Source organism: Asterias amurensis, chromosome 6 (assembly GCF_032118995.1).
Source record: "Asterias amurensis chromosome 6, ASM3211899v1".
Classification (NCBI taxonomy): domain Eukaryota; kingdom Metazoa; phylum Echinodermata; class Asteroidea; order Forcipulatida; family Asteriidae; genus Asterias; species Asterias amurensis.
Genome location: NC_092653.1, coordinates 9,545,871 through 9,690,049, shown reverse-complemented (window position 1 = coordinate 9,690,049; position 144,179 = coordinate 9,545,871). Strand labels below are relative to the sequence as shown.

Below are 144,179 nucleotides of genomic sequence, written 5' to 3'. Positions count from 1 at the left end.
TAAGACTGAAAGGGTATTTGCAAAAATCAAAAGTAATATCGATGATTTGGCGACCGTTTGTTGTTTTTAAAAGGGAACTACGTGTATACGTTTGCTAATCACTCTTAAAGGCGGTCACTATTGGTAATTACTCAAAATAATTATTAGCATAAAACCTTACTTGGTAACGAGTAATGGGGAGAGGTTGATAGTATACAACATTTTGAGAAACGGCTCCCTCTTAAGTAACGTAGAGAAAGAAGTGATTTTACACGAATTTGGTTTCGAGACCTCAGATTTAGAATTTGATGTCTCGAAATCAAGCATCTAAAAGCACACAATTTCGTGTGACAAGGGTATTTTTTCTTTTCATTATTATCTCGCAAGTTCGATGACCAAATGAGCTCAGATTTTCACAGGTTGGTTATTGTATGCATATGTTGAAATACACCAAGTGAGAAGACTGGTCTTTGACAATTACCAATAGTGTCCATTGTCTTTAAAACTGATGGGACCACAAAATTACTCGGATAGAAGTCCAGCTGCTTTCGATATTAAACATGTTATGAATCATGAAGTAAAAGCTATTGATAACGATATCAGTGTGAATCCCCATGAGAAGCGTTACTGTCAGAAACAATCTGACAATAGCGTTTCTCAGTTGTGTATACCAAAACGGCTCTTTTGAAATGAAATGTTCACGGGTTAGTTTTTTATTGTAAAAGATCTTGTATTAAAACAAGTTTTAGATACTTTCCCAGGTAGTTGAAATATTGTACTCAGAGTGGCAATTACACTCTAAATTTAACGAAAACAAATTATCGTATTGTACTTAATTTATTAAAGTAAATAAGATTTAGCAAATACAAGTAATGTCTTACCAACAGTTGCAATCTCCCAGAGGAGGATTCCGTAAGACCATCTAAAAGATAAATTTTCAGTAACACATCATTGAGAAGCACCCTATAGGTAGGAACGGGATACTTCTGAACGCTAGGTGGCAGTAGACTCACCAGCAGGTAAACTTTCTTTGTTGACGTCATTCGGAGCATGGTCACATTTCCAATAACAATGGGTTAACCTGGTAAGTCTGCTGCCATCTGTAAAGTTTCCCATAGTCTCCAATTGGTACAATGTACAACAATCTTAGGTCATCAATTTGTGAATCCCAAAGAATTTCGAGTGAGAGGTTTTGTCTGAAACATTAAACATTGCTGAACTATTTTGATTCATTGTAAATTCAACTTCCTTATCAAAAACAATAGTTTATTTATTTTTGTACCAAAATGCCAAACTGTAAAGTCCTACTAAAATTTGCCAGTGTGTTTTCTAAACTAATGCTTAGAACTTTAAAATGGTAACTTAGGATGAATAAATATTAAACTGTAAACTCACACGTCACTCTTTGTAGTGTAAGTCTTGGTGACCAAGGACTCCAAAGACAACCAGCGTGCGGGAACACGAGTCTGAGGGGAGGCAATAAAGACAATAGCAGTTAAGTTAATTTGATATTGGATATTGAACCGTCTTATTGTTGTACAGCGAATAATGATGTTGCTTTTAAGATTATGTAAATTGGAGTTTCCCATAGATTTGCGCAGTGAATTTCTAGCTTTTACGTCGATATTGAAAATTGGCCATTCCCAGAGATTTGTACTGTCTACTACCCTGTACATTTATTTTGGATATTGGACATTCTCATAGATGTTTACAGTGGATGTCTGTCCTGTTAATCGATATTGGATATTGGACAATCGCGTACATTTCTACAGTAAATGTCTACCTTTGTTCAACGATATTGGATATTGGGCATTCGCATACAATTCTACAGTGAATGTCTACCTTGTACAATGATATTGGATATTGGACAATTGCGTACATTTCTAAAGCAAATGTCTACCTTTGTTCAACGATATTGGATATTGGGCATTCGCATTTGGATGTTGGACATTCACGTAGGTTTCTACAGTGAATGTCTACCATGTACATTGATGTTGGATGTTGGACATTCACGTACGTTTCTACAGGGAATGTCTTCCTTGTACATCAATATTGAATATTGGACATTCCCATAGATTTCTACAGTGAATGTCTACCATGAACATTGATATTGGATATTGGACTTTCATGTACGTTTCTACAGTGAATATATCCTGTAAATCGATATTGGATACTGGACATTCACGACAGTTTCTACAGTAAATGTCTACCGTGTACATCGATATTGGATATTGGACATTCATGTACGTTTCTACAGTGAATGTCCACCCATGTGCATCAATATTGGATACTGGACATTCACGACAGTTTCTACAGTGAATGTCTACCTTGTACATCAATTGCTCTAGTACATCGATATTGGATATTGGACATTCATGTACGTTCCTACTATTAATGTCCCAAAAGAATTGTTTTTTACCTTTGACGTCTGCACATAGGTATCTTCTCCTCGTGATAAACCATAATCAGAAATCTTTGCCACCAGATTTTCATCCAGAAGGATATTTCTTGCTGCCAAATCTCGGTGAATCACCTATGGATGTAAGAGTCAGTGCTCAAATCGAAAAGAAGTTTACATATTATGTTATTAAAAGAAATTGAACCATTTATTGATAACACGGTAGTAGCATTTTGTTGTCATGTTCAAAGATTCGTAATGGTGGCATTATGTTTCCCTCTTTCATGTTCGGTCTTTGTGACTGCAACATGCTTTTCAAAAAGTATCGAAGTTTACGGCAAAAACTTTGACTTTTGTACTGTTCAGATACTCTAGTCCGTGACAAAATAATGGGTCACCATATATTTTCACCATATATTTTTCATCATGGCCGGTCCATTACACACAGCCTGTGAGCACAAAAACCTGCTAAGCACAGGGAAGTTGATCAGCAAAAACAATCCAACCAGCACACCATAAAGTTTACATTGTTGCGAGTCGCAACTTGCGACTGGTGTCCTACTCAATTTTTGTTTATCAAATAAATATTTCGGACAATGTGTAAAGATGTTGGAATGTTTTCCCACTATTTTCTCCTGACTCAGGCAACGGATTAAGCCCAAATATTCACCAATGTGTTATTTCATGTACATGATGGATCACACAGAACATGAATACTATCTGCGACTATTTGGTCAGTTTTACAAATCGTGATGGTCCTTTTTGGGTACATTCCAGTCCCCTGACTGGCTTAAAGCCATTGGACCCTTTCGGTACAGGAAACAAAAGTTCACAGATTTACAAATAATTTACAGGGTTTACAGAAGGTAATGGTGAAAGACTTCTCTTGAAATATTAGTCCTTGAAATGCTTTACTTTTTGAGAAAACGGTAAAACAATAAAAATTCTCGTTAACGAGAATTACAGATTTATTTTAAACACATGTCATGACACGGCGAAACGCGCGGAAACATGGGTGGGTTTTTCCGTTGTTTTCTCCCGACTCCGATGACCGATTGAGCCTAAATTTTCACAGGTTTGTTATTTGATATAGAAGTTGTGGTACACAAAGTGTGGGCCTTGGACAACACTGTTTACCGAAAGGGTCCAATGGCTTTAAACAACAATAAAGTGCTAGGTGGGTTTCCTTCCATCTATAGAATACTCACTCCTGTTGTAGCAATGTGTTGCATTCCTTTAGCGACATCCAAAGCAAACTGGAGCAAGTCAAAAGAAATAGATTCTTCACTATCCATTGATCGAGCATTCCTGAGGTAGGAACGAAGGTCACCATTGGGAAGATACTCCATGGCCACGTATAATTCACCTGATGTTTTTAGAAAGTGAGATGAGTTTAAATTTCAGTTCTTTTCGACATGTTTGATGTATCGATTAATTAATTAAACTCAAATGAGAGCACTATTTATAAATGAACTGTTTCGTCTCGTAACTGACGCAGTATAATTTGTGAATGGTTTTACCTTCGTGTTGACACGCACCAAGAAGCATGACAATGTTTGGATGATGTCCAATCTTGGTCATGGACAGAAATTCATCCAGGAAGATCTTTCTCTCGGCTGGGGAGGCATGTTCTGAAATTAAAGTTTGCATGAAACTTATGATTTGTGTTGAAGGAAAGTATCTTTAAACCACTTTTTAACACCATTAATTTACTGGGTAACACTGCCAATTACCAACTGGTTAGTTAATTAATGTAATACTCTTCAGGTGAATTTAACTAAAATATCATTTTCCCTAAGAGAATACACCTGAGAAAAACGCTCAAAGGTCGTTTACCCGCTTGATTTTCTACACCATAGACTAGTCCACTGTCTCAAGGAAATTCCCGATTGACACACAAGCAAGCCTATATTTGTCTGTGGTTTAAAAGTATAACAATTGTTGACACACCTGACCCCATCAGTACAAATATTCTTGGATCCGCCCCTGGAATGGATAAAATACAACCTCCATCTGGAAAACGGTTGAGTTGTTGTCAGTTAGTTTGTCCTTTTATGTCTGGTATGTTGATACATGTATAAGCGCTGCCAGTCGTCAAATGGCAGGGTGTTATAATAGCGACCTAAATGAGGATCGTAAAGTACAACACTTTTGAAGACGTTACTGTCATTAACTGCTATTGATTTATGGTGTAGCAATGCTTATTTACCTTGCAGCTTCTTGATTGCAGCCTTGCAGAGTTCTCCAGCAATCATTACTCCACCGTACAACACCTCACCAAACCGCCCCTTCCTTAGTACTTTTGTTCCTACGATAAAGTTGTCCCACAATACATTCCATGGTTCAGCCCATGTAGGTAAACCAACATCTTCATAGGTTGGAGATAAGTGAACATCTCGAACTGGCTCATATGCAGAGGCGTGGTTCTGACGAACAACAGGCACAGACTCAAGTGCAGTTGTGTGAACGACATCGTCTGGTGTTACTTCATTTCTGTAACTAGTCTGTGGGGAGAGTACAGAGTTGGCCTTTTCTTGTGACACATATTTTGATCCAACATTACACAGTATGTTATAAATTAATAAAAGTAATTTTTGCGAAACAAGTTTAAAAGCTGAATGAGCGAAGCATTTTCCCGACCATTTCACCCTATCAAATAATTTATACATAAACAAACAAACAAACAAAAATCACATTATTGTAGCCCAAGAGAAGCGACAACTCATAAGGTTTTTGTTTTTGCAGAACATGAGTAAATAAGGATATATCAGTCAGAGTCTAAACTATTTCATGACGTTTTCGATGGCTGTTTATCAATGTTTTCCAAGGTGTGAATGCAACTTTACAATGTTGTGTAGCTTAACAAAATACTCAATTACATATCCAGTATTTTTTGTTTTTCTCCAGATGTGTTCTTACCATTTGCTGGTCCCGCGCTGGTACTTCTGGTGGTTTTGAATGCGGGTGTTTTCTCTTTCGATATCTGAGAAAGTAATAATACATGCATCCAAACAGAAGAACGATGACAAAGATGATCACGCAGATGATAAATGTACGTGTAAACGATTCAGTTGGAGCACCTTCAATCGTGGCTGCAAAACACAACACATTATATATAAAACTAATTTACGTAATATAGAGAAAAACAAAGAGTCAAGTCCAAGACAGCCACGGAATGCTAGGATTCATCCTATCTCGAGTTAGGACGAGTAACCTGTCCTAAACTTAGGAGAGGTTCAATGCGTCCCAACGTCTTCTGATGCGGAACTAAACTCGCTAAAGTCCTAAGATTAATCCTAAAATTAAGGAAGAGTTTGGTGAAATCAACGGCTATGGGGCGCTGGAAGTTTAAGCTATAGAGAATGCGATGTGTGAGGCACAACAAAATACAAACTTATCAAAGTCTCTAAAAAGTAAACCAATGACTGTACTATTACCAGATAAGGGCTACAATCCATGTAATTGTAGAAAATGCCATTAATTAAAAGAGAAAACAAGTACATTGACTCACTCGACACTGTGACATTGAATGTACATATCGTTGAATTGCCAGCCTGATCAGTGAATGTGTATAGGACTGTAGTAACTCCATCTGTGAATCTTGATCCAGGTTGGTGAGTCTTAGTCACAGATACTCCAACGGTTCCAGAAGTAGATGGCTCAGTCCATGTGACAACCACATCACTATTGCCTTGTGTCAACTTGACATTGATTGAATCAGGACAACCTATTACTTTGGGTGCCTGTGGGTCTTCAGCTGTGTGAAATAAAAGAGGATTCAGTATAAACTCCGCATATCCACCATGACGATTGTAAATCTATTTGGGAAACCTACATACTATTGCAGTCATGTCTCTACATCTCTCTCCCTTCCAACCCAAATACTATTTAAAAGTATGATCAGTATTCGCTATGACTCGAAGTGTTAATTGCCCACTGTGACACACCGCTCTTTTAAAGCACTTGATATTCGCACATGGATCTGTGTCATGCGTACGTAAGTATGGTTAAAAGTAATGTTAACAAAACTTCAACTAAATCAAAATTCAAGGAACTTTCAGTCTAAGAAACATAATTGTTTCAAAGCAAATGCATAAGTTTTTGTAGGAGCAGCCTGTAGCATCACAACGTTTGTTTTTTTATTTGACTAAATTTATAATTGACGTGAAACTATTAATTACAAAACAACGACTCACTCGACACTGTGACATTGAATGTACATATCGTTGAATTGCCAGCCTGATCAGTGAATGTGTATAGCACAGTAGTAACTCCATCGGTGAATATTGATCCAGGTTGGTGAGTCTTAGTCACAGATACTCCAACGGTTCCAGAAGTAGATGGCTCAGTCCATGTGACAACCACATCACTACTGCCTTGTGTCAAGTTGACATTGATTGAATCAGGACAACCTATTACTGTGAGTGCTTGGTGGTCATCAGCTGTGTGTATAAAGATGATAAAAAGGAAAACAGGTGTACATTTATTTAAATATGATAAGTTTCTTAAAGTCTCTAGAGCAGATTAGCATCACAACTTATGGTTTTTGTTTGACTAATTTCTTGACTTGTACAAAAGTACCTAACTAGGCATAAAGGCAACTGTCGAACAGCCAAATAAAAAACTTAATTCAACGCACTTATGGTACCAATTGAAATTGTACAAACTTTCCACTGAAGTTATACGTAATGACAGCCGTTTGACAAAATTGTCCAGTGAATCCAGTTGCACACTGGCAGGTGAACGTAGTGCCAGAAAGCTGACATACACCTTCATTGAAACATGGACAATCGCACTTGTCATGGTAAAGGCCCGGTCACACAGGCCCCGATATAACGAGAACGAGAACGAAAACGAGAACCATAAAAATGCACGCCCTCGATTGGTTGAATAAGCGTGGGCGTATTCTGCGCGGAGCAATCAATGGGAGCAATTCAACCAATACAATGCGTTCTCTATTCGTCGCTATCGTTATCGTTCTCGTTATCAGCAGTGTGACTTGGCCTTCAAGAAGTAACATTAAAAGTACTTGCAACTAAACTTCAACAAATAAAAGATGCAAAGAACTCTCAAACAAACACATAAAATTGTCTTGAAGCAAATCTATGAGTTTCTGAATGAGCAGATTAGCATCCCGGCTTATGAATTTCATTTGACTTATTAACTTGCTATTAGCAAGTTAATAAGTCAAATGAAATTCATATTTAAAAAACGGTAACTGAAAGGAAATATATGTATTGGCAACAGTCGGACAGTCGAAGAAAAAAAACGTAATTTACATTGTACGTACAAAATAGTACTTGTCTAATTTAGCTTTCAATTGAACTTTTATATACTTACTGACACCCGTTTGACAAAATTGTCCGTTGAATCCAGTTGCACACTGGCAGGTGAATGAAGTGCCCACACCTACACATGTACCTCCATTGAAGCACTGAACATTCGCACATGGACCTGTGTTATGGAAAGTTTGGTTACAAGTAATGTCAACTAAAACTCAGCTTAAATAAAGATACGAGAAAATTTCAAAAAATGAAATATAATTGTCTTAAAGCAAACCAAATGCTTATTAGTTTTTGAAAGATTCAGCATAACTCTGGATTGTATGTTTGCTTTAATTAATCTGTGTACACTTTGTGCCTGCAGTAGAGAGTTATTTGTTAATGGAATGCCATTCATTAATGCAGAGTAAAACCTTGCTCTAGAGTTATTCTTACTTGCTGGTGCTGCATTGACAGTGATCATATATGAGCAAAGCACAGGTTGTCTCCCAGACTGGTCTTCTGCAAAAGTTACGATGGTTGTCACAGGAGCTGTTGTACTTAGGACTTGATTGCTCACAGGATCAAGACTTCCAGAGGGGCCCACTACAAAGTATGTATAGGTCACAGTTCCAACTGCGCCTGTAACTGTTGGTTCGGCTAGTCTTATATTTTGACTATCAGCAGCATCAACAGTCCTACTTGCAGGGCACACAATAACAAGCGGTTCTGCAAAATAAACGTCAATGGAAGCATTTTAGTTGTTTAAGAAGGAAGCAAAAGCTAATTCTGTTTGCTCAAAATATAAAATAGTTTTTGGTTTGAACAAATAATAATTTACTATAGCAGGACTTGAACCGTCAATATGGCTGTACGACCTATATTGGAGCGCGTTAGTGCGTTAATTAGGAAGTCATTGACTCAAGTCCCACTCCAGGTAATTTGTCTTTGTTCAAACTCAGATATATTCGAAATATAAACTAGTAATGTTTCACCCACACACCGATGTTAGCTTCACTATACGCACTGAGTCCAAGTATGAGTGAAACAAATCGAAAAACAATATTATGGTTAGTTCTTTTTGTCTTTTTCTTTTGACTTCGGACCGAGTTGACTTCGGAAAGAGTGGACTTCAGACCAAGCTTACCGTGTGACATCGGACAGTCGAGACACATACATGTAGTTGAATGAAAGCAAATATATGAGTCTTTGAAAGAGCATACTTCATCACAACATTCGATCTACTTACTCGTTAGTAAAGTAATAAACTATTTATTACTAACGAACTTTATACAGTACATATTAACGCCTCATACGTTTTTTTAAGCCTCGAATTCCAATACATGTCTCTCCATGTAAAAGGGAATAATTATATATTATAATTAACCTGTGGCTTTTTGAACGTGTTGAGTCCGTCCCGGTTTCACTATTTATTGTGCTTGTCCTTTAAAAAAAAAACATTTTTATATGGTGCACATTTGCTTTCTTCTATCTTAAAGGCAGTGGACACTATTGGTAATTGTCAAAGACTAGCCTTCACAGTTGGTGTATCTCAACATATATGCATAAAATAACAAACCTGTGAAAATTTGAGCTAAATCGGTCATCGAAGTTGCGAGATAATAATGAAAGAAATATAACCCTTGTCACACGAAGTTGTGTGCGTTTAGATGGATGATTTCGAGACCTCAAGTTCTAAATCTGAGGTCTCAAAATCAAATTCGTGCAAAATTACTTCTTTTTCGAAAACTATGGCACTTCAGAGGGAGCCGTTTCTCGTAATGTTTTATATCATCAACCTCCCCCCGTTACTCGTCACCAAGAAAGGTTTTATGCCAATAATTATTTTGAGTAATTACCATTAGTGTCCACTGCCTTTAACGTTTTTTGTGTGGCCATAATGTTCTCATCTCCTGGTCAGTTTACACAGGGCTATAGTATGATTTTATTTTTCCCTTTACACACAAAGCCAGTCTTCTCACTTGGTGTATCTCAGCATAATATGCACAAAATAACAAATCTGTGAACATTTTAGCTCAATCAGTTGTCGAGGTTGCGAGCTAATATATTGAAATATAAGACAAGCTTGTCACAAGACGTCGTGTGCTTTAGATGCTTGATTTCGAAACCTCAAAATCTAATTCTGAGGTTTCGAAATCAAATTCGTTGAAAATTACTTCTTTCTCGAAAACTACGTTACTTCAGAGGGAGCCGTTTCTCACAATGTTTTATACTATCAACAGCTACCCATTTCGGTACCAAAGTAAGGTTTAATGCTAACAATTATGAGTAATTACAAATAGTGTCCACTGTCTTTAAGCCATCTCGGCTCCCTGGTGAGAACACAGCTGACGCAGTATGTTATTTCGCTCCAAGCTTAATACCATTCACTGCACCATCTCTGCCATAACAGGTAGGCCTACTTATTTTACATCTGGGTGGTTATTTAAATTTCTTGCTCAATTTGTCTTTGTTCGATTTCCGTGTTTCCAAGATGGCTGATCTTAGATTTCGAGTTTCCAAGAAACCTGATTGTATTCTGTGTTTCCAAGATTCCTGAATGGTTTATTCCTCGTTTCAAAGTCACCTATCATTGTTCAACCATACAGAACCCTTCTATGGGTTAAACTTATGGATTATTCGTCAGTAGGAATGTACGATGTAATGCAATTTTATAACAAGATATTACTGGCCACAATGCATACAAAAAAACACGAATGGGATTATACCTTGAGCAGTAGCGTGGTTTGCAGTCATCAGGACGAGAACTCCAACAGTTAGCAGGTTGGTTACGGCCATTCCTGACTTGATTGTTGGTGTATAAGCAGACTGATCGACACAGGCAGAAAATCCACTTCCGCTTCACCAACTGTCTGGTAGATCGGTTTGAGGCAGCAGTGTTGTAGTCGAGGCCCGATGGTCCGAGACTGCAAGACCGAGCCAGAGACGGGGAGGTCCGAGGGGGGAACCGAGTCAGAGACGGGGAGATCTGAGGGGGAAAACCGTATGAGGGGAGCCCTGTACCGTTGCTTCTTTCGGGGACGATGGTGGCGAAACCTTTTACCAAAATCTGCGCTGGGAATGGCGTCGTATGGTAAAACTCGCAAAAGGGTAAAATTTGCAAATTGAAAGGCCATTCAAACCTTTGTGATCAGTTCACCCCTAAGCAATTTTCACTTAAAGGCACTGGATACTTTGGGTATAATTGGTAATTACTCAAAATAATTGTTAGCATAAAACCTATTTGGTAACGAGCAATGGAGATCTGCTGATAGTACAAAACATTGAAAGAAACGGCTCCCTCTGAAGTAACGTAGTTTTTAAGAAAGAAGTAATTACTCACTCAATTATTATTTTAGTTGAATTCGAGACCTCAGCTGAGGTCTCGATTTCAACCATCTGAAAGCACACAACTTGTGCGACAAGGTTGTTTTTTTTTTTCTTCAATTGTTCTCTCGCAACTTCCACGGCCATTTGAGTTCAAATTTTTACAAGTTTGTTATTTTATGCATATGTTGAGATAATTCTTTTATACTTAGTGAATTGGCTGGTATTTGCAATTATTTCCAAAGGTGTTCAATGGCTTAAATACTGCGTTTATCGCCCTGATTGTGTGTACTTGAGCTTCCATGAAGATTATGCGTTGTTATTCAAATCAGTTGGCCCATACCGCGACCTCATAGAAAAACACATTCCTAACAAAAGAAATCAATTGTTAGCCTTATTCTCTTTTTAGTGTGAACTTCAGTGATGTAAGGGTTATAGCTTTGATTGTCAAGAACATTCGGGATGTCAAAGTGTTTTTATTAAATTTATTTTGACAACAGATTTTGGGCTGAAGGTGCAAGCCGTGAAGTAAGCATTGACGTAAGCACATAAATCCCCGTTTCTATAATAAGCGCCAACTATTTGCTTACTAAAAGCAGAGCCATGAAATGAGCCTTGTTCATGAAATTGAGCCTGGGCCCAAGCAGAAAGTAATGCTTTCACAATTATTGTTTTGTTGGCTTGAAAGTGCGCCCAGAGCCCAACTTCACAGAGGTGCTTAATCAGAAAGTAGTGTTTAACAGTTTTCTGCTAAGCAGAAATAAACAGGGCACCAGCCATAAATTGTATTTATGACATGTTGGTTTGGCTGGTAACCTTATTCTGGTAAGCATAATTTGCCATGCTTCTAGTTTCTGTGCTAGGCAAATCGTGTGTCATGTTCACTTGGTTGCCCGACTAGCAGGCGTGATGGTGTTTCGTGTGAGCAACGTCTCGTCTCATCGTTCTTATAATTGGATGTTTTTTATCTGTGTGCAATTCATAATCAATTAATCAATCAATCATAATCATTTCATAAAGCTCCTAAATCAAAGGTTTGATCAAAGGCGCTGAGGCAGAGAAGAAATAAACAAGTATAATTGATGGTATAGGCCTCTTGGGCTTTCAAGAAACTTAAACATAACTTAAAAAGATGATGTTTCCTTGATGTGATTTGAAAGTTTATTCAAGAGTTTGAGTCCATATACTGAGAATGCTTTATCAGCAAAAGTGATGTTGTGGGGATTTTTCTTTTTGCATAACAAAGTATGGTGGACACCAAATCAACAGCAAATCAACAGAGAGTTTGACTTCTTTTTGTTCAAAAAACGAATACGGGAAAAGGTTGGGTGGGCGGGGCAAGGGTGCGTTTGTGGGAGGGATGGTTTGTTGGGGGGGGGGGGTGGGTGTTCTCCACAGTCTTTCTGGGGAGGGTGGTATATCTTCGGCGGGTGGGGTGCTGATCTGAAAGAAAGTCTTCTTAAATGCACAACACACGTCATACACTTCTTAAAGGTGTATCTCACCAAACATTTTAATAATTTCACCTCACTGAATACATTTGAACACATAAAGGATATAGTCAAATTATTGGTACATTGTTTACTTTCATTCTGAAGCCGTTACTGATTACACATTTGATTCTACAAGTTGATCGATCCTCTGAAGCAGAGAATTATGTCCGTCTAAAATACTGCCAAATTCGAAATAGCATTTGAGCACACCGATGTCGTCTTTGCTTCTTTCCGATTGCGGCAATTATGATAAGCCCGATATGACATCATATAAAAACATTTTGTTTGTCTCTGAGAATGGAGAAATTTCGAACGCTAGGTGGCAGCAGGGCCCAATTTCATAGAGCTGCTTAAGCAAAAAATTGTGCTTAAGCAAAAAATTCATTGCTTAGTAAAATCAGATTACCGGCCAAGACTCCACTCAATTGTAATGCTAAGTAAACAACAGCTTAATACTAGTCATAAGCAATGTATATGGCAGGACATTTTGGCCAGTAACAATGTGTAAAATAAGCGAGCTATTTTCGTGCTTAAGCAAATTTTTTGCTTAAGCAGCTCTATGAAATTGGCCCCATATCACATCTATGCTAATTCCATCGCTCAGGCTTTACGCTAAGTGGACACTGATATTACTAACGTTGACTGGACGCCTGTCTTTACCCTCGGGGAAATCAAGGAGTGCGAGGGAAGTACACGTTTCATAATTCTGTATTTACTACAGTATATGTGAGTCAATTCCCCTGAAGTGTATTTTGAACTTCAATAAACACCCCTATTTGAGATAGTATAGTGACCCTCGGGGATAGGCTCACTCAGAGATCACCTACAGACCTTGGGAAGTTTAGGCTCAGCCATGCCCTTATTAACCATTTTAACCAATGGACCGCCCAGCCGCCTATCGATATACTGTAGTGGTATAGGAGGAAACCTTGCTAGCTTGTGTTTGTAGAAAAAAAGGAACATCAAAAGAATCCTCGATAGTCATTATTAAGTTAATGAAGCTAATGATGGTGAAATAATTTAGCTCTTACCCCAACAAAACGCTCATTAGTAAACACAAAAGAAACTGTATTTATTCATCATTCATGATAATATTGTCGAAAACTCACGCCTTCGCATTCAATCAGTATAATCATTGAGTCAGATAAAAGCCTTGAAAAGCTATTGTGTCCATTTTATCCTTACAAACAAATATTCGCCATAAAAATTACCGTAGCCGTTTAACGAGAGACATTTATTGTTCTCATGCGAACTTGAACTTTTATACAAATATCAAGGTTCAAATAGTGCATAAAAATTAAGCTGTGGCTATCTTTTAAAATTTGAACTACGATTCCAGTAATTAACTGCAAGAATAATGAAGTATTAGTTTTCAGCAAACTCGGGAGGTGCAAGGACTAGAGGGTTATGAGCTTTACGAAAACAAAAAGTGTGCAGTCTAAACCCTTAAGGCCTATTACTCAAACTAATTAGTAAAAAAACAATATGTAAATTGCTAGAGTGCTCGGTATTTGTGTGCAGGGACTTCTATTTGTCTGTTTAGACCACTCAAAAAAAATACATTTTGTCTGTCAAACACGTGTTATTACCAGTAAACATAAAGCTCCTTCCGCCCGCTCCCCTTCGGTATCCTTGTAGAATTGTTTAAAGACATCGATTACCTTTGGTTGTTGGAGCCGTGCGATTGTTTTAGATATGATTAAAGAAAGACGTTTTATGTTCACGGGTAAATACCTGCGTTCGGGAGATACAATTCTTTTAGTTGTATACAATCAAATTAACCTGTGAACATTCCATTTCAAATAGGTCGCATTTTTTAGATATCGCCGAGGAATAATGGTCACGCAATAAGAATAATCCCTACAGGAGTACCCAATCTGATAAGACAGTGTACCGCGGTAATAATAAATAATAATCATAATAATAATAATAAATAACATTTGTATAGCGCTTTCCACAGGAGTTTGAAAGCGCTTTAGCATTGTCTGAAAAGATGTGTTTTTACCGAGTCTTGAATGAGCTGATTCAGGATGAGTGACGGATGTGAAGAGGGAGCTTGTTCCAGCAAGTTGGTGCAGCTACTGAGAAAGCTCTACCGGGTATTCGTGCGTGGACCATTACAAAGTTGAAGATGGATGTTGGATGTTGATCGAAGGCTCATGGATGAAGAAGGCAACTTTTTGTGAGATGAGACTATTGATGCATGTGGGAGCGAGGCAATGTATTGCTTGTAAACAAGGAGAATAATTTTGAACAGAATCCGCTTGAGAATAGGTAGCCCGTGTAGAGAACGAAGAACTGGTGTAATATTCTTCTATTAATTTTGTGGGAGTAAAAGTAATATCTTAATCTATAACCGTAGCACTCGGAAGAAAATGTTTCTCAAAATATATTGAGGGACTATCAAAAGCCGCTGTCCTTTATTTACCAAAGTTTGTATTGCCATTAATTGTCAGAGTAATTATCAAACGCAAATACAGACTCCATGAGGATTAACGCCAAGGACCGTCTGTTATTATAGCAATTAATCTGATGTATATTTTAGTAGACGTCTTCTAAAATTACAGCCTTGAAATAAAAAATGAATTATCCATTACTATCATGGGTATGGCAGAGAGCTGAGAGTGAAGTTCGCTATCATATACACTCACTGTCAGAATGAGACCTTGGCAATGTGACGAGTTGATAGCTTTTTGCAAACTACCAACCAAAATGAAAATGTCGTTCGAATCCATCCAGTTTGAATAGCAGGTTGTTTTTTGCAACCATACAAAAACGGTTGGATTAAATATACTTGCAAAAAAGTAAAACATTGCTTACAAATTGCTTTAAAAATACTTAAAATCTATTTTAAAACACCAAGAGAAAAAAAAAAGATACGTACAAAAACAAGGCAGTCGTATTTCAGCCCAAGCTAAGTCGATACCAAATACTAGCCTAACAACATTGATCATAAACAATATAAACATACAATTATGCTAACTGTAAAACGATGATGCTGTCTTTAAACGAGTGAGAAAAAAACGCGCGTTTTGTCCCCAAGACCACTCTTGCAAAAAGCCATTATGGCGGACAACTCTTTAGAGACAAAGCAGGTACTTTCAACTCGATTTAGAGTGAAGTTTGTTCCAATTTCCCTCAAAAAAGAGTGACACATGTTGGCTTTCACTCAAAAGAGCAAAACTGACACCACTCGGATAAGAGAGTGAAATGTTTACTATTTTACATTAAGAGAGCAAAACAATGAAAATGCGCAGTTTTGTACACGCAGCGCGCAGAATTGCCCAATATGACCTACCTTTGACCTCTAGGCGAAAGCGCCCTATTCAAACGAAGTCATGTGCCTACGGTCTAGAAAGGGTGAAAATATTCGGTTAGGCCTACTATCTACTTATTTCGTCGTCAAAACCACACATACTGACCCTTTATACGATCTTTAAGATTAAAACCAAGTGGTTTGCAAAGCTTAAACAGTAACTGTTGTTTCAGTTTTAGACCAAGACCTTTAAATCAGAACTGTTGCCTGTGGCTCTGGCAACACCCAGAACACCCAGAACACCCAGAACTGCGCCTTGAACATCCAGCAGGGTGGATATGTGCGCATTACAAGTCTTATTATTATTATTATTACTATACTGTTGCTAAGGAGGTGCTATACTGCAAAGCACTATGACGCGGCGATGCAGCCATAGCCGTAGCTGTAGCCGTAGCCTGCAAGTCGGACCCTGTCCTCTCAATATTTGTTTTATACGCCTCTTTATATATTCATGCATGACGTCACCATTCTAAAACCCCAAACGAGCCATCGGTGCAGTAGGATTGAATGAGTCAGCCTCGCTACCATGGGTAGTCTTGGTGCAAGACGTTTCTCGTTTCCTTTTCACGCACACCGCGGCCAATTCACCAACAGCGCCCGCACCGACTCAATCCGCACCGACTCACGTGACTTAGTTCACTCACCGCTCCCCCGGAGAAAGACTATACCATGGGCAGCGCGCCTTCTTATCGATACCTCTCGTCACTAACGTTATGAGCCAGCAAGGCATGCTGGAAAAAAATGGCGCAGCAAGGTCGTTCCCCCCTGGGAACGAGGTTAGGATCGAGTGGCTGGTACTGGTGGTGGCGTGACGTGCGCCGATTGCCTCAATTTGGGTTAGAATTGCGACGTCATCCATGAATATTGTGAGGCACTTTTTACTGGCAAACTTTGAGGCAGCCAACGGCGGTAGCATGATTTTTTTTTTTTTTTTACACGCAAATGGCTTCATTTGAGGTTAGCCTTGCTCAAGGCAGTCGCATACTATTCACTCCGAAAAGACGCCGCTGTAAACCCACCCGTATACACTGTGCTTAGCGTGTAATCACTGTAATCGCACCACACGACCCAACCGTATACACTGTCACATCGCTAGCTCGACGCCCACTGTACGACTACTGTGCACAAGCCATCCGCACTCGTACCAATATCCGCATGCAGAGGCCGCTAATAGCGTACGGGGGGGGGGGGGGGCGTCGTGTCGTGCGATGTGGTTACCGGTACACACATTTTACGCACAGTGTATAGGGATGGGCTTTTACAGCGGCAGTCTTTTTTCGGAGTGAATAATTCGACTGTCTTGAGCAAGGCTATTTTGGGGTAATAATGGTTGACAATACAGAAGTACACTATTGGTTTGGGTATTTACAGACAAATTTACCCAAACCTGTGTTCAAGTATAGTATCCACTATACCTCAAAATTGCTTAACGCCTGTATGCGAAAAACTCGGAGTTACGAATACACTCAGCATCAATTGAAGTGTGCAGATGGCAGATGCCGTTCTGGGATCCAAAGTCGAAGGCCCTGCACCGTGTATTTCCGACACAGAACCTGGCACACTCCTGGAGAGTGGTCGCCATCTTGGTGTCCAGGTTGTCGCTCACAAACAGGTATCCCTTGCAGAGAACTTTAAATAACCCAGAATCTACCGCACGATGACCTTCTGCAAATAAATAAATAAATAAAAACATATTTTGATCAATAAAGTAAGGTTTGCCCTGACACTATGTACGGCTCTTTGTGAGTTGTGGTACAGTGACGTTTCGATCAGTATGCTCTGATCGTACTCAGTGTTGCCACATATTATTATACAAGTATTGAGTGGCTTAGAGTGGAATGGGAGGAATTTTACCGAGCGATAATATTCCTTCCATTCTACGAATTAAAGCCACTCAATATTTGTTAATATAACTGACATATAGATCCTTGTCATTTGATGTATTTCAAAAGTATAAATTATAAAAAAATCACACAACTTACTGACAACCAAAAATCATATAGCGCCGCGTAGCGGCAACAATGCACAAATCGGATCACAACCTTTTGCACAGGTGCTCCTTTGTTTTAGCAGCGGCGCGGCGGCGCTGTATACTGCTCAATAACATTGGGAACAAGGATGATCCTAACTGTTGAATGGGAAATGCTTTTCCCCATGGGCGAATAGTTCTTTTTGATCGCCGGTGCGGATGGGAGTAATAGTGAATATCACGTGAAGTAAGTTCCACCAATCAAATGGCAAGGATCTGTATGTAATTCACTTTATTGTACTCTCTCCATGTGTGAAGTTTCAAATCCTACTGGTGGCGGCTTTTGAAACAATGGAATTATTGTTGTTTGTTTTCACCTATAGCTGTTTGATATTGATATGAAATATCATTAATGTTGTCCCCATTTCATTTTTCTCACGGGAAAAGGGTGTTCACAATATTTGTGTTTATAAGTAAACAATATTATAAGTTAAATCTGGTGGCCCTGAAGGGATGTTATCACAAAAGTCAAATATCTTTGCGAATAGTAATTACTTGCGATTATTTCAAATATCTTAAGATGGTATGGAGGAGGACGATTCAAAGGGGGCGCTAGAAGAAAACAGTTTGTACACATATTTGGTGTAGCCTTAAATCAAGGCGCTCGCGGCGGAGGCTCCCAGACGTCACGCACGAAACAAATACCAGCGCGAGCGGCTAAGCCGCGATGCTCCGCCGCTCGCGCTGGTCTTTTTTCGTACGTGCTGGGGTCGCGACTGACGGCTGGGGGTGACGCGAGCGCCTTGACTAAAGGCTACATTTGGGGAGATAGAATTCTTCCTGCCACCACCCAGGCTCTGTTTGTCTTTTTGAATCTTACCGCATTCGCCGGGCACGTACTCCATGAGGGTCAGTTCGGCGAAGTGCAGGATCGCCCCGTTGGAGAGCACGGAGTAAGTTTTCTGCACAGAGATATATCGCGCCAGCAGTGGCGGATTACACCGGAACTCTATTACTGCTCCGTCCCTAGCCTGGGCCGATGTGACCTTTGAACCACATTGTTGGTTCTCGTTGTGATCGGGGTTGTTGCCGGCCCTGATGATCGCAGAGGTGAGTTTCCCTCCGTCTATGTTCCTTGTCGTGATGGTGATCTCACCTATCCAGTATTCGCCACCCAAGTCTAGCCTCCACCATGGATACATGTCGGCTCGTTCTGTATTAATAGGTAATTTAAAAACAAATGATATTAATGTTAGATTATTAAAGGGACACGTTGCCTTAAATTGGGCGAGTTTGTCTATTAAAAGTGTTTGAAACCGTTTGTTATGAAAGATCATGGTTTACATGACGATCATGTTTTAAAAGTGGAATATAACGATCATGCCCAAATTGCGTGGTTTTCCTTTTACTTCTAAACTCAATTACGGTCGGCTATTTTGTGGACAAACTGCATGACGGTTTTTTTTTCACGACGTATAAGGAAAACCATGCAATTTCGAGGCATATTAATTGTGTCGTCGTCATCTTTTTTGCGTGTTAAAAATTGACGGCAATTGCGGCAAACTATTGGCGTTTGTCCGATTCGTTTTAATTGTCGCACTTTTGCCGTGTGAAAATCGGTTTTTGGTTTTTGTATGCAACATCTGTAAAGTGCTGACCGAAACAGAAAATAGGTTAAGCTGGAGACGGCCACAGTATTTTAAGACCGTGATCCTTTAAAAAGGCTCTCATGCACACGTTTGATATTGTCTAAGACCAGTATATTCTCACTTGGTGTATCCCAGCAAATGCATAAAATAACAAACCTGTGCAAATTTGGGATCAATTGGTCATCCAATTTGCAAAAGAATTATGAAATTAAAAAATACCCATGGTGCATTACTTTTGTGTGCTTTCCGATGCATAAATAAAAGGCTTCGGCTGTATTTTATTATTTGAGTGAGAAATTACCTTTTTCTCAAAAACTATGCTCAGAGGGAATCGTTTCTCACAATGTTTTATATTTTCAAAAGCTTTCCATTGCATGCTCGTTACCAAGTAACAAATTTTGAATTATTACCAATGGTGTCCATACCTTTAAAGACACTGGACACCTTTGGTAGGTGAAAAAGACCGGTCTTCTCAATAATGGTGTATCTCAACATAATAAATGTATGCATAAAATAAGAACCTGTGAAAATTTGAAATCAGTTGGTCGTCGAATTTGCGAGATAATAATGGAATAAAAAAACACCCTTGTCATCACACGAAGTTTTGTGCTCTCAGATGTTTAACTTAGGGATCTAGGTCTCGAAATAAAATTCAAATAATTGTAGTGGAAAATTACTTCTTTCCCGAAAACTACGTTACTTCAGAGGGGGCCGTTTCTCACAATGTTTTATACTATCAACAGCTCTCCATTGCTCGTTACCGAGTAAGCTTTTATGCTAATAATTATTCTTAGTGATTACAGTGTCCAGTCCTTTAAAGATGCTATGTCAGATTTTTGGCCGATTTGACCCAAAAATTTTGATTTAAAATTCAATAGGTATTTTGATTGGGGTCGAGAAAGTTACAAGTTTCTTTTGAGCCATTGCTCGAAAAAGTCCGCCAATTATTAGTAGCAGTGAAATAAAGTGCTCCAAATTAGTTTTTGTCGGGATCCCGACAATATATCACGTGACCCCAATTCTTATGTGTTGTATAAGAAGCGTTTTAAATTGTTGTCATGGTTCCAGACCATTAAAAGTAACAGTTAAAAAAAATTCGTTAGAGCGGGTGATACTCGTACTCTTTGAAATACCATTCACTCAAAAAAATCTGTTTTTTTAATGTTTGGGGCCGAACATCTGACATAGCATCTTTAACATGACATCAATAAACTGTCGTGAACCTTACCAACGCAAGCTGTATCTACGTTGCCGTCAATGCATTGATCTGCTGTGTAACCGCTATAGGTACTCTTCTGCGTTGCTGATTTTCCAGACACATCCAGGGCTTTAAAGATAGAGAAAAACTACATTAAAATGTTATTTTATGAAGACATCCTTGACCAAGCTCCGCGTATTCACAACTCTTGCATCCAAACTGTTTCCCCAGCTCATCACCAGTCAACAAATCACCCTCAATACTCCACACCTGACCATTGGATTTCGTTGAGGTCCTTGGGCACAGATTTAAATGAAGGATTTGTTTGACTAGATTAGATTTGATTTGATTTGATTTTAATTTGTGAGGATAAAAACATGTCAAAAATTCATACACAACAACGGGAGAAAAGACGATGAAATAAAAACCAAACTAGAACATATAAAAATACGGCACAAAAATATCAAAAACATATCAAAAAATATGTTTGTGAGAAGGATGAATTTGAATTCTACGCATTTGGAAACGAGTATCCTTCTGCCATACCAACCTCGTCGTACCCCCCGTTCTGTAATAGTAGTTTTCAGTCCCATTGCCTAATCATCTAAAAACTCCCCCAGTCTGTATCGCGGGACCACAACAGCTGAATTTTGACGGCGGATATGATTAGTTGGGTCCTCTCGCAAGAGAATGGGACTTGATCAAGTCTCCTCGGCACCTACAAACTCGGCACCCACACACTAGGCACATGCACAAATACAAACTCGGCACATGCACAAATACAAACTCGGCACATGCACAAATACAAACTCGGCACATGCACAAAAAATACAAACTCGGCACCCAGTTGAGGCAAACTCAGCACACGATGAAAAAAAGGATATGGACAGGGCTTATGATTTTAGCAACCGCAATACCACACAAAAACGGTCAATCAAAATCGTTAGCCACGTTAATTACTGAGACATTACTGAGCCAAAACTCGTTCTTGCTGAAAGGCTTTGACGAGCACAGGTGTGGCGGTTTCAGTCTTCGAACGGTTTTAGCTTTCCGGCGTGTTCAGTTTTCCGGGTGACCTGTCAGATACCCCCGCGAGTACCCTGGCGAGTACTGTAGTTCTCTCAGCAGTGACCCCGAATTGTTTGTATTACGATTCTTTTCTGTAGTCACATAATCTCTTGCCCCATCTTTACATGTATTCATGGGTACAACTTTAGGTAGGTCACACTCTGCTTGCATAAAAAAACAACTCACGATCCACGCGTTTGCCGCTGTACTCGATACGTGGACGCCGCCAGGACAGCAACCGGCGGGTAACGGATGACTCAATACGGCACTAAAAATGGACTGCTTTCGCTTGCTGTGCGCAGGCATCGCATGAATGCTACCGTATATGGTCATTCGGAAAACTGAACACAGCGGAAAGTTGAAACCGCCACACCGGCAATTGCACAGGCGCACTGAACACCTGGGGGTGCGCCGTCCATGTCCAGTGTGTGCTCACAGAACTGTCGACGGGCCGTCAGGCCAGAAGAGCCCCCACGGCCGGCGGCCGCCGTTCGGCAAATCACGCTCTGTTAAAAAGCAACCCGTATTGTCAACCAAACGCTGATTAACAAAGCCCAATATCATCCAAAAATTGCGCCGTACTTTAACCGAAATGAACGCAAATTTATGTGGCCTATTTAATTTACAAACTGAACGTGCGGCGCGGACGGTAAATAAGTTTCCGGGCGAGAAAACAAGTTTCCGACGCAAATTTTCTGATTGAAGTGCTTTGTAAACGTTTTCTCCCAAACCGTCTTCTTTTAGAAAGGAACAGTTTATCAAAATGTTAGACATTATCAGCAGCTGCACAGTGCTTCAACGATATCAATTTATATCGTACTTCATTTTTGAGAGAACTTACCAAAGGAATTCCCTCCCTTTAACGACTTATTTCTTTTACACAAAAACTGACAAGAAAAAAGCCAACAACAACAGCACATTTTTTCAAAATGGACACTTTGATCAATGACGTCACCATCATCTAAACTATGGGTGCGTTCGTTTAGCTTCCCTGGGTCGACCCCGGTGTGTGGCGGGTTTTTTTTCCCAGGACGAACGTGTGAAGATAATTACCCATGTTTGTCCTGGGTAAAAAAAAACAGCCACACACCGAGGTCGACCCAGGGAAGCTAAACGAACGCACCCTATGATAATTACTCAAAACCATCGCTCGGACCTGTGATAAGGATGAGTATAAAGATGAGGGTCTGTCTTCTGTTTGAAGCCCCCATAACCGAAGGGGCCTAAAAGCATTGTACACCTTTGGTGTCAACGATCAGTCTCGTACAATTCCTAAAAGCCAAATCTGTCAACAATTGGACTCATCAATTGGTGATTGAAGTTGCAAGAAACTAATGAAAGAAAGAACACCCTTTTTACACAAAATGTCGTGCTTCACGTCATGCCGAGAAAATGCCTAGAAACATTAGGGCTTTCGTGTCTAAAGTGTTTTTAGTTTGAGTGAGAAATTACCTCTTTCTCAAAAACTACGTTGGGTGCGTTCGCTTAGCTTCCCTGGGTCGACCCCGTCGTGTGGCGTTTTTTCTTTCCAGGACGAACGTGTGCAGAAAATTACCCACGTTCGTCCTGGAAAGAAAAACCGCCACACACCGGGGAAGACCCAGGGCAGCTAAACGAGCGCACCCGTTATTTCAGAGGGAGCCGTTTCTCACAATGTTTTACAAAATCAACAGCTCTCCATTGCTCATTACAAAGTAAGCTTTTATATGCTAACAATTATGTTTAGAAACTACCAATAGTATCCATTGCATATGGTTTCACTGAAAATGTGGAGGGCGAAATGTTTTTAAGAATACCTGTGTGTAAATTGGTGTATCTCACCCCAACTTACAAGTAAAACAGTATTTAAAAAAAATAATAATATTGATATTGATGCAAAAAATGACTTACCTATCAGCTCACTGTGCACAAATCGGAGGGTGCATACCAGTATAATCACCGTCAACTGGAGTACTCTACGAACAACGTCACAAGGCTCAAAGAGTGACCCCATCTTCAACAGCTCCGTGTGGAAATGTTCTCCTCCCGAAGAGACAAGCTCGTAGTGGACAAACACCGGATGGGTTTTAGACTTGTTTCCAAGTCTGCGATCGTGGTTTTTAGTCTACCTGATAGGCGCCCTCTTGTTATAGACTATACCTCCGTCATTAGCCTATACTCATAGCTATATCAGCTGTGGAGGGGGGGGGGGGGGGGGTTCGTGGCTGAGATCTAAGACTTGACATCAAGTCTAGATGGGTCTCTGCTGTTTGCCGTCAATTCAAAAGTGATGTGACTTGTGGTTGTTTTATTTTAATTTAAAGCCATTGGACCCTTTCGGTACAGAAAAAAAATAAAAGTTCACAGATTTACAAATAACTTTACAGGGTTTACAGAAGGTAGTGGTGAAAGACTTCTCTCGAAATATTATTCCATGAAATGCTTTACTTTTTGAGAAAACAGTAAAACAATATCAATTCTCGATAGCGAGAATTACGGATTTATTTTAAACACATGTCATGACACGGCGAAACGCGCGGATACAAGGGTGGGTTTTCCCGTTATTTTCTCCCGACTCCGATGACCGATTGAGCCTAAATTTTCACAGGTTTATTATTTGGTATAGAAGTTGTGATACACGAAGTGTGGGCCTTGGACAATACTGTTTACCAAAAGGGTCCAATGACTTTAAGCATTTTTTGTTTACCCTTTCTGTTCGTCGTTGCCAAGGTTCGTAAAGTAGTCTAATTACTTAACGGTTAATTTGAGGCTATCATAAAAACATAACTCATTAACCTTGACTGTCGCTTTAGTTCTGTCTATTATTTAAAGGGTCTGAGTGACGTTTGGTAATTAATGGCAATGCAAAACATACTTGGTAAGAAGTACAACAGCTTGGACAGTATAATGCATTGAGAAACATTAAATGTCGTAATACTATTTTACCCAAACGACGCGTGCCGCAGCATCAATTTTGAGAAAATAAATGTCTCTATAGGGACCTCTCCGCAATTTTTGTATGACTATTATTTGTTGGGTCCCAAGTGTCATCCAAAATACATCAAGTTGGTAAATCCAAGGTTACTGGTGACCTTTTCATTTTTACCATTCTTTCTTTCTTGCTTTTTTTATGGGGGGGGGGGGGGAGGCTCTCAAATCTGTCCGAATCCACCCTCCGTAGTGATATGCCTCCAGTGGCCCTCTGTGAGGGATATCGCAAAAATGTTTGCAATTGCGATGTCAAATATCTTTGCAAACAATTTGCAATTTACGGTTGCAGATAAGATAAACATCTAGTTGCTCTGGAAAGATATTTGCGACATTGCAATAATTTGCAAAGATATTTGCAAACATCGCAAATAATTATTTGCAGAGATATTATTGCGACATCGCAAATTAATTGCAAAGACTGCGATGTGTTTGAACAGCGCCACCTATGGATGGACTCTTTATGATTTTGGTTTAATCATCAGTTTATTTCCACAGTTTCAAAATCACAATCAGTATCAAATCATAGGCAATGTAAGTTGGAAATAAAGAAATAAATAGTTGTTTGATAAGATTAATTAAATGAATAATAAGGGTTGTAAGGGTATGGTTCCCTGAGCAAGCTTGTGCATTGAGCCGATAATTTTTATTTTTTTTAATTTTTTTTTACGTCCCTTCGGGGCCACCATAGACCCCCTCATTCTCAAATCAATGTAGTCGACCCCGTACTAACTCGAATACGAGGGGGATTCATACATCTGAGTACGAGGTGTTGAGGACTGAGTTCGAACAAAATGGCGCGGTTCATCATGTTGATGTGTTTCTCGTTTAGGTTTTTGTTTACAAAGAGTTTTACTGTTCATGCTGCTGTTTCTGAGTGTTAGTGTTATTGGTCAGTACTTGATGGTGACTGTTTTGTGAACCTTCCTGCGTAGGTAAGACTTTTTTTATCATATGTAGGACTACGATAATAATGCTAGAAAGAATCTCACTGAGATTCTTTCCGTATTACTATATAAGGTTTTATCGTTATAAATCGATTCTCAGATCTATCATTTAGTCACCGTGCCCCATGGATGATCGTGTACGTGTAGGATGGTGTAGGCGTGTTGACTGTTTATGTTTATTATTGTATCGTAGGAGGTCCTGTTTTTGAGGTGTCCCTAAAATCGTGGCAAGTCTTTTACCTCTCTGTGCGCGATGTGTAAACAGTCCATAGATAATTTTTATTTTATTTTTTTATTATCTATCATTTTATTAAAACTTTTTACAACAAGACACTTGCAATTGCATTGCACTTCATTGTGTTTTAAAATCTAAACAGTTTTGGTCTTACATTGCGAAAGATTGTTGCATGTTCTTGTTATGCTTAGTTACACAGCTAGCATCGGAATTTTGCGCTTGCGAGTAAGCGCATAATTCAGCGGTAAGCAGAGCCATGAGGCTTTCAAACTGGCGTTAAGGGACCCCCGGCTGAAGTAAACCTCATCTCCAGCTTTTGACTCGCACCTGTACATAATTCTATTTGCACCTGACACAAATTCCTGTTGCCTAAGTCAACACATGCGCTCACACGCAGTGCGTACATCTTCAACCATTTGAAGGCTGCACTTTATATAAGGAAGAAGAAGAGAAGAAATGAGGCTCAGTTTAAGTTGCTAAGAAATATCACAAATTGATTGAAACAGTTGTTGCTGTATCTCTTTCCATTGTTTGTCCACTGCTGCAGTTCATCCTTCAGCTTCGCACACTGCCTTTTGAGACATGGCAACCGAGAAGCCCTTTACATTCAATACAAGGACGGATGCAACCTCAAGAACCAATGCTTGGGTGAACCGAGCCGGAGTGGTTCTGGATCCAGACCCTGTCTTCGGAGACCATGCCCAGCAAAAACAGCCGGGGGTACATGTACCACCAACGAGACAAGAACATTTACTGATGCCGCCCGAGCTACATGCACTTTTGCAAAATGGTAAGTTGACATGATTGATGATGGGCCTTGTACAAGTTTCAATGATTCAATTTAACCCTTTTCCTATCAGTGTGTTTCTGGAGACAACCAGCCCATACATGTACCTCAGTATGCCACAACAGTGTAATTTTGAGGCACACACCTCAGCCTAGTAGAGAGTAGACATATGGGTAGAGAGTATGGGTGCAATACATGGAAAATATCAATAAAAAGACAAGAATTATCTAATTATATAAAGACCACTTTATTCTAGTAATGAGAACATTTGAGATTAATTGGAATTTTGGTTTTTGAGAGAAGGGAAATTGCGTAAATCCACGCTGCTCATTCCGTGTCAAACTAATCAATATTTTTAAAATGGGGACGGGTCACCTCTCAGCACCAAACAATAGAGGGAAATATTCAAATGAACTCTCCTTTTGAAAAAAAATGTCCATGAGCAGATGCCGTTGTTGATCAAGCAGAGCACCATCAAGCGAAGGAGCAGGCGAAACTACTGCAGCGCTTCCAACAGCTCAAGCAATGGCAACACCAGCAGCAAGAACGTTTGCTGCTTCAACAGCAAGAACAGCTTCAGATGCTCCAGCTGGAACAGCAGAGGGTGGAGCAGACACTGGTGGCACAGCGGCAGAAGCAGTGGGGAGGTAAAGGTCAAAGTATATAATAAAGTATTCAAGATTTCAGCTACTTTTTTCTCTCCAACAATATCAAACAAAAAGTGAAAGGAACATTGCAGAATTGGTTTTTGCTAACAAAACAGGTGATGACAGTTTAAAGCACTTTATGTAGTCCACCGTGTACATGAAATGCCAAACCTGTAGAAGTTTAAGATCGATCTGCCATCTGGATCAGGATTACACATTTTGCATGACATCGAAACAGTATCAAATAAATACTTGTAATTTTGTCTCCACTTGAAAGGACTCTATCAATTGAAAAAATGGGTGCATGAAAAACTTAACTTTGGAATCCCTCTTTAATTGATGGATTGCACACGTCCTCATTGCCCACCATCGTTTGACGAAACGTGCATGCGCGAAAGCCTATCGTCAACTGAGAGTTGGGCGCAGCGCATACACGCTTGCACTTTGCTATTGTTTATCATCAAATACGGTGGTTGACACTTGGTGCAACCCATCTGACGAGGAGATAATGACCATGTGCTTTGTCCAATTTCAACCCAAGGAATTCAACAGGTGAAGCAGTCACCACCTCGACCTCGCCTTGGTCCCCTTCAACCTAGGACCCCACCCTCCAGCCCCCATGGGTCAAGTGTTCGAGACGCCCTCACCAGAGCACCCATTTCACTATCGCAGACGGCAGGCCCGATGGTACTCAATCCGCTGCTGTTGAGTGCACAAAGGGATAATGCGAGCTCTCCTGATTTTGTAAGTGTTCTCTTTGAAGGATTAAGGTCCGGTTACACAGGCCCCAAAAACGTCAATGATAACAATGTAGGGGATGCCTTGATTGGTTGAAGGATTATGGGCGTATTCTGCGTGGAGCATTTCAACCAATCGAGGGCTTGCATTTTTATCGTTCTCGTTATCGGGACTGTGTGACCAGGCCTTAAGCACCAAAAAAAAAAAGAAAATTACATTTCATCGATCATTTTAAACTTTGAGGAAAGTATAACACCGAATCAGAACTAACGGCTAAGGCTGTTGCTAAGGGTGTTGCTAAGGATGTCCTATATCTCAACGCATGGTGATGCGGAAATCTAGCCATAGCCGTAGCTGTAGCCGCTAACTGGGACACGGCCTAATAACATTACGCAGTTCTTTGCGTTTAATCACACCCGAAGGTATCTTAAAGGGCTCATTATTTTTTTCTACTCAGCAAGCGGAGCTTTGTTGGATTTATTTACAATATACATGTACAGAGCACCATGTAATGGTTTACAAAGTGTTTTTAAGTACTGAAAGTTTTCTCAGTAAGGAACGCCTTATAATATGGAACGTAAGACTTCAGGGCGCAATTTCATAAAAAAAACTCTTTGCTATAAGTAGGATTTGAAACTTTGCATTGTGGAAATAGGATGTACACGTAGAAAAGTTAGAGTAACACCATACAAACCAAACGCTCTTCACTTTTCTTGAATTGCCATTGTTGGGGTTCAAATCCAACCCAAGTAATATGCCTGTGATTTGGGGAAATTACTGAGTATACACTGCTAACACTCATCAGTGGTAAAAGGGTAAAACCAAAATCAATATTATTAATATTATGGGTTTTTTTCTGAACCAGAAGCAAGATGTGGACTCCCTGAGTGAGATGGCAAGCTCCGTCTTAGAGGAGGGGGTGTACCCTCTACCTGAGACAGCCTCTGAACTCAGCTATGGCTACATAGAGGACCAAGACGATGCAGTGAGGCTTGAAGATAAAGAGGAGGAGGAGCAGGAAGACGAGACTGAGACGGAGGAGATTTCTTTAGACGACAGCTTACAAGATGCTGCTTCCTTGAATAATAAGGTGTGGTTTCAACAGCTTTATTGTAATTATTCACCCTCTTTGCAAAAACGAATCACCAAGTAGTGTATCACAGGCAGTAGCTTTCCTTTAAAGCAATGGACACTATTGGTAATTGTCAAAGACCAGTCTTCTCACTTGGTGTATCTCAACATACATAAAATAACAAACCTGTTTAAAATTTGAGCCCAATTAGTTGTCAAAGTTGCGAGATAATAATGGAGGAAAACACACCCTTTTCACACGAAGTTGTCTGCTTTTAGATGCTTGATTTCGGGACCTCAAAATCTAATTCTGAGGTCTCGAAATCAAAATCGTTGAAATTTACTTCTCTCTCAGAAACTGCGTTACTTCAGAGGGAGCCGTTTCTCACAATGTTTTATACTATCAACCTCTCCCCATTACTTGTTACCGATTAAGTTTTTTTGCTAACAATTATTTTGAGTAATTACCAATAGTGTCCACTGCCTTTAAGTCTGTCTGTGTTTTTGTTTTTTTTGCGCTACATAAATGAGCTTTTTTTTAATTTTCTTCAAAGCTGAGCTCGAAGAGTCAACAACAAGATGCAGCTGAAGATTTCGATGACAGACCAATTCATTCAGCACTGGGCTCTAGAGCTAAGACGTTTGAGGAGTTGTTGGAACTCAAGCTTAAGGCAGAATCAGAGTCAACGGTATTTATTAAACGTTTTCTTCCGATAGTGTTTCAGTTTAAGGCAGGATCACCGTTTATAGTTATTGTCAATGTAGTGCTCACTTTGCGGTAGTGCAGTTAATAACGATCCTATAAGCTAAAGTGGTAGTCCCGCCAATTTTCCGTACCTTCTGCCCGGGTAGTAGTTAAAAAGCAGGACAGTTCTTTTCAGAACTGAGAAGTCTCCGGAACATCTGATAAATCTACTCTGCAGGCGTAGAATAAAGAAAGACAGTTCTCTAAAAACAAACTCTACCCGGAAAGTAGATACACACATGGTGTTACCGCAAACCAAATATTTGTCTATTCCCCCTGGACAGGATGGCCAATCCATTGCAGGTTACTTTCCAGTTCTTGATGGTATGCATTTGTACTCCTGAGTGGAGGGACGCAATTATTATAAAATTGCTATCAAGAACACAGGTGTTGTGACTGACCAGGCCAGGATTCGAACCCACATTCTTTTCAACTACTGAACTTGAGTCCCCTGCACGACCAGGACACCCCACAACAAATGTTTGAACCATGCTTACAGCCTGAGAGACAGATTTGTGTCGGTTTGCGGTTATCAATGATGACAATAAAATCATCAAGGTTTCTAAAACAACAAAAAATTTGATTCTTCTCCCTTCAGAATCAGCCTGCTGTTCAAAATCATCCCAAAGATTCTCCATGTGACAGCCCCAGGCGTGAGTTCCTCCGCAAAGGCTCAGGCACAGCCCGCTTTGGCGTCGTCTCAAAGAAGCCACCCAGACCTCCATCTTCAAGAACGGCCCAAAGAGGTCCATCATCACTGCCTCCCGGTAATAAGTCTTCTAAGACTGTTGGTAGAGATGAATGGTCCGCAAAGCCAGTCGAGGCTGGGGGTCGCCAGAAGCAGGCATCCGGTGTCTCGAAGAAGTTGACCTTGCTGAAGCCAGAGACGCGAGAGACGAAGAAGGGTGATGAGAAGAAAAAGAGGAGCGCCAGAGAAAGGAAAGAAGAGCCACCTCAGGTGAGTTAAGATGGATGTCCAGGTATCTGAGGATGTGAAAAGGAAAACAAATCTGTTCTAAGATGTGCTTGCATGGCACAAGTACAGTGAACGAGTAAAGTGCGGAAGTACAGTGCAAGTACAAGTCTGTGCAGAGTGAAAAACGTTTTCCTAGAAGTGATTTCTTGAAAACCGTTCTCATACTTTGAATAATACAGTGTTGGAAGAGGATGAATTGGTTGAATTTTCATACTCTGTACAACTCATATCAACCATAAAAAAAACTGGGGTAACTTAAAAATTATCTAATCTCACGTGCACAATGCCACTGTGTTTGATACAATACTTGTTCAACAAAAAATTGATTTTGTTATTTGGTTTTGTTTTTGTTTGTAATTTACATGTGTTTTCTGCCATTGCTGGGCACAATTGTTTTACATGTGTGCACAAGTGTGTGATGCACAAGCCTGCACATTATTTGCACACTAGCCATGTGAGCAAATCATAGTTGCCATAACTTATTTGTTGAGACTACTTGCAACGAAATGAGTCCCAGATGTAGTGTATGGGATAGTGCCTACATGTACCCAGGTATGGTGACACACAATACTTTTGTGTATTGACTCTAAACAATTTTATCATTAATGCCATACAAGATGTTATAGTGAACAAGTTTCCACTTTGTTTTTTTAAGATGGCACGCAAAGTGGCTTCTAAACCTCCTTTAGCCTCAAAAACCAGCCATCATGATCCCTTATCCAGGGAAAAGCTACCCAATCAGCCAAAGCCTTCTGCTGATATGGCAAGACAAGGCAACAACCCTACAATCACAGTGGACGCAGTGCCGAATGAGGAAATGCCTGACCACGACTTGCCAAAAGAGGGCGCCGCCCACGACGATACCATTGAGATGTCCTTCCAGATACGGATGCAGGAACGGAAACACAAGGAGGAGGTGGGTTCTATTTTTTCTCAAAAATCTTTTTCTCAAAAAGTTATTTACTTTGTACAATGAACAATGAGCTTTGTGTCTTATGTGACACTCCTAGATACTGAGGATCGGTAAACTCCTTTTTCTCTGTATCTGTACGAAGTATAAACTTCGGTGTATTTTAAGTTATTGGCCTTGTTTCACACTTTTATTGTTTGCTTCATTTGTCCTACCTCCATGTTTACCATACCTAGATTTTACCACGGTTGTACTTAATGTTTGTCTGTCCATATGTTAGGGAACAAAAGCATCTCGCTTAACCTTCTACCTAAATGTTGTCATTAAATTGCTGCTGATTGTTGAATCAGTGTGTACCTAATCAATCATACCTCAAACTATGTTGATTTTGTAATTTATAAAAAAAATTGCATTATTGTTTCGAATGACAGCATTGAAATAAACGTTAGTTGAATTGAAACAAAAGGTGAGCCATGAATTCTGGCGTGGATGACACTCAATTTCATTTAGATATCAAAAGACCTAGTTAAAGGAATTGACTAAGAAGTTAATTAAACCAAAAATTAATGGAGGCATGTTTTATATCTGTCTCTCACACATTCATCAGTGATTTTTTTTGTAGTTACTTGAAACGCGCCTAACTTTGATATTGTGGCGTGTCATGGCCAAGCGGTTTAATCGGACACGAGCTTTGGTGGCTAAGTCATCAGGATGTGGGTTTGAATCCCGGTCATGACACTTGTGTTTATGAGCAAGATAATGAACCATAATTGCTTCTCTTCACCTAGGGATAAATATGCAGCTACATGTATGAGTCAGTGATAGCAGAGATGGTTCTTGTAATTGATTTTAATAGCTGGGTGGGCTACATACTTGGCAGCACAGGTTGTATACTCCCAGGGAGTTGTGAGATAAATTGCCCCGTATGACTAGGGGTAATGATGCTCAAGTACCCCTGGATAGATGATTTAAAGGCAGTGGACACTATTGGTAGTTACTCAAAATAATGATCATCATAAAACCTTACTTGGTGAAGAGTAATGGGGAGAGGTTGATGGTATAAAACATTGTGAGAAATGGCTCCCTCTGAAGTGACATAGTTTTTTATTTTCCATGAATTTGATTTCGAGACCTCAGACTTAGAACTTGAGGTCTCAAAATCAACCATCTAAACACACTCAACTTCATGTGACAAGGGTTTTTTCTTCTTTCATTATTATCTCGCAACTTGGACGACCAATTGAGCTCAAATTTTCACAGGTTTGTTATTGTGCATATGTTGAGATGGACCAAGTGAGAGCACTGGTCTTTGACAATTACCAATTTTGTCCAGTGTCTTTAAACTCAACCATTTAAAACTTTTTTTAATCAAACTGTCTCGTTATTATAGTTTCTTGTTCTATTTTATGTCTTGTGGTTTGCTTGGTAGGTAGAGAAGGATGAGCTAGACTTGTTTGAGTTACTTGAGGAAGCGGCAGATGAGAACGCTTCCTTCTTCAGTGATGCGTCTGTCGTTGTCAAAACCATGCAGCAAGTCTTCCGGCAAAAGGAGGTAAAGCAGAACAGCCTTTCTTTCTTTTCTTCATATGAAGAAGCGTGTTGTCTGTGGTTAGAGAAATACAACAGATTATTCATTGGTTTTTGACAAAAAAACAGTTAAAAAGTCAGTTATTCTCAGCCTCACTGCCATGTGTAGTCTTGGTTCAAGGCGCTCATGTGGTTTATCTACTCCTGCGGTTTACTTCTGTCGCTGATAGCGTCTCCAATAGAGGGCCCTATTCACTTGCGAACAGCTATCACTCCCAGAACCTAGCCATCTATGGTGAGAGCGCATTCTCTTATGGCGATGGATATTATAATAATAATAATATTGAAGTCAATATATAGCGCACGTATCTACCAAACAAGGTACTCGAGACGCTTAGATATACAAACATTCAGAAAGATAGGCTATTGCAGGGGTGAATTCTGAGACCCAATTATGTACATTGTAGCACCTTATAAGGGTTTACAAGGTGCTACGGCGCATACAGCAGCCACAGCCAGGAACACAGGGGCGAACCCCTTCTCTTTTCGATAAGTGCACTGGGTTCTTTTACATGCCTTGCACAACACATGGGACTAACTGCTTTACGTCCCATCCGAAGTGTCACGGCTCATAGGAAGTTATTACAAACTGGAGAGTCTTGAACCAAAACTATGCCATTGGCAGCAGGCCATTTAGTAATTGAAAGTAATTTTGTTTTCTACACTGCTGAATTTATTCCCATCAGAGACCAATCAGACCGTCCAATTTGATAAAATCAGCTCCTACGCCGCAACCAGTGTCAACAGACAGGGCACATGACCAGGTTGATGATGAAAGTTATGCCGACGCAGATCGCACGCTAACCGATAATGACAGCAGACAAAGCCTGGAAGAGAGAGATCCTGTCAAGGAAGGAAAAACATGGAAGACGGGTGGAAGTGCAACGGAAGAAGACTCAGACGAAATCGAGCAAATACCTGACGCAATGTCTCAGGGACAAGGAAATGTCAGATTAGCCCCTCAAGGTTCATCTGGTGGACACCAGTTAAAATCAGCAACGGGAAATGAAGATGAGAAGATTGTTAAAGGAGGTGAGGAATCTGCTGACATCGGCGATAAAGACGAAGAACGAGGGGATGCTGTAGAAGAGGGCGGAGAAGACGCCAGCGAAGACGCCAGCGAAGACGAAGACAGTGATATGGAGGATGAAGACAAGAGACCGAGTCGAGAGATGAAGAGGAAAGCTGCCACCTCTTCGCATGCAGTTGATGTAGACTTTGAGGATGATGAGAGTTGGGGAGACTTTGGGGAGGTTGTGTCTGAGAGCTCAGATGATGGGGAGGAAGAGGAGGATGATGATGCTAGCGTCATTCTTGCAGGAGCACCTTCAGCAACATCTACACCCCCACCAGCAGTGTTCAGAAAAGGTTTGAAATTATCTCTCATGGGAATAATATGTAACACCATAAAAGACAGCAAACTTTAAGGGAAGGTACACATTTGATAATTACCCAAAACAAATATTAACTTAAAAACTGACTTGGTTACAAGCATAGGAGAGCTGTTAGTAGTATAAAACATTGTGAGAAACGGCTCCCTGTCAAGTCGCTTAGATTTTGAAACGAGGTAATTTCTCACTAAAATAATAATAGCCAAAAATCTTTTATTCCTATCTGAAAGCACACAAATTCGTCCAACAAGGGTGTGTTTTCTTTCACCCTTTTCTCGCAACTTGGATGACCAATTGAGCTCAAATTTTAACAGGTTTGTTATTTTGTGCTTATGTTTGGGATACATCAAGTGAAAAGATTGGTCTTTAAAAAATACCAAACGCGTTCAGTGCCTTTAATGTCAGTTTCTTCTGTTTACGAAAAAAAAAATATTTGCTTTGGCATACGATTCATGTTTGCCTGACAGTTTGAAGCCCTAAACAGAGTTAAAAGTCAATAACATGGTTTCACATAGGACCATAGAGCTATATATATTGACTAGAGCGCTAACACCCCGTTATACACGCACTAAGGTTTTGAAGCCGTGTGGGCGCATCCATGTTTATGTACAAACCAATACAAAAGCTTGAAATTTTGTACGGCAATTGTACGGCTATTTGCATGATAGTGCGTCTGTTCTTTTTTATGTGCCATCGAATCAAAAAATGCAGTAAATGTGAACGCACAATCTGCTGATCAGCGCACAAACTGCGAGCTTCATGTGCGTCATGATTAAAAGGCGCGTTTACTTTTTTTAGTACGGCAATCAAGTCGAAGTTACGGTTTTCGTAGCGCGGACGTACGCGAGTGGACAGTTGCGTACGTATACGCACACGCCTAATGTAAAATAATCGCGGCAATGTGTGTTCTCTTAAAATTCAAAATTCACGCAACACACCAAACATGTCTGCGCCCAGGGTGGCTTCAAAACGCAGAGCAAGTTAGCGCTCTAGTCAATATATATAACTCTATGCATAGGACCAATAAACATTTCAATAGAGGCTGTTTCAGGAGATTGAAGAGATTTTTAAGTGCAAAATTTTGTCAGGCAATTTTTCATACAAATAGACCCGTGTCCCAAATGAGCAGTTTTTATTACGTTAATATTACGGGTTTGCTGTTTGCATTGTGGTTGAGGCATGCTTTCATTGTGCCTGTACAAAGGTTCTGTAAACTGACATAGTTTCCCACAATTATTTGTGTGTTAAAAATTTTAAATTATTAACTTTGTGTGTTGTTTGTGTGAAATTTAGGGCACAGGTCTATTCTCGATGGACGAAAAAAATCATCACGAGAAACGTCACATCAGGATGCTATGGCCTCTCCTCCAACATCCAGTCTGGTGTCCAAACTCTTCCCAAAGCTCAAACCAGTACAGAAGCAGAGTCAGGAGAAGGTACGTCGGCCACGGAACAACATGTCTTTGTTTGTGTTAATTGTTTTCATTTTTTGGAGGGCCAATGATTCAAAATTTGTTTTCAAAACTTATTGGCTGATTAGTATACAAATAATGAATGTTCATGAGTGCAATGGTGCGAATATGTTCATGAGTTGAAAGATGGAATGTTCTATTCAACGAGGCTCAGGCCGAGTTGAATGGAACATTTCATCTTTCAATGAATGAACATATTTGCACTATTGCACGATTAAAAAACATTCATTATTTGTTTTATATAACATCCAAGTAGATCTTTGTCATTTTGATTGGAGGATACAACTTTCAAAATAAACAAAGCGTAGGCCTACAATTTCTAATTGTGAAATTAAAATTACACCCGTTTCTTTTGGGTGTGCCTGTTTGACAATGTGCATTCTGTACAGCTATTTTGAGACACGCAGTTGCCGAATGCTAGAATGTGCCTTGTAGTAGCACTGCTGCCGTACTGAAGACACGTGCACGCAGTGATGTTTTTTGCTCAGCGTGCAATAGTACTTTTCGGAATGGAACGAAAAATGCACGCTGAGTGACGTAGCGTGCAATAGTACTTTTATTTGCTAACACGTGACGGACAATCCTCCAATCAAGTGGCAAGGATCTGCTTGGGTGTTATAATGTGGAATACTTAAAGGCAGTGGACACTATTGGTAATTACTCAAAATAATTATCATCATAAAACTTTTCTTGATCACGAGTAATGGGGAGAGGTTGATAGTATAAAACATTGTAAGAAACAGCTCCCTCTGAAGTGACGTAGTTTTCGAGAAAGAAGTAATTTTCCACGAGTTTGATTTCGAGACCTCAAGTTTAGAATTTGAGGTCTCGAAATCAAGCATCAGAAAGCACACAACTTCGTGTGACAAGGATATTTTTTTCTTTCATTATTATCTCGCAATTTCGACGACCGATTGAGCTCAAATTTTCACAGGTATGTTATTTTATGCATATGTTGAGATACACCATCTGTGAAGACTAGTCTTTGACAATTACCGATAGTGTCCACTGTCTTTAACAACACACTTATAATGGTTTCTTTGTTAACCGATGTGAACCCAGTGCACTGGGGTTCGCCAGGTGTTCCTGGTTTGATTGGCATTATAGTGCGCCAAAGCACCTTGTAAACCATAACATGGTGGTAAGGATTAGGTCTCATAATTAAAATGTAGTCCCACATACCTTGCAGGAAATACTGTATGTTACAACGCCAGGAGCGTCACTGAGAGACATGTGCTCTCCATGTACATGTATATAAGAAGCCACTATTATTTTAAAAACTGCAGTTGGTGTCATGGGATATCATGATTCCATTGGATTTTTTGTTTTTTTTTCTTAAATGCAGGTAACGGCAAAGCCAAAAGCCCAAGAACCCTCACCGTCTGAGGGACTCCAGTCAAAACTCCTCAAGGAGAAACTTTGTGAGCTGGAGGCGGAGATTGCCAAATTCCGTCGAGAGAACGCAGCCTTGGCCAAGCTGAGGCAAGAGAGGGAGAAGGTAAGAAAGCAACAATAGAGATGCAAGAGTGATGTCTGTGTAATGGGTTTGGGTACTTTGCGAGATAATAATGAAAGAAAAAACACCCTTGTCACACGAAATTGTGTGCGTTTAGATGGTTGATTTCGAGACCTCAAGTTCTAAACCTGAGGTCTCAAAATCAAATTCGTGGAAAATTACTTCTTTCTCGAAAACTATGGCACTTCAGAGGGAGCCGTTTCTCACAATGTTTTATACCACCAACCTCTCCCTATTACTCTTCACCAAGAAAGGTTTTATGCTAATAAATATTTTGAGTAATTACCAATAGTGTCCACTGCCTTTAAAACCCTTTAAACCCAGCTTTCTTCTCATTACCAATCAATCTTTTACTGATGGCTTCAGTAGTTAAGACATCTGAACCCGATTACAACTGGCAACTGATCTGTTGATGTCTGCAATCAGTAGAGTGTGGGTTCGAGTCCTGGTTGTGACACGTGGAGGAAGTACAGGGAAGGGGCAGGTTAAACCACAAGAGGTTTGAAACACACAAAAAAAAAAAAAAGGTGTCTAACCACTTCTCTAATTCTCACCATTTGTTTTATCAGGGACTCGCCGCTTTGGATAAAGAGGTCGTTGACTTTCAGACATTAAAAGCGGAAGAGCTGAACAGCCTCCAGGAATACAAAGACGAAGAAATGAAGAAATTAAGGTGAGGAGTGGTTTGTTGTCTGTGAAGTTCCAGAATCATTTCAGAATTTTTTTCAATAATAAAAATAATAGTGACTTTTTATATATACATGTAGTGCTCATGTGCACCACTCAGTGATGGTTAAGGTACTTCAACATTCCTTTTTTTTCCGAAAGATATTGTTATGATTTTTTGTTTAAATCAGAGATGAAAATTTATAAAATGTTATCGCTTTTATTAAATTTTTTACAAACACGACTTAGCAGATGAGAAATGGTAAGTAAACTCAATGTCTAAATTTGAATAACACTAAGTTTCTATGGTTCATCGTTTGTGTCACTTACTGTCAGCTTCTGATCTTTTCACTGGTTGTTATTTTCATGGTGAAATGTAAAAAAAAAAATCACTTTTTTGTACGGTTAACTTCATCTTTTTGCCTGAAACTACTTCCGAGAAATAAAATGTGTGTGGGTCATATTTCGTAATTTATATAGATCCATTGTGTATCGTTTGCTTCTATGTTTTGTCTTGAATGTTCTTTATTGAACTATGCATGTAGTAAACATGTCACTTTATGATGTACATGTATACAAATTCGGCATTATAAATCACTCAGCTCCCTTAGAAGGCCTTTTTGCCTACAGGCGTGATAGGTGACCACAATCTTGACTGGTCCTCTGTCTTGGATAAATACAGGCACTGGTCTTAAGGCCAGGTCACTCACGAGAACGAAAACGAGAACATTAAAAATGCACGCCCTCCATTGGTTGAATAAGCGTGGGCGTATGCTGCGTGGAGCAATTCAACCAATAGAATTTGTTGTCTTTGCTTCGTTATCGTTTCCGTTATCGCTGCAGTGTTACTCGGCCTTTACATGCTCAATGACTTCATTGGATACAATGATTTTATATGATAAATGTGCTGTGACTCGTGCTTTCCATATCTGTGTTATGGTTGGTCAAAGGTGACGTACATATCAGCTTGCACTTTCGACCGTCTGTATGCATTGACGTGTACATCATGTAGTGTTTTGTAAACTATGTATCCACATGCATGATGTGTACATGGGTTTGCCTGGAGCCCATTACCCTGGCTTTTGCTTCCTCATTTGAGCCCAAGGCGGGTGAAAGGTTTAAGTTAGGTTTGCAGGATGGCTGGGAAACGTTGCATGAGATAATTTCTGTAAAATGGCACTTCATGGTAATTCTATGCTTTAGTTAATTTAAATATTCATGCATGTTAAATTAGCATGCATGTTTTATTTGCATACTTTCGGTATTGTAAGTTGGTTTTTCTTGTCAGGAGTAGATATTGTGCATTTCTGCTGTTTAGTTTCAAGGACTGATTTTGAGAAATTTTAACTTCTTCCGCAGGAAAGAAAAACGTACTTTTGAGAAATACCAGAAGGCTGCGAGAGCTCTTCCGGACAAGAAAGATAGAGAGGAAATTGAGATGCTGAAGAATCAGGTAAACCTAAGACCTTCTTTTTTCCTTTATTATGCAACAAGATTGTTCTTAGTTATAAGGAGTAGGCCTGGGCGAATTATTTGAATATCCGGTTAATGGCGAATAGGTTTTCCTATCCGTCACCGCGAATGCCTTTTTTTTCTTAACCGGATATCCGCATAGGGCGCGAATAGCTATTTATAAACCGGATAGTTCTGTAATTACAACCAATTAACCGGATATTCTTTAATATCCGAATATCCGCAGACGTCGGGCGACAACTGACATGAATGTTTTGTCTGAATCCTAATGAAACTTCTATTAAGACAGCATAAAACAGCATAAATTAAGTATTTAACTATGCTCACCTCCGTGAAGAGTCAAAACAATGACAATTCTGACGTAATTTGTTCAAAGATTACAAAAGTTTTCCTTCACGTAGAGTCATCCACGATCAAAAGAAAAGCAAATCGCCATCTTTAAGTTAGATCCGGTCATTTTTATGAATGAACCGAGTGACACTGTCTAAAACTAATATCAATCCGCCCAGAAGATCTCATTCACAAACGAACAGCGCCCTCTAGCGACAAAAAAAACTATTCGAATATCCGGTTAATTTCGGATAGTTGGCCAGCGGTATCCGAATAACAAAATTTCACTATTCGCCCAGCACTAATAAGGAGGTGTCTTTTATTTTTTCATTTTAACACCATGGGTCAATTTCACAAAGATAGTCCTAACTTTCGACTAGTCCTAGGACTCTTTAGAGGTTATTCAAAACTTAAAGCTAGTCCTAAGTTAGGACAAGTAATTATGATTACTTTATTTGACCATTGATAGAAAGAACAACCTAGCAATTCAAGAAAGATAAACCTTTAATTGTCTTGCAAGGAATACATACATACTACATCTTCATTCACAGTGAGTGTGGGGTCATGTCATGGCTAAAAATCTTATCTACAAAAATTTTCAAAACCCATTAAAATGGATCTGGTCAATTCATCTCAAAATCTTGCTTCTACCAGTTTTAAAACATTCTAAATTTAAAAATTTAAAATGCTATCAGCACAGGCACTTCAGGGCTGTATGCTTCGTTTTTGAAAGGGCAAGGGCACCAAGGCATTTTCTTCTTGGTTAAGGGCACCCTATGATGAAATGGCAAATTTGTACTGGAGCATTTTAAGGGCACCAAGGCAATGACCAGGGGACACGGAGGCAATCGCCTTCGTTGCCTCCGTGAAGTATCTGGCCTGGCACTTTATCAACATTCAAATTAAGTGAAGCATTCGTTCAAAAATATTTTTTTGTGGCTTGGCACAATGTCTGCAGTTGTCGGATCTCCAAGAAGAGATGAGTCGAAGAGAGACGAGATGGACAGCGTCTTCCACTCGTCTCAGAGATCGCATCGACATCCTGGAGAATGAGAGTACAGAGCTGAGGGAGGAAGTTAAGGTGCTGGAAAAGCAGCGACTTGAAGCATGGAAGAGAGAAGATGAAAGAGCCAAGGTATTGTAGGATGTGTTCTTACTACTCCCTTTGGAGGAATCATCGCCCAGTGTGGGTTCGATTCCAAGCTTGTGCCCTTAAGCAACCATAATTGCTCGGTAAAAAGTAGGGAAAGTATTGCATACTGCTCCTCTATCAATCAATCAATCAATCAAAGGTCATTTGTAGAGCTCCAAAATCAAGAGTTTGTTCTAAGGCGCTGAGGCACAGTTGAATGGTTAGTAAGCCTGCTGGAACAGGTGAGCTTTAAAGAGAGTGTCTTGAATGAGGTGAGTGAGCTGGCATTTCTGATCTGTGTAGGAAGCTTATTCCACATTTTGGGGCCGTACACAGAGAATGATCTCTCTGCAAAAGTAGAATAGCGAGTTCTTGGCACAACAAAAAGGGAGCATGAGGTAATTGAACGAAGATGTCTTTGTTGAGATCTTAACTCGAGCTTCTAGTGGATGATAACCATGCCCTCATCCTAACGGACTGTGAAGGGGGTAACCCTGTTTCAGCCCCAAGCCTACATGTATGTAGCAATGAGCCCTTGGTGGCAGTTGATTTTTATTACGCCTTGTGCATTTTTTGCCTGGAATTTGTGTAAAGTGTTGGCAAAAAAACTGTCCTATTTACCCATTTTTGGATTAATTGGAGGCCAAGACAAAAATGTTTCTTCATTCTTCTTCTTATCGGGTCCTTACACAAGTCCCGTCCAGTGCCCCACACAGACTCTGGCATGGCAGGTCATGGTTTCCAGGTCATACAAAAAAGCGTTCCTGTTGCGGTCCTACCGTCCTTGTCAGATGAAAATCTGAGAATCCTTCAACCACACTACTTAAGTTCTATTTGATTTCTTTAGTGACAATGTTAAACTTTGGCATGTCTCAAAAGATACTGTATTCGTTTCTGTATGTGGAAGAAATATCCAGAAAAGTGAAACGCACTTTTTAGTTATTTTCACTTTTTGTCGGTTGCATTTTTTCAGAACATTTGCATAAAAATTATTTGTTATGCCCATCTTTTCTGTTATTGAAGGCCAAGTCAAACCTTCCAAAGCCCAAGCAGCAGCTTCCTGTGATTATGAAACAGAAAATGCCTCCCCTGTCCATCATCGGGGACCCATCAGAGGCGGAAGACATCACGGATCCATCACGTCCAAGACGAGAATCTCATAAAGAGCACCCCAAACCTGGCCCTGCTCCAACGACCCGTCCTCTCACCTCAAAATCAGATGGTGTTGTGGTGAAATCATCAGATTCACGGTCTGGCAATCCAGGGTTGAAGTCGACTCACCGAGGGGTGTCCAGTTCAAGATCGGATGCTCAGGCAGTGAAGACGTCTCACCCACATCAAAGATCGGACCATGAGGGCCTGAAGACATCCCACCAAAACTCAGGGTTGGAAAGTGTGGTCACGAAACCAGCTGCTGTAGAAGCAAGGTACACGTGTGTGTTTGATAGGTCTATGATTAAGGATGATTATGCAATGTTTCATTTAAAGGGAAGGTACACGTTTGGTAATTGTCGAAGACCAGTCTTCTCACTTTGTGAATCCCATCATATGTATAAAACAACAAGCCTTGGGCTCAATTGGTCATCGAAGTTGCGAGAAAATGATGAAAGAAAGAACACCCTTGTTGGACGAATTTGTGTGCTTTCAGATTATTATTTTAGTGAGAAATTACCTCTTTCTCAAAAACTAAGTTACTTCAGAGGGAGTCGTTTCCCACAATGTTCTATACCATCAACAGCTCTCCAATGCTTGTTACCAAGTCAGTTTTTAAGTTGATATTTGTTTTGAGTAATTACTAAACTTGTAGCTTCCCTTTAATAATATTAATAATAATAATAATAACAATAATAATAATAATAATAATAATAATAATAACAGTGGCTTCCTTATAGAGTGCATATCTGTCACTCAGTGACACTCAAGGCGCTTTAAGCCTTTAACGTACAGTATTTTCCTGCTAGGTATGTGGGACTACGTTTTGAATTATGAGATCTACCCCAGTTTTATATAACAACATATAATGTTTTACAAGGTGCAGTGTTGCAATATGCTGCCAATCAAACCGGGAACACCTGGGCAAACCTCTTCTCTTTTCGATAAGTGCACTGGGTTCTTTCATGCACGTTACACACAACACAGGACTAATTTTTTGCTTTTTGTCCCATCCGAAGGATGAATATTCGTGGTTGGGTCTTGCTTGAACAGGGATACTGTACAGTATCTTTTGCATCTACCATTGCTTTTGAGGATCCATTGGGTTCAATCCCAGCTACAGTAAAAAATAAAATGATAGACTTGCGGATTTAATACATTTTTTGGGGGTTGCAGATATGATATTCTTCCTACTTTAGACTGATTTATGATTTTGCTTTGCCCTCAGGAAATCCGAATAATTGTGATCAAATAGCCTTAAAAGTCTTTTAAAGCCTACACCGTGTACATGTAGGTCAGCTTTGTACTCATTGAAATTTTGCTACTTTTTCCAATGACCAAGTATCATACCTGGGGTTGCTACTCTTCTAAGACACATTTTTCGCAAACGTGTTTGGGTGTTGTGGCAGCAAACACAATGAAGTTCAGCCCTAAGTATTTGTGTTACTTTGGTCCTTGTTTATTTTGCAGTAGCGACGATGACATGCCACTCTCCTCCAAGCCTCGTAGACCATCACAGCGTAAACGTTCAGTCAGGTTCGACTTTGAAGACTCGCCTAAGAATGAGCCCCACAATGGGATGGCAGACCAGTCCATGGATCTCTTCAGTCCAGTCAGGGGTGATGAGGGGCGTTTGGAAGCATCTAGAGGGGTGCCGTCGACATCGCTTCAGGCTGCGGTCAGTCCCAGCGGAAAGGGAGTCCTAGGGGTGAACCGGTCGTCCAATAATAACAATGAAGATGATGATGAAGAGATTCACCATCCGAATGGAAAGGTTGGTTTGTAGAAAAAGACCAGGGCCCAATTTTATGAAGCTGTTAAGCAGAAATTACTGCTAGACAAATTTCTTTGCTTAGCAAAATATGAGTGGGGCCCAAGTGTAAACTTTATTTTGGCTGGTAATCTGTTTTTTTGCTAAGCAATATTTGTTTTTGTGCTTACAGGCTTCATGAAATTGGGTTCAAGCTTGCTGGTCAAAATATTTATTCAGTGCTTTGTTATGTACATGTTTTGTTCACGTTGATGAGTCTTTATCAAATAATTATTTGTAGTTCTTGTGTTCCTGATTTGCTCTTTCTTCCACAGTTTTCTGTGTCCATATTCAACAATCTTTCATCATAGAATTGTAGAGCATTAATTTGTTTCTGATATGCTATTTCACCCCGCCCCCCCCCCCCCCCACCCCCCAGTATATTGTGTTAATGTTTGCAAAGAATTGTGGTACATTTGTTTATGATATGCTTTTTTCCACAGTTTTTTATGTGTTCTAGTTTGACAAAGAATTGTGGTAAATTTGTTCATGATATGCGTTTTTTCCACAGGTTTTTATGTGTTCTAGTTTGACAAAAAATTGTGGTAAATTTGTTTATGATATGCGTTTTTTCCACAGGTTTTTATGTGTTCTAGTTTGACAAAGAATTGTGGTAAATTTGTTTATGATATGCGTTTTTTCCACAGGTTTTTATGTGTTCTAGTTTGACAAAGAATTGTGGTAAATTTGTTTATGATATGCGTTTTTCCACAGTTTTTTATGTGTTCTGGTTTGACAAAGAATTGTGGTACATTTGTTTACGATATGCTTTTTTCCAAAGTTTTTTTATGTGTTCTGGTTTGACAAAGAATTGTGGTAAATTTGTTTATGATATGCGTTTTTTCCACAGTTTTTTTATGTGTTCTGCTTTGACAAAGAATTGTGGTACATTTGTTTACGATATGCTTTTTTCCACAGTTTTTTATGTGTTCTGGTTTGACAAAGAATTGTGGTAAATTTGTTTATGATATGCGTTTTTTCCACAGGTTTTTATGTGTTCTCCTTTGACAAAGAATTGTGGTACATTTGTTTACGATATGCTTTTTTCCACAGTTTTTTATGTATTCTGGTTTGACAAAGAATTGTGGTAAATTTGTTTATGATATGCGTTTTTTCCACAGGTTTTTATGTGTTCTGGTTTGACAAAGAATTGTGGTACATTTGTTTATGATATGCTCTTTTTCCCACAGTTTTGTTATGTGTCATGTTTGACAAAGGATTGTGGTGCATCAGATGTTTCTGATATCCTCTTGTTTTAGTTTATTGTGTGCATGTTTGATTTTAGTAACTTATTTGTGAGACAAAGATTTGTAATGCATTTTTTTTTATGTTGGTCTTATTTTTCGTTGCGTTCCTGTTTTACTCCTCTTGATAATGATTACACATGACAAAGATATGCACGGTTTTTGTTCTGTTTTCCCCCACAGGTGTTTTTTTTTCTTTTAATATTGTATAGTTTTCTCTTTTATAATAATAAATTATCCACATTATTTTATTGTCAGTATTACACTGATTTGTACTACTATTTCAATTTTGTTATATTTTAATGATTTTTTTTTTTTACATGGCCTTTGGGCCACCTTTTTCAGTGATGATAATGATAAATACACCAGAAATATAAATTATCTTCCCTGATGATGCTATTTTGAAACTTGATAGATTGAGGAGATTCGTGGTGACGGTAGTCGAGTCATCACCTACGGCAACCAGACTCGAAAGGAGATCAGCGCCGATGGTCAGTCGGTCATCGTTACATTCTTCAACGGTGATATCAAACAGATCATGCCAGACCAAAGAGTGGTAACAATTTGTTTGCATAATATTCTGAATCTAAAAAAGTAACAAAAATTGATAATGAACGTGTTCATTTTTATGTTTTTTTTTGTTTTTTACTATTGTAGATATTTGTCACATTTATTTAGTACCAGGCTAGCTAATTGACAAATTTGCTTTTTTTATTTTTATTTAAAGTGAAGGTATACATACGTTTGGTAATGGCAATCAAAATACACTTGGTTAGAAGAACAGCAGCTTTCGCTATCCTGCCATAAAATTTTAATCTCTCTTCCTCATTTTGTCTTTCCAGATGTATTACTACTCTGAAACACAGACGACGCACACCACTTATCCGGATGGGCTGGAAATTCTACAGTTCAACAAGTAAGTTCCTTTAACTTCAAGAAATACATTTCAGACAGCTGCTGAATGAAATAAAGTTTGCTTAGTCAGTGAAGGGGCATCTGCCTCCAGAAAAAGCTGCAGCATTGCTCTTGCAAGCAGGGGTATGACTTTGTATTGATTAATAAGGTACTGCAATTTGGGAACTAGCCTGGTGAATGCTTCATCTTAGATTTTTATCAAATTTGTGTCTTCATGCTACATGAAGGGGCACAATTTAAACTGTTGAATTATTAAATGGGATTTGAGGCATTGTATGGTGAAGTATCAACGAGTTTTTGGGTTGCGGTAACACCATCATGTGTGTATCTAGCTTGCTAGGTAGATTATGTTATTTTGACAATTTGTTTTCCTTATATTCTACTTCGCAGAGTAGATTTTCAAAATTTGTGAGACTTCTCAGTTCTTAAAGAACTTTCCTACTGTTGAACTACTACCTGGGCGGATGGTAGAAAATCGGCCAAGTCTACTACTTTAGCTGTAGTGGATCGAGGGGACTTCTCTTTATAAACTTTACTACCGCGGAGCAAATTATTAGATGGTCTCAACTACCTTTCTCTAGTCATCATCCTGAAGATGTTTAATTATTGTTGTTACAATATTTCAAGAACTTGAAACTAAACTAATATAAAAAACTAAACCTTATCAATTGCCATCGTTTTTATCCCCCAGCAACCAAACTGAGAAGCACTACCCCAACGGAACGAAAGAGATCACTTTTCCCGATCAGACCATTAAATATCTGTTCCCCAACGGTAACGAGGAGAGCATCTTCCCTGACGGGACGTTGCTACGAGTCGACAACAACGGAGAGAGAACGATGGAGTTCCCTAATGGCCAGAGGGAAGTTCATACTGCCCAGTATAAAGTAAGTTTACCATAACGAAAATATTCAGGCCCCAATTTTATAGGGCGCACACATTCCCTTTTTCGCCTCCCTGTGGCAACATCTGTTGTTCTTTCCATTGTCCCGTACTGTAGATCTTCCCATAGAATTTGTACACAAAATTCTTTGTGGGGCACCCAGGTCTTTAGAATTTCCTTATGGAGTCCTTTTATTTTCCTTTTTTTTTTTTTTGACCTTGGTCTTCATAAGGAAGTGAAAATTAAGCACACGTACTGTTGAGGGTGTGAGCTCATAATTCTATGAACAGCCACAGGCGTGCTTTGGTCATACATTTGTAACCACACAGCTCCTTTAAAGGGTCTTGGTACTTTTTGTAAGACACAAAACACAATGTCCACAGATTAAACTCACACAGTTTGAAAATAATGATGGTAGAAAGCTTCCCTTAAAATATTACTTGCTGAGGTGCTGTAGTTTTTGAGAAACGATTAAAACAAGTCTCTAAAGACGAAAATTATTCTAGCATAAAAATTGATTTTTGTGACATTGTTCTACTCATTTCTCAAAAACTACAGCATCTCAGCCAGTATTATTTTAAAGGAAGCTTTCTACTATCATTATCTTCAAACGGTGTAAGTTTAATGTAAATTAAAAAGAAGGAAATGGAGCGTCTCAAAACAGCATACTTTTGAGAGACTTGAGGGAAATATTGGTTTTATCCTCTGTTCTTGCAAATTTACAATCTGATACTATTTTTGACCTGTGGCATTGCAGGAACATGTTGTTTTGTTGCTAAAATCCATTGTACATGTAGACAGTGTCATTTTAATTATATTCCTGTATCTGCCATTTTGTCAATGATTCGCTTTCTTACATAATGTTCTTTGACTTTTCACTTGTTTTATTGGTTTGTTATTATTTGGCCACAACACCTACTTGTACTGTGTGATTTGAAATAATATGCTTGTATCACTGTGTGCATTTAATACAACTTGATCATATTTTGGTGTGATGCATTTTGATTGCATATTCTGTACTACTTTCTTTGCAGGACCTGTATCGTTTTTACACATCTTTGATATCACAATTCACCATTGATTACACATAGTTCAAGGGGCAGCTGATCGGGACTAACAGCCCTGTTTGCTTCATTTTTGAATGAGCAAGGGCACCGAGGCATTTTCTCCTTGGTAAAGGACACCCTATGAGGGAAATTGTAAATTTCTACTGGACCATTTCAAGGGCACCAAGGCAATGACCATGGGGCATGGAGGCAATCGCCTTCATTGCCTCTGTAAAGTAGCAGGCCTGGACTAATAACTACTTAAAGCCAACTGTCTGCTAAGCCCAGAAAAAAGGCGTGGCTCAGCAAAGCCTGCTACCTGTACCAGCCAACAAAGAAATTGGTAAAATCACAGAATCCTCTGCCCTAAAAAGACGGAAAATGAACCCGCTCCCCCTGTTAAAAAGAAGGGAGGAAAATGTGAATTAGTTTTAACTAATTCACATTTTTATTACGTTGAAGGTGTTAAAACACCTTCAACGTAATAAAAATTTGAAATGAATGAAGTTCAGTTTCAACATACCAACGTTGTACCATTCTGAGTAAATCGCAGCCAGGTAGTATGTCTGCCTAGAGTTTCCAGTCACCTTCCTGTGACATTTAGGAGAATTTAATGAAGAGAAAAGGTTAATGGAAACGTCTGACAATCAAAAGAGAAACAATTCTCAGGTACGCATGTCATTCTTCATAGTTGCTGGGAAACCTAAATTAGTAGCAATGTGTGAGTTCCATTTTCACTATGCCTCACAGACAGTGAGCATTGGGACGTTCTCTAGAAACTGATAGAGCGCAGACCTATCTGCCATGCTTTGCCCAATGGTGTGCCAGTCCAGATCCGCAATGGCTTTTACCAGCAAGGAGGGGTCAACAAGAATAGAGTTGGGTGGGGGAGAAAGTGGCTGATGGTCGCAGTGAATTTGAGTTTGACACAAGCAGAATTAACATACCCCTCATCTCGTTACAAAAAAAGTTTTTACAAAATAAAATAAAAATAATAAAATGAGTTGATGAGTCCGGACTCCCCTGGACTAAACCCCTAAATCCTCATCTGTGGTTTCAATTCAGAGCAATAAACACTTATTTCATGATGGTGGTGTTTTACAAAGACATGTGCAGGTTATTTACAATTACATTACTATAGGTGTGAACAATGAATATCACAACATAAACAACGCAACAAAAACACAAATCTTTGAAAATATCAATAAATAGCAAGCAAGCAGCCCTTAAACCAAACCCTGTCCTGTCTTACTACCTCGTTTACATGTACTCTTTTTAGCTTGCTTCTAAAGCCATAGAACGAGTTAATCCAATTAGTACATTGTCTTTCATTAATAAGTGACAAGAAAACTTCCACATGAAGTAGCTTATGTCAATAAAGAATAAGTGGTTATCTGTCCAAACAAGAAGCAAAATTGATAGATGTGTCGGAGAACCATCGTCTTGAGTGATATTCAGGAGATGTTATATTTTTTGCCTGGATGAGACAGCATTTTATTTTTCTCAAAAACCATCTGCTTCTTATAAATATGACCTACATTACATGTAAGAACACAATCACTCATGCTAAAATTGACTGTTGACTTGTGTTGTTTTTGCTGTGTTTAGTTTTAAAAAAATTATTTATTTGGCATTCAGTCAAAAATACAATAAAACAACACAGAGCAAGACAATAATGAAAGTTACCCTAGAACACACAATAGAGCCACTTGTAAGGAAATAACCAAGTTAGCCTAATAACTGTGACCTGGGGGCCTTTTGTTTTATGTTGCTGGCTTTTATAAAAAGCAAAGAGATACACACAAATACCATGTGTGACACATCGTGATGAATTTGTTTGTGTTATAATTTTCTTCCCTGTAATATCGTTGAACTTTGTTCAAAACAAATACATGTATAGCTCTCTAGTGTTTGATCTTAGAAATTTGTCTATGGGCCAATGTCAGAAAAACCTGGATGAGCAGAATCGATTTAACCAGTGATAATTACTGTAGGCCTACTATTATACCTTTTTACTATTCAATAAGTTACTATAATTTACCCTTAAACAAGCAACCAGGCTTAGTCTTAAGCTTCTAAAATGCTCCATTAGTTAATTAATTAATTAACTAATTAATAAGTGCTTTGTTAGTGCTTCATTTGTTATTTATTAGTTAGCTGATCAATTAGTTAATTAATTAGTGTAATAGTTAGTAAATTAACAAATTAGTTAATGGATGTAATATAATCCAAGGTTAAAGAGTTATTGTTGTGTTTAGTTTTACCCTACACAAATGGTTTGTACCGAATGTGACATATAGGATTCGAACTGACTTCCTGTCCCTGGGCTGGCTTGACTGTCAAACACCGGGTAGGACATCTGCTGTAGAATGGCGGGGGTCTTGGGTTCAAATCCCACACGAGCTCTTTTCCATAGAGTTCAAACTCTGGTGTTTCTGATCAGCAGAGTGTGGGTTTGAATCTCAGCCTTGACACTTGTGTCCTTAAGCAAGACACTTAACCATTGCTTCGTCCTTCGAATGGGACGTGAAGCCGTTGGTCCCATGTGTTCTGTTGCGCAAGTAAAAGAACCCAGTGCAAAAATCGAAAAGAGAAGAGGTTCACCCCGGTATTCCTGGCTGTGACTAGTATGTGTGCCATAGCACCTTGTAAACCCTTATAAGGTACTAAATAATTGGGTCTCAAAATTCATCACTGCAGTTACCTATCTATCTGAAAGTTTGTATATACTCAGCGCCTTGAGTACCTTGTTTGGTAGATACGTGCGCTATATGAGACTTCGATATTATTATTATTATGGTGTACACTGTTGTCCACACGTAGGCTAGTTGATGTAGGGTAAAACACAAAAACATTATTCAAGTGCTTCGTGTTGTGACGTATTTTCTAAAAATGTTATCAGATTCTCTTTGCTGTTTTTTTTTTATTATTATTTTTTATCCCTACCAATCATTACAGCTATTAATTTTGCTATCGTGGGTTTGTTTGTTTTAGAGACGAGAGTACCCCGACGGTACGGTGAAGACAGTCTACCCAGATGGCCGCCAAGAGACGAGATACTCCACGGGCAGGATCCGAGTCAAAGATAAGGACGGTAGGATCGTCTTGGATAAGAAATGTTGACGAATGATGAAGGACTTGGTCGTTCTGATATTGCATGGAGCGAGGGACAACCATCGGTCGAGATGACAAGGGCGGACAATGCTGTGCAAATATTTTCGTTAAAGGCACTGGACACTAGTGGTAATTGTCAAAGATCAGTCTTCTCACTTGGTGTATCTCAACATACGCATAAAATGACAAAGCTGTGAAAATTTGAGCTCAATCTGTCGTGGAATTTGCGAGATTATAATGAAAGAAAAAAAAGACCCTTGTCACACGAAGTTGTGTGCTTTCAGGAGCTTGATCTCGTGACTTCAAATTCTAAATTTAAGGTCTCGAAATCAAGTTAGTGGAAACTTTACTTCTTGTCGAAAACTATGTTACTTCAGAGGGAGCCGTTTCTCACAATGTTTTATACTATCAACAGCTCCCCATTACTCGTTACCAAGTAAGGTTTTATGCTGATTAACATTTTGACTAATTCCCAATAGTGTCCACTGCCTTTAAAGGCTCTGGACACTATTGGTAATTACTCAAAATAATTGTTAGTATAAAACCTTACTTGCCAACAAGCAATGGAGAGCTGTTGATAGTATAAAACATTGTGAGGAACGGCTCCCTCTGAAGTAAAATAGTTTTTGAGAAAGAGGTAGTTTCTCACTGAATATTAAAAGACTAAAGTCCTGCAGCCTTTTATTAGGCATCTGAAAGCAGACTTTTTTGTGCAACAAAGTTGTTTTTACCTTCATTATTCTCTCGCAAATTCGTTGACCAACTGAGCCCAAGTTTTCACAGGTTTGATATTTTATTTATATGTTGGGATACACCAAGTGAGAATACTGGTCTTTGACAATACCAAGGGTGTTCAGTGCCTTTAACGATATATTTATGTATGGACTGTGTGTCAGAAGGTTATACAGCGCAGGGCCCAGTGAAAAGTAGCTAAGCAAAACAAAATTAGGCTTACCAGCATAAAGTTACCAGCTAAACTGGTATGTCACAAGTACAGTTTAGGGTTGGTATTCTTTCTCTTTTGTGCTGAGCAGAAATTTGTAAGCCATATTCTCTACGATTCGGTTTTGCTGGGCTTGTCAGTTAGCTAAGTAATAGAGGAAGAAGTGCCTTTGGGTGAAAAAAAAACAGAAATAAGACCGAACACTTGAAAATTGTTGTTGGTTTTAATACACATTTCTTCTTTTTATGCTAATCTTTTCACCCTTAAAGGAAATGCCAAGATTGATATGTAGTGTGTACACATATTTATTGTTTACGTACAGAAGTTTGTTTATAGTGTACAGCATAAGTCGTATAATTACGTGTAAAGTATGAATCAATACGTCATGTTGTATTATGCATGACATAAATATTGAATAAATTGTGACGCTACTTTGACCCTTAACCCTTGATATATTGAATTAATTTTGCTTACAAGTATTTGAATTGTGTTTGCATGTCTTCGTGTAGACATACGCATTCATATATAGTCACAACCCAAGGTTACATGTATTTAATACATGTAGTCCTTTTAAGAACATGTAAGCAAATAAAAATTAATGATTGAAAATGTGTTTGGTTGCAATAAAATGTATGTTTCTTCTTGTGTCCTCCCAATCATGAAAGTTCGCATTGCAGAGGAAAACATAACAATAACTTAAATCAGGCATGTGAGACTTCCTCTTTTCAGCTGATTTCCTCTTGTGGGATTTTGACTTTCCCTTTTTCTTTTTCACTCTCTGTGTACAAAAGTGTAGTATCTTTTCCTCTTTTGTTCTTGTCCAGTTTTCTCTTTTCCTCTTTTGTTTCATAGATAGTTACTCACATGCCTGTTAAATGCAATTGTTTTGACTTTGACACTATTTTCATTAACAAAATTAAATGTCTGTCTACAATCGTTGTACTTGTCAGTTCTTGGCGGTTTTATAAAATCTAACCGGTGTCATTAATTCTGTTTAGGAAAAAAAAATGAACTTCTGATCGCGTCTTGGAGAAAGGCGACAATGTACTTTGAGATTGATTAACTATAGACCCATCACATGAAATTACTTGAGTATACAACTCTAGCTGCAAGTACGTGATTTGTTGAGACTTGTTATCACAACAGTTATTAATCGTAGCTTAAAGAAGGTTGTAGAGTGCATTCACGATCATTTTTATGTCATTCACTCTTATGAGATTAGATTTGTCAAATAACTTTATTTAACCAGAGGGAGTAGAATGTTGAATAATCACTGCGGATGTGTGTGCGTCAAGTTAAATAAGCAAGGCACGTTGACCATAAGTATGTCTACTGATCGGTCATCTCGACATGGCATGGTTGGGCGGAGCTATAGACTGGTCCCCTGTCTGTGTTCGCAGTGATGACACTGGATACAAATGGTTTCATTGGATAAACGTTCAGTGGCGTACGTCAGTTTTCCTTCCCTGTGTTTTGATTGGTCGATGTGATGTTTGACAGCTGCACTTTTGGTCGTCTGAAAGCAGTGTGCTTTTATTTAATATGTGTGGACATGTACGTATGATTTAACTGCGAACCTCAATGCGAAATGAATGCGAGGTCAATGACCGGGGATTGACGTAGGCTCAAGGCAGATCTCCACCGAAATTCACGACCCTCGAAGTGTGACGTCAGAAAGATGTTCAGGCTAGCGAAGCCTGAAAACAAAATGGCGCACGCTTGTCTCTCTTTGGCTCGTACAGGGGTACATAAACCGCCCTTAGTGGATGAACTTTGACCTTGGATGGCGTCACACGCTCTTATGGTAGGCCTATACAGTGTGGACTTACCAGCACTATAGGCCAGGCATGTGAGACTTCCTCTTTTTAGCTAATTTTCTCTTAATTTCTTTACTTTCTGTGTACAAAAGTATAGGAATGTTACCTTTTTCGTCTTTTTTTCTCGCTCGGTTTTCTCTTTTCCTCATTTTTTCATGGATAGTTACTCACATGCCTGATAGGCCTATCTGTCTCTATACACACATTATGCATGACGTCACTGCCTTTTTAGTGGTGCCCAAATGATAACCTTGCTCACAAATCGCGTACAAACAACTGTTGTTTTATTATTAAAAGCACCGGACGCTTTTGATAATTACTCAAAATAATTGTTAGCATGAAAACTAAATTGGTACCTAGCGGCGGGAGAGCTGTTGATTAAGTATAAAACATTGTTGGAAAACGGCTCCCACTAAAGTAACATAGTTTTTGAGAAAGAGGTTATTTCTCACTCAAATATTAAAAGACTTACTGTATTATTGACAGCACACAAATTTTTACATTTATGTTTTGTTTTATGCAGACATAAAGATTGTGGTTCATGTTGTGTTGTCTTGTACAGCCATCGAGAACGACTCTAGGGTCGAAAACGTCAAACCGTTAAATGTGTTTTTTTTTACCATAGGCCCGGTCGGTAACCAGTTTGGGAACAGCTAAATTCAATATTCTCGCCTTTACAATTAGTTTACATTAGTTTGTTAGAGTTTACAAATTGCAGAATTACAATTGACTACGCCCACAACAGTATAACTTATTAAACCACAAGACCTATTTATTCAACGAACTGGGAATCTGTTAAGATAGCATGACAGATTCCTAGGTCATAGACGGGGTACCCAGCTTGTACCGTCTGCTCATTAATGACCAACCTTTCGATAAGGACGCAATTATATTAACATGCCTGTTGTCCATACTTGTTTTGATGTGGGTTATTACGTACAGGAAGTAACGCTGGGAGGCCGAAGTCCAATCTTGCCCGTAAACTTATTATTAAAAGTCAGGGATAGGATATTGTTCAGACTTTTGGCTGAATTCAGACTTTTTATGTCGACCTGGTGAAGAAAATCAGACAATATTTTTTCTACACATAAAGAAATCCTGCTCATCGGTCTACTTCTCTGGTGCTTTGTATACTGTTTCCAAAAACTCCTTGGAATCTGTAGCCCCAGGGGTTACCAAACGGTAGAAATGCCATCATTACCTTTGAATTTGTATCCAAGTTTCAAACTTTGTCGTTAGTAATGACGCTCACCCCTGAAAAGAGCAAATGTGAGCAGTCTAGTAAGAAAAGTAGGCCATACCCAATATACGAGTGTGACGGGCAGAAAAACGTGTGTAAAACGTATTTTTTATGCTTCTTTGTTGACTTAATATATTCATTTATTCACACTTTAAACCCCGGTTCAAGCGCCCCCAGCGGTGGCTTTATTTTCAAATTTATCAATTCGGGTCATTCTATACTTTGATGTCGGGAAAATAACAACTGTCAACTTCTTGTTCTTCTCCGACAGGTAATGATCTTTTCTCTTTATTTATTTCACATTTCCCCTTTATCATAAATTGCATTTTACCTTCATACAATACCTTGCATTTATACTTGTTTTATACATTTTGCTTAGATTTATAGCCACTTTTTAATGTTGTTTTGGCAAGATTCCGAATTGAGATTCTGCAATCAGGAGTTCCGCCCTTTTTCAGAACTTAGTTTCATTAACCTTTCTTTATTTATTATACATGAGTTTGAGTTATTAGAAAGAGATAGTTGAGCTCTTGAGTAATATTTCTTTAGGTACATTTGCACAGTTTGCAAGGTTTATTTAATTGAATATTTGGGCTTTTCCAAGATGGCGGACGCCATAAAGGTTTTGGCGGGAACCTGCCAGAGGAAATACTGTTTTGTATTAATTCTATCTTTAATGTTGCCATCCAACTACAATCGCTATTTGATGGCCTTAGTTAGTAATCGCTTAGACATTAATGTATATTTTCTAGCGATGTGTCTTTTTCTAATTGTTTAATTCCGGGGCTGAGAGAAACCCGCCCCGTTTGTGGATTTATAGTTGCCTTATTCTTTGAATAACTCGTAGGCATAAGCACTGTATATATTAACGTTTATTTTATTGCCATGTTATTGTTTCTCATTTAATATTATTGGATTCTATACTTTGATGTCGGGAGAATAACAACTGTCAACTTCTTGTTCTTTTCCGACAGATTATGAATAAAGCCCAGAGGCCAGAGAACTAAGATATGTTTCCACTTTAAAATCTTTCATTTAAACCGGTCACACGAGTATGCACCATTCTTTTATACAATTGAGTTGAGTAGGCTACCTACACCGATTAGTGAAAAAAAACACCAATATTTTATAAAGTTGTTTGCGAAGAGCTTCTTTTAACTTCAATAAAGTCGACCGTGGTGTAAAATGTTTCTCAATCACAGAAAGCCTTTTTTGTCACCAGCGTTTACACCAATAAAGACCCTTTTAAAAACAACAACCGCGAGAGGTGTTATGCTCAAAGACATGTCACTTTAAAGATAATATTGTATAAAGTTCCGTAAAAACTGGTTCTAATTATTTTGTTGAAATAAAATCAAAAATTATTAACTGAACGAGGATACAATCGTCACAAAACATGGATATGAGACCAGCTATGCTTTTCATGCAATATTAGTTTTATTAAAAAAATAAAAAAAATAGATGCAATCGGAAGATCAACTTAAAACAGTGATTATACGCCGTTTTCTTTAAAATATGTATGCTCTAATTGTTTTTATTCGGAGCAGAGTTAAGAATTTATTGAGAAATTTATCTTGTCGGCTATTTTCATCGACACATCATTAAGAGAAGACATTTACACATGGCATTAAGTTGCCGGTTAAAGGTGCATACTTCGTGTTTTCATTTTTTTTTTCTGTTCAATTCAGCACTTTCGGATTCTACCAAAAAAAAACATGTTTGTCAAAATATACTAACATAAATGAGTCGGTCATTAATTAAATTAATTTGAAAAAAATCAATGATTTACGTGATTTGAAGACGATTAATTGATTTGAAGACGATGATTTATTCCAAACTTGAACACACTCAATAACCCTGGGGAGGGTAACAATATTAGAAGGATAAATTACAGTTAATGAATAAGTCAAACGGAAATGAGTTTAACTAAGAACAAAAACGTATACATTGTAAAAGTATAATCACACAGTTTGATTTTCTTTTTAAATTAACCAGCAGTGAATTAGAAGTGTACAATCCCTTTCCAATAAAATTACAGTTATAGCGGGTTGAATTGTTTGGTATCCCCGTTAACCATTCAGAAAGAAACCGCACTCCTGTTAACTTCAATCTTATCTGGAACTCAACGTAAAATCTCGGCAGAAGCAATTTTTCAACCGTCGGTTTTGAAATTTATGCCCGCACACGTGTGTTCCAAACCTCTACCCTGACGCCATGTTATATTATAACGTACGAGGTGGTTAAACACGTTTCCCAGAGATACCAAACAAACAAATCAACGGTTTCCTATTATATGCAGCATCAACAATACATGAAGATGGTTTAATATTTACCAGCAATCGGGGTAATATCTCCATGTATGAGTTAACTTGTTTTTCTGGTTGTGTTTTTTTGCCCTGGTTTTGTTTTCTGCTTTTCGTGGGTAATTGGTGGTCGCAAATTGATGTTATGGAGAAGGCCTAAATTGTTTGTGATTTATTTCTTAAAAATTGTGATTCGTGCTCACTGAGTAGGTTGGGCAGAGCTGTAATTTGTTCATGTTCTGCGTCATACGAGAATTTATAATAAACGTGCAACCCTTTAGCGATTGCGAGCCCTACGGACCTTCGGAAATACCACACCTTTTCCAGATGATTTTGTTTCTTTGAGTCGACTTCATTTGGGAACTCAGGGCAGCTCGGCCTTTCGTGGGTCGTGGGGTCGTGGGTCGACTTGGCAGATAAAAAGTCGACCTAGGGCGGTATTAAATATTTGGGGCTAATTGCTATGACACTCGTGGAACTCAATAATATTCACGTTCGTTAAAACTTGCTGCCAGCATAATTTTGCTGACATTGTTGAATATTTCCCTTGTCTGTAATACCACATCATACACACTGTTGAGCTCATATGAGATGATATCATACGATGGACCATGTCACACGTCCTAGAGGGGTGTCAATCAGCATGGTACAGCGATTTGGTTAGATGGAGGCTGGACACAAATTTAACGGCATACAGCCGCTGTAAACATAGTTTTTAGTAACCCCAAATTTGAGCTAGTTTTATTTTGCAAATTTTGGGAAAACACTTAGAAAGAAGCTTATTTCAACTGATAGCGGTTCGGGTGTCAATATCTTACTGGCTTTAAAACAAACCAATCAAATGTTTTGTTTTTTTAAACGAAAAACCAAGATTGCTATTTTTCTGGCATTGTCTGTATACATCCTGGCAGTTGCATTGCCATTGTGTCTTGTAAATCGTCCATGGCTGCCGCTATCGTCCTGCCACAATGGGAACCGATTGAGGAAACATTTTCTCCAATGTGCATTGCTGTTGGATACCTGACTTGTTCACTTGTATTGGGTGTAATTGAACCATGCAGACCAGCTACAAACGTTACTTCCTCAATAAATACCCGTCTGACTTTAACAATGTCCCTGTAAGCTGGCTGTGTCTTAAAGGACGTCGAGACAGTCACGACTGATGATCCATCTCCACTCGCTAGTCGGTGTCTGGTCAGAGACGGTGAGTGGACAGAGAGTGTATGGTACTTTGTTAGTCTCTCCTCTGTATTGTTTTCGAAGACCTCGTCAGATCCAAATTCAACCTCGTCCCCCTGGAGAGTCCAGAAATCCCGAGGAGATGGAGCGTGGCTGCTCTCTTCCCTGAGCTGTGTGACGGCGTTCAGATCCAGCAGAGGTAGCTGCCGCAGCGCCTGGCCGTCCAAGTCTTCAGAACCGCTTCGTCGCCTGGACACCTTGTCGCTTAACCGACGCGCGTTGTTTGCCAGTGACTTGGACCAGGAGCATCTCTTCACAAGCGGGGGCACGGAGTCTCTACCCACTTTGGGGTTCTTTGGTTGATTTTTAGTTGCAGCAGCGACTACCGAAGGTTCTGCTACTACATTTTCTATTGAGAACACGGACTGGTGTTTCAAGCTGACTTCGTGATTTATCTGAACTACTACCTTCTGACCCCCTGAGATGCTTCCAGGTACCGCTGCGTCTTGACATGAAGTCTTGAGTTGCTTTGCAGGGATGACAAAGACAGAATTTAGTTTGCCTCTCTTCCTACCGCAGCAACAGCAGCTCAACCGACCGAAGTGTTCGGCAACCTTAGGATGTTTCGCTCCCATGTAAGTCCTAAACTCCTGGCGGAGTGAGCTGTTCATGAATCCATACATGATGGGGTTGACCGACGAGGCACCGTAGATGAGCCAGACGGACGCGTTGCGTTTCAAGGCCGTGACATGGACGTCGTCGAAGAGGGAGAGGCTGCTGACGATGTAGAACGGCACCCAGATTAGGATCACGCTGGACACTACCAGCATGACCAGGCATCCCACCTTGACGTGGACTCTCATCTGGACGGCGTACATTTGTCGGCTGCACTTGTCCTGGACCAGGAGGGTCTTCCGGAGGTGTCTCCTCAGGGAGAAGTAGAGGACGATGTAGCTGATGCAGATGATCAAGACGGGGAGCAGGAAGCCCGCCACTCCGTATACCATACCTCCCATAGGGGTGGTGTGCATGTCAGAAATTGTACAAGCGATAAACCGGGGGTGGTAGATGAACAGATCCTCTGAACCGTGGTCTGTAAAATAAAATAAAAACGAAGCAAAATAAGAAGTGCTGGCTGTTGTCTTTGCAAATCATATACTAAATTTCTGGACTTTATTTATCTCCTTTTCGAAAACTGATCGAAAACTGATCAAAACTTCAAATTAAACCTACGGTTCTTTTCAGAACCACTAAATCTTAATTAAATGTTATCATTACATGGTGTTACCGCAAACCCAACAAAAGTAAAACCATAATTGTCTACACTGATTCTTGACTATAATCTTGCAATCCATATTAACAGAGAAGAAGCTGGACTGTTTACCAATGGTTAACTGGAGGTTAGTGTCACTTCGGATGGGCCTCATCAAAGCGGCCGCTGAGCCCTGATATCGAATAAATCCTGAGTAGAATAAATCCCTATATGAAAAACGTTACTGACAGTAACGCTTCTCGTGGTCATATTTTGGGGCATAAAATGGATTTATATTTTTTTACAAACCACATTACTTCGAGAAAAAAAAATTGACTCAAAAAGCAATGGCCTCTATTGGTAATTAATTTACATAATTAATGTTAGCATAAAAACTTACTTGGTAATAAGCAATGGAGAGCTTTTGATGGTATAACACATGTTGAGAAATGGCTCCCTCTGAAACGTAGTTTTTGAGAAAGAGGCAATTTCTCACTACAAATTTAAAGACTTTTTGTAGATTTCTGAATGCACATCAATCTGTGCACAAAGGGTGTTTTTTTCTCTCATTGTTCTCTTGCAACTTCGATGCCCAATTGAGACAAAATTTCCGCAGATTTGTTATTTTATGCCATAGAGCTGAATAAAAGAACTAGGTCTTATTATATAGCTCTATGTTTTATGTACATGTTGGAATACACCAAGTGAAAATACTGGTGTTCGACAATTACCAGACGTGTCCAGTACCTTTAACATGAGCTCAGATTTACGGTTGTTCCCCACACTTACCGTGACTAAGTAAAGGCAGCAGTGGTGTCAGAACACCATACAACCACACAAAGATGACGATTTTGTAGGCTGCGATTTTGGGAAGGCGTTGTTTGAGGGACTCGGACAGGGTAACGGCCACGGTGCGGATGACGCTGATGACCGACTGGGTCAGAAGGGATGCGATGAGAAGGGTCTGGAGCAGATAGCCTGGTGTAAAACAATAAATAATCACTGGTCATATTTATTTTTTAGTTCTGGGGCCGATTTTACAAAGAGCTAATATTGATCATAAATGCAAGTAAAGTGTGATGTCACAATACAAATCACTTTTGTTATTACTGTCTGTTTGTCTTGCGGTGGATTTGATTGCTTTGTGAAATTGGCTCCTACATTATGTGATCAGCTATTAAATTGCTTGAGCCCTGCTAGCTTATACGTATTTCTGTTTTAGCAACTCAGTCTGTTTTTGTTATGTTTTCTTGCTACCTGTTTGTCTTGTCTCCTTGTTTGTAGTTTGTTTGTCTAGGCTGTCTTCTACAAGTCATGGCTTAATCTGACAGCCTGTGCTTATTATTTTGCTTATGTGTAATATTTCAGTAGGACATGAATATTGGTGACCTGACTGCATAGTGGTTCATCGGAATTCATAAAAGGTCTCGTTAAGGAGTGTCACCATTTAGAGATAGCCATAACCATGATTTTAAATCAGTGTGTACTTTTGGTATTAGTACTCAACTTCAAAACTTACTCGGAAACGAACTTAAAAACTTACTCGGTAAATGAGCACTGGAGAGCTAAGCCCAATTTCATAGAGCTGCTTAAGCAAAAAATTCTGCTTAGGAAAATAATCCGTGCTTAGTTAAATTTTGGCCAGTAACGTGTGCAAAATAAGCAAGCTATTTTCGTGCTTAACCTAATTTGATGCTTAAGCAGCTCTATGAAATTGGCCCCTGTTGATATTATTATAAACAATGTTAACGGCTCCTTTGATGTTATGTAGTTTTTGATAAAGAGGTAATTTTTCACCCAAACTTTAATCTGAGAGCGGCTTCAAGCATGAGGCCTTTCACCAGCGTCTAAAAACACACAATTCATCTAAAAGTGATTTGAATAGCTGACGGTTGAAGTTAAGTTAGACGGGATTATTAATGGGAAACCCCGGTAAAACGTGCAGTTACCACGGAAAAACATCATGGCTTGGGAGAACGAACTTTTTCTACGGAGTTGGTAATGTAATTTGATTGTAGGCCCGAATGAGATTTATTATGCTGTTTTTCTGTTTTAATTTATTCATTTAAAGTGGTGGTTCATCATTCACTGCTGACACTAGTTGATAACTTCAAGGAATAAAAAACACGCAATAATTAGTTAATGGACGAGAACATTCATATAATTTCGCTGCAACAAGCAAGGTTTCGATTTCGAGACCTCAGAATTAGAATTTGAGGTCTCGAAATCAAGCATCTAAAAGCACACAAGTTCGTGTGACAAGGGTGTTTTTTATTTCATTTTTATCTCGCAACTTCGACGACCAATGGAGCTCAAATGTTCACAAGTTTGTTCTTTGATGTGTATGTTGAGATACACCAAGTGAGAAGACTGGTATTTGACAATCAGAATTAGAATTTTGAGGTCTCGAAATCAAGCATCTAAAAGCACACAAGTTCGTGTGACAAGGGTGTTTTTTATTTCATTTTTATCTCGCAACTTCGACGACCAATGGAGCTCAAATGTTCACAAGTTTGTTCTTTGATGTGTATGTTGAGATACACCAAGTGAGAAGACTGGTACTTGACAATTAATAATAGGGTCCATGCAGTGTCTTTAAATTTCAATTTCATACGACGTCAAAAAAACCTTACAGAAACCTCAACCTTCAATAATGCCTCTATCACGAAATGCGACAATGTTTGTTCTCAAATACTTATTGTGGACCTACTCCACCCATTGAAACCAAAGAAAGTAAATAAACGCCCGTATAAGAAGGTGAAGCTAAAGCAAACAAGATATTGTTTGAGTTAAAATTAAAAAGGGTGAGATTTTATGACACTCACCAAGTTCAAAAGGGTGACTTATGACACTCACCAGAAAACTTGCAGAGTCCGCTGGGTATGTAGATGTTTCCATTACTAGCTTCAAACAGAATAGAGATTGGTATGCACGTAAGAGAGATGGTCAAATCAGCCAAAACAAGATTCAACATCAGAACGTGCATCGTGGATCTTGGTTTCTTGGACTTGAGCAGCATCAACCCATTCAAGGTGTTGAAGGAGACACCAACTATACAAATGACCGAGAGAGTGGTCACGCGTACGGCGACCTGCACGGGGGTGAGGTACGGTAGTTCCCCGTCCATGTCCTGGTCCTGGCCCGGGTCGCACGGTGTTGTCGACCCGGTCGAAAAACTCAAGGGTTGGTCATCAGATGTAGCGTTCATGCTGCAGTTGGTCATCGGGGTTCAACTTGAGGCAGTCTAAACTCGGCTAAAACCAAGCTTCGCATGCGTGAGGCACGTGTGGTAACATTGAATGGAAAACTGGAAATAGCGTGCAGTTTAAAGAACCCTTAGATAATGTTTGGCCAACATTTACCGAAGGATTTTTAAGACTAAGTCTGGACCCGGGATAAGTGATTACATGCTTCCAATTCCGGGAAGAAACACTCGATTCACTGCAAAAATCGTAAACATCATGCCATTACCGCTATTCAAAGTTCAGAGATAAACATCGAAGTGCTGGTCATCGTCATATTGCACGTGGACTGAGGAGTGAATCAGCGTTGGTTTGTGCATGATAAAATTAACAACAGCAAATGAATTTTACTCAGAATTGTCATCTCCAGAAAAAAAAACACCCTTCATGTTTTATTAGTTGAGCAAACAAGAAGGTTAACGTACAACCCGACTTGAGAGGCTAGGGGAACGAGCGAGCCGAGCCAAGCTGTCACTTTAATCAGCACTGCATGCAACCCGGTGTGGACTCTCGAGGACGTCTGCTTCTCTGAGCTGAATATGTGTGCCGTCACAACGGCTGTGTGGCGACCCCTCTACTCGCGCTCGGTGAAGTCTCTGTTCTTTCGCGGGCTCAAAGTTCGATTGGACTAAGTAATCGGCTCCTCAAGTTGCCATAGTTTTCTTGGGAATGTCTTCTGATTTTTTATATATAAAAGGTCGTAGTGCTCCCGTGTAAATATTGATCGCGGCGTTTTATTTCTTATATCAATGGTTCGTTTGAAGGATAAATATTTACTGCAATGTCATTTATATCAATGATGTTGAGATTGGGTAAGAATGGAATAGAATTTGTAAGAGACTTGGACGTCACAAGTGTGTATTTTGTGTACTGTGTTAATTTGAAGAACTCCCGATTGTTACACGTTACTTATAATTGTTGTTAAATTGCATCGGGGACAAAGAATATTCATTTTTGATTTTACCCATACACACCGATTAATTGTGTGAGCACTGTATACTCACTACTTTCCCGAGTTCTGTGAACAAAATCACAGGCATATTACTCGGGTGGGATTCGAACCCATGACCTTTGCAATTCTAGGACGGTGTTGTCTATTAAGTTGATTTGTTTTATCTCCAAGAGGCTGAAATCAATTATCTGTTTCCAAATCATCGATTTAGCAGTCTTTCAACCAGAATTTGAGACTGTTGGGAAACTCAATGTGGGATCAGACTCACCAAGTAAATACATAGTTCTGGGGTAATGTGACCATGCTCAGAGCTATATTAGGAAATTTACCTGAAATGTCTGCTGCCACCTAGCGTTCAATTGTCTCCCATCCCGTTCAATTGTCGTATTCTTTCTGGCGTCTACATGTGATAACACGGCTACAGTAGTTTTACCAAGAGTGTAGTATAGGTAATAACTAACACTTTCTAGGTGTTGTCAAGTAAATACTGGAGGAATTTCAATACCAGTAAAGCTTTTTGCAGCTTCTCTACAAAGATCAACTAATACCTTAATTAAATTAGAGAGGCAAGTTTGTATATATTTTCAGCTGTTTAATCAAAACAAATTATGTTCTAATTTGATGTTTTACATACAATCATTGTGCAATGCAGGAATGAAAATGGCGAAAGCATTATACATGTACCACAAATTTACATTTAAGTCATTCATACACACAGAAAACATTGTTACACCAACATTAATTTTACTTGTCAATATTTCTTTGTTTTAATTTAGTTGCAGCTTACTCTATCGAGGAACAACTTCCATAAAGAAAACAGAGGGGCAAATAGACATTATCAGTTATTTTAATAAAATGTAAATTCTGTTCTAACTCAATGTTTTACATACGTGCACTCTTTATGCAATACAGAAATGAAAATGGCGACAACATTATAGGCCTACATCTACCACAAATTTACACATCATTGTATCAATTAATTAAGTACAAAAATATCCATTTTGACAGAAACATTAATTTTACTTCTTATTAATTCTTTATTTATTTGGTTCGCGGTATCAACATGTGTGTATCTACTTGCCAGCTGAGTAGATACACACATGGCGTTAGCGCCAACCAATGTACTGATACCTCACTGTGCAATGCCTAAAATCATATATTATTTCTTTAAGTAGGATTTGAAACTTTGCATGGTGGAGATAAGATATAGAAGAGTTTGCGGTAACATCATGGTGTTACCGCAAACTCTTCTATATATTATTTCTTTGTTACCCTTTTTCCTTTTTTGAACGCCCATAACAGTAAATTACTACAAGAAATTGCAGTCAAAATATATTGATATCATTTACAGTATTATAAGCTCCATAATGTTCTACAAAAGACTGAAGATATCTGTCTGTATACTGGTCACTTCTTCCGGAACTTTCGGTTCTGAAAAAAACTGAAAGCCTTCTTCGTTTTATAGAACTCGATTTATGTTCATCTGGAATTCAGACCATTACTTTCAACACAATGTCCACATTATTTTGAAAACTCAATACTTAAAGACACTGGACACTATTGGTAATTGTCAAAGAACCAGTCTTCTCACTTTGTGTACCTCAACATATGCATACAATAACTAACCTGTGAACATTTTAGCTCGATTGGTCGTCGGAGTTGCGAGATAACTATGAAAGAAAAACACCCTTGTCTCACGAAGTTGTGTGCTTTCAGATGCTTGATTTCGAGACCTCAAAATTCTAAACTTGAGGTCTCGAAATCAAATTTGTGGAAAATTACTTCTTTCTCGAAAACTACGTCACTTCAGAGGGAGCCGTTTCTCACAATGTTTTATTCTATCAACCTCTCCCCAGTACTCGTTTCTCACCAAGTGAGGTTTCATGCTGATCATTATTTTGAGTAATTATCAATAGTGTCCACTGCCTTTAAAAGCGTCTGTTTACGTTTGCTACATTAGGCCCCTAATGGCAATAAAAACTTACTTTATCTATACGAAGTACAGTAGCAATTGAGAGTATAATGCATTTTGAGAAATTTTTGAGTAGCCATATCCGCCATTTTAGACACGGTCTACGTGATAGGCCTTGTCCGAATTAGCGGCTACGGCTAGGGTTGCGGCTAGATTTTCGCGTCATCGTGCGTTTAAGTCTAGGGCTTCCTTAGAAACATCTCTAGCAACAATCGTAGCCGTATAGCCAATTCGAATACGGCCTTAATCTCTTCTCTCTTGATCTAAGACGCCCCCAACCGCTCATGTGTGTCCAGGTCTAGCAAGATGGTCATACTCGACCTCTTTCACAGGGTTAGGTTTTAAATGACTGTAAGTGTTCTCAGCAGTATTATGTTGTGGTGAAAGTTTTATGCGATCGTAACCTTCATGTGTGGCAGCCGGTTTCGATACAATGGCACTGTCAACCTCCTTCCCAGGAGTATCTCCATCTTCCCCACCCTCCCCCTGGTCTTTCTCTAGAACAAAATACTCGTGGTTTGAGTTTCCTGCCTCTGATGATCGTTTCGATTGTTCACGCTCAAGGACAAAATATTCATGTCCTTCTTGAGCCTCCGTATTTTGGTCATGACCTTCTATGGGCGGGGCTGAGGGTGTGACCTCCTCCTGGGTAGTTCGAGCACCGGGGGTGCCACTCTTCTCTGGGATCCGGGAGTAGTAATGACTCTGTTCGTGACTCAGATCTAAGGATTTGTATGCATGCTCAGATGTGCCATCCGGGGTTGTCGATGTGTCTTCATAGGCGTTAGTGGAAACAACTGACCCCTGACCTCGACCGCTTCCATTGCCTGGTGTAGAAAATAATAATTGGTTAATCAAATATGATAAAATACATTGCTTTGAATTAGTTTAAAATGATAAAAGTTTGAACGGCAAAAAAATGAAAAAGGGTTACACAGCAGTATAGATTATCAAATTTAGACAGGGGAGACGCAATATGTCGAACAAAATCAACGGATCAACGGATCAACTAGCTAAAACTGAAGCTTTCAAAATGGGACAAAAATGATTATGCCATTTCAAATAATTAATCATCTTATCGGGAACATGGTGGCTGTACTTTTATTTTGTAGTGTGGGGGTAATGCTTAGGTTTATGTTTGTCTGTGTATTGATTGTTTTAAGTTTGTTCTTATGTCTTCTTCTTCTTTGTGGTTGAGTTGTTGATGTTGTTGTTATTTGCTGTAACTGTTGCTGCTACAGCAGCTGCTGCCTTTGCAGTTAATATTGCTGTTGTTTTGTGCTGTTTCCTGCTGATACTGCGTATGTATGCTGCTGTTTCTGTTGATGTCCTGCTGGTGTGGTTGTGGTAGTGGTGGTGGTTCATTTGTGTTAAACAAAAATAAGTAAAAAAAATATATAAAAAAACTCGACAGATCTATTCTTACCGTTTTGTGCCATTTCGATACCCGCATCAGTAGTGGTCACGCTACACATAAAGAAAGCATATACTTTGTTAAAATGACTTTGAAATGACAACTACAATTATAATATCAGGGGTGTGCCTGCATTTACTGAAAAATATCCGCACTGTGTTATATAATAGAAAAGTCATGGAAGATTAAAGTCAACGAGCATTGGTTGTACATATTTGTGTTTCTTCATGTTATAGATAGCTGTTCAGTTGCAAGATGGGGTTCGGATTTAACTTGCGTATCGAAGGGGGCGACTTATTACATAGTTTGATTATTTATTCCAAGTTACTTTGTTACCATGCTAAGACTAGCTTACCCTGTTCCCGCTCCACACTTTAATCTATTCATTCTGAATAGACAGAGTAATCCAAGAGCGACTGCAATCAGAAGAACCCCCAGAACAGTTCCCAGAACGATGGCTGCTATAGTGGCCGAGGCGAGAGGCTCCCCGCCCTGCGGAGTTGTCGCTACACGGGGCGAGGCGAGCGGCTCCTCCCCAGTGGGCATTGTTGTCGCAACAGAGGGCGGCTGAGTGGTCGACGGCATTTCTGTCGACATTCGTACCGTCGTACTGTCCGATTCTCTGTCACTACAGCTGTTCAAAATTAATACATTGCCATAAATGAAAAAAAATCGATTATCTTGTTGTTTTACAATTGTGGGCACGACCCCAACCCCATCCCACCCATCGCACACCCTTGACCTTTCGAAGAGAGACTTTGGAACGCTAGGTGGCAGCAGACTTACAGGTAAATTGCCATTGCTTACGTAAATCTGAGAATGCGCAGATTATCGAGATCAAGATTTTTACTGGTAAGTCTGCTGCAACCAAGCGGCCCAAAAGTCTCCCATTGCAACGTCACAGCTTTTTGAGTTTTTGACTGCCGAGGTTGGAAAACTATGGAAAGCCATAAATCCAAAACAAACACGGATATCATTCCGTTTGTTACAACTGTGCACAAATATTCAAGCAAAGGGTTCGAAAAATGTTGAATTGGGTTAACACATCTGTTTAAGTGTTTCATTAACAGTCGGACTTATAGCCAGAAGCCAGCTTGGTTTTTATCAACAATGAAAATATCAAAATTCTCAACAATGGAAAGTGATTGTATGGAAACACACACACCAGTCTGGCAGTTATGCGTCATGGTTTGTCTTTATCCTTACTTTGTCCTTACGAATAAAGACAGGGGGCCAGTCTAAGTCAAAACAACAGTTTACCTCCTTCCCAGTCTTGGAAGCCTACTTCCAACCGAACCGCATACGCAATATCTGTAGATGTCACCAGAGAGGTCCCGTCGGTAATACATGCATGGCTCCTCACTCTCGTGATGTTCACACACCTCAGCCTCTGAACCGAACGTACAGTACCTCGACTGATCATCATCGCACAAAGCTATAACAAAGAAGTATCAATAATGTTAGCATTGAAGGCTAATTACTCAAAATAATTAATAAAACCTTACTTGGTAACGAGTAATGGGGAGAGGTTGATAGTATAAAACATTGTGAGAAACGACTCCCTCTGAATTAACGTAGTTTTCGAGAAAGAAGTAATTTCCCAGGAATTTGATTTCGCGACCTCAGAATTGGACTTTGAGGTCTCGAAATCAAGCATCTGAAAGCACACAACTTCGTGAGACAAGGTTTTTTTTTATTTCATTCATATCTCGCAACTTCGACGACCAATTGAGCTCAAATTTTCACAGGTTTGTTATTTTATGCCTATGTTGAGATACACCAAGTGAGAAGACTTTACAATTACCAATAATTAGTGTCCAGTTTAAACGCAAACATGACATTTTAAGTAATCCTGACAACGGCTTAAGAAATAATGGGGGTAGCCTGAACATTATGACGTCTTATTTCGAGGCTCTTATGTTATAGATCTGCCTTGAGCCTACGTCAATCCTCGTCCATAAGCACCCTTGACCTTGTATTCTTTTCACATGTAGATTCGCAGTCAATTCCAACGCGTATGTATACATTACAGAACAAATGCACGCTGCTGCCAAACATCACCTTGGACCAATCAAAACACAGATATGGAAAGCTTACGTCACTTTACTCAGTTAGCCAATGAAATAATTGTCTCCAATGAAATCACTGATTCTATATTAGGGAGGTTTGTGATGCTAGTTGGCAGCAGACTTAAGGGCACTGAAAACGATTGGTAATTTTCAAAGACAGACCAGTCTTTTCACTTGGTGTATCAAAATTATGCATAAAATAACAAGCCTGTGACAAAAAATTCTCGAATGGTTATTGAAGTTGCAAGAAAATAATCAAAGGGAAAAACACCCTTGTTATTGTACAAATTACTGTGCTTTCAGATAGAAAAACATGCTTCTGTGGAGATTGTCTTTTATGATTTTAGCGAGAAATGACATCTTTCTCAAAAACTACGTTACTTCAGAGGTAGTCGTTTCTCAAAATGCTGTATACTATCAACAGATCTCCGTTGCTCGTTACAACGTAAGTTTTTTACCAGTATATATTTTGAGTAATTACCAACCGTGTACAGTGCCTTTAACAGACACTCTTGGGATCATAAGCACGCTCAGCATAATATAACGGAAATAATGGACAATTATCTGATTTTGTCATCCCTCTTTCAGGGCTCCTCATTGGAGATCTTTCGTCTCTGACCCCCCATGAGAAAAACCGAATAATAACGACACACTTACATTCTGGACTTGGTGTACTATCATAGTACTTTTGACATAGTTCCATTCCCTGAGCCCAATTCGGCTGATGACATAGCCTCTGACAAAAGGTGCACCCAATTCCCGAAGGCAAACATGATGTCCCCATCACGTCGCTGCAGCTAAAATGATAAAAGTTGAAATTTGTATTTAAAGCCACTGGACACTATTGTTAACTGATTTGAATAGCTGTCGGTTGAAATTGTTGGTAAGTGTCAAAGACCAGTCTTCTCTGTTGGTGTATCTCAACATATGCATAAAATAAGAAACCTGTGAACATTTTAGCTCAATTGGTCGTTGTTGAAGTTGCGAGATAATAATGAAAGAAAAAACACCCTTGCTACAGGAAGTTGTGTGCTTTCAGATGCTTGATTTCGAGACCTCATTATCTAATTCTGAGGTCTCGAAATCAAATTCGTCCGTGGAAAATTACTTCTTTCTCGAAAACTACGTTACTTCAGAGGGAGCCGTTTCTCACAATGTTGTATACTATCAAACTCTCCCCATAACTTGTTACTCCACTGCCTTTAATATGTACAAAATGAATAACGTTTCACTAACTCATTCTGACAAGGAAAAGTAGAATTTGGTTGGGTAAAAACACGATGTATAAAATGAACGTTAATTAGCCGAACAAGATTCGAGTCCTCTGGGTAAAACATGTTATGATATCGCCATACGCATTCTCCTTAGTACCAAAAAGTTCTGTTTGCTTCGTTTTCTGCTTTGGGTTTTGTTTTTGTTTTCTCGGTTTTTTGGGGGTTTTTTTTGTTAGCCTATGAGGGTTTCGTTGTTGTTATTATGTGTATGCTGGTGTTGTTGTTGTTATTATGTGTAAGCTGCACGACTGAAAGTGCAGCCGACAAACACCACTAACCAAATCACAGATATGGAAAGCTTACGTCACTGCACGTTTATCCAATGAAATCATTGTATCCAATGAGCAGTTGGTTTAGGAAAACAGTGCCCGTCTGCGGATAAAGACAGGGGGTCAAGTATTGTGTCGCACAACGAAATTAACGTGGAATGAAGGAAGTTAAATCAAAAGAGGGCGCTCACAGACGCAATTTCTACACAATTTGTCGAATTATGGGAGGAAGACGAGATCCGGTAGACAAAAATAGCCTGTACACCGGACGTAGTGAAAACCTTGGGTATGCAGTTACACGCACATCTCTACCTATAGGTCTGACTATCAATTCAATTCAATTTAATCGAATGGAACATTTTTCCACAATTGGCACATGAAGGCACCATCCTAAAAGCTGAGGCTTGTGACGTATGTGCCCGTTACAACAATACAAAACATAGGATAAACAGCACTTAATTGTAGAATACAAACATAATAACTGAAAACATAGGCGGAGAGACAGGCATCTCCAAATACATAACGGTAGAAAGAGATGACAAAGGGAAATACATTCAAACAAAAATGTAGAGATACAAGTTAAAGTACATGAGGTTGATGCATGACAAGAAGGCATTACAGATAACTAACGACTATCCGGTTGAATCAACTAGCAAATAAAAATAACGTATCATTACTATTAGCAGGATAATTATGACAATAAATTCTGGAATCAAATTATGATCAGAACATTTTGTAACTCGGCACTAACAGAATTTTGGCCAGTCAGATGAGAAAAAAACAAGTAATAGTGAATGGAAAATTAGACTTACATATTACAAAAGTATCCCTTTAACTCCGCTGCAGTGTCTGTCAAATCGGAGGGAATGTTCACGTTCGTACCCATGTGATTGTCGCACCGGACCAATTGTCCCCCGAGAAGGAGGATGAGAAACCAAGCAAATCGTGCTGCTTGAAGTGACCCCAATGAAGCCTTTATATTCATTGTCGTATTGGCCATCGCTGACCCTATGTGTAAGGATACTTGGAGAAATGAAACAATAGTTTTGTCAAAAGAGAATTGAAAACAAATCATGAAGTCCTTGTGGTGAAAAAGTATCTATAATTTTCGAGAAAAAATAATGGGCGATTTTTCTTCTGGTGGAGAAAATAATATCCTCTCTTTTTACGAAACACACAAAATGAGCCAACATGAACAACTTGTTAAACTGTTTCCTCATTAAATATTGTGGTAAAGAGTTTTATTAGGTCTGGATTCTGAACGACCAGTTACATCTTGCATGTATTCTGTATAACATTCTGTAATTCTTCTGTAAACAGTATTGTTGTACCATCACCTCATGAGTCTGGGAGCAAGACACATATTGTTCTTGTGTTTTAAAGACAGTGGACACTATTGGTAATTGTCAAAGACCAATCTTCTCACTTGGTGTATCTCATCATATACATTAAAAAAACTGTGAAAATTTGAGCTCAATCGGTCATCGAAGTTGCGAGACAATAATGAAAGAAAAAAACACCCTTGTCACACGAAGTTGTGTGCGTTTTAGATGGTTGATTTCGAGACCTTAAGTTCTAAATCTGAGGTCTCGAAATCAAATTTGTGGAAAATTACTTCTTTCTCGAAAACTATGGCACTTCAGAGGGAGCCGTTTCTCACAATGTTTTATACCATCAACCTCTCCCCATTACTCGTCACCAAGTAAGGTTTTATGCTAATAATTGTTTTGGGTAAATACCAATAGTGTCCACTGCCTTTAAGGGCACATGACACGTTTAATATTGGCCAAAGACCAGTATTCCCACTTGGTGTATCCCAACATGAATACAAATTTTTAAAATTGTGAAAATTTTACTCGATTGGTCCTCGCAGTTGCAAGAAAAAACTCATGAAAGAAAAGAACCCTATTTCACAATTTGTGTGCTTTCAGTACATAAAAAAGGCTTCAGCTGAAGTAGTTTATTATTTGAGTGAGAATTTACCTTTAAAAAAACTACATTTCAGAGAGAGCCGTTTCTTACAATGTTTTTTACAGTTAATATCAACAGCTCCCCACTGCTCGTTACGAAGTTAGTTTGTATACTTATTATGTTGAGTAATTACCAATGGTGTCCAGTGCCTTCAAAAGTAAATTACTAATATCAGTTGACAATTGACAATAATATTGTCGACATGGTTAATGCACTGTACCTTACCTTGATTCAAAGACAGTATACGTCAGCACACCCGTATCCAGCAGCTATATCCAAAATTTGCAGTGGTGAATCTGTAAATCAACCATGTGTATCCGTCACACATACAGCGTCCCAAAAAGAGACGTTTCACGAACTTCAAGTCAGATTATAAGGAACAATCATGCGAACATGTCAGATTTTGTTTTGTTTTGAGTGACTTTTAGAGCAAGGCTTTTTACACATTTGAGTGTTACATGTAAGTTATGAGGAACTAGATTTTAACATACAAGCTTGATGCAAGTATAACAAACAGGAAAGGGTCACTCTTGGCTGATAAACTGCATTCTATTCGGTAGAACCATGATTTCCTGCCTCCGTGGTAGAGCTATACCTGTCACCAGAAGCAGGAAATCACAACCTTACCATAACAAATTTGACAGTCGTAATAGTTTGTTTTGTTAAAGGAGGGGTACTTTCACAATGTCCACAGATTTACAAGCTTAATACACAGTTTGAAGATAATTGTAAAAGTAAGCTTCCCGTAAAATATTACTTGCTGCGGTGCTGTACTAAAGTCAATGTCAATAAAGTACGTTTTACACGCTGAATGAATTGTCAGGATTTGTTTTACTAATTTCTCAAAAATTACAGGACCTCAGCAAGTAATATTTGAAGGGAAGCTTTCTAATATCATTATTTTCAAGCTGCGTAAGTTTATTGTAAGTCTGTGGGTATGTGTTTTGTGTTACAAAAAGTACCCAGCCCATTAATTTTAACCTCAGAGTCTGCTGGTTAGACTTGATGTCAAGTCTGATATCACAGTTTTTATCTGCGAGCGCTCGCGGATTGGCTATCGCACGCTCTAACTCACGGCCCCAATGTTAAAGGGCACATGCAATGTACTTGCTTTTTTTAGCTGCCTGAACAAAATAATATTTATCAAGTTTACATTCAGTTTCACCGCGTGTTGGATATCCACGAGAGGGCGCTATTTCAGGCTATACCATAAAAACTGGTTGATGAAAACCGCTATATGAACTGACTTTGAACCAAGTCTATAATGAGGTATATATATATAGGCCAGTAACAATGTTTTTGTTCTTATTATTTATACCATAAATCATTTTTAATGGTAAGGAGTTTGGAATTACCTTTTTTTTCTGGTCAATATTTTTTTAATGGTAGTCTTCGTTTCAAGCAGTGGGCTTATTGTGGCTTTCTGCTGTATTTGTTTGTTTCCATATGCCGGTCGTTAATGTTTTTTGAGTTGGTCCATTCTCAATAGGAGAAATGTTCTTGTTCCCCATTTCGCCGTTTGTTTTCTAATTTGTTTTATATCCTTTCACTTAGTGCTGTAAGACCATCGGTTTGTTCTAATTTTCCGTTAGTATGTACATCATTTCGTTTATTCCCATGTAAATATTTTCCTTTAAAGGCAGTGGACACTATTGGTATTTGTCAAAGACAAGTTTTCTCAACATATGCATAAAATAACAAACCTGTGAAAATTTGAGCTCGATTGGTCTTCAGAGTTGCGAGATAATAATGAAAGAAAAAAAACACCCCTGTCACACGAAGTTGTATGCTTTCAAATTAATGCTTGATTGTGAGACCTCAAATTCTAAACTGAGGTCTCGAAATCAAATTGTGGAAATTACTTCTTTCTCGAAAATTACGTAACTTCAGAGGGAGCCGTTTCTCACAATGTTTTATACTATCAACCTCTCTTCATTACTCGTTACCGAGTAAGGTTTTATGTGAATAATTATTTTGAGTAATTACCAATAGTGTCCACTGCCTGTAACCAACCTCTGCTCTACACAATCGTTTAATATTTATTTGTTGCTCATGTTTGTATTTTTGTCCGCTCTGCTTTTCGAGATTTGCCCAAAATTTTGTGCGGCCATTTTGCATGCCTCTTTCGTACTGCAACCTGTAGTTTCATCTTTCTGAAATAACTGTTGTATGAATTAATGAATAAATGAATGAATGAAACACCACATTTCCTAGTAGAGTGATCAGTGTATGCCCCCGGTTGAAGACAAATCTGTTTCCCCAAACTCGTAAAGTATTTTTTAAAAATCCTACCTATATAGTGATGCAACGTTTATCTATAATATTCGGTGCAAACACCAGAGAACGTCCTTAAACATTTTGATGGAAATCGTTGGATCTGAAGACAACAAAATAAACTTGTTATCAATGTACTTAAAAGTAACTTTTTGCAAAGAGTAGAGAGTTTCGACCGTTGAATGAGAAGTGATAGATATAGATAATTAGATGGTTTATTTTTTTTTTTTTCGTGGCCAACGGCCAATACGGTAAAAAATTACAATTCATACAACAAAATAGTTTACACACAAAAATAGTTACATATAAAAATATACAACTAGCTTATAAAAAAATATATATCGCCATTAAAGGCTATATTAAAATGTACAAAGAAACGTGAACAAACCATCATCAAAACACACACAAGTTATTGCAGCCTCGATGTGTTTTTAATTGCTTTCCTTGAAATAGTTCTTTAATTATATTTTACATCAATACTAAAATTTTATACAGCACAAAATTATCCCATCACCATAGTCGTATGGAAACGCAAAGTAATTATAACAGTTTTCATTTATACAATTGGGTAACATGTGCATTTAGAACCATATCAAACCACTGATAAAGTTGCTTGATCGTTTTTGTTGTTTTTTCTCTCTTATAACACACGGTTGGTTGCCTTCCTTCCTCCATGGTTGTGTGGGTTTTTTTTACATTGAAAACAACAGGGGAACTTATGTGTCTATCTTTGGTAATTGTCAAAGCCCAGTCTTCTCACTTGAATCTCAACAATATTTATATGCATCAGATAAAACGTGTGCAAATTTGAACCCGATTGGTCGTCGAAGTTGCGAGACAAAAATGGAAGTTGATGAGGTCCCGATTTCAATTAAAATATTTTATTGAAAAATTAATTCTTTCTCAAAAACTACGTTACTTCAGCGAAAGCCGTTTGTCAAAAGCTCTTCGTTGCTCTTTACTGTGTAAGTTTTTATGATAGCAGTTATTTTGAGTAATTACCAATAGTGTCCTGTACCTTTAAATTTATGTACATCTATAAATACAATGTTTTTCAGAACTTCATGAAAATAACTATTTCCGTTTACGGGCCAAGGATGTTGTGCTCGTGGTATTTTTAGGCTAATCGAAATAAGCATTAATGGTGACTTGGAATGTTACAAAAAACCTTACAATATTATTGTTTCTTAACAGTAATTTCAAAACAAAAAATATTGTTTGTCACAATTACCATTAATTTTATAGTAAATTTTGTGCAAATCTGTTACATTATGTTTTCCAACTTAATGTTGTGCACACTCTTTTGAGTGAACAAGAAATTTGTTTAAGGAATCGCACCCTCTCTTGGTTTAAAAGGTTCATTACGTTCAAGATGATCGTATTCATCCTGAAGTTCCGGTTCGATAATTTTAGCAACCTCATACCCAGAATCCATATTCGGTGATTGTTCTCTGTTCGGCAGTTCAAATGTGACATTGCTGTGACGATCGGGGACGTTTCTTCCCTCTTCGCCATTTCCTGTTGACGTCACAGTTGCAACCTCGTACCCAGAGTCACGATTTTGTTTGGGTGCTTCCTCCTGATTGGATGCTGTCGTAGTGACGTCACCATGACGTTGCTCATTAGCAACTTCATACCCAGAACTTTTGATGTGCCGTTGCGCTTTAGGTTTATCTGTCGGTTCAATAATTTTAGCAACCTCATACCCAGAATCCGTTTTCGGTGACTGTTCCCTGTATGAGCCCTGGCTAATGTCATTTTCGTCAACAGTGGGTGACATTTTCTCATCCACATCACTGCACATCTCGGCAGGCTCATCAGTTGACATCTTCTCTTGCACGAAATAAGTGTGTGTAATATCAGACTCTTTGTCATCCTTGTCTTGCGTGAGAACTTTCTGGCCGGGTCCGGAGTCGTCTTGACCTTTGCCCTGTCTGTTCGGCCGTCCCTCTTGCTTAAGGTGGCAGTAGTAATGGTCAATTTGATCGGCATCGAGGTCGGAGTCATCTGTCGCTGGTAACATGCTTAGTGGTCGATCTCGGTGACCGTACGCGTATGCGTATTCAAGATCTGTGAAGACACCAAAAGAAGAGCAAAGACGGCTGAAACTCTTATAACTTCAACAGACTGTAATGGGAGTCTTTGAAACGCTAAGTGGCGGCAGACTAACCCGGTAAAGTTCATTAGGCCTTATCTTAAAATACTCGGTACGTACGCTTTGGGCGTGGAATGAGGTTTGAGTCAAGTTTGATCAAGTTGGATCTCTAGCTATACCAGCATGTACCTCTTTCAACAGTTAGCGCTTGCGCAATGGGGATATTGCGAAAAGGTCTGTTGTTTGCGTAGTTCTGAGCATGTGCATACTTTCGAGAAAAAAAGGGATTTACTTTGTAAAGTCTGATACCACCTAGCGTCCCAAAATTACCCCATTTGTACAACGGGTTACATAAAAGGTTAAGTAAAAAAAAACAAAAAATAAAAACTTCTGACGGTTGTAAAGTTTCTGTTGTTGTGACCAACTCTTGGCGGCCTTCATCACTAAGTTAACGAAAACTCGTGATGCGCCACAGAACCTGTAAAACATTACATGGTGCTTGTAAATAGTAGGCCTTATAATCCAAACGTAGTCCCGCATACCTTGCAGGAAAATACTGAATGTTGAAGCACCTTGAGCGGCGCTAAGTGACGGATATGAGCTCTACAGGAAACCCACTTTTACTATAATTGTTATATATAGTGGGAATGCTCAACGTCATTGGAGACGCACCGAGAGCGGGCCATATTTCGTGTGGTGTTGATGGCTTAACTTGCCAGTATTATTTTTTTTATGAAAACGCTTTACACATACCTTCTGGTTTATCCAGCTTCAATGTAGAAGTTCTAGAGAGGCGAAAAATGAGTGATGGTTAGGCAATGGTTGTTTGTTTTACTTTAATAGGCAACAAAATAGTGTGGGAGCTGCCAGTATGGCAGTAGCCTGAACATCTGACGTCACACTTCGAGGCTCGTGAATAACGCCAGAGACCGACCTCCAGCCGGCGTGTACATTCACCTTTGACCTTCATTCATTTCTCATAGAGATACGCAGCCAAATTAATTATATTGCGGACGTGATAGGAGTGTACTGTTTGGGCATGGAAAGCTCGTGTCACTGCACGTTTATCCAATGATATCATTGTATCCAATGGAATCACTGGATCTGAGTAGCAGGTACCTGTCTTTATCCTTGACAAGGGCCAGTCTATGGCAGAAGAATCTGTCCCCCGGCGATTTGGTTCCCACATACACGGCGAACTGTATACAAACTTTTTCTGATAGCGCCCTCTTTTGAATCCTCTACCTTCAGCCCATGTTGATTTCCCATATGGGGGACAGAATCTCCCGGCGGACAGAATTCTCTGAGACGCCGGTGTCGCATGCAATTTCGTCCTCTATGTAATGCTATCCGGAGGACATTAATGCAATAGTGTCCACCGGACGGTTTGTGCATATGCAATTGTGTCCGCCCGGTCACATTTGCATATGCAGTTGTGTCCGCCTCCGTGCAAAACCGTCCTTGCAGTAAATTAAACGCCTTTGGTCGACGGAACACGTTCGCCATTTTTTTTTACTAGCTAAGTGCATGTCATGAATGACATGGGAAATGTTGGGTATTCGCTGCAATCACAAAATACGTGAATATTCATGCTGCATTACGTAGGTTCAGTGCATTCACACCCGCTTACGCGCGTACATACATGTAAATTAATGTACATGTCCGCCGGACGGTTTTTGCATAGCCCCGGACACGATTGCATGCAATCGTGTCCGGAGCGGACAGTATTGCATGGCGGACACAATCAATTGCATATGACACCGGCATGGCAGGAGATTCTGTCCACCGGAGACTCCATACGACGAACTGTGTACAATTACTTCTGATAGCGCTCTCTTTTCAAGGCCTCCCTAGGAGATGACCCCACCCCCCCCCCCTCCCCCACACCCCCAGCAAACAGGTCGGCATTGACAAGACATGGTCATCAACTTACCTCGATCGTCTCTTGGAGCGCGTCCCCCACCTTCGACACACGCAGCAGATCAAGACGATGACAAGAATGACTAAAACGACCACTAGACAACTCGCTATCACCAGGACTGTAGTACTATTAGTAAGTGATGTGCCTTCATCCACCACCCAGCTGTATTAGATGAATAATAATAATATTTATCTTCAAGTACGCGCTAATCCTCCAATCAGATGGGCAGAATGGAGTGGTGATAAAAACCTATATTGCACGGCTAATATCACTACCATGCGTCTTGTGTGTTTATGTCACGCGCCAAGTTTGCTTGAAGATAAATACGTTATCACACGCGCGCTCGTGGAAATACGGAAAATATAGCGCGTCTGCGTCCCATATCCAACTCGGCCTTCGGCCTCGTTGGATATGGGACGCAGAAGCGCTATATTTTCCGTATTCCACTCGCGCTTGTGTGATAACTTATAATATATATAGAGCCTGAGTCTGTCGTGCAGTAAGAATGTGCTTGACACACCAACAACCGATTTAGCTATAATCAATTCTATGTCGAGTCAGGACGAGACGAGTACAAACCCGTCCTAACTGGGTTCAATGCGTCCTAACGTCTATGAATACGAAACTTAACTCGTACTTAGTCCTAATAAATCAACGGCTGCAGCCGTTGTAATGAAACGCTATAGAATTAATCCGAGTTTGAACGAGTAACTCGTCCTAACTTAGGATGAGTAACTCGTCCTAACTTAGGATGAGTAACTCGTCCTAACTTTAGATGGGTTCAATGCGTCCACACGTCTTTGGTCTTTTACGAAACTTAACTCGTCCAAAATCCTTAGATTAACCCTTAGTTAAAAATCGACGGCAGACCCCACCCCTGCAAATATTCATGGGCCCAACCCTGGAACGTTGAGCTACAAAATTATCAACCACCTGGAAGACTGTTGGATTGCTTTCAGAACAGTTTATCCCTCGGTATATGCATAGGTTGAGATTAAAGCATTGCCATTGTCAACCTTGCGCACTTGAATGGACTCTTGCGCACTTGTTTTTAATGTTTTTTTCATAGTGCACCTCGGGTTGAACTGAGCCTACGATCTCAAGCAGTCTAAAAATGCAACATAAGCCGTGACACCGTGTCCTTAAGCAAGCCACCTAATGATTGCTTCGTCCTTCGGATGGGACGTAAAGCCGTTGGTCCCATGTGTTGTGTTATGCATGTAAAATAACCCAGTGCACTTATCAAAAACAGAAGGGGTTTGCTCCGGTATTCCTGGCTGTGGCTGCTGTATGCGCCGTAGAACCTTGTAAACTCTTACGAGGTTCTACATTATTGGGTCTAAGATTTCATAACTTCAAAAAACTTTTCTGAAAGTGTTTATATAATAGCGCACTGAGTACCTTGTTTGGTAGATACGTGCGCTATACAAAACTTCGGCATTATACTAAGTATTGTTTCAAGCTTTGCATATTGGGATTGATTAGGATGAAATTATAAATAATATAGTAAACGTGCGGGTACAACCATACCATGTGTTATTAATATATTTTTGTGAGAGAGTGTTGCCTCTGAAAAGAGCCGACGTTTCGAACAGTATACTCTGCTCGTCTTCAGGAGAATGTTTTTTTCGTGTATTAAGGAAAAATATAGTTTTTAATGGTAAGTGACGGCTATCCGTTGTTGGATATCGACAATAAATGAATATAAATTTAACAAAATTAAGCTAAACCTCGGATTATTACCTGTCATCGTTAAAGGTAATGCATGCTGCACTGTCTTTCGTGCAGACACAGAATGACTGGTTAAATTTGCCTGGAAGAGTTGCATTCATCCTACATATTTCATGATCATCAGCACACACTATGGCATCTTGATATCCGCAGACGAATGTCAAAGTGTCTCCCTGTGACATACACACTGTAAAAAAAAATTGGTAAAAAAATGCCCAACTTTTTACCCAATTAAGGGCGAATAGTGAGCTCCTCCAACTTTTGGGCAAAATATTACCCATCAAAGTTGGGCACTCTGATTGCCAAATAATTTGGTAATATTTCCTCATCAATAGTTGGGTATATTTTGCTAACCAACAGTTGGGTAATATTTTGTTTACCCATTTTCTGGGTATTTAATACATTATCAATAACCCACTTATTGGGCGATGATTTTATTAATGATTTTACCCTTTTCGGTGTTATCCAACAAATGGTGAATATATTTAACCCTTTGATTTACAGTTTCTCCTGTGATACGTCATACAACCAGGCATAGAAAATATCTTTTCCACGATGGCAAACGGTAGTGAGCTGTGACCTCGACATCTCTCTCAAAATCAAGAGGGTGCTCAGTGGTTTGTAGATGCTTTGGAAGGTTAGTTTTCAACTAAATACAGTTTGTTTCCTGTTCAGTTGTTGTACACAGTCGTGACAGTTGCAGCGCAAGCACACGCATACATGCCACAACCGGCATTGCACATAATGGCATGATAAAACTGAAACTAAAACTGAAACTAATTCAACAGTTGTGTCACTGTGTTGCTCCCTCTGCAACTGTCACGACTATGTACGACTGAATAGAAAACACAACTTCATATTTAGTTAAAAACTAACCGTCAAATTTGATCTATATCTACTGGACAACCCCGCTCGTCACAGCCACTCCTCCACTCGCCATGTTGGAAAATATCGTTATGTTTTTTTATACCATACCCAACTTTTGGGCAACTCTTTGATCGTAGTGCGCATGATCGGATGATTTTGACCAACTAATGTGCATCATTTTAACCAACAATCAAAATTAATTAAAATTACCAAAAAAGTTGCCCAATAAATAAGCAAAAGTGTAACCAACAGTTGAGATAAATTCAGATTACGAATTATTTGCCCAACACTTGCCCAACTTTTGTTCCGCTTTTTAAACAAAAAATTGGCAAACAAAATGTTTGCCCAACAACACCAATTACTGGTTTTGTTGGGCAATTATCGACCAATAATTGTTGAAGTTACTTTGCCCAACAAATGATTTGACCAACGTTTTTGCAGTGCAGCGAGTGTTCCACTGCTGTTCATCTGAAACTAATACAGTGTTGTCATGTGTTATGTGTATATTTGATTGACTTGGCACAATTGGTAATTCCTCAAAATAATTGTTGGCATAAAATCTTACTTTGTAACGAGCAACGGGGAGCTGTCTTGATAGTATAAACCATTGTGAGAAACTGCTCCCTCTGATGTAACATAGTTTTTGAGAAAGAGGTAATTTCTCACTTTTAACAAAAGACTTCACGCCCGAAGCCTTTTATTATGCATCTGAAAGCACACAAAGTTGTGCATCAATGGTGTTTTTTTTTCTCATAATTCTCTTGCAAGTTGATGACCATTGAGCCCAAATGTTCACAGATTTGTCAGTTAATGCATGGGATACACAAAGTGAGACCACGGTCATAGACAATTACCAAACGTGTCCAGTGTCTTTAAAAAACATTAAAATTCCTTTCCCGTGTTTTTCCAGTATCCCACACTCACCACCACGTGTTTTTTTTATTCATTTTATACAGTAATGATGATTTAGAGAAAGGGTGGATTTTATAACAGCATGACCACGAACAGCAACCGCAGGATTGTATGCGTTTTGGAGGTTTTAATGGTTTAGTGATAATTAGAGAAATTTCAACTGTTGTGTCTAAAGCAAAAACATTAAACTGCTGTCACACACTCATCTTCAAAAACGTTTGCAGCATAAGTTCGCCATACTCGATGCAGTTTCGTTTTATTTAATGAATGTTTAGAAGCACTCTTCTTTATCTCACCTTCTGTAAAACATTCCAGATCATCTGAGTCGGAGTTACACAAGTTAGAGCACAGGCTGAGAGAAGCAATGCATTCAGCATCCGTGCAATTGCTGGGCAAGAAGATCAGTTAATAAAGTCAAGAGATGTTCTGGCTAAAACAAAACCTGAACACTATATATATGTTCAAAACAAATTATGTTAAAGACCCTGGACACTATTGGTAACTGTCAAAGACCAGTCTTCTCACTTGGTGTATCTCAACATATGCATAAAATAACAAACCATTGAAAATTTGAGCTCAATTGCTCTTCGAAGTTGCGAGATAATAATGAAAGAAAAAACACCTTGCACACGAAGTTGTGTGCTTTCAGGTGCTTGATTTCGGAACCTCAAATTCTAAATCTGAGGTCTCGATATCAAATTCGCGGAAAATTTCTCCTTTCTCGAAAACTACGTCACCTCAGAGGGAGCCGTTTCTCACAATGTTTTATACTATCAACCTCTCCCCTACGGGTTACTAAGTTAGGTTTTATGCCAATAATTATTTTGAGTAATTACCAATAGTGTCCACTGCCTGTAAATTATAGTGTTAACAAATTAATGAGATATCCCTGTTAATCTGATCGTAAACAGAACTGTAGAGTGGTATATTCACTATCGTAATAAAGAAACTCACTCGCTTACACCATGGTGCAGCTTTTAACAGTATCTTTATAAATAGCATGTTATATTTTGTTTTTGGGGTTTTTTTTTTTGGGGGGGGGATGTGAAAATAATCCATTATCAAATGGACTGAAACATTGAAATAAAAGAGTCTTTTGAGTCAATATAAAAAATCAATTGTGGACATTAACCGTTATTGTTCTCGTTTCCGCGAGAACCACTCTGAATTAAGTTTTATTCAATAATGGTGGTTTGTTGTATTGTGTTAAAGTTAGAGAAAGTGGAAATGAAACACAACACTTCCAAAACAACAATCATAGTAATAGTTAGCCCTATATAGGACTCTTCCTATTGTGCCGCCAGGGCTAGGTAATTGTGGAAAATTTTTATGTTTATTTTGTTTTCAAAACTGAATATTCTGACAACTTGTGATTGTATATTTTTAAAAGAACGAGCTTCATTCTGCTGTTCAAATAACGTTTCTTGGCCGAGCAGTCAAGAGCGAAGCACCAAAGCCCCAATTATGTTTAAAGGCATAGTTTTTTGAAGCCGTCCGTCAGTAAAGCCATGTGTCCCGAGTGTTGAGTAAATTTGGCCCTACTGCTGATAAACGCCGCAGTAAATGTAAACAGTTACCACACTACGGGCATTGAAGGTGCTTTAATTGTTCTACTATGTTCAACAAACCAGCTTTGAGTAACATGTTGAAAAAAAAAACAATTGTTGGGTGCTTTGATGCCGGGGGCGTCAATCCGTCATGGAAGGTGGGAAGGGGGCATAATGTTTACGGCCTGGGGTCCGCGGCCCGCACCCTCCAAAAGATGTCCCCCTGTGTCCCCAGCCCCCCCCCCCCCCCCGATTGACGCCCATGTTTGATGCGCCCCAAGATATGTGATTATTTGTAAACTATAACACCAATATTATTATGGTTACCTGTATAAGTGTCTCCTCAATTCGTCTGAGCGATCTCCCAATTCTGTCGGTAGGTCTACCTCTTCATTATTCGTTGTCACCTGTATGCTACTGAGTGACTGAGTGGTCTGTTGTGCCACACAGTTGTTGGTTGCTAGAAGTCCAGCACCAAGCCACATGTAGAAAATAACTCTTACATAGTCTATGTGTGTCGACCATTCAAGAAGCCACATCCTTAGCGTGGATCTACCCATTCTACAGAGTAGCTCTACTCACTGGCTAATTAACTTGGAAATGGGTTTCACTTGAACCGTTCACTGCGATTTGTAAAATACACACCAGCGTGTACGTATCCCTCAGTCACGGACTCAGTTTGTGTCTCAATGGCTAATAAACTTGAAATGATTTCACTTGTCCGTTAACTGCGATTTGTAAACACCCCCAGCGTATTCCTCAACCGTGGTCTCAGTATGTGTCCCACTGGCTATAACTTGAAATGATTTCACTTGCCCGTTCACTGCGATTTGTAGACGCCCCCAGCGTATTCCTCAGTCACGGACTCAGTTTGTGTCCCACTGGCAAACAAATTTGAAAATGGGTTTCACTTGCCCGTTCACTGCGATTTGTAGACACCCCCTGCGTATTCCTCAGTCACGGACTCAGTGTGTGTCCCACTGGCTATAAACTTGAAATGATTTCACTTGCCCGTTCACTGCGATTTCTAAACACAATTCCAGCGTATTCGTCAACTGTGGACTCGATATGTGTCTTAATGGCTAATAAACTTGAAATGAGTTTCACTTGTGCCGTTTACTGCAAGTTGTAGACACCCCAGCGTATCCCTCACTCACGGACTCAGTTTGTGTCCCACTGGCTATAAACTTGAAATGATTTCACTTTCTAAACACAATTCCAGCGTATTCGTCAACTGTGGACTCGATATGTGTCTTAATGGCTAATAAACTTGAAATGAGTTTCACTTGTGCCGTTTACTGCGAGCTGTAGACACCCCCCAGCGTATACCTCAGTCATGGACTCATTATGTGTCCCAAACTTGAAATGGTTTCCACTTGCCAGTTCACTGTGATTTGTAAACACACCCTGGCGTATTCCTAAACCATAGACTCACAGTAAGCGTCAGAATGAACAACGCATGACCAACTCGTTATGAATGCAGACCATACAATAAGAATATGAGGTGTAGCCTGACTACAAAAGAGTTCAACATGAAGTACAGACTTTACAATTTTTATTTTAAGATCCAATGGTCAAGGTCGGACTTCAAATGTTAAAGAGACATCCTGTTGTTGTTGTTGTTATTTTTTAAGTATAGAAAGTTATTAAATTTAATCTAAAACAAGTCCTTTTTCAAGGACCTTTCATTTCATACACGTTTTGACGTACGTTGACTATAAACAGCATATTATGATGAGTTCAAGGGGAACCATTCACATAATCTGGAGCTGAAAAGGGTTGTGAAGCCAAATATGTATTAGAAACATGCGTTTATATAAAGGTAGTGGACACTATTGGTAATTACTCAAAATATTTATCAGCATAAAACCTCACTTGGTAACGAGTAATGGGGAGAGGCAGATAGTATAAAACATTGTGAGAAACGGCTCCCTCTGAAGTGCCATAGTTTTCGAGAAAGAAGTAATTTTCCACGAACTTGATTTCGAGACCTCAAGTTTAGAATTTGAGTTCTCGAAATCAAGCATCTGTAAGCACTCAACTTCGTGTGACAAGGGTGTTTTTCCCCCATAGTTATCTCCCAACTCCGACAAACAATCAAGCTCAAATTTTCGCAGGTTTGTTATTGCATATGTTGAGATACACCTAGGACTGGTCTTTGACAATTACCAATAGTGTCCAGTGTCTTTAATTCTAATTTATTCTTCAAAAGCTAATTTCCCATGGCGACCAATCGTTGAATTACAGGAAGATATACAGAACACTAGAATTGCACAATTAAAAAAATGGAAACATATTTAAATATTTGTAATTTTTTTATGCTCGTGACGAACAGTAATAGTTAAAATCTTCTATGTGACTTTATGTGAGCCTTTAACTGAATGCTTAAGGCTTTTTGCTAAGTATGTGAGGGATATCCGGTTACAATTTAGACTTTAAAGACACTGGGCACATTTTGTAATTACACAAAATAATTGACTGCATACAAACTTACTTGGTAACGACTAATCGGGGAGCTGTTGATAGTATAAAACATTGTGAGAAAACAGCTCCCTCTGCAGTGAAGAAGTTGAGAGAGGGGTAAATTCTCACTCAAAATATTAAAAAAAACTTCATGCATGAAGATTTTTAGTAGGCAGCTAAAAAGAAACGAATTTGTGCAATAGTGGTTTTTTTTTCTTTTTCGTATTACATGTACATTATTCTCTTGCAACTTCAATATTAAGTCAACATCTTGACAGACTTGTTATTTTTTGCATTACAAATTATGTTGGGATATACACGAAGTGACAAAAATTGTCTTAGACAATACTTTAAGTATCCGGTGCCTTTTACAATGGAAATAAACTGTTTCATAATCTTAGTAAAACACTGATCTCTTTTAAACTCCAACGAGGCCTTTATAGGGCTTTATCACGATGAGGCCTTCTTGATTTTACTCCAACTCATTGTAACCAAACTGAGGCTGGACGAAATAATAGTCTGGTGCCATGTTTGAGCAATTAATGTTAGCATTCATTACTGTTATGGAAACAGAGAACATAGCCTAAAATGGTGACAGCGTGATAAAGGTCTATTTCCCTTGTACTCAGATTTAATTTGTTTATTTCTCTGAGCAGTTAAAATGGCACCTCCAACCGATAGGTACTAAACTTAAAATTCAACCCTTCCTTTTTTAAAGTAAGTCATTTAGATTAACAAGCTATACCACATTGGGGAAAAATCACACCTTTAAAAGGTTGATCGTCTTCAACCTTCAAAATTGCGTGGACCTAAACGCCCTTCGTTTGGGTTGCTGGGCATGCTTCAGTGACATTCGTGAATGCCTATCACCCGAAGGTCGGTGCCTACGTCAATGTATGTACGTACATAATGATTGCTTAGCGGTCCTTGCTTTATTCTTATACCAAGTGTAAATAATGGTTTGCGTCTACACCCAAACAAGACCATGCCCACACGCAGGTGCAGTTTTTGTCAATACTTTGGTCATGCAATGTGCATATAGTCTCTTGACAAAGACCATGAACAATACAAATATTGTGAAGCAAACTACGTCAGCTTTCTGAAATTGAACTATTTTATTTATTTATTTTATTTTTGGTATTACATGTCTTATATTACAGCTCGTGCCATGTACATGTATGAGATTCAACTAACATGATTTTTGACAACTACGTCTGGATTAAATGATTTGTGAACAATTTATTAACATTTACACGTTTGCTAAAATGATATAAGTTGTGTGAACAACAACAATAGTAGGTACCTTTGGACCATCAAGGTTTGTTGTTGAATACCACTTTAAGAGGGTTGTTATATCATAGTTATATCTTATGAAAGGCGTACAAAACTACGTGACATGGCCTAGAAGCACTTTATTGCTGTTAAGAAAATGGTGCTGATCCATCGTATAACACAAGATGCACCAGTTCACACAGCCAATATTATATTAGAGAAATGTGTACGTAACTCACCCCTAAGGGTTCGAAACCATTGGTGGGCCACCACGGTTTCGTGTGTTAAGATGCTACATACAAAGTGTGGACCTGAGAACTATAAAGAAGTCCACATATTTTGAGGACTTGGGAAAACTCTGTGGACTTACACACGTCCACACAGTGTTATTTACATTATTAACAAATACGATTTTCCCTTGGTACATTGTCCACACGGTGACTGTAACACAGAGTTGTGTATGTAAAGGGCTCCATCTATGGTTCATATCACTATGGTTTATATCCAATGTTGGTAATGACTGACTTACGATCCTACTGGCGTGTGGAACGATGTATACATGTAACAAGTTATATGAGTGAGCCTAGTGAACCTGGGACCGGGTTTCACAGAGCTGCTTAAGCATAAAAAGTAGCTTGGCATAACAAAATACACTCTCAGGATTAAGGTCATCAACCAAATTACCATGTCATAAGCAGGACTGGTAGCCTGCTCGTTTCTGCTTAGCAGAAAATTGATAAGCAATATGTTGTGTTTGAGCAGCTCTATGCAATTGGGGATGGGCCCTGGGTTGAGAATGCAGTTTGAATACAATGAAACATGGGCGATTTAAAAGTTTAAAAGATCAAGATTAGGAGACCACTTGTACTTTTAAACCTTCACTAAATGTTGGTAGTCGCTGTTTTCTTGATCAGGAGGGTCGCCCACACTCGACAGCCGGCTTGTCGATCTGTCGAAGTGGTCGTAGAGGGCAGAGTCGCTTGGGTCGGCACGTGGAGTTGCAACGACAGCAACCTCGTATCCAGATTGATCATTAGAGGTCTCACTCTCTGCAGGCTTGTGCACCGGAGAACGAATGTTTTCTTTTGAAGGTGCAACGACCGCAACCTCGTATCCAGATTGAACACTAGCGGTCTTGTTCTCTGCCGGCTTGTGCACCGGAGAACGACTGTTTTCTTTTGGAGGTGCGACGACCGCAACCTCGTATCCAGATTGAACATTAATGGTCTCGCTCTCTGCAGGCTTATCCAACGGAGAACGAGTGTTTTCCTTTGAAGGTGCAACGACGGCAACCTCGTATCCAGATTGAACGGTATTGGTCTCGCTCTCTGCAGTCTTATTCACCGGAGAACGAATGTTTTCCTTCGGTGGCGCAACCACGGCAACCTCATATCCATACCGCTTGAGTGGAGTATCGCTCTCCTCAGTCATCATCAGCACTGGGGAACGGTCGCTTTCCGCTTCAACAGGAGCCTCTGTAGAGGTTGTGTAATCTGGGTCGCTCACTCCTATGTTCCCAATACTTTGTGTTTTCTCTAGCACCGAATACTTATGGTCGGCATCCTCCGTACTTACGACTTTGTCGGGCTGAGATGGCGCACTATTTTTCTCGTGGATCACATAGCAGGAGCTCCCCTCATCTTTGACGTCATGATCTAACGAATAATACGTGTGGTCGTCTGAGCACGACTGTGGATACTCGCTAGGTACCAGAGGTAAAGCTTGAGATGCTCGTTTGGATACTGTAGAGGGTATCAATATTGACGTAAAGAGAAATTAAAACAGGTTTCACCATCTTGTCCGAAGTGATATATTTGTAAAAATGTTAGTGTAGACACTCAACACTTGATTTCGAGACCTCAAAATTTGATTTTGAGGTCTCGAAATCAAGCATCTGAAAGCACACAACTTCGTGTGACAAGGGTGTTTTTTTTTACCCACCCATTATTATCTCGCCACTTTGACGACCAATCAAATTTCTGTACATATTATGTTGAGATACACCAAGTGAGAAGACTAGTCTTTGACAATTACCACTAGTGCCCGGTGCATTTAAGGAATAATTGTGGTTTCTACAACAACTTACCATTTGGTTTAAGTTCTTCACTTGTTGAGTTGTTGGTTCCATTCCTGCACACACAAAAATAGAATTACAAATAAATAATTAAATAATCAGATTTAAACATAATGATTTGGAGTGATAAAATCTACTCAAAGTGCCGCATCTCTATAATATAAATAAATTTGAATACTTCGTGGACTTTCTGCTTTTCTTTAACAAGAACATAGACTGAGCATTTTAGTAACAGATAGATAGAGAAAGAAAACACAACTTGAGCATATGCAACAAACAGTACACAACATACATGTTAAACATGAACAAAAATGTTCATGGCTGATGAACTTGAGATGAAGATTTTTGTCCACAGAACTCGGGAAAGTATACAGTACTTACACACATGGTGATTATTGGTAAAAACCAAAATTGATATTCTATCCCCGATGCAAATTTAACATCTATTACATTTTGTGAGGTCCAAATAGCCGTTAATTTAACCTAACATCTACCTTTTTTCAAGATCTTTATTAGAAGTCACGTGTCTTAATAATTAGAAAATAATTAATTCAAAATACACGTACAGTCAGAGTAAAAGATATTAGAGATGTTTAACAAGAAAAACACCAAGAGGATTAAAATAAACTTGAAAATTAATTTGATAATATACATATTTTGAAAACCACTAATAGACGAATGCATTATGTGCCTTAGCATGCAACTTGTTCCATAAAGAAACACCAGAATAATTAAAAGATTGCTAAGGCTAAGGGAGAACAACATTTAAAAAAAAATTCAAGCTTTAAGCTTACGGAGTTTTGTTGTTCAAGAGAGCCGGGTTTCCACTTCTCTGCCTGCATAGCTTCACAGCTAACACCAGAAGCACGACAAGCACAACGACCAATAGAGAACAAAGAATAGGGACTGCAATGTTGATCATCCCGCCCGTGTTATCAATCGGTGGTACTTTGGTCATTGGAAGAGTTGGTTTTCCATCGCTTGGAGGAGGCTCAGTGGATTGCTTTTCACCTCCAAACGGCTCTCTGTCTTCGTCTTCATTGCAACTGATGCCGAGTGAGAAATAACAAAAGATTAGTAACTAAATACGCGGTGTTGTATTTGTTTTTGACCAAAAACCTCACGTTGTCACAACATTCTCGTCAGTAGGTTGGCATAGGGGTTTCTTCCCTAAGCCTTCCACCTCTGCGGACCCCGGTCCGAATCCCACCTCACAATAAAACCTTGCACGTTCGTTGGATTTTCAGCGCCCCCCCCCCCCTCCTGATTACCTTGGTGTTCACAGAGGGGTTTTCCTCCCACATAAAATGGTAAACATTCCATTTCGTTTTTCATTCGTCTCCCCATCGGCGCTTTAATGTGCTGTCTCATGTGTAGCAAAATGAAAAATAAAATTCACAACTCTGAACCCTCCCCCAGAGCCGTGTAGTTAGAGAGTAAAAAAAAATTTCTTTGGTCACTTGGTTTATGAACTTATTTATTCATTTTCTGTCCAAATGCATCAGAACCCAATGTGCAGATTAGTGTGGCACCCTAAATGCACACATGCATTGTTTGGGCCCAAAAAGGCTTCAAATTGCACATTTGTTGTGCATCCATTGATCTTTAGGATGGCCCTTTTCAATACCACGGCTTCGGCTCCAGACTCGGTTAGGCTCCACAGTTGTTTTGGCAATTGCGTGTGCTTTGCGTGCGTGCCCATGGCTTCAGACGAAAGAACGGAGCCAAAGCTGAAGCCGTGGTTTCGGAAGGGCCTATATTGAGCGGGAGATCAAAATGTCGCAACTCTCTCAATAAACAGCTCTGATCAGCCCCCCTGTCTACTGCCACCAAGAGTTTATCTTTACCTATTTTTCCAGAGCTGGTAATCATCCTCTGCCCCTGGTTGGCTTTTACATTTGCAGAGGGATACGCTTTCGTATTCATCCAACTTCTTAAAAACACAGACGCCTTTATCCTCTGCGTCTTGGCAGATGACTGCATCTTCAAAGATGCAAAGGGTTTCTTGGGAATATGTACACGAGATGTTTGATTCTATAGACCAATCTGTGAAGACGAAGGGACATAAACTACAATATATTACTGTTGGTATAACTTGATTGTCCTGTAAAACTATTCTACTCGTGGCCTTATAGTGATTTTCAGTGGTGTCTTACTCATTCACTGTTTAATATAATCGCTACGAGAAGACCAAGAATAGATCCAAAATTCAACTCATTTCAAAAATGGTTTATTTAAGCATTATCGAATTTAAAAACTTAATTCCACATGCCAACGTCAAATATGTTCAAAAAATACATCAAATAAAAACAAATTTTATTATCAAGTTTCCGTACATTGTTTTTACTACAATCTACCAAAACAAATACATTATCAAGTTTAGGGAGATTATTTGTTCAGCTCTGATAAGAACTGAACGTTATGATTTAAGGATGATTAAAGATCACGACTTAGTAAGTGCTAAGATAAAAAGGTAAAGCCTGCTGCTTCTTTTATTGAAAGTGAACGGAGGCATTTCTCCTTTGTGCAATGTGCACTCTAAGGGGAAATTGTTACTGGAGCATTTCAAGGGCACAAAGGCAATCACCAGTGGGTATGGGGGCAAACGCCCTCGTTGCCTCTGTGAAGTATTCGGCCAGTGGTATAAGTTTAACCTCAACCTTTTTGGAAACATTTCAGTCTGAATATTGGACGTATACCGAGGAGGCTGTTACTGATACCGTACCGTCGATATGTGGACACTGCTCGTCTCGGCAACCTTCATTTTGACATGCATGTTGGCAAAGAGTCGGTTGCATGCCTCTCATGCACGGGGCCCCGTTGGTTGGGCAACTGTAAAATAATAAAGGGAAGAACAAAAACAATGAGACTTTTTTTTCAAAATTAGTTACTTATGGGCCCATTTCGAAACCTCGGCCGGGTGGCCACTTCAAATAAGGACTAATATATCATCATCTATCTCGAAGTCTTCTAACCGTGGGGCACCCCTTGGAGATTTGTCAGTCAGTTAATGACCTCCATCCTTTTCGATTCTCAGACTTTCTCAGGGAGTCATTCAGCGTCAGGCCCGTCCACTCCATGATACTTTCCTCCCACCCTTTTCTCTGCCTGCCTCTCTAGTATAACCGATTTTTTATTTTATTTTTTTAACAGAAGGTTGTTTTAAAACTATTTATATTTCCAGTATTATTGCTTTGTGTAAACCTAGTACACGTAAACACATTGTTTGGTCACCCGTGTCTAGATGTTGTTTGTTGTAAAAAAAATATATACTTTATGTTTTTTTTTCTATCTAAAGGTTGTTCTTTGACAAGCCCTGCTTTTTGGAACATGATATATCATTGTATCCACTAATTTTACATGTTAGTTTGGTAATAAGTTTGGAGTTGAATCAATATTGAATTGAACTTGGGCTATATCGACCCAAACAAAATGTCACAAGGGGGCACATTGTCACCAACGTTGTCAACTGACTGATGATTTTACACTAACTAGAAGTTGTACAAGTCTTAATCATAGACGCTCGAACAAAGTTTGTATGGGAGAGATTGGTTTGTTGTCCTTGGTGTATCCCATTGTGGGGATACAACTCAAAACGTTTAAGGGTGAAAAAGTGAAAAAGGCTATTCAGGATACTAGAAAGAAAACATTTATTGTAAGAATCCTTGAAGACACGGGACACCTTTGGTATGTCAAAGGCCAGTCTTCTTGCTTGGTATATCTCAACACTATGCACAAAATAACAAACTTGTGAAAATTTGAGCTCAATTGGTCGTCGAAGTTGCGAGATAATACTGGGGGAAAAAAACGTTGTCACACAAAGTTGTGCGCTGTTAGATGCTTGATTTCGGACCTCATAAAAGTCAAATTCTGCGGTCTCGAAATCAAATTCAAATATTTTAGTGGAAAATAACTTCTCTCTCGAAAACTACGTTACTTCAACAGCTCGCCATTGCTTGTAATACCATGGAGGCATGGTGATACCAAGTAAGTTTTTATGCTCACAGTTATATTGAGTAATTACCAATAGTGTCCAGTGCCTTTAAAACCACATGCACGTGTCTTAACACTTACCCTTCGCAGAATAGTTCTCGTATCAAATCGACAAACTCTATGAGAAATAATGGCGAGATGTCCGAAGGCTGAGCCGTATGTGGTTCAATTGTATTCAGCAACAACAGTGTCGTCATCATCAAAACACATCGACGAGGTAAAACATACACTATCAAACATCCCATCGTATAAACGCGTCTTCGAAATGTCTTTCCTTGGGGTTGGAAAGTTAACAACAGATACACCAGTCGTAAAAATGCGATTCTCTACGAAGACTTAGAAGACCAACTGGTCTTTTGGAGGATGGCTACAGTGTATGTGAAATGAAAAGCTCCTCCACGGTCTGCATATTATGTGACGCAGTCCAAAGACGGGCAGACAACCCGGAAGAAGAAGGTCAGTCAACCATTACGATGAAAGAAAGGCTTAACTTAAAGGCACTGGACACTATTGTTAATTACTCCAAAAAATAATTGTTAAGATATAAAAACTTTCTTGGTAACGAGTAATGGATAGCGGTTAATAGGCATTCAAAACATTGTGAGAAACAGCTCCCTCTGAAGCAAAATGGTTTTTGAGAAAGGGGTAATTTCTCACTCAAACAATAAATTTAAAGACTTTAGCTGAAACCTTTTAGTGGTGACATAAAAGTACACAAAGTAATGCAACGACGGTGTGTTTTCTTGTATTATTCTTATGCAACTTCAATGACAAATAGAGCCCTCATTGTCACACATGTGTTATTTTATGCATAATGTTGTGATACACCAAGTGAGAATATTGGTCTTTGCCGATTATGACCAAACGTGTTTAGCGTCTTTAATGGTCTAATCGTGTTGGCATACACCAAACTGTATAGAAAACCCCTCGGTGTTTTCTAAGCAGCTTTACAAATGAAGACAGCCCAAACCCGGATGCTCGAAGGGTGTAGCTCGTCGCGCTTCACTGAACGCTTTGTTATGGAGCGAGATGGAGACTCACCATAGGGTTGCTTTATAAGAAGGGGGGGGTCATCATTGTATTGTAACACGTACATGCAACATGTTTGTTGACGTTGTCAGGGAAACATAACATTTAGTGCAGGTCTCCTCGATCCACAAAAGTGGAAGCATGTGAAATAGCATTCTCTGCCGATATCCTACCTTCTACCCAGAATAGGTGTAGTACACAGAGTACTATATAAGAACTAGAGGGCGCACGAGTGATGCTTCGTGCACAAACGCCACGGGACCGCAAGATGACAAGCGCGTCATTATGCACGCGCATTGAATATACACGTTTATACACGTTTGAGGTTTTTTTTTTTTTGAACGCTCACGCGATGCTGTTTGTTCAACTTACAAAATGGCCGCACAAACACACGCTGTGAGATAGCTGTTTTGTCAACTTAGAAAATGGCCGCCTGTCCGCATACCGGGGCGCGTATATAGGCCAGTGCGCCCTCTAGTTCTTATATATAACTCTATGTGGTGTAGTATGACAGCCTGTACGCCAATTGGTCAACCAGTGTGCCCCAAACTCGTACACCAACAAACTCGTACATACGACAAGTCGTAGACACAAACGTGTACGCATATCTACGTGTACATCGCCCAGTGTTTTTTTTTTTTTTATGGAAGCTAAAAAAGCACTAACAGCGGGAACAATTCTTTCGAAATTAATCTATAATAACACATACAATAATAAACTATTCCCACTAGGGAAAAACTCGTTAATAAGGAAGTCAACACAGGAAATCAACTCGATTTGCAAGCATCGGGTTCTATAATGCAGCTTTATTTGAATTCAATGTTTAATTATCAACTACATTTTTAAAGAATTCGCCGTTATCAGAAACCTGTTTCGGATTTTGTAAACAATTAGAGTAGACAACTTATATAGGCGATGTTTAATGTAAAGTTTAACACTGAGATAATTTCTTATAAATCTTGGAATTTAACGACCAATTTGAGTGTCGGACTGATTCGCCGGGGTCAGATGCAATTGTGACGGCATGCAATACTGTCCGCTCCGGACACTTTTGCATATTCAATCGTGTCCGGGGCTATGCAAAAACCGTCCGGAGGACATGTACATATCTGTACTTGTATGTGCGCGCGTAAGCGAGCGTGCGTGCGTGCACTGAACCTACGTACATGCAGCATATATTTGCAGCGAATACCCAAGGGCCAAACATTTCCCATGTCATTCACTTAGCTTGTAAAAAAATGGCGAACGTGTTCCGTCGACCAAGGGCTTTTAATTTACTGCAAGGACGGTTTTGCACGGGGCGGACACAACTACATATGCAAATGTATCCGCGCGGACACAATTGCATTATGCAACAGCGTCCGGGCGGACACGATTGCATGCAAAAACGTCCTGTGGATAGTATTGCATAGAGGACATAATTGCATGCGACACCGGTACGCAATCACGATATTGCATTTCTATGAAGAATAAACACTTCAATGTTATGTAAAATTGCACTGCAACAAACCTGTTGATTTAAAATGACACCATGGGTATTGGTTGCCAGAAGAATCTAATTACATCATAGGGTGTTACAATAGCACTAATTTCTGCAAAACAATCAACTTTTGTTAGTTTAACACACTATATGTTGATTTTCTGTTCGGTTTGAGACAACACCCAAGATGTCTTAACACCCCAGTTTTTGCAGTGCGGGGGCCTTTGTCTTGACATCCGTGCCCCCACCCATCCTACCCCCAGTGTCCCCACTTGAAACCTGCCGTCGATTTCACAAAGAGTTAGGACTCGTCTTATCTAGAGTTAGGACGAGTAACTCGTCCTAACTTAGGATTAATCTTAAGGTCTGCATGCTACAGTGCAGGGTTGGGACTCGTCCTAAGTCCTAAGATTAGTCTTACTTTAGGAAGAGTTTTGTGAAATCGACGGCAGCAGGTCTTACATTTTATAAGTTTTTTTCATTTACACGCATACAATTAAAATGTTATGGCTTTATACAAAAAGAAGTCAATCTATTATGAAAAGAGCGCTGAATAGGTTATTGTTAATAATTAAATTTAAAATGGAAACTATAGTTTTAATTGGACGGACCAAACTTCTACCCTAGTATCGTCGCATGTCACCAGCTAGCTGCAATGTAACTTAGCAAAATACATCCATTCGTTTTCTATGGGTTGTTCTCTGACCCTGTGAACTGTTTTATACATAAATTTTAAATATTTTAATTCATGCATTACTGATCATAATATTTTTATTTTGACTTATAAGTTTGACTGTTATTATCAATAAATTAATGCAACTTATACTGATTATTATTTTTGGTTAATATAAATAAATTGCAATTCCCTGTAGCCGTTCTAATTAAGTTTTATTTTAAAGGGAAGATATTTACAAACAAATAATATACAAACTCAAAATAAACATGCCTGAAAAAAAATGCAGTAAATGCTAGTAAAAACTTTTTGGTCCAGCTGTAGCAGTAGACATAACTATTTACAAAACTGCAAAATAATCATTAAAGGGGCTGTCTCGTCGTGATCATGACTTGGGTCTCGGCTTGGAAACATGACCTCTCACCATGTAACTACACGCGCGCGCGTTGACGTCACACCACAAACAAAAGCTTCAGAGGACCTTTTCGAAACGACAGCTTCGGCTTTGGAATCGGCTTTAGGATAGCTTGGCCCCGTGGTCACTTGTTTTGAACATTGCGCGTGCTTTGTGTACGTGCTTATATGGCTTCAGACGAGAGAACGGAGCCTGAAGCCGAAAGTCGAAGCCGTGGATTCAAAAAGGGTCAAAGTGTTCCATCGTTATTGCGCGCGTTTATTACTAAACCATGAGAGTTCAGAATTCAATATCTGGCCACCACAGAGTCGACGTGATCCAGACGACATAGCCCCTTTAAATTACTAATAAATCAGCCAATATCGAAAGTACTGTGTACAATGTGGTTTTAGAAATCAGCCAACATCGAAAGTACTATGTACAATGTGGTTTTAGAAATCAACCAATATCGACCGCCATTTTGATGAGAAGCGTTGTAAAAGTGCACTTGTAAACACGCTGTGCACTACTCTCAGCTAACGATAACCTTTCATTTAAAGATGGTGGTCAATGACGTCACGTGTAAACCGTCTATATTTGGGATTTAGTGCACATGATGTTTCAAACCAGGCAAAAATGTACGCTGCACAGTATTTACAAACAAGGAATATAACTTCCAAAAATGCGGGTCCAAGACATTTATCAAGCAAGATAATGCCAGTTGATTTCAGTTAGTATAATATTAAAGGTTTTAAGTGGTAAAGGCACTGGACACTATTTGCAATTAATCAACGGGGGGCTTTTACTATAGTATAACATAGGAGCTAAACGACCCCCTCTGAAGTAAACTAGTTTTTTGAAAAAGGGGTACTTTCTCACTAAGTTACTTATTACGAGAACGACTTCAGGCCTGAGGTATTTCACATGCGTCGATAAGCACACAACTTACGCAATACGGGCGGTTTTTTTTATTTATTTTTTTGCAACTTCGATAACCAATGAAGCCTAACTTTACAGATTTGTTATTTGATGCATAGTGTTGATTTTGACATCTACCAAACATGTCCAGTGCCTCAATGGGTTTTGTTCGTGTACCAGTAGTTCTTTCAGAAACTATCATTTGTAAAAGTAAAAACATTAAAAAAAAAGAGTTTTGCTAGATTTGTTATTGTTTGTTAGAGTTTACATGAGACCCTACTTTTTATTCACCAACTGCTGATAGTCGTCATGGGCCACGGTTGATGACATGGCGCCCTCCTTTGACCTTTTCTCTCCCTTTCTGTCTAAGTGGTCGTATGGCTGCGAGGGGGACGTGACGTCACCGCCGGCTGCCAAACCAGGACTCTGGTTTATTACAGGAACCTCGTACTCGGAGCATACCTTTTGAGATTTGGGCTCCACGGGTTGGACCAATGGGTTGTAGGTGTTATCGGGTTGCACCCCTGTCAGCGAGGTTGTATTGTGACTTTCTGAAATGGGTATCTTTGCATCTTCGCATCCAGATTGCTTCACGGGGGAATTTGGTTCTGCAAAAAGGATCAGTGGTAAGTAGGTACCGGGGTCCCTCTTGGTCGGCGAGTCGATCGGTGTAGTTTCTTTGAAAGACACAGCAACCTCGTTTCCAAATGGTTCAGATCGTGACCGTGGGTCTCCAGTAAGCACCAATGGAGTGTATTCCTTGAGGATGTCCGCTGTAGCCTGCGCTCCTGTTGACGAGTCAGTCATCTCGTTCCCATCCGAGCGTCCCACTTCATCGCCCCCATCATCCCTATTGAGCACAAAGTATGACGGGCCTTTGGCATTGCCCATAGATGCCTCGGGTTCCTTGGTAGCTGGCATCTTCCTTTGCCCGTCTAAGACAAAACGGGGGTTCCCCTTTCTGTGAGTATCCTCACCTACGGAACAGTAAGTGGGACCATCTTGATCAGGCTCTGCCTTTGCACCAAGCATCGCTGGTATGTGGTCTTGTGCGTACGAATAATCCATGCTACTGTTGCGTACCGGTAGTTCAGGCGGTAGTACTCTCGTACTGCCTATTATGATAATTTTAAAAATAAAAAAATAGAATTAGCTGTTGCAAACATGGAACCAAAAGGACTGATGATATCAATGCAAAAACATTGTTAATGTCCTAACGTTTCGACCAAAGCAGAGTCTTTCTCGAAGGCTTGAAGGAACACATTGCCTTGGATCGGTCGGGTTGGTCTTTGAAAAGCGTTTGTAACTGTTTGTTATAAAATGCATATGGGTAGAAAGATGTTGTAAAAGTAGAATACAATGATCCACACAAGTTTGCCTCGAAATTGCGTGGTTTTCCTTCTACTGTGCGAACTAGCACGGTCGGCCATTTATGGGAGTCAAAATTTTGACCCCCATAAATGGCCGACCGTGTTAGTCGACGAGGTAAAAGGAAAACCACGCAATTTTGAGGCATGTTTGTGTGGATCATTGTATTCTACTTTTACAACATCTTTCTACCCATATGCATTTTATAAAAAACGGTTACAAACGCTTTTCAAAGACCAACTCGACCGATCCAAGGCAATGTGTTCCTTTAATAACAAGACAACAAACATGAACCAAAAGTTTATAAACAAAAGGTTAGAAAAAACTGCATATTATACAGGTACGGATATTGACATCATTACACATTTTTCTTAAGTAGGTCTATTCTTTTACACAATGTTCTTCGCAAAAGTCTATTAAACTTCTCAGATTCCGTGTAAAAAGACATTAGCGACAACATTCATCGTGAACTATTTGGTAAACTAGATCTACACTACTTACTTGTTTCCGACTCGACGCTTGACAAACCAACTGGGTTCCTTTAAAACAACAAAAATAATTACAAACTTTAGTAACTTTAATTGTGGTTGATTATTTAACTTAGTCCTTCCATAAACAACTGAACAACTACACAGAGCGCCCTCTGTGGGCCATATGCACCTGATGTAAAACTAGCTTATCAAAGTGCTCCGCAAACAATCACTTGAGCCTACCTTTTACTTTGAACAAATGCAAGGACAGAGTTATGAATTCGTGCAGAAAAAAATGCTCAGGATTGTTTTGGGAAAATTTGCCGAAAAAGACGTTTCAACATACTACTAGCGAGCATATTGGGTGTTCATTGATTTATTAATAACGATTAAATTTACTTCTTTCTCTTCTTCTTGTTTCTATAAAAATGATATTTTGTTAATGCTCCGCATTTTCCTTGTAATCAATCCGTTTTCAAGAGAGGTCTGTTTTATCCGTTTGGTGTGAGATAGAATTCACGAGCAGCTTCAAATCTGATAAATTCCTAATCGGAAGTTAATCTTTGTTTTCTATATAGGCTGTCGTTGTCGTTAGTGTTGTCGTTGTCGTGTCTTTGTCGTTGTCGTTGTCGTCGCCGTCGCTGTCGTCGTCTTCGTTGATGTTGATGTACAAGTTTCCTGGTTCTGTTTCTGTTATTGTTACTGTTGCTGCTTTTCTTTTTTTCTTTTTAGGTTTTTTTTTTTACGTAATACTTTTCCGTATCTTTCTTATAACAATATCCAAAACCAAATCTAAATCAACATTCTTTATATCATAGTGTTGGTATAAATAGTACAGGAAAAGGTGGAAGACGGCAATGAAACTTACGACGCTTGCTTCACGAAGGACGGTAGTCTCCCTTGTGAGTGAAGGTAGAGTACCACAGCAGCGACGATCACAAATAGGAGTAAAACAGCAAACATAGTCCCAAAGACAATACCTACTACGTTCTTTGGTTGATGATCAGCCGTCTTGATGGGTTCTGCAGCTGCACTGGCTTGTATTGTAGCGGCTTGAGCTGTGGTGGCTTGTGATGTAGTGGCTCTTTCTGTAGTGGCTTGTGGCGTTGTGGCTTGTAGCGTGGTGGTTTGTGGGTCACATCTTAACGAAAAGACAAAAACTCTGAACTCAAGTATGTGACTAAACTCATCTACCTATAGTAACTTTTTTAAATCATCCAAATGCTCGCCTGAAAAGGAAACTTGTAACTACAAGTCATGATTTCAAGTTGTGTTGCTCTATAATTTGTCACTCAAAGTCGATCGAAAATCTAGAGATTTGTTCAACACTAGCAGTTGATTAACGGCAATAGAGAAGCGTTAGAGGGGGACAAACATGTCATCATTTACAAGTCATAACTAGAACTTATGTATCCTGATTGGCACGAATTAGCCGAATGAGTTATAGCATTGCTCTATGGTTATATTATCTTACAACAATATGAATTAGCAGGTCATAATAATAGGCAGTCGCCGCATGCGCTAACAAAAAAATAAGTCATATAATGACTGAAACTAGTTGTGTTTATGAGATACATATCATATTTATAGGTTTATGAAGGGTATGATTGTGGATTGCAATAATATAAAGTAATACAACATTAAACATTAGGTAGTATTAACTAAACTACCTTCCCCCGCAATGTCCCTTTATTAAACTGTTCCGGACACCAGCGCCACCCCGACTCGACCGGTCAGAGCAAATCACCATTTATACTGACTACTGAGGAAATTTGAGTACTAGCTTTTACCTGGTATACGGCGAACCAGATCCACTCTGACAGATGCAGAAAACTGGCAAGGCATCCCTGGTGTACACACATATCCTTTTTATGTCCCCACTAATGGTTTCCTCGCAAACGTCGGCATTGCTGTAACCACAGATTTGTGTTTGATTTCCGCTGCAGAGGGAAGTAGCTTTACAAGGAATTAACAAATGCATTGTTATTGTGAGTTGAATTTATCCAGAAATACTTGAGAATATTTCATAGTGAGTATACGATTATTCATTTTGGTTTATAACACCCATGTACACCGATGTGTGTGAGCACTGTATACTCAGCATTTTCCCGAGTTCTGTTGAAACTAAATCACAGGCATATTACTCGGGTGGGATTCGAACCCACGATCTTTGCAACTCTAGAGCAGTGTCTTATACCAACTAGAGTATAATTTCTATGTTCATTCAATATGACCAAAACAGAATATTCAGGTGAGAAGGGGGGTCACATGCATTCCATGGATACCTTTTTCTAACTTACTTCTTTTACAATCCTTTTTGGCATCAAGATAAAGAAATTTGATGTTCACCCCCCCCCCCCCCCCCCCCCCAAAAAAAAGAAACAAGTTTGGCGGCCATGTTGGCGGCCATCTTGGCGGCCACTTCGGCGGCCATCTTGGCTTGCATTGTACAGTTTTTGTATGCGAATTCGTACACTCATAGGTTTAGGTGTCCAACACGTGAATAGATATGAGCGGGAAAATTGTATGGATAACAGTGGTGTTAAAATTGTTCCTGATAATGACATAGGTAATTACCAATCATGTTAGCTTATTTTCAAAGCAACAACCATTCAACCGATCAGCAAATCCAGTAGCAAACCAATCCTTCAATAAGGTTAACTACGAACTATAGAGGCCATTGTCGATTGGTTTAATGGTTTTGGTGGTTTACTTACCGATTAAAAAAACACTTCCCTTTTGTTGCCCCTAAAGTTTTGAATAGAATAGGCTCCCTCATCTCTGCGCTCTGCTGATTCACTTCATAGTTTCAAGAAGCATCTGAAATCACACATGTACCCACAGTGTATGCTTGGTTGTTTTAAAATGCAATTTAATATCATGGTTGCCATAATTATTTCTTTTGATGTTTATCATCATCACAAACCGCTGTAATAATGATGAAATAGCGCCATTGTATATTGACTAATTGATATAATGTTTGATTGGTTGATCTTGGTTGGCTTGCTGATTGAAAGACAAACTGATTGTTTGATTGGCTTGTTATTTGAATTGCTGAATTTGGTGACTGGTTGATTGGTAGATTTGTTCATGTTGTGACTGCTTGATTGGCAGTACCAGGTGCTAATAAAACATAGGATTCGAATCTTGTTGGTCTAATTGGTATGGCACTGCTCTGAAAACTACAATGTCGAGGGTACGAATCCCACCCGAGTATTGTGACTTTGTTCACATGACTCAAAAAGAGTATACAATGCCAACACACATCAGTGTGTATGTGTAAAACCAAAGTGAATATTGCTTAATTTTTTGATCAATTTATAAACATACCCGTGTTCCAACATTGGGCGTTGCATGCATTAGCATGGCAGATCTGACTGCACAGTGAAACTGGCAACTGTTGGGCATGTTGACAATTTAGTCCATCCAACTCCAGATTATCTGACTCCCATACGCATCTTCGATTTAATAAATAAACAAAAGATTATGGCATCTTCGATTTAATAAATAAACAAAAGATTATGGCTTTGCAAAATATATTGTTCTGTGCACTCAAGAAGAATAATTTTCAACGCTGTAAAAAAAGTGTGTCAATATTCCACCACCCCCTTCGGTTAAGAATGATCTAAATGATTTTACGGTCAGATCATAAAGTCCTCATTGTTAGTATGTTTATTAGCACAACAACAACTACACATGGCCTTCTAAGGACTTACCCCGATCCACAGAAATACTCAATCATTTGATGACGATTCTCCTGCAGTGCTTCTGGAAGTACAGATCCCGGCTGTGCAGTACAAATGCCACGTCGTTCATGAGTATAAAACATCAACACGATGAACACTTTCAAACTGAGTACGACTGTCCTCGGTCCGAGTCCCGTCTGTGCCGTCCACGCCATTGTCATTATATCTGTGGAGTCTTTGTTTGGTACCGGTTATACGCCACTCACTGATTAAAATCTGTTCGTTTAATCAAACACCATCCACCATCAACTAGTACCAATCTGGTGTGTTCAGGTCACTCGATATGCTATTAAACCTAACAGAAAGGCATACATCCATGCAGTAAACTTTGTTTACTTCATCTGTCGCAATCTCCAAAGATCTGATATTATTTCCGGGTTTGAGACCAGGCCCAATGTCATTGCTCTGCTTACCGCCGAATTCTGCGCTTACGGTCACCGTTCTCCGCTCACGTGCAAGCACCGATTGCTATTTGGGCCGATTTCATAGAGCTGCTTAAGCAAAAAATGTGCTAAAGCGCGAAAATAGCTTGCTTATTTTACACATGTTACTGGCCAATAAATTCATGCCATATACATTGCTTGTGACTGGTATTTAGCTGTTGTTTACTTAGCCTAACAATTGAGTGGAGTCTTGCAGGTAATCTGACTTTACTAAGCAAGGATTTTTGCTTAAGCAGCTCTGTGAAATTGGGCCCAGGGCACCATGTCAAGACTCTGCTTATCGCCGAATTCTGTGCTTACGATCACCATTCTCTGCTTATGCGCAAGTGCCGAATTTCTGCGCTAGCTTGGTAATAAAGCGAAGAATGCCTAAAGTAACATAGAGTGTGCGTACGAGCATAAGCCACAATTCCTCGCTAACCCGTAAATAATACGATTGACGTAAGCGCACAATTCCCTGCTTCTGCAAGCGCCGATTCTTTGCTTACGGTAACCAGAACCATGACATTGTGCCCAGGCTAGGGTTCTATCCAAAAAGTGAAATGTCACTTTAAACAAAAATAGTTTCTCTTTGATTGTTTGAGGAGTTCCCATTTTGTAACTTTCCACAAACACAACATGACTCAACAACCTTGAAAATTTCCGCGAGGTCACGTTTCAAAGAACGCATCACAAATTGCCGTATTGTTTTATCAGGGAATCTATTTGGTGCCAGCAAGCGAAATAATTAACGGCAAATGGAGTGAGTTCTCACGGGTCTATTTCTTCGCCCCTGACAATTTTTCAGATGGGGACTTGATCCTGCATGGTATTGTTCTAGTAAGCATGCACTCTAAACGCCCGACAAATGCAATTAACTCATAATACATGTTGTATTGATCATTATTCATTACTTATCTTTATTTGTATGTGTGAAAGTATGAATAGAAATAAAACAAACGAGCAAACGAGCAAACAAACCCACCGAGTCAGAATGTATGCGGTTAAGGGTTCCAGCTATATAAAACCTTGTGAGTGTCTTTAAAGGTATGTCGTTTTATAGATAGGGTAATTTTACCAAATAATTTTGAATTTAAGAACAGCTTTATGCATAAAGCAGATCTCAGGTTTTTGAATGCACACAATTCTATGCAACAATAGGGTTTTTATTTTTTCATTATTTCCGTAAAGGCACTGAACATTATTGGTAATTACTTAAAATAGTTGCTAGCATAAAAACTTAATTGGTACAAAGCAATGGACAGCTGTTGATAGTACAAAACATTATGAGAAACGGCTCCCTCTGAAATAACAGAAAGAAGTTATTTTGTCACAAAAATTTTTGAATTGTGTTCGAGACCTCAGCTTAGGTCTCGAATTCAAACATCTGAAAGCACACAACTTGTGCGACAAGGGTGTTTTTCTTCCATTATTCTTTCGCAACTGCGTCGACAAATTGTGTAAAGATTTTCACAGGTTTGTTATTTTATGCATATGTTGAGATACACCAAGTAAGAAGACTGGTATTTGACTTTAATACCAACTATAGTGTCCAGTGCATTTTAAAACTTTTAGTCTAATTTATTCTGAATGTTCACACGTTTTTTATTGTATGAATGTGTTAGGATACAGTTAGTGAGGATACTTGTCATTGGCAAACATCAAAAACGTACCCTGCCGTTAAAAAGATTTAGACACAAAAAGGTGCGGAAACAAAACCTAAAAAAACAAGAATCATTATTTTACGAAAACGTGACCATTATTTTAGTCCTAAAATGAACTTTCCCTTTCAGTGAACTGTTTTTGTTTCTGGGGCCAGTGGACTCTCCCAAAAGGAAACCGACGCTGACAAACAAAACACCTTATTTCTTGCACAAATAACGCAATAAAGTAATAGTTCCGCATAGCCTTCGGACTGACAGATCAAATTACGAAATCATTTTTTAAAGATGGGTCATCGTTTTTTTGTTTTTTTTTAACGTAATGCTGCTGATTTAAAGGAATGTTACATAATTAATTGTTGAGAAATAAAAACGTCGAAGATCACAGATTTGCATAAAATTACACGGTTTAATGATGACTAGCGGGATGCCGCGCTTCGCGCGGCACCCCGCTAGGATATAAAAATCCTTTACACAAATATTTCGAAATGTGGGTGAGGGTGTTATACGCCTCTCTCAATATTTATGCATGGCGTCATAATTCTAACCCAAAATGAAGCTATTTCGCACGTCCACCACTACTTGCAGTGGCTGTACCCACCTCGTACCTTATGCATCTAGAAACTATAAGGCTCCCCCGTGATCCTTATAGGGGTCTAATATGTTGGGCCTCCCTAACGTTACACGTTTTTCAAATCAGCGTTGATAGGTGAAACTGACCGTTAGCCAGCAATAACTAAAGTTTCTTTTGTACTACACTACCAAAACTTTCTCCACACACTCAATATACATTCATAATGCTTGCATTTCCTTTTTTAAAAACATCGTCAAAAATGACATTTTTACGTCCCACGATACATAGCGTTGCTACAGCACTATAAGTAAAGCGAGTTTTTGGAACATGCTGTGTGCCACAAATCTAATTTATCTACTGTTTTTTTTTCGGGGGGGGGCGGGGGTGGTAAGAGCGTAGGCCTCTTTTTAGTTTACTCTCATCTGAATTGGTCTTGTAAACTTTCTGGTCAATAGGCTGCATGTATAACGGGAGCACTTAACGTGAACGTCAAAAAAGTGTTTTGCAGGCAGAGATGCCAAGTCCAGAGGCTAGCTATGTGTGAGATTTTTCAAAGCTCAACCCCCATCCCCCGGAAAAAAAATTGCCAGTTTAAGAAGGCCTTTTTAAATCGCCGCTCAACCTTTTTTTTATTTTTTTATAAATAAATAAAACAATGTGAAATTTAATTGTGGACAAAAAGTGTTTCAAAGTGCATCAAAAGCCTCCTCAGAATAATTAAAACTCACTTGAGGTACACAGGAGATGTTGATGGTTAATGTGGAGGTTCGATTGTGTCAGATTCTATCCTTCCAAACTTGAAAAAAATAGACTAAAAATGATGTCCAAAATCAATCGCTCACTTCTTCTGCCTGTTGTGTCTTCGCTAGTGGAGCGCATTTCAACGAATTTGCTAAAAGAATCGGAACAAACTTGTGCGCAATAAGCGTTTTGCGCTCTGCCGAATTTGAGCTGAACCTACTGGATGAGCAAAAGCGTGCGCAATCTGCAAATTTGCGCTCTGTTTGTACAAATTTTGTACAATAAATGTCGTTAATTTTTTTCCCAATCTCGCCCCAATAATGGTTGATGTGCGTGTGAGCGTGAGACAGAGCCCAAATGCGTGAGTCTCACGCCTAATGCGTGAGACTTGGCAGGTCTGGTTTTGTTTTATTGTCACTTTGGGCTTATTGCATCTCGCGAAATTTGAACGACAAACGACACAATTTCTGACCGCGTTCATGTTCACGCTGCTCTAGGAACAAACCTCCATACATCCATATCTCTGGAACCCTATATCGTACAAACTAAATAAAAACGATAAACTCGTCCCCACTCCTTAATTTTCTCTAACTTATTTCACTTTCAGAAAGCATGTCAAGTCATGTTTAGGGTTTGTTACGTCCAGTTTGGGTCAATAGACAAACTCCTAAAAATGTACCCCATTCAGACGCACGAGGTCTCTTTTGTTAATATTATCTCCATCAGTAACCAACCCGACGGGCCGATGGCTAAATTAATCTTCATAATGGATTTGGCAAAATGTACATTCTGAGACCTGACCGACACACTGCTCTAACCAATTTTGTGAATGGACTTATTCAAAAGGAAACTTAATGTCGTTTTGCTTAACAACTTTGACCAAATGCAAAGCAAAGTTCTTTTTTTTACAGCTTCAAAACAGCCTTTGACGTGTGTGTATAAGTTTCACCATAGAGTAAGGAATGGTTTCACAATTCTACCTCCATGGTTTAAACTCTAAAACTGCAACATTATACCTCCATGAACAGACCGTATTCTAAAACGGCATTCATGTACCCATTTGAGTTTACTGGCAAAAGGTCCAAGGTCGCCACCCACTGCAACCTAAAGTGGTCCCACGGCGACCTTCTTCACCAAGCAACAGGTGGCCTGTCTCAAACCAGACAACACACCACTCACAATACACTGACCAGAATGGCTCTTTGTGTAAGGCCCCCCCCCCCCCCCTCCAACCCCAAAATGTTATTAATTGTAAAGTTCCCTTAGACACCTTCCAACCTATAGTCGGCCCTACCCAATGTTTCCAAATTATTAAGCTTCCGTTTGATCCCATCCTTGTTCATCATGATAATTCTCATGCCGATTGGAAGTAAATGCTTTTTTATAAATATTCTCCATTTAATCTTTTCAACAAATGAGTCACCCGCAGAAGGATTTCTAGGAAGTCTGATAACAACGTCGACCAGTGGTTGACACATGGTCACCTGCGAAACATCAATCTACGGTACTTAATCCATTCAATGCAAATTCGGTCAAATTCGTGAGATTGGTTTCGGATTTGTCCTGGCACCCAGCCTCTTCGACCCTTTCGACCCTGCGCGGCAATGAATAGACCAGTCCGGAGAAGCATGCTTAGTACAACACGAAAGTAACCTGACCAAAAAGGGCGGATCGAATGGCGGGTGGGCGTTCAAGGGGCAATGAATGAACCAATCCGGAGCACCATCTGCGAAACACTGTCCAATGAGTCGCCTGTCAGACAGATTTCTAGGAAGTCTGGTAACAACATCGACCAGTGGTTGACGCACGGTCGCCGCCCAAACTTCCTCCAATCACATGACTTGTAAGTGCGAGTTTGGATCCGGGTTTTGCAGACTTGCAACCCGACGTCTGAAACCACACAAACGTATTGAATTCCACACAAACAACCGTGTTGGATTCCACAAGGATGCCATACCACTGGACCTTCTAATTTTCAATCCAAGATGGCGCAGGTTACGCTTTTAATAGTATAGATGATGATAGTAGAAAACATCCCTTGAAAAAAATTTTTGTCTGAAATGTCATATTTGAGAAATAAACAAAACCATTTAGCAGTTAGGAGTTTATAACTCAGAGAGCGTATTATTCATTTATTCATCATGTGTATTCGGTTGTTCACTATGTTCTCGTGACCCAGATGGCCGATCGATCTTAGGTTTGTCAGTTTAAGTATACCAGCAACTGTTTTGTTGGCAAAACCAATTGTGTTATGTCCCTTTAAAGATAAATTAACTTACTCAGTAATAAGCCACAAAGATAACAGACTGAGTTCATTTTAACTTAATTATATACTAACTTTGGGTTGAACAAAGAAAGACACAGTAAAAGTCACATCTGAACTGTTTAGTTGAAAACAATGTCTACATTTTTGAGAAAATAGCAACAAAAATCTGTCACATTCAACAAGTACAAAGAATAAACTGTAAATAATAGTAAACTTGCAGGTAAAACCATGTAATAATTCTTGTTGAGGGAAGTTTTAATTGGCCCTGAACAGAGCCGGTGTGGTCTCGACGTTTCGAACAGTATACTCTGCTCGTCTTCAGAAGAACTGAAGAGGACTTCATCAAGCTTGCTGTATCCACCCACGTGTGACGTGTTAGCGGGTACCAACCGCATTATCTGACCGTATTGAGGGCAGCATTCAAACGGACACCAAAACATCCAAAGGCCGCCTAGCGGCGATCTTTGGAGATTTTATTTGTGGACATCAACTTTTATGGTTTCTAACAAACGGGGGACACTTCTGCATAAAAAAAAAAAGATTTTCGGTTAAACACGTTTTCTTATCCGAACTATATTAAACACGACTCCTTTCCTTGTAAGTTGCGTGGAAATCCAAACAGAGGAAACGAAACCGACATTGTAGTCATCCAGATGTGGTTGTTGTTTTTCTTTGCATCACGTTTTCGTTTTCTTGTTTAACATTATTGGTGCATTATACTGATTGTCGAAATAGTATTTTTTGAGAAAGTAAAACATAAATGGTTTATGTGGTGACTTAACTTAGAACCAGACAGTTTGATCAAAAACTGGATGGGTTGAATAATTTGTTGAGATTAATATTGTCATAAACTGTTTCTGTTGACTAAGTTTTATATACCAGCTAGCCAAAGACATAGGTATGTTGTATTAAACCTTCCATTGTGTGTGTGTGGGGGGGGGGATCGACCCCCAGTTTTTTTTTTGGCAATTTCCAATCAGTCTCCTGAAGAAATAAAAATTGAACAGCGTGCTATTTTAAATTAAATGATTATTTTTTTTATAAAGGGTTCCGTCTGCAGCAATGACGTCGTATGAACAAAAAAGTATCAATTCTTTATCTAACTCATTTCACACTAAACGTTTTGAATCAATATTAAAAGTATTTACGTAGAATGGGTTGAGAAAGTGAAGGTCAGTGTAATGCGATATAATAGTATCCTCCATTTCCTTTAAAATGTGCTCTGTGTGCACAGTGTTAGACTTGATTCAAGTCTCGTTTTCGTCGTGCGAGAGGCCCTCAATCATATCATGCCAACCAGCAAACGAAATGTAGCTAGTGTGGTCCCGAGAAAGACACAGGTACTAGGTTGGAGATGCCGGTGTGGCAGAAGACTCTGCCCCCCCCCCCCCCGCCCCCCACCGGAGATTCTGTTCCCATGCAAACTGTCTAGGTATTATTTACAGATACAGATTATTTACGGCTGATCAAAGTGGTGTACAAGATCATGTTCACTTCCTTTCCTTTTCTGGCAAAAGGTGACATTGCAGTAACTATAATTCCAATCCAGGTTTTCCATGCAAAGGGGAGGTGGAGTTATAACACAATGTTAAAGCAATCGCACAACATCGGTAAACAGTAATGTCCAAAGGCCCACACTTCGTGTATCACAACTTATATATAAAATAACAAACCTGTGAAAATTTAGGCTCAATCGGTCATCGGAGTCGGGAGAAAATAACGGGAAAACCCACCCTTGTTTCCGCACGTTTCGCCGTGTCATGACATGTGTTTAAAATAAATCCGTTATTCTCGATATCAAGAATTTGTAATGTTTTAATGTTTTCTCAAAAGGTAAAGCATTTCATGGAATAATATTTCAAGAGAAGTCTTTTACAGTTACCTTCTGTAAACCCTGTAAGTTATTTGTAAATCTGTGAACTTTAAATGTTTGTTCTGTTCAGAAAGTGTCCAATGGCTTTAAAGGCAGTGGACACTATAATTGGTAATGATTTAAAAATAATTGGTGGCATCAAACCTTATTTGGTAACGAGTAATGGGGAGAGGTTGATAGTATAAAACATTGTGAGAAACAGCTCCCTCTGAAGTAACGTAGTTTTCGAGAAAGAAGTAATTTTCGAGACTCATAATTAGATTTTGAAGTCTTGAAATCAAGCGTCTGAAAGCACACAACTTCATGTGACAAAAGTGTGTTTCTTTCATTATTATCTCGCAACTTCGACGACCAATTGAGCTCAAATGTTCACAAGTTTGTTATTTTATGCATATGTTGAGATAAAGCAAGTGAGAAGACTTGTCTTTGACAATTACCAATAGTGTCCAGCGTCTTTAAAACACGCATTCGATTAGAAATGGTATATCCACATCTGTAGTTTTTAATGTTGCCCTGTCAACACCAATGAACAATTTTATCATAAAAAATACACTAGACAAAAGTTTGTCTTGGAATTGTTACAACAATTTTAAGTAATTTAAACGTGAATAGATTATCACAGTTAATTTATGTTTATGAGTCAAGTATAGGCGTATCTTGTTGTATAAATGCATTTTTTACAAGGCTTGGTATTTCATAACTGTTTGCTTCTGCTTAGTTATATATCATATATTTATTGTTTCAGTAGCTCTTCATACAGTTTGATCAATATACATTCTATATAGTTTTGTGTGTACATTGTGCAATATGGAAATATATGTCGACTTTAAAGGAACACGTTGCCTTGGATCGGACGAGTTGGTCTTTGAAAAGCGTTTGAAACCGTTTGATATGAAATGCAGAAAGGTTATAGATAGATAATTTAAAAGTAGAATATAACGATCCACACAAGCATGCCTCAAAATTGCACGGTTTTCCTTTTACGTCGCGTAGAAACACGGCCGGCCATTTTGTGGAGTCAGAATGTTGACTCCATAAAATGGCCGACCGTGTTAGTTTGCGGCGTAAAAGGAAAACCGTGCTACTTGTGTGGATCATTATATTCTACTTTTAAAATATCTTTCTAACCATATGCATTTCATAACAAACGGTTTCAAACGCTTTTTAAAGACCAACTCGTCCATCCAATTGTGTTGAATGACCAATCAGCCAATCAATCAATCAATTAAAATAGAATCTAACAATCAACTAATTAATAACCAATAATATACCAATCAACCCTAATAATCAATCATCAAATTAGTCACTCTAATTAGCCAATTAATCAGTCGATAAAGGCTTTTCGAGTCCGTGGTCGCCTCTTCAGACCATACACCACCACCGGTGTCCAAGGGAAATCTGTCCGCCGGTGTGGCAGCAGGAGAATCTGTCCCTCCAGAGATTCGGTCCCCCATATTGCAAGCTGGGGCCCGTTTTGGCGACCCTAACCAGAAACATGTTTGAGCTTTGGTCATTGGTCGAGCGTTTTCGCGTGTTCGGTTGAACCGCTGTTCCGACCAAACCGTAACCGACTTGTTGGCTCGGTTAAGCTTGGTTTTAAGATGGCGGCCTCTAAAAACTAACGGAAAACGTACTGGAATTCTTTTTAAAATGAAATACTTTGAAGCATAACAATTAAATAATGTTGATAAAATTACAAAGACTAAGTTCCATTCCTCGATAATAAAATGACGGCTATTATATTTTGAGAACATAAACTTTCAAGAGATGTACCTGCGTCATGAACTGTTTCTGGTTAACCGACCCGTTTTCGCGTAGCTCTCTGAAATTGTTTCGGTCAGTGAATTTGACGTCAGAAACTTGTTTCTGGTCATGGTCGCCAAAACACGCTCCTGTGCACACACGTTTTTGATAGCGCCCTCTTTTGAATCGGCATCGGAGGATGTTTCAAAAGAGGGCGCTATCAGAAGTAGTGTGTACACAGTTCGCCGTATGGGGGGGGGGAGCAGAATCTCCTGCCGCACCGGATATTTCCGCACTAAACGACTTCCTTATCCGTTCACATTATTAGATAAGTTCTAAATTTTAAAAGAATTTTGTTCTTAATTTGTACAATAAAATTGCGAAACCCAGACTAGGCCTACAGAGTAAATAGTAAATAATAACTAGGATTTGAAACTTTGCATGGTGGAGATAAGATATATAGAAGAGTTTGCGGTAAATAACAACTACAGTGAACACGTTACATTTTGAAAAATACATATACAAGTTTACAAAGTCTTCATAAAATAATTGGAAAAAATACATGCGTGTGAATAATATAAATTTTGATTTACAATCAAAAGGTTTTCTACTTGCATTAATGACGTCACACTTACAAAATAACGTCACACTTACAAAAACAACAAAACGATTATTTAATTCAGTTAACATAGGCAATATATAGGCGTATGGTTTGTTCAAATGGCGCAAAGTTTCATGGTTCTATCTTTAGATTTTGATTTTACATCATATTAGACCATTATAAGATATTCCAACTAAGTTCTGTAATAAGACAGTACAAAATACACACATGGACACTTAGTCAACAACAAAAAACAAGTTGGGTCTAAATTTCCCACCTAAACAAAACCTTATGTTAAAACACCCATAGTGTCAATTTTAACACCCAGTCTTTCCAGTGTACCTAAAAATAACCCCACAAGGTTCATCTTGTAAGTGTATGTTCCTTGCTAACTGTGTACACAGCAGAACGCCGTAGCTTTCTTAAAAACAAATTTAAATTGTAGCCCAGCTGAGCTGCACAGCATTGAAGTTGTAGTAAACGTATATCACGCAAAAGCTAATCAATGGTTTAATAGTCTGATCGAAACCATTAATTGTTATGTCATCTTTTGGCAACCATTTAATTTACCTTCTAACTTTTAAATTTTAACATCACGGAGTCAGGGAACACTACCTGTTGGTATTTTAATTGTTATAATATCATGTTGTGATCTGAAGTGGCGTGAATTTGTACACAATAACTATTGAAAACTTAATATTTTTCACATTACTCCATCGCAGTTTAAACTGGTATCCCAGGAAATTCTGTACGCTGGAGATTCGGTTCCCCGTGGGCTGGAGGAGAATGATTCAAAAGAGGGCGCTATCAGAAGAAGTATGCACCCGGTTTGCCATCGGGGGGGGGGACAGAATCTCATGCCGAACCGGTCTAAATTTGACCAAAGTGATAAACTTGTTTGCCTTCACCATGTTACATGATTAAAAAATGTTATCAAAGCTGTTGGGGTTTGCTCCAGATTTGTGTTTGTTAAGAGCTTACCGTTGCAGAACCAACACTTGTTAGTGTTTAACCAAATGTTGGTAGTCGTCTTCATCCGTGGTTAAACGAGCGCCCTCTTTCGGCTCATTCTCTTGAGCTCTGTGGAAGTGGTCGTAGGGGGACGTGTCGTCAGTAATGGCTGCCGAACCGGGGTTCGGAATTATTGCAGCCTCGTATCCAGAGTGTTTATTTTGAGATTTTGGCTCCACGGTTAGGGCCAATGGAGTGTAGGTGTTATCGGGTTGTGGCTCTGACGACGAGATTGAATCATGACTTTCTGGCATGGGTATCTTTGCTTCTTCGTATCCAGATTGCTTGACGGGGGACATTGGGGCTGCAGCTTGGACCAATGGGGTGTAGGTGTCATCGTCACAGTTAATGGTTTGTGCCTCTGTCGGCGAGGTTGAAATGGGTATCTTTGCATCTTCGTATCCAGATTGCTTCACGGTGGACTTTGGGGCTGAAGCTTGGACAAATGGGGTGTAGGTGTTATTGTCATAGTTACTGGGTTGTGCCTCTGTCGGCGAGGTTGAAATGGGTATCTTTGCATCTTCGTATCCAGATTGCTTGATGGGGGACTTTGGGACTGCAGCTTGGATCAGTGGAAAGTAGGTACCGTCGTCTCCCATGGTCGGTGACTCGACAGGGGGTGATCTCAGATCGCTTCCATTGGCCAAAGTGGGTGATACGCCATCCTCTTTCCCAGGTTGTTCACTGCGTAACTTTGGATCTCCAGTAGGTACCAATGAAGTGTAGTCGTCGTCGACTTCATTATGTTTGACCCCTGTTGACGAGTCAGTAACCTCGTCGCCATCCTCGTCCCTGTTGAGCACAAAGTATGGATGATCTTTGGCATCATCCGTAGTAGTGTCAGGTTTCTTGGTAGCTGGTATCTTCATTTGCCCGTCTGAGACATAGCGGGGGTTCCCCTCTCTGTACCCACCCACCCCTACGGAGTAGTAGGTGTGGTCATCTTGATCTGGATCTTCCTTTGCACCAGGCTTCGCTGGTCGGTGATCATATGCGTACGAATACTCCATGTTACCGCCGGGTACCGGTGGATCTGGCAACTTTGACCTACTTGCATCTATTTTAATAATAATTGAGGCAAAATTACTATTTTATTTTATATGTATTGATATTGAAAGCACAACAAGTTTTGGTGATCCAGTGTTTAATCTCTGACACAACCAATGCATTTTACAACGACATTTTTATAGTAAAATTTAAAGGCACTGACACTATTGGTAATTACTAAAAATAATTGTTAGCAAAAAAACTGACTTGGTAATGACCAATGGAGAGCTTTTGATAGTATAACAAATTGTGAGAAACGGCTCCCTCTGAAGTAACGAAGTTTTTGAGAACGAAGTAATTTCAAAATATTTGAATTGAACCCGATAACTCATCTGAAAGCATGGGTGTTTTTCTTCTATTTTTCTCTCGCAACTTCGACGAGCAATGGGTTCAAATTTTCCGGGTTTGCTAGTTTGTGCATATGTTGAGATAAACCAACCAAGTAAGAATATTGGTCTTTGACAATTACCAAACGTGTCCAATGCCTTTAAGTAAAGTTGTATGCGTGTATGCGTGCTGGCTCGCGGAAGGGCCCTTCATTGGTCTTTTACACAATGGGTTTAAACCCAACAAATTTTTAAATCTTCAGAAAATGGAATAATTGAACACCAACAACAGAATCACACAAACTCGACCCGTAGGGGGGTGTGTGTGTTAGTGCCCTTACACACGCTAACTTACGGGGTACGCTTAACGATGGAACAATGCTACCCACAAGGTTTCTTTATCAATGTGGTATCATCCCACAGATAATTTCTTCAAACAACTTAATAATTGAACAACAGCAGCAGGGCTAGGACCCCACAAACCCGGTCCGTAAAAGGTTGTTTGTTTGTGTGAGTTAGATGAATAGTACTTACCCCTTGCTTCCAATGGAACACTTGACAGCCCAGCAGGGTTCCTATTAAAGCAAACAACATTATAACGCAAGTTAAACAAATTTAGCAGTGGGTCAAGTCGTTACACTTTTGTTTGGAGAAGATCAAAAGAGCGTACTCAAAAGGTCTACGCAGCAAGTCTTCAGAACTACAACTCGGCCAAAACGCATCGGCACAATGTTGATTTTTTGTGGGGGGTTCGATTCTATTCATTTTATTTATTGTTGTTATTACTTTATTTTAGGAACTGTATCTTCCCCCATTTAATAATTAGCTTTCTTAGATTAAAAAAAGCTTTCCATTCATAGTTGTTTTGGTCATTATAAAAAGAGTTCTCCCTATTCTATGTGACTCATGGTGACTCCAATAGTCGTTCATGTTTTTTTAGTGGAAGACATTTTGAAAGAAACTTACGACGTTTGCTTCACGAAGGACGGTAGTCTTCCTTGTCTTCGAAAGTAGAATATCACTGCACCGATGATCACCAAGAGTAGAAGAGCAAACAGAGACCCAAGAACAATAGCTGCCGTGTTGGATTGTTCTGTAGTGTGTTGTGCCAAGGTAGTTCCTGGTGTGTCTCCCTTTCTCTGAGAGGGGTCTGTAGTGGTCACCGGTGGCTCACAACTTTATGGTTTACAAAAACAAACATTGTGTTTTTTAAACATGCCATTGCTCTTGACTGTAGTTCACATGTCGAGGTGTGTCTGTTGTGATAATTCGGCCCATCTTTGAAACATAGACCTAAATAAGTACTAGACACTTTCAACAATTTTCAACAAGTTTTTCATTCGTCTGCTTCTTGTACTGACCACGAGTACTAAAACATTTAGTCCATCGAGTACATTTTCAGTTGAGTGACGAGTACATGTTTTCGAGTATAGGCCTATTAAGGTTTATTTGTTAGTCAAGTGTCGATTATTGATTCCGAAAATGAGTAATTGGACAGCCAAGTACAAGCACCGAGTACAATAAAATGATATCTGAGTAGTACTCGGGTACAAGTACCATACGAGTACTACAACAAAGTCAAACGGTGCCCTTTCTACGCTATGCTGCCCCCTGCCCTTTCAGTGTCAATTCAAACCACTCAATAAGCAACACGTACGGAAGTACCGTTAAGTCACCCATCCACCGCTGCCATGGTAGTGAAAACCTGACTCTACCAAACAATTTTTCCCCCGAAACAGAATCAGTTTGATGCTGAAGAGAGTGACGTTTTTTTTACCTGGGATACGTCATGTTTGGGTACCTACACACGCAGATTGGTGACTGTGAATCAGAAGGATGATGATGCACACACACGGCTCGGTCGTCCTGACAAATGACGCAGTTGCTGTAGCTACAAATAGTCTCATTTCCAGTGCAGAGGGTATCTGCCAGGAAAACAAATCAATTTGAACAGAGAAATTCAAACACACTCAGCAAAATGTTACCACATAATGAAACCCCTCATATTTTGCAGGTAATTATATGTTACATTTCACTAATAGTGTCAAAAGTTGTTCTGGCGGTAAAGTATGGTGGCCCGATGGGACGCCAAACAAAATGTATATGTGCACCTATTTGTAGAGTAAGTGAGAATGTTCAAAGTATTTTTTACCATAACAAGTATTTGCAAAGACATTGTGATAGCAAATGTATTAAAATTGATTGTTTGATCGTTATACAAAGCTAGGTCAGTTTATGACAATTTGTGTAGATTTTCCAGGATGAATTAGAAATGCAACAATCGGTGTAACTTTGCATTACTTCATAATAATTAGTTCCACATTACTATCGTCTACTGTAATGAACGATACAAAAGTTTTGACAGTTGCCTTGTTAGGACAAATTGCTGAAATTGAAAAAAAATTAATAAACATGTGTGATTTTGGCAAGTTCAATAAAAATCACTAGATATATCTAAAAAGATATGGGCGTAATTTTAGCATGCAAATTTGTTGTTATTAGGCATGTTGTATGCATTTTTATAAAAATGGGTTGCTTTACTGAAGTGGCGCCTAGTGGCGCCTAAATTTCAAATGTTAGCCCGCGTTCCCCATCTTTGGCCTTCGACCCTCTATATGATTTTTGTGTGTAACACGTAAACCTACCTTGTGGCTTGTTCATGCATTGATTTGGCCATGCAGCTGAGCTGCATATCTGTTCACACAACTGTCCACATCTGCCAGAAGAATCGCCGCACATTGGATAACTAATAGACATTAAATTGAATATTATTCTGTAACATTCGGATAGTATCACCACTTGCAAGGCTCATGTATTCGATTACTTTGCTGATACATTTCCTAAAGAGGTGCAAACGTCTGGATAATAAATATGATTCATAAATACACAGGACAGTTTATTCATTCTGATTGGTCACACGGTTTAATCGTTTGATATAAACACGGTTAGACGTTAGTGATTTAAACAAACTTGGGACCACGTCACCGCTCTGTCCCTTATTCAAAAATCGTTAACAAAAAACAATGCCTGCTGCAAAATAATTATGCGTTCAATGTTTTAACAAAAAAAATAAACAAATTCAAGAAAAAAAGTCATTGCCGCGATTGTTCTTTCAATGTTATTATTCACTTACAATCAAAGAAGTGCATTATATTTACTCGTATACAGGATGGGCGGTCGTGACTCCTCTTTTTCTATTTTGCGTAGGTTGCTTTTGCACAATATTCATAACGAGAATCTGAGAAAACCTTGCCGTTGGTCATGTGAAACTACGTGGTGTTTCTTATTAATTGAATCCCTTCATCTAGATTTCTGCTGAGTCATTTCACCATACAAAAATTATTAATATATATACAAATTGATGATTTTGTACCCTTTTCATAACAGTAAAACATTATACAGAAGCTGTCGAAATGAATCTATACTTCCTTGAGTTAAAGGCAGTGGACACTATTGGTAATTACTAAAAATAATTGTTAGCATAAAAACCTCTCTTGGTTACGAGTAATGGGGAGAGAAACGGCTCCCTCTGAGGTAACGTATTTTTTGAGAAAGAAATAATTTTTCCACGAATTTGATTTCGAGACCTCAGATTTGAAAAAATTTTGAGGTCTCGAAGTCAAGCATCTGAAAGCACACAACTTCGTTAGCCCTGGCGGCCTTACACTTTCGTTTTATACTACAGAGACCTTATCGCAAATACCAACGCGCAAGCGCAGACTGTTGAATGAGGTGCATTGTGGGATATATATGGATCAAATTTGGATACCAGCAAGACCACAATGCACCTAATTCCAAGCTTTACGCGCGCGCCCCGGTATTTGCGAAAAGGTCTAGTGACGTCCTGGACATCAGGGTACATTTCTGGGGCGGAAAATTTTCACAGCTTCATAACTCAAATCTTACCTGCGAGAAACCACTAGTTTCAACAGATTCACGTTCTATGGCGGCATACATTTTTCTGCGGTGGGTTTTGGTCCTCATATATTTCTCACAAATCTGTCATTTTCGTGAAATAATGCAGCTCCAGCGTTAAAAAATTTCCGTTTCAATCGTTTTCTCACAGTGTTGTCTGTTGTCGTGCGTACGCGTATACATTCGCGTGCAAGACGCATGATGCAAGTTTAGACGCATGAATTCTCGGTCACCGTATCTTGACTGCACAGCTTTAACACGCAACACAATTCAAAATTTGCGCGTCGTGCGTGCGTCTTGCGTACACACGGCAGACTGTGAGAGGAGTACGAACAAAAATGGGAATTCCTTAACGTTGGGAGCTGCATTATTTCATGAAATTGACGGATTTGTGAAGAATAACTTACGATCAAAACCCACCGCAGAAAAACATATGCTGCCATGGAATGTGAATCTGTTGAAATTGGTGCTTTCTTGCAGGTAAGATTTAAGTTATGAAGCTGTGAAATTTTTTCGCCCCAGAAACGGGCCTCAATAGACTGTGCAAGTCTCGCGCGCACCGGAGCGAGAAAACACGGCAACTGAAGAACTTAATTTTGTTATGAATCAAATCTTTGCTTTAATTTTTTCTTAATGCCGAATCTGAACAACAAAAATACCCATTAGAGCTTGTTTAAATTAGTTTTAGCTTTTTAAACTAAAACACAATTATCGGTTAAAGTCTATATATAGACAAAAGTAAAACTCTGGGACAAGGATGTTTGTTTGATCTTAAATGTTTTGAAACCCTTTTTGTAAATCTACGCCCGAATGTGAAACTACTGAAAGCTGGTTTATACGCGGACGCACGATGGTCCGCAAGGGCGTTAGATAAACGCGTGACACATTTTAAAGAGGAAGCCGACGCCTAAGCGACCAATGAAAAGGCTTTCCACCCTGCGCGGCCAAAACAAGCGTCTGCGTAAGTTTCGTGATCGGAGATGGGCACAAATAGACTGTGCAAGTCTCGCGCGCACCGGAGCGAGAAAACACGACAACTGAAGAACTTTATTTGTTATGAATCAAATCTTTGCTTTAATTTATTCTTAATGTCGAATCTGAACAACAAAAATACCCTATAGAGCTTGTTGAAACTAGTTTCAGCTTTTTAAACAAATACACAATTATCGGTTAAAGTCTATGTATAGACAAAAGTAAAACTCTGGGACAAGGATGTTTGTTTGATCTTAAATTTGTTGGAACCCCTTTTGTAAATCTACGCCCGAATGTGAAACTACGCAAAGCTGGTTTATACGCGGACGCACAATGGTCGCAAGGGCGTTAGATAAACGCGTGACGCAGTTTAAAGAGGAAGCCGACGCCTAAACGACCAATGAAAAGGCTTTTCACCCCGCGCGACAAAAACAAGCGTCTGCGTAAGTTTCGTGATCGGAGATGGGCACAAATTCTTAATTTTTACCAAGTAACCTGACCTGAGGTCAAGTTTAAATATCGGTTTTTCTTCGTTATAATGTTGACTTTATTTTTACTTTTATATATGATGTTAATTAGTATTACATTTTTAACAACATATGTCATTTTTATGATCATAAACTACATAAAACTAAAGTAATGGACGAAACAAAATCTCCCCAACGTAAATCTCCATAAGGTTGGGACCACAATGGTCCCGGAAGTTCAAATCCGCGCGAGACTTGCACAGTCTATTCTTAATTTTTTACAAATAACCTGACCTGAGGTCAAGTTTAAATATCGGTTTTTCTTCGTTATTATGTTGACTTTATTTTTACTTTTATATATGTTGTTAATTAGTATTACATTTTTAACAACATATGTCATTTTTATGGTCATAAACTATATTAAACTAAAGTAATGGACGAAACAAAATCTCCCCAACGTAAAACTCCATAAGGTTGGGACCACAATGGTCCCGGAAGTTCAAATCTGCGCGAGACTTGCACAGTCTATAGTTAGGACTCTGTTCCTGTGTACAGAGAAAGAGTCCTATATAGGGCTAACAACTTCGTGTGACAAGGGTGTTTTTCTTCTTTCATTGTTATCTCGCAACTTCGACGACCGATGGAGCTCAAATTTTCACAGGTCTGTTATTTTATGCATATGTTGAGATACATCAACTGTGAAGACTGGTCTTTGACATTTACAAAGTGTCCGGTACCAGTAGCTTTAAGTACTGATTGAAGTCTGGCTGTATATGAATCGAGTGGATCAATCAGAAAGGCAGTCTTTCTTTAGTGTAAATATTCAAGGGTTAGGCCTTATATATATTTGGCTTTTATTGTCTTACCTGTCGTTACAGAAATGAGCCCTTATCTGCATCAGCACCGAATTTCGAAGCATCATCGACTGTGCTGTACAAATGCCACATCGTTCATGAGCGTAGAACATCAGCACGACGAACACTTTCAAACTGAGTGCGACTGTCCTCGGTCCGGGTCCATTTTGTGCCGTACACGCCATGGTCATAACCCCTCTTAATGACTCGGTTTGTAAATCGTTACAACCATACACTGAAAATCACTTTTTATTATATTGTAAATTATCTTCGAGTAGCTAATCAGCATTATGGTGCAACCAGAACCAAGTCTACGTATAAACTGTAGCTGTACACAGCCTAGCAGGAAGTTGGCTGTTTTATTATTGTATTCATATTGCCACCAAAGTCATGTGTTCAATAACGCTCAGTACAGCCGCGTCTTGCATGGCTAGGTGTTTTGTTGTATAACAAATAGTAGAACTTGCTACGTCAGGTAATATCCTCAGGTATGTTTTTCTTTCATTTGGTAGTAAAAACAGGCTAGCAACATGGAACAGGGAAAATGTTAAAGGTGTTGTACAACACATACATGTTATGGAGTTTAGAAAACTATTTATTGTCATCCTCTATATGTAAACACACTATACAATCAACATGTGAAAGGACGGCAACAGGATGCTCTGAAAACAATGTAGTTATTAAAAAAAATTAGTAGATGGAGTCAATAGGAAACAGAAAAAATAAATATAACGAAGATTTTTATCTTATTGTATTTACATGTTATTTTAATTCTTCGGACAAAACAATCAAACAAGCACAGGCCGACCTGGGAAGGGCAAAAGTAAAAAAGTACACAAAGTACATATGTACATACTAAACATTAAACACTCTAAAATTGCAGTAAAATTTAAACAAGAGATGGCAAGTAAAAAGCAATTACACAAATGATATACACAAGAACTACCGCATAAAACATACCACAATTTAACTAAGGCCCTTAAAGGATAAGTTCTTCTTTACAATGTCCACAGACTCACACCAAACCTACAGGGCCCGAAGACATTGACAGTAGAGAGCCTCTCCCAAAATACCACTTAGTCAGGCGCTGCACCCCCTGAGAAATTATCAACATAAGTCAGAAATGTTACCTCGCGTCATGGTAATACACGATGGTAAATACTCAACAGTTTTTAAATTGGTACTTAAAGAGACCAAAGAACTTTTGAAAAAGGATTCTCTTCGAAAGTTCGGGTAATTTTTTCACCCAAAAATTTTGAATCTGAGAACCAATTCATGTGTGAATCATTTATCAGATTTCTCTAAGTTGGTGTTCGTTCGCGAATGCTGCGACCAGAGATGCGGTAGGTACCTACTGTCACCTCGATACAATGCCATTTTACAATCATTTCATGGAAGTAATGGTTTAATTAAAGAACATTTTCAGACTTAAAATCCGTAATTAGATGTCTTCATTGTGAACTCTCATTTTGCCACAGCAAGAAATATCTCAATTCACGAAAGCAAAACTTGGATTGTCCAAACTAAGATCGGATTCCTCATAGAGTAATAGTGTCTAAATTAGTCTTAAAAAATCGGCGTTTTGGTTCGCAAAAAAGTACTCCTGAATAATACCTTTAGAGGCCCTGGACACTATTGTTAGCATAAAAACCTACTGGAACGAGCAATGTAGAGTTGTTGATAGTATAAAACATTGTGAGAAACAGCTCTCTCTGAAGTAACGTAGTTTTTGAGAAAGAATTAATTTCTCACTAAAATATTTGAATTGAATTCGAGACCTCTGTCAAGCATCTGAAAGCACACATATTGTGCAATGAGGGCGGTTTTTTTTTCTTCTTCCATTATTCTCTCGCAACTTCGACGACCAATTGAGCTCAAATTTTCACAAGTTTGTTATTTTGTGCATATTATGTTTAGATTACCAAAGGTGTCCAGTGCTATTAAACAAAAAGTGTTTTCGTGCTTGGATTGTGTTTTATACAAAAGACGAATTTTTACGCTTAAGACACCTGAACAAAGCTCCTTTTGTAAAACATTTGTATGCGCACAGTCGATGCCATTGGATATTGAAGAAAGGGTATTTCCCCAAACAGTTTCCGTGTTCTATTCGTTTCCATTGTTGATAAACGACCGCGCTGGTTGGTATGGACGGCCGAATGTTACCAAAACATTCAGTTGTGCTAACAGATGTTATGAACAAATTCAACTTTTTTTGCAAACTTTCAATTAAATAAAATACCTCCCATAACTGGTTGGTTTTTTTTGTCAACAAAATCAACACAATGTTTGAATATGTTTGTACATAGTTACAAACGGTAGTGATCTGTTTTTGATTTGCACACATGGCTTTCCATAGTTTTCCAACCTGGGTTGGCAAAAACTCGGGCTGTGACGAAGGTCTATACACACAAAAAAACTCGATCACTTAGACTTGGTTTCAAGTCTATGATAAGGGGGTTAGGCTACGTATAGCACATAGTACCCGTCACACAGTGACGACACAGTTGGGGGGGGGGGGGGTTACACAATGTCCCATTCGAGCACCAAATGAAACACTGGTATTGCCATGTCATGGGACATATGTGAACTAGTGTTAAGGACTTGTGCATTTTATGATCGTGGAATTTTGACACACAGTCGGAGGAGAAAGATATTTAGATGTAGAATTATTGCAGATTGTCTTCTTTTTTTTATCGTAGAAAAGTAAGCAAATTTCAAATTTTATTAATGAATGCAGTTGCTTGTCCAGTGTCTTTTGGCATAATATATTGTTCAACAATTTGATGCTCAGCAGACATGAGCAGAGTACCAGGCACAACAATGGTACTGGGATATAATAGTTTGGCTGATAACCTTGTTCTGGTGAGCAAAACTTTCTGTGCTGAGCTCCTTTCTGTGCTGCAGCTCTAGGAAATTGGGTCCAAATGTCAAGATCAATGGTTTTGTGCAGTTTGTTTAACCATTGGAATTTCGTATCCATCAAAGGTTCCAGCCTTATGTTGAGTCGACGGAAAAGTAAACCTGACGTATCTGATGATGACCGTGTTGGTAAGTTTTTCAATCTTGACCAACACGGTCATCATCAGAGTCAGAACTTGTGTCGCGGCCCTCCACCATCTTGAAGCAAAGTGTTGTTGTGAGGGGATCGCTTACGCATGCGTGCAGTGCCAATTCATGCCTTGGCTAAACCGTGCAAACGGATTACTAATTCGTTCGAACGGATTGCTAATTCGTTTGAACGGATTATAAATCCGTGCGAACGGTTTACTATTTCGTTCGAACGGATTACTAAACCGTGAGAACGGATTACTAATTCGTTCGAACGGATAGTTGCCCATTCGTTTGAACGGATTAGTAATCCGTGCGAACGGATTACTATTTCGTTCGAACGGTATACTAAACCGTGCGAACGAATTATTAATTCGTTCGAACGGATTACTAAACCGTTTGAACGGATTATTAATTCGTTCGAACGGATTACTAAACCGTGCGAAAGAATTAGCCCCTGCATATTTTTTTCTTCCACTGTCCCCTCTCGGGCTCCGTATAATGGTGAAAGACTTCTCTTGAAATGTTATTCCATGAAATGTTTTACTTTTTTAGAAAACATTAAAACAATTATAAATTCTCGATATCGATATCAAGAATAATGGATTTATTTTAAACACATGTCATGACGTGGCGAAACGTGCGGAAACAAGGGTGGGTTTTCCCGTTACTTTCTCCCAACTCCGATAACCGATTGAGCCTAATTTTTCACAGGTTTGTTATTTTATATATAGGTTGTGATACACGAAATGTGAGCCTTTGAACAATATACTGGTTACCGAAAGTGTCCAATGGTTTTAAGCCTTGGAAGTTTACCTGATATACGGTGTATCTGGCATGAACTGGCAGATGCAGAATGCTGGTGATGATGAGGCGTACACACACGTACTTGTTTCATCCCCATACCTTGCCTGGCAAACATCAGCATTGCTGTAGCTACAGATCCGATCTCTGAATGTAAAGCAGCGGGGAATTGAACCTAACAGGAGTTCAGAAAAGCATTTAACGTTTAGGGTTTGGGTACTTTTTACACAATGTCCACAGATTTACATTACAGTTACCTTTTTGACCACCTTGATCATGAATCCCAAGTTTTGCACTGTATACGACGAAACCCTGTGTCCCTTATATGGGCATTAATCCTGTGGGCAAAGGATGACACAATATCCCCCCTCAAAATTGGCCATAGATGGCATCACAGAGCATCTAAAATGCAAAACTTTCCCGGCCCTTAATCGGGTCCGCACCCCGAGCCGTAAAGGCTTCTCACACGCATGCTCCATCGTTGACAGATTTGCACCTCCCCCTTTAAAGAGTGGAAGGGACGTGTACCCAACTCACCCAACCCCATTTTCGAAGGGTGGGGGACACAGTATCAATTGTTCCCCGTGTCGTTTGACCACCTTTAACATGAAAATCGTGTTTGCACTGTGGAACTGTGGAGCACTGGAACACAATATTCACACAGCTCATTGTTCTCTTTCGTTTGCCATTTGGCCGCTAAATGGCCTAAAGATTGCACCACAGAGCATCTAAAGTAACAAAATTTTCCCGGGCCCTTGAGCGAGCCCGGACCCATGCCGCAAAGGTCTCACACTCACGTGCTCACTCTTTGACAGTATTTCCCCCTAAAACTTGGTTCATAGATCCGCACTTGAAGATGCTGTCAACCCAAAAGGTTCTACTGCTGCTCACATTTATTTTTACAGATGTTCTGTTCCGTTCTGTATGCCTCTTATTGGCCTAAGATTGCACCACAGAGCATCTGTTTTCCCGGGCCCTTGATCGGGCCCGGACCCATGCCGTAAAGGTTTCGCACTCGTGAGCTCACTCTTCGACAGATTTTCCCCCTAATACTTGGTTCATAGATCCGCACTTGAAGATGCTGTCAACCCAAAAGGTTCTACTGCTGCTCACATTTTACAGATGTTCTGTTCCGTTCTGTATGGCTCTTATTGGCCTAAGATTGCACCACAGAGCATCTAGAATGCAAAGTTTTCCCGGGCCCTTAAGCGGGCCCGGACCCATGCCGTAAAGGTTTCGCACTCGTGAGCTCACTCTTCGACAGATTTTCTCCCTAAAACTTGGTTCATAGGTCCGCACTTGAAGATGCTGTCAACCCAAACGGTTCTACTGCTGCTCACATTTTACAGATGTTCTGTTCCATTCTGACAGATTTGCCACATAAAACTTGTGTCTTAGGTCTGGTGATGATAGGGATGAAACACCGTCTGAGCATTAGAATGCAGAAACAGTATGGATGTAACGAAGCTATAATTGAGTTGCTTTTAGGTACAACAACCATGATAGCAAAAATAGGTGCATCATAGCTTGAAATATGCATTAAATTCCAACATCTGAGAGGGGGAAACATCACCCCTGAGATTCACTAGATTGCACCAGAGAGCATCTACGGGCTAAAAAAAATCCCGGGGCCCTAAAGCGGGCCCGAAACCCCACGCCGTAAATGTGTGTGTTTTTTTTTACTTGTTTTAGTACTCATTTCTCAAAACTACAGCACTGCACCTCCCCCGGCAAGTCAATATTATTTTAAAGACAGTGTACACTATTGGTAATTGTCAAAGATCAGTCTTCTCACTTGGTGTATCTCATCATATGCATAAAATAACAAACCTGTGAAAGTTTGAGCTCGATCGGTCGTCGGAGTTGCAAGATAACTATAAAAGAAAAAACACCCTTGTCACACGAAGTTGTGTGCGTTTAGATGGTTGATTTAAAGACCTCAAGTTCTAAACTTGAGGTCTCGAAATCAAATTCGTGAAAAATTACTCCTTTTTCCAAAACTAGGCCACTTCAGAGGGAGCTGTTTCTTACAATGTTTTATACCACCAACCTCTCCCCATTACTCGTTACAAAGTAAAGTTTTAAGCCAATAATTATTTTGAGTTTTATCCGAATCTCTCTTTTACCAAATAAATTCTTTTTTTTAATGCCCATTTGAGCTTTTAAACGAATAGTTCTAATAGTTTTATTAATGTCCATCTAATGTCTACATGTGTATTTATATTGTCTGTTCTTAAATTGCGGCGTGCTACTGTACGCTTGCTCTCTCTCTCTCTCTCATATGTGTTTTCTTCATCGTTCTCATTTTCCGTACGTACTTTGCATTTTTACCTGTAAAATTAATAAATAAAATGAAATGAAATTATGTTTACCCTGAAATTGTAAACATACCTGGGACGATCCAGCAATTATCGTGACAGATCTCAGATGAACAGATCTGCGTACACAGCGGATTTGGCGACCGTTGAATGGACCAACAATGTAACTCGGGCTCACTTGCGCAGCTTTGAATTTTAAAAAGAAACAACTCAGTTTGTTGTGTAATTATGTGTCCAAGTCACAACCAATTTCGGATGGCGGGCATTTTTTCAAAAAAAAAGTCGGAAAAGCACTGAGTATACAGGTGCTTTATACAGTCACATTAATGCAAGGGTGAAAACAAATAAAATGCCTTTCCCCTTATGTCAATACTTAATATGTTATTAACAGAAAATGCCTACTTGATAATAATACATTCCTTACCCTGCTGTGCAGAAGTGCTCAATCATTTGATCACGATTCAGTTTCAATGCCTCTGGAAGTGCAACACGATATGCTGTACATGAGCCAAGTCGTTCATGAGCAAAAAACATCAATACGATTAACACTTTCAAACTTAGTGCGAATGTCCTCGGTCCGAGTCCAGCTTGTGCCGTCAATACCATGGTGGAACTCCCCACCATTATGTCATGGTTTTCAAAACCTTTGAAACTGTTAAAGCTGTAGCATTACTTTTTGTACAGTAAGATGATTCGTTATAAAAAAAAATAGAATATAAACTTTTGTTATGATGTCGCTCCCAGTAACAATGAAAGAACACTATGGATATTATAGAAAGGGGATACCGGAGCCAATTTTCGCTTTCCATATTTAATACGTTAACACAGTATCACTTTTCATATCAAGATCAACAAATATCCCTATATTCGTCATATTGATGGATTTGTTTCAATACAAATTTTAAAGGGGATGTATTCGATTGGTAAACATTTTTAAAGACACTGGACACCATTGGTAATTGTCAAAGACCAGTCTTCTCACTTGGTGTATCTCCATATAGACCTATGCACAAAATAACACACCCGTGAAAATTTGATCTCAATTGGTCGTCGAAGTTGAAGATAATGAAGGGGGAAAAACACCCTTATCGCACGAAGGTGGTGCTTGATTTCGACCCCTGAAATTCTAATTCTGGATGGATCTCGAAATCAAAATTGTGGAAAAACACTTATTTCTCGAAAACTGCGTTACTTCAGAGGGATCCGTTTCTCATAATGTTTTATACTCTCAACATCAGCTCTCCATTACTCGTTACCAAGTAAGGTTTTATGCAAATAATTATTTTGAGTAATTACAACAGTGTCCACTGCCTTTAAAACACCCAACGATTCCCAAAACCAAAGGTACAGTTTTCATTTAAAGGCTATTTGCTCTTTGTTTTGGCAAACACAATTGCTAGCAGCCTCAAAGCAAGTCTAAAATTATGCTGACTCAAAAAAATACATTCAAAACGAAAGCAAAAATTTGGACCAGCAAATTGATCCAAATGTAATTTGCAACACCGCAAAACTTCAACAACGTGTCCTGGAAATGTTTCTCTTTTTATTTCAGTAGCCTTACTTCATTTGTAGATAAGTCCGTCAAATTCAGAATCTTATAACCATCTGAAACATTTATATTATTGGTAGTTTTATTATACATAAATTATGACCAACGTATAGCTTTACACGGGTTAACCTTTTTAGTTAACTTATTCTTGATGAAAGAAAAATGCTTACAACCAAAAGAAGGAAGTAAGATCGAGAACTGATAAAACAAAACTCTTTACGTGAAGTAATTGTTTTCAGTATAAACGGACTGTGTTTATCATAACCAGCTAGGCATGTACGTGGTCAAAAAGTGAAAGTTACTAATAATATAAGTTTTCACACAAGCGCGAGTGGAATACGGAAAAATATAGCGCTTCTGCGTCCGGTACTCCCATATCCAACGAGGCCGAAGGCAGCAGCGCTTTAGGTCGCAAATTAGAACAATGCAACAGGTTACATATACAAAGCCTAATCGAAACTATGGCGTTGGCTTACAGGCTTCGACAGTTGGATTAAAAATGTACGTAGCCTAGGCCAGAGCCGAATAAAAAACCGTGATTTCTAAAAGGGCTGAATTCCACTTCCTTGCGTTAAAGGCACTGGACACCTTTGGTGATTGTAAAAGACCAGTCTTCTCACTTGGTGTATCCCAAGATATGCACAAAATAACATAGTTCTGTGCTTTCAGATGCTTGATTTCGAGAAAATCTTTCTTGAAAACAGAGGGAGTCCCCCCCCCCCCCCCCTCCCCCCCCCCCCCCACCACCGAATGAGTCTAGTTTTACAAAAAAAAAACGTTACACATAGAACTAATTCTACGGATTTTTAGCTTTAAAGTCACCTGGAAGTGGTATTTTTTCAAAATAAAGCTTTTGTCACTAATATATGTGTTTTGATGAGTGAAATGTGAATAAACAGTTAACTAAGGTTTTAAAAAATCAGTTCTTATGTTACTTACAAATTTAAGAGTAGACCCCGACCCGAGAGGGCGCTGTTCGTGACGTCAATCGAGGCAGAATTTGCCTGTAATGCGTAGAGTAAACACAATTGCAAAGTACATGTACGGACCAAGTCGTGAGTTTGTACGTTTCAAAAAAAAAAAATGTTTTTTTCCTGCAATGCCGACCAGGTGTATTGCTGCTGAATGCAGAAAAACACTTTTTGAAATGTACCAACCCACGACTTGGACGTACATGTACTTTGCACGTGTGTTACTATACGCATTGCAGGCAAAGTCTGCCTCGATTGACGTCACAAAAGGGGTAGGCGGAGTCAGCCCCCCAAACAACTTTATATATTTTTTAAACATATAAATCGTGACAAACAATTACTAAAAAATTTGTTTTATTGTTCGTAAGCATATACTCTTATGTTTGAAAGAAAAGAAAATCTATTTCCAGGTGACTTTAACCTCCAATGCCTTTTTACCTTGCATATACCAGGTTTGTTTTCTCTAATTTATATACAATCTTGTTATACTTTTTTTAAATATTATCTATGTCCCAGTACCAAATATCGAAAAAGCAACATTGATACTTTCTGTGCAATCATGAGTGTCCAATATCCGATATCAAATTAACTTTACTGTAATGTCAAGACAGTAAAGTTAGTTTGATATTGGATATTTGACATTCACCCACATTATGTTTGTGCAGCGAATATCAATGTTGCTTTTTCGATATTGGATGTTTGACGTTCCAACAGGTTTATCTACCCTGTAAATCGATATGAGACAAACCTATTGGAACGTCCAATATCTAATATCGAAAAAGGCAACATTCATATTCGCTGTACAATCGTCAATTTCCAACATCCATCAGCAACTATACTTTACTGTCACACCAAAGTATTATTCTTGTTATTGTCTTCAGAACTGAACTACATGAAATATACAATATTTGCTGTATACAATCGGGAATGTCCATTATCCATCATCAACTACTTTACTGTCAAAACAAAGTTACATTCTTGTTATTGTCTTCCGAACTGAACTTAATATATGAAATATCCAATATTTGCTGTACAATCGGGAATGTCCAATATCCAATATCATACCAAAGTAATAATCTTGTTTGTCTACAATACTAAACTACATTATATGAAATGATTCGGTTTCGCTAAACTTGTTTATATTACACCAAAATAAGTTAACTGCTGCTGTCAATGGACTGTTTGTTAGTTATTGACCAGATGTTGGTAGTCGTCGACATCCACGGTTGAAAGTGCGCCCTCTCTTGATTCGTTCTCTTCCTGTCTGTGCAAGTGGTCGTAGGGGGACATGTCGTCAGTAATGGCTGCCGAACCGGGTTTCAGAATTGTTGCAGCTTCGTATCCAGAGTGTTCATTTTGAGATTTGGGCTCCACGGTAAGGGCCAATGGGGTGTAGGTGTCATCGTCACAGTTACTGGGTTGTACTTCTGACGGCGAGGTTGAAGTGGGTATCTTTGCATCTTCGTATCCAGATTGCTTCACGGTGGACTTTGGGGCTGCAGCTTGGATCAGTGGAAAGTAGCTATCGTCGTCTACATCGGTCGGTGACTCGACAGGGGGTGATCTCACATCGCTTTCATTGGCCAAAGTAGGTGACACGTAATCTTCTTTCCCAGGTTGTTTACTTCGTGACTTTGGATCTCCAGTAGGTACCAATGAAGTGTAGTCATCGGTGCCTTCTCTAGGTTTGACCCCTGTTGACGAGTCAGTCACCTCGTCCCCATTCTCGTGTCTCTCTCCTCTTTCACTTCCCGATTCATCACTATCATCGTTCCTGTTGAGCACAAAGCACGGATGATCTTTGGCATCATCCGTAGATGTGTCAGGTTTCTTGGTAGCTGGTATCTTCCTCTGCCCGTCTAAGACATAGCGGCGGTTCCCCTCTCTGTACCCACCCTCGCCTACAGAGTAGTAGGTGTGGTCATCTTGATCTGGATCTTCCTTTGCACCAGGCTTCGCTGGTCGGTGGTCATATGCGTACGAATACTCCATGCTACCGCCGGGTACCGGTGGATCTGGCAACTTTGACCTGCTGGCATCTATTATAAATATACAGACACAATGACCTTTTTTATTATATTTATCAAACTACCCCACAAGGCTTCTTTGTCCGTGAGGTATCCCACAGAGAATTTCTTCAAACAATTTAATAATAGAACAACAACAGCAGGGCTAGGACCCCACAAACCCGGTCCGTAAAAGGTTGAGGTTTGTGTGAGTTAGATAAATGGTACTTACCCCTTGCTTCCAATGGAACACTTGGCAGCCCAGCAGGGTTCCTTTTAAAGCAAACAAATTATAAGTACAACAAGTCAGCAGTGGGTCAAGTCGTTACACTTTTGTTTAAAACAAATCAGTAGAGCGCCCTCAGTGGTTCAACGCAGCAGGTCTTCAGAACTACAAGTCAGCCAAATTGCATAGACACAGTGTTTACGATTTGTTTACTTGTTTTTATTCCAATTCTATTAAATTATTATTTGGTGTAATTAATTTATTTTAGGAACTGTATGTTTCCCATTTAATAATTGGCTTTATTAGATAAAAGGCTTTCGAGTCACAGTGGTTTGGATCACATTTGTTAATCCTGGTCATTATAAAATGGGTTGTTCCTGCCCTACGTAACTCCAATTTAGTCGTTGCTTTTCTGGTGGAAGATAATTTGAAAGAAACTTACGACGTTTGCTTCACGAAGGACGGTAGTCTTCCCTGTCTTCGAAGGTAGAATATCACGGCACCGATGATCACCAAGAAGAGTAGAAGAGCAAACAGAGACCCAAGAACAACAGCTGCTGTGTTGTTTCCACTGTTGTCTGAGGGTGGCTTACAACTTTATGGTATACAAAAACAAACATTGTGTTGTTGAAATATGCCATTGCTCTTGACTGTAGTTCACATGTCGATGTGTGCTTGTTGTGATAATTTGGCCCATCTTTAAACATAGACCTAAATATTTCATAGACACTTCAAAATTTGTTTCTAAGTTTTTCATTCGTCTACTTCCTGTATTGACCACGAGTATTAAAAAATGAGTCCATCGAGTACATTTTCAGTTGAGTGACGAGTACATGATTTCGAGTATAGGCCTATTAAGGTTTATTTGTTAGTCAAGTGTCGATTATTGATTCCGAGTATGAGTAATTGGACATCCAAGTACAATAAAATGGTACCTGAGTAATACTCGGGAACAAGTACCATACGAGTACTACAACAAAATCAAACGGTGCCCTTTCTACGCTATGCTGCCCTGCCCTTTCAGTGTCAATTCAAACCACTCAATAAAAGCAACACGGAAGTACCGTTCAGTCACCCATCCAACGCTGCCAACGTAGTTTAACCTGGCCCACAAGCACCATCCAATCTAGAAATGAGGTCGATGCTGAGAGCAAAGGTATTACCTTGTATACGTCATGTCTTGGTCACTTCTGCAGACGCAGAATGTCGACGTCGACCCTGGACCAGAACGGTGCACGCACACTGCTCGGTCGTCGTCCTCGTAACAAGCGACTGCGTCCATGTAAACACAATACTGAATCTGACTTCCCCTGCAATGGGGAGGGATAGTGGTATCTACAATGAATAACAGACATAATCAATTAGTAAATTGAAAATAAAAAACACTAAGCTAAAGTATGTTGGCACATTTTTTTGAATTGGAGGTTAACATGAACTTCTTGTGCAGATATGTTATATTTCAATGTACTGTTTTAGACGAACGTTATTCTGGTAATAAAATATGGTGGGCCCCGAGAAGACACCAAATATATTTGCACCTATTTGTTAAAGTTAGTGGGATTGTTCAAGATCTTCACAATTTGTTACCGACATATAACAATGCACATTAATTGTTGCACGATGCGAGGAGTGTCCTTGATGTTTGTACCCTTCCACAGGGGGGGGGGGGGGGGGGGCACCCGAGACGACGCCGAGAGTGCCATTTGTCCCCGAGGGTGTACAGAAACCCATGGACCCCGTCACAGCTTGCAACAGTTGTTTTGTTATACCTTTGTAACACTATTATTGTAATTCTTCTTCTCCAAGTTTTCTTGTCATTTTCAAATACGATGGAGTATGCATAGCAGACGGACAGTTGTTAAAATAAGAAACAAGTCTTCATTGTTCCCTCGAACGCGGGTGTGTTTTGTATACAGTGCTGGAAATCGGCCAACGATGGAAACGATCAAGGTAATGTATACCAGTTTTAAACAAAACTCATGTTACCCTCTGGCTGTGCAGCCATGCAACATGCTTTTTGTATCACATCACGTGGTTGGTTCTCGACCAATGAAACTTCACAATTTGTAACCGAGGTGTAACAATTCACATTTCAGCACGAGTCTCTATAAACTTCGACTCTCTATAAACTTTGTATGGTTTTGTGTAACACGTAAACCTACCTCGTGCTGTGTTGTTCCAGCAATTATATGGGCATTGGTTTCTGCAAATCTGCTCACACAACGTGTTTAGTTGGTTTCCACAATTGCCGTTGGACCTGTCGCACGGTTGATTTCTAAATGGACATAATTTGAATATTGTGTATGATTCTGATACAATAACCACACCAGCGCCCAATTTCATGACTCTGCTTACCGCCGAATTATGCGCTTACGGTCACCATTCTACGCTCACTATACACTCACCGAAATTCTGCGTTAGCTGTGAGAGAGAAGAATGCCTACTATATATATATGTTGGGCGCGATCGGTCAATCTGCGCGATCAACCGATCGCGCTGCGCTATTGAACGATCGCGCTGCGCTATTGAAATATCTATTGGTCGCGCATCAATCGGTCGATCGCGCAGCAATCGGTCGATCGCGCAACAATCGGTCGATCGCGCAACATTCGGAAACGAACATGCGCGATCAACCGATCGTGCGGGAATGGCTCGGCGCGATCGGCCGATTGTGCAGGAATGATTTTGCGCGATCGGCCGATTGTGCAGGAATGGTTATGAGTGATCGGCCGATTGTGCAGGAATGGTTTTGCGCGATCGGCCGAGTGTGCAGGAATGATTTTGCGTGATCGGCCGATTGTGCAGGAATGGTTATGAGTGATCGGCCGATTGTGCAGGAATGGTTTGGCGCGATCGGCCGAGTGTGCAGGAATGATTTTGCGTGATCGGCCGATTGTGCAGGAATGGTTATGAGTGATCGGCCGATTGTGCAGGAATGGTTTGGCGCGATCGGCTGATGTTCAGGGGCCGAATTCACAAAGATGTAACATTGATTGTAACTGCAAATCAATCGTAGTGTGACGTAACTATATAAATCACTATGGTGATACTGAAAATTTGTCCTGCTATGAATTTTATTGCTTTGAGAAATCGCCCCAAGGAATAGTTTACCTGCACGATCGGTCGAACGCGCGAAACCATTCTTGCACGATCGGTCGATCGCGCAAACCCATTCCTGCACGATCGGTAGATCGCGCAACCTTTCCTGCACGATCGGTTGATCGCGCAAAACTTTTCCTGCACTATCGGTCGATCGCGCAAATCCTTTCCTGCACGATCGGTAGATCGCGCAAGGCCTTTTCTGCGCGATCCGCTGATAACGGGAAAAAATACTCGTAGCGCAATCGGTCAATCGCGCAAAGATGTCATTGCGCGATCGACCGATTGTTGCGCGATCGAACGATTGCTGCGCGATCGACCGATTGCTGCGCGACCAATTGATCTTAATTTGATCGTTCAATAGCGCAACGCGATCGGTTGATCGCGCAGATTGACCGATCGCGCCCAACATATACATTAAAGAACGTGGAGTACGCAAACATTCCCGGGTAACCCGTGAAGATTGACGTAAGCGCGGAATTCCCTGCTTCCGCAAGCGCCGATTGTATGCGCACGGTAAAGCAGAGCCATGAAATTTGGCTCAATCGGGTCCGATTGAGTTTACGATGACTTCGCTGAAAAACTGTCCAAAAGATAGACCTATAATTGTCTGGACAAAAGTTCATGAACTATCCAGTATGATTAGTCGAGATAATATCACTTTAGTTTAAACGTTTGATGAAACTAGTGATTATAACTGACGTTGATTACCTCGTTATGGCTTTGTTGTTCTCTTATTTAAAAAAAAATCATGAACAATAAATATTGACTGCTTCAATATGATTACGTACGTATTGTGATTTCATTGTCAAACGTTGCTCTGTCAATGATGTTTTTCGCTTCACTTGCTAATCAAAAAATATATATATTTTTCGTATATAACTCGTATATGCTCCATTTCCAAGTTCTTTTATGCAAACTTGTGTTCGAATCCCGTAAAGGCCGGTCGTGTCTCCTCTTCTTTGATGAGACAAAATTTGCGTGGGTTGCTTCTTCTTTCAAACTGCAACATTATAACGATATAAACCTTATAGGTTGCAAACAAATATACATACCCATGCATTTTTCTCATAATGATGTCATTGGGGCGTTTGGACGCTGAGAAAATATTGCCCCAGAGGAAGGCTATGACAGTTTACACAATTTTAACGTAAGGTTAGAGACTTGTAGTTTGTCTTTCACACACAAGAGGACTCTATCAATTGGAAGATGAGTCGGCATACATCATTAATTGAACTTGACATAATATCTGTATTTTTTTAAGCCACCGGTCACGTGGACAACTCTTTAATGAATGTGAATCTGCATGGTGATGGCACCAATACGTTTCTGATTATGAGAACCTCAGTATTCATCATGATGTCTGCTGAATCATTTTGGTTTTTGTACTACCAAAATCATTAAAATACAACATTGTTTCCTTTTTCGAATAGAAAAACCTACAGAAACTGTCACATGCATCCACCCCCTTCTATAAAGTCCAAAAGACTCTTCCCCTAAATGAATCGATGTCATGGTGAGAAATTCCACCTTATTCATCGCATTCATTTGCTATACTACATGCAGTCTTACCCTTCGCTACAAAAATGCTCCGTCAAACTGTTGAGAAAGGGCTGCAATGGCATTGGAAGCTGCTGTGCTGTACAAATACCAAGTCGTTCATGAGTATAAAACATCAATACGATGAAAACTTTCAAACTGAGTACGACTGTCCTCGGTCCGAGTCCCGTCTGTGCCGTCCACGCCATGGTCATAACCCCTCGTAATGACTTGGTTTGTAAATCGTTAAAAACCAAACACTGAAAATCACTTTTTGTTGTTCATTTAGTAGCTAATCAGCATTCTGGTGCAACGGCAGAACCAAGTCTACGTATTATGATGTATAGCACAAAGCCTATAGCAGGAAGTTGGCTGCTTTATTGCAATGTTCATAATTGCTACCAAAGTCATGTGTTCAATATTACTCGGTAAAGCCGCGTCTTGCATGGCTAGGTGTTTTGTTGTATAACAAATAGTAGAAATTGCTACGTCAGGTAATATCCTCAGGTATGTTTTTCTTTCGTTTGGTAGTAAAAACAGGCTAGTTGCATGGAAAAGGGGAAATGTTAAAGGAGTTGTACAATACATGTACATAAAATGGTTTATTTTCATCCTCTGTGTATTCCACACCATTATAATCAAAATGTTAAAACCAGATGGTAAACGTAAAGGTCCTTGATGGTAAATAATCAACAATTTAATGACCAAAGAAACTTACATGGTAAGAAGCACTGCAGCTGTTGATAAGACAATTTACAAACTACTTTTCAAAAAGGATTCTCTTCGAAATATTGGTTAATTTTTCACCCCAAACTTTTGAATCTGAGAAACGATTCGTGTGTGAATCAGCTGAGGTCCCGAATTCAAGCAGCTGAAACCAGCATACTTATAAGCGACAACGGTGTTTTTTCTTCCATTATTCTCTTGCAACTTCGACGACCAATTGAGCTCAAATTTTCACAAGTTTGTTATTTTGTGCATGTGTTGGGATTCACTAAGTGAGAAGACTGGTCTTTGACAATTACCAAAGGTCTCCAGTGCCTTCAAGCAAAATTTGGGCCTAGGTGTTTTTGTGCTTCGCCTTGATTGTGTATTATGTACAATTATGCTCAATTATGCTCAGACATGCCTGAACAGAGCTCCTTTTGTACAATCCATTGTATGCGCACTATCGATGCCATTGGATATTGCAGAAAGGGTATTTCCCCAAACAGTTTTTGTGTTCCATAGACCTTTCTTTTGTTGATAAACAAACCGTCTCGGTTGGCATGGTCGGCCGAATGTTTGTAAAACACTCAATCGTAAAAACAGATATTTTAACAAAATCAAATGATCCTGCAAACTTTCAATTAAATAAAACAACTCCCTTAATTAGTTGTTTTGTTGTCAATAAAATCAACACAATGTTTGAATATGTTTGTACATTGTTACAGACAGAGTGATCTGTTTTTGATTTGCATTTATGGCTTTCCATAGTTTTCCAACTTGGGTTGGCAAAAACTCGGGCTGTGACGCTGCAAAAGACCAACAAAAAACTCGATCCCTTAGACTTGGTTTCAAGTCTATGATATGGGGGTTAGGCTACGTATAGCAAATAGTACCCGTCACACAGTGACGACACAATGGGGGGGGGGGTTACATCATGTCCCATTCGCGCACCAAATGAAACACTGGTATTGCCTTATCATGGGGCAGGATAGGGGAAATAGTGTTAAGGACTTGTGCTTTTAATGATCGTGGAATTTTGACACACAGTCAGAGGAGAAAGATATTTAAATGTAGAATTATTGCAGATTGTCTTCTTTCTTTTTTAATCGTAGAAAAGTAAGCAAATTTCAAATTTTGTTAATGAATGCAGTTGCTTGTCAATCTTTTATTTGCTATGATGACCAATGAACTGAGAACTGAGAAGTCTCCCGAACCCCGAACAAACTACTCAGCGGTAGTAGAATAAAGAAAGACAGTTATCTAAGAACAAACTCTACTTGGCGAGTAGGTACAGACATGGTGTTACCGCAAACCAAATATATATTGATACCGCACCATGCAATGCCTCAAATCCTATATGTGATGACCATATTTCTTATTGTGTCATAAAAACAGTCACATCGGCGTCCTGCCGCACATAGTGATCAGACTTGGTGGAGAATCACATGGTCTGACTAGTGATAAGGTAAGTAATAATATTCACCCAGTGTTTGAGAAATTTATGATTATATACTCATCTTGTTCTTAAAAAAATGCAAACTAGCGATAAATATTTTGGCTTTGCCCGTTTGTGAAATTGTTGTGCAGAATATATAAAAAGTTATCCGTTTCATCTGAACATTTTTGCGATAAATAATTATATCTGGTTAATACTCAATTATTTCCGAAGTAAATGTTTGGTGTTGCCAGTAATTATTTTGCTGTGTGCAACGATTTGCCAATCTTTACTGTGCCCATAACTTTACCATTTAATTATTTGTATTTATACTTCACCATCCGAACTTCTTGAATCTTGTGTGTTTGTATCATTTAAGCATCTGATTTTTTTGAGGAATGGCCGTCCAAGAAAATGAAAGGCAAAACACTTGTAATATTGAAATAGTTTGTTTGCATCCCTCGAATGTTCTTCTTTTTTTTCATTCTTTTTATTTCGATTAGAAAAATTTCTCCTTGGTACATTCAGTGCTTTTATATGGCTCCATTGGGCTTTGAAAGTCTCGCTCGCTGTTATGCTATAACACCCAACGAGTTTTCGTGTGATTCCGAACTTAAATGGGTAATAACTCATGAGCTTTTAATTCCAACACCAAAATAAATTATTTTCCAAGTCTCGTGCTCATTGTGTTATTTTGTACTTACTATATCATAACTATAATTGGTACTAAAGATATAGCAAACATGTAAGTAAACATCCAAACTATAGGCCTATAACCTACATTCTTACCCTGCTGTACAAAAATAGTTCCTCATCTGTTGAATGTTATCCATCAAGGGTTTTGGAAGGCCGATCCGCTGTGCTGTACAAATGCCATTACGTTCATGAGCGTAAAAAATCAGCACGATGAACACTTTCAAACTTAGTATGACAGTCCTCGGTCCGAGTCCCGTCTGTGCCGTCCACGCCATGGTCATATTCCCTCGTGATGACTTGGTTTGTAAATCGTTAAAACTATACACTGAAAATTACTTTTTATTGTACAGTAAATTGTGTATTTAGTAGCTAATCATCATTCTGGTGCAACGGCAGAACCAAGTCTACGTGTTATACTGTATAGTACACAGCCTATAGCAGGAAGTTGGCTGCTTTATTGCAATGTTCATAATTGCTACCAAAGTCATGTGTTCAGTATTACTCGGTAAAGCCGCGTCTTGCATGGCTAGGTGTTTTGTTGTATAACAAATAGTAGAAATTGCTACGTCAGGTAATATCCTCAGGTATGTTTATCTTTCGTTTGGTAGTAAAAACAGGCTAGTTGAAAAAGGGGAAATGTTAAATGGATAGTACAATACATACATATTAAGGTCTATGGAAAAAGGTGTTTATTTTCATCCTCTAATATACGTATTACTTATAAACACACCATACAATCAATTGATTAACACTCTTAGAAAAAAATACGTCGTAATTTACTCAATTTCTGTGTAAAACGGTTTCCCAACAATGCGTCAAATTTCTTACCCAACTTTAATGTGTCAAACTGTAGGCCTACCCAACAAATGACTACCCATTTGACCCCGCAACATTACTTACACCGTTGTGTCCTATATTTACTCAGTAGCTGAGCATGTGTACATCTGCACCAAAAATAAAGGGGCATGGTAAATACTCAACATGACCAAAAAAACCAATACATAGTAAGAAGCCCTGCACCTGTTGATGAGACTAACTATAAACTACTTTTAAAAAGGATTCTCTTCCAAAGTTTGGGTAATTTTTCACCGAAACTTTTGAATCTGAGAGACGATTCATGTATGCATCATTTATCAGATTTCTCTGAGTTGGTGTCCGTTCGCGAATGCTGTGGCCGGAGATGTGGCTGGTACCCGCTGTCACCTCGATACACCGTCATTTTACCATCATTTCGTGGAATTAATGGTTTACATAAAAAACAGTTTCAAACTTAAAATCTATAAGTTGATGTCCCCAATGTGAACTCTCAAAAAACGAAAATTTAGATTGTCCAAACTGACTTCTCGGCTTCCATAGAGTAAGCAGTGTCTGAACTAGTCTTTAAAAAATCCAGCGTTTTGGTTCATTAAATTTACTCCCGAATTATACCTTTAAAGGCATGGACACTATTGATAATTACTCAAAATAATTGTTAACATAAAAACCTACTGGAACGAGCAATGGAGAACTTTTGATTGTATAAAATATCGTGTTAGACGGCTCCCTCTGAAGTGACGTAGTTTTTGAGAAAGAAGTAATTTCTCACTTAAATATTTGAGACCCAACTGAGGTCTCGCATCTGAAAGCACACAATAATTTTGCGACAAGGGTGTTTTTTCTTCCATTATTCTCTCGCAACTTCGACGACCAATTGAGCTCAAGTTTTTACAGGTTTGTTATTTTGTGCATATGTTTAGATACACCAAGTGACAAAAACTGGTCTTTTCGTGCTTGGATTGTGTGTTATGTATACAAAATGTGACTTTTACGCTCAGAAGTGTTTTCGTGCTTGGATTGTGTATTATGTACAAAGGCGAATTTTTACGCTTAAGACACCTGAACAAAGCTCCTTTTGTAAAACATTTGTTTGCGCACTATCGATGCCATTGGATATTGCAGAAAGGGTATTTCCCAAACAGTTTCCGTGTTCTATATATATATATCAATAGACCTTTCTTTTGTTGATAAACAAACCGCCTTGGTTGGCACGGTCGGCCGAATGTTAGTAAAACACGCAGTCGTACAAATATATGTTTTAACCAAATCAAATGTTCCTGCAAACTTTCAATTAAATAAAATACCTCACATAATTAGTTGTTTTGTTGTCAACAACATCAACACAATGTTTGAATATGTTTGTACATTGTTACAAACGGTAGTGATCTGTTTTTGATTTGCATTTATGGCTTTCCGTAGTTTTCCAACCTGGGTTGGCAAAAGCTCGAGCTGTGACGCTGCAAAAGACCAAAGGTCTATAACACAAAAAACTCGATCTCTTAGACTTGGTTTCAAGTCTATGATAAGGGGGTTAGGCTACGTATATCACATAGTACGCGTCACACAGTGACGACACAATTGGGGGGGGGGGGGGGGTTACACAATGTCCCATTCGAGCACCAAATGAAACACTGGTATTGCCATATCATGGGGCAGGATAGGGAAAAGGGACTTGTGCTTTTTATGATAGTGGAATTTTGACACACAGTCAGAGGAGAAAGATATTTAGATGTAGAATTATTGCAGATTGTCTTCTTCTTTTTTATCGTAGAAAAGTAAGCAAATTAAAAATTTTGTTAATGAATGCAGTTGCTTGTCAGTCTTTTATTTGCTATGATGACCAATGAACTGAGAACTGAGAAGTCTCCCGAACCCCCAGACATCTACTCCGCGGTAGTAGAATAAAGAAAGACAGTTCTCTAAGAACAAACTCTACCTGGCAAGTAGATACACAC

At 39.3% G+C, this 144,179-nt stretch overlaps 9 protein-coding genes across 9 annotated transcripts in view; 1 reads left to right on the top strand and 8 right to left on the bottom strand.

The window, feature by feature from the left end:
* LOC139938753 (fibroblast growth factor receptor 2-like) overlaps positions 1-10,577 on the bottom strand; it is a 12,343-nt gene extending 1,766 nt beyond the window's left edge. Inside the window, exons 1-12 of the mRNA XM_071934372.1 lie at positions 10,368-10,577; positions 8,095-8,367; positions 7,718-7,831; positions 6,574-6,819; positions 5,889-6,134; positions 5,297-5,469; positions 4,587-4,881; positions 3,898-4,008; positions 3,586-3,743; positions 2,399-2,512; positions 1,375-1,445; positions 861-901 (exon numbers count right to left, since the gene is read on the bottom strand). Coding sequence (XP_071790473.1) covers positions 861-901; positions 1,375-1,445; positions 2,399-2,512; positions 3,586-3,743; positions 3,898-4,008; positions 4,587-4,881; positions 5,297-5,469; positions 5,889-6,134; positions 6,574-6,819; positions 7,718-7,831; positions 8,095-8,367; positions 10,368-10,437 — 1,912 coding nt within the window. The 5' untranslated portion in view covers positions 10,438-10,577. The remainder of the gene's footprint in view (positions 1-860; positions 902-1,374; positions 1,446-2,398; positions 2,513-3,585; positions 3,744-3,897; positions 4,009-4,586; positions 4,882-5,296; positions 5,470-5,888; positions 6,135-6,573; positions 6,820-7,717; positions 7,832-8,094; positions 8,368-10,367) is intronic.
* Positions 10,578-25,410: 14,833 nt separating this feature from the next.
* LOC139938853 (centrosomal P4.1-associated protein-like) lies at positions 25,411-51,801 on the top strand. The gene is made up of 21 exons (XM_071934494.1): positions 25,411-25,560; positions 26,355-26,597; positions 27,041-27,241; positions 27,783-27,985; positions 28,845-29,069; positions 29,605-29,739; positions 30,394-30,753; positions 31,427-31,687; positions 33,111-33,233; positions 33,955-34,636; positions 35,953-36,095; positions 37,477-37,629; positions 38,217-38,320; positions 39,673-39,766; positions 41,075-41,251; positions 42,272-42,675; positions 43,871-44,174; positions 45,870-46,010; positions 46,297-46,370; positions 47,061-47,256; positions 51,293-51,801. Exons 2-21 carry the CDS (start codon positions 26,390-26,392, stop codon positions 51,419-51,421), a joined length of 4,317 nt encoding a protein of 1,438 aa, XP_071790595.1. The 5' UTR covers positions 25,411-25,560; positions 26,355-26,389; the 3' UTR covers positions 51,422-51,801.
* Positions 51,802-58,336: 6,535 nt separating this feature from the next.
* Positions 58,337-63,369, bottom strand: LOC139938186 (neuromedin-U receptor 1-like). Its single transcript, XM_071933578.1, has 3 exons — positions 63,003-63,369; positions 60,936-61,124; positions 58,337-59,987 (listed from the first exon to the last, which is right to left on the bottom strand). The coding sequence occupies exons 1-3, from the start codon at positions 63,367-63,369 to the stop codon at positions 58,591-58,593; spliced, it is 1,953 nt and encodes a 650-aa protein (XP_071789679.1). The 3' UTR covers positions 58,337-58,590.
* A 1,568-nt stretch (positions 63,370-64,937) lies between these two features.
* Positions 64,938-73,790, bottom strand: LOC139938562 (uncharacterized). Its single transcript, XM_071934136.1, has 7 exons — positions 73,535-73,790; positions 72,151-72,361; positions 70,453-70,592; positions 68,987-69,161; positions 68,082-68,360; positions 67,739-67,779; positions 64,938-67,139 (listed from the first exon to the last, which is right to left on the bottom strand). Exons 2-7 carry the CDS (start codon positions 72,336-72,338, stop codon positions 66,595-66,597), a joined length of 1,368 nt encoding a protein of 455 aa, XP_071790237.1. The 5' UTR covers positions 72,339-72,361; positions 73,535-73,790; the 3' UTR covers positions 64,938-66,594.
* A 2,228-nt stretch (positions 73,791-76,018) lies between these two features.
* Positions 76,019-85,885, bottom strand: LOC139938614 (uncharacterized). Its single transcript, XM_071934207.1, has 6 exons — positions 84,984-85,885; positions 83,406-83,497; positions 81,343-81,517; positions 79,612-79,761; positions 78,432-78,463; positions 76,019-77,653 (listed from the first exon to the last, which is right to left on the bottom strand). Exons 1-6 carry the CDS (start codon positions 85,214-85,216, stop codon positions 76,908-76,910), a joined length of 1,428 nt encoding a protein of 475 aa, XP_071790308.1. The 5' UTR covers positions 85,217-85,885; the 3' UTR covers positions 76,019-76,907.
* Positions 85,886-86,277: 392 nt separating this feature from the next.
* On the bottom strand, positions 86,278-94,844 carry LOC139938518 (uncharacterized). Its single transcript, XM_071934087.1, has 6 exons — positions 94,540-94,844; positions 93,191-93,297; positions 92,313-92,511; positions 91,260-91,511; positions 90,478-90,521; positions 86,278-90,133 (listed from the first exon to the last, which is right to left on the bottom strand). The coding sequence occupies exons 1-6, from the start codon at positions 94,701-94,703 to the stop codon at positions 89,262-89,264; spliced, it is 1,638 nt and encodes a 545-aa protein (XP_071790188.1). The 5' UTR covers positions 94,704-94,844; the 3' UTR covers positions 86,278-89,261.
* A 1,521-nt stretch (positions 94,845-96,365) lies between these two features.
* On the bottom strand, positions 96,366-104,808 carry LOC139938658 (uncharacterized). The gene is made up of 6 exons (XM_071934264.1): positions 104,507-104,808; positions 104,121-104,248; positions 102,581-102,746; positions 101,659-101,931; positions 100,822-100,859; positions 96,366-100,067 (listed from the first exon to the last, which is right to left on the bottom strand). Exons 1-6 carry the CDS (start codon positions 104,695-104,697, stop codon positions 99,229-99,231), a joined length of 1,635 nt encoding a protein of 544 aa, XP_071790365.1. The 5' UTR covers positions 104,698-104,808; the 3' UTR covers positions 96,366-99,228.
* Positions 104,809-113,208: 8,400 nt separating this feature from the next.
* Positions 113,209-123,419, bottom strand: LOC139938574 (uncharacterized). The gene is made up of 6 exons (XM_071934146.1): positions 123,022-123,419; positions 119,447-119,547; positions 118,579-118,726; positions 117,768-117,977; positions 117,336-117,376; positions 113,209-116,485 (listed from the first exon to the last, which is right to left on the bottom strand). The coding sequence occupies exons 1-6, from the start codon at positions 123,198-123,200 to the stop codon at positions 115,419-115,421; spliced, it is 1,746 nt and encodes a 581-aa protein (XP_071790247.1). The 5' UTR covers positions 123,201-123,419; the 3' UTR covers positions 113,209-115,418.
* Positions 123,420-132,430: 9,011 nt separating this feature from the next.
* Positions 132,431-141,808, bottom strand: LOC139939115 (uncharacterized). Its single transcript, XM_071934854.1, has 6 exons — positions 141,502-141,808; positions 136,094-136,206; positions 135,095-135,266; positions 134,374-134,526; positions 133,938-133,978; positions 132,431-133,738 (listed from the first exon to the last, which is right to left on the bottom strand). The coding sequence occupies exons 1-6, from the start codon at positions 141,687-141,689 to the stop codon at positions 132,885-132,887; spliced, it is 1,521 nt and encodes a 506-aa protein (XP_071790955.1). The 5' UTR covers positions 141,690-141,808; the 3' UTR covers positions 132,431-132,884.
* Between the last annotated feature and the right edge of the window lie 2,371 nt (positions 141,809-144,179).

What these genes read in the sequence shown, in the direction of transcription:
- LOC139939115 (XM_071934854.1), bottom strand. Translation starts at nt 141,689, where the DNA reads ATGACCATGGCGTGGACGGCACAGACGGGACTCGGACCGAGGACTGTC. An exon ending in CTGGAACAACACAGCACGAG is followed by an intron (nt 135,267 to 136,093) that starts GTAGGTTTACGT and finishes TATTCATTGTAG; the next exon opens with ATACCACTATCCCTCCCCAT. An exon ending in TCCTTCGTGAAGCAAACGTC is followed by an intron (nt 133,979 to 134,373) that starts GTAAGTTTCTTT and finishes TTGCTTTAAAAG; the next exon opens with GAACCCTGCTGGGCTGCCAA.
- LOC139938574 (XM_071934146.1), bottom strand. Translation starts at nt 123,200, where the DNA reads ATGACCATGGCGTGTACGGCACAAAATGGACCCGGACCGAGGACAGTC. An exon ending in ATGCATGAACAAGCCACAAG is followed by an intron (nt 118,727 to 119,446) that starts GTAGGTTTACGT and finishes TTTTCCTGGCAG; the next exon opens with ATACCCTCTGCACTGGAAAT. An exon ending in CCAAACATGACGTATCCCAG is followed by an intron (nt 117,978 to 118,578) that starts GTAAAAAAAACG and finishes TAAACCATAAAG; the next exon opens with TTGTGAGCCACCGGTGACCA.
- LOC139938853 (XM_071934494.1), top strand. Translation starts at nt 26,390, where the DNA reads ATGGCAACCGAGAAGCCCTTTACATTCAATACAAGGACGGATGCAACC. An exon ending in GAGAAGATGAAAGAGCCAAG is followed by an intron (nt 41,252 to 42,271) that starts GTATTGTAGGAT and finishes CTGTTATTGAAG; the next exon opens with GCCAAGTCAAACCTTCCAAA. An exon ending in TTCACCATCCGAATGGAAAG is followed by an intron (nt 44,175 to 45,869) that starts GTTGGTTTGTAG and finishes GAAACTTGATAG; the next exon opens with ATTGAGGAGATTCGTGGTGA.
- LOC139938518 (XM_071934087.1), bottom strand. Translation starts at nt 94,703, where the DNA reads ATGGGATGTTTGATAGTGTATGTTTTACCTCGTCGATGTGTTTTGATG. An exon ending in CTCTTGAACAACAAAACTCC is followed by an intron (nt 90,522 to 91,259) that starts GTAAGCTTAAAG and finishes TTGTGTGTGCAG; the next exon opens with GAATGGAACCAACAACTCAA. An exon ending in TGAAGAACTTAAACCAAATG is followed by an intron (nt 90,134 to 90,477) that starts GTAAGTTGTTGT and finishes TACCCTCTACAG; the next exon opens with TATCCAAACGAGCATCTCAA.
- LOC139938658 (XM_071934264.1), bottom strand. Translation starts at nt 104,697, where the DNA reads ATGACAATGGCGTGGACGGCACAGACGGGACTCGGACCGAGGACAGTC. An exon ending in TCCTTCGTGAAGCAAGCGTC is followed by an intron (nt 100,860 to 101,658) that starts GTAAGTTTCATT and finishes GTTGTTTTAAAG; the next exon opens with GAACCCAGTTGGTTTGTCAA. An exon ending in AAGCGTCGAGTCGGAAACAA is followed by an intron (nt 100,068 to 100,821) that starts GTAAGTAGTGTA and finishes TTATCATAATAG; the next exon opens with GCAGTACGAGAGTACTACCG.
- LOC139938614 (XM_071934207.1), bottom strand. Translation starts at nt 85,216, where the DNA reads ATGGGTAGATCCACGCTAAGGATGTGGCTTCTTGAATGGTCGACACAC. An exon ending in TTGAGGAGACACTTATACAG is followed by an intron (nt 83,498 to 84,983) that starts GTAACCATAATA and finishes CTTCTTGCCCAG; the next exon opens with CAATTGCACGGATGCTGAAT. An exon ending in TCTGGAATGTTTTACAGAAG is followed by an intron (nt 81,518 to 83,405) that starts GTGAGATAAAGA and finishes TTTTTTTTACAG; the next exon opens with TGTGTATGTCACAGGGAGAC.
- LOC139938186 (XM_071933578.1), bottom strand. Translation starts at nt 63,369, where the DNA reads ATGACCAACTGCAGCATGAACGCTACATCTGATGACCAACCCTTGAGT. An exon ending in CGGACTCTGCAAGTTTTCTG is followed by an intron (nt 61,125 to 63,002) that starts GTGAGTGTCATA and finishes GTTTTACACCAG; the next exon opens with GCTATCTGCTCCAGACCCTT. An exon ending in GCTGCCTTTACTTAGTCACG is followed by an intron (nt 59,988 to 60,935) that starts GTAAGTGTGGGG and finishes TTTATTTTACAG; the next exon opens with ACCACGGTTCAGAGGATCTG.
- LOC139938562 (XM_071934136.1), bottom strand. Translation starts at nt 72,338, where the DNA reads ATGGCCAATACGACAATGAATATAAAGGCTTCATTGGGGTCACTTCAA. An exon ending in CTTCCAAGACTGGGAAGGAG is followed by an intron (nt 68,361 to 68,986) that starts GTAAACTGTTGT and finishes AATTTTGAACAG; the next exon opens with CTGTAGTGACAGAGAATCGG. An exon ending in TATCGAAATGGCACAAAACG is followed by an intron (nt 67,140 to 67,738) that starts GTAAGAATAGAT and finishes TTTCTACACCAG; the next exon opens with GCAATGGAAGCGGTCGAGGT.